The sequence below is a fragment of the Centruroides sculpturatus genome, unplaced genomic scaffold (genome assembly GCF_000671375.1).
Source record: "Centruroides sculpturatus isolate CEXI.00-Female unplaced genomic scaffold, Cexi_2.0 scaffold240, whole genome shotgun sequence".
Lineage (NCBI taxonomy): Eukaryota > Metazoa > Arthropoda > Arachnida > Scorpiones > Buthidae > Centruroides > Centruroides sculpturatus.
In genome coordinates this window covers 353015-466016 of record NW_019384461.1, presented here as the reverse complement: position 1 = coordinate 466016, position 113002 = coordinate 353015, and the positions used below count along the sequence as shown (strand labels likewise).

At 28.8% G+C, this 113002-nt stretch overlaps 5 protein-coding genes across 5 annotated transcripts; 3 read left to right on the top strand and 2 right to left on the bottom strand.

Moving 5' to 3' along the window:
- The first annotated feature begins 15447 nt into the window (after nucleotides 1–15447).
- On the top strand, nucleotides 15448–46885 carry LOC111620855 (unconventional myosin-XV-like). The gene is given in 40 exon segments (XM_023362855.1): nucleotides 15448–15605; nucleotides 15678–15848; nucleotides 15927–16044; nucleotides 16126–16301; nucleotides 16381–16465; nucleotides 16554–16719; nucleotides 16799–17034; nucleotides 17115–17350; nucleotides 17432–17601; nucleotides 17685–17757; nucleotides 17834–18037; nucleotides 18122–18258; nucleotides 22602–23935; nucleotides 26045–26236; nucleotides 30602–30749; nucleotides 31355–31425; nucleotides 31499–31606; nucleotides 31885–33601; nucleotides 38737–38906; nucleotides 38977–39112; nucleotides 39182–39303; nucleotides 39389–39504; nucleotides 39675–39768; nucleotides 39854–39904; nucleotides 39976–40096; nucleotides 40232–40338; nucleotides 40414–40542; nucleotides 40621–40721; nucleotides 40809–40956; nucleotides 41054–41126; nucleotides 41202–41278; nucleotides 41362–41444; nucleotides 41554–41684; nucleotides 43535–43629; nucleotides 44284–44458; nucleotides 44533–44762; nucleotides 44906–44970; nucleotides 45038–45177; nucleotides 46082–46317; nucleotides 46384–46885. Coding segments are annotated over 40 exon segments (8214 nt in total). The 3' UTR covers nucleotides 46498–46885.
- LOC111620866 (unconventional myosin-XV-like) lies at nucleotides 36184–37152 on the top strand. Its single transcript, XM_023362867.1, has 4 exons — nucleotides 36184–36375; nucleotides 36450–36679; nucleotides 36823–36887; nucleotides 36955–37152. The coding sequence occupies exons 1-4, from the start codon at nucleotides 36339–36341 to the stop codon at nucleotides 37100–37102; spliced, it is 480 nt and encodes a 159-aa protein (XP_023218635.1). The 5' UTR covers nucleotides 36184–36338; the 3' UTR covers nucleotides 37103–37152.
- Nucleotides 46886–55800: 8915 nt separating the features above from the next.
- On the top strand, nucleotides 55801–59243 carry LOC111620865. Its single transcript, XM_023362865.1, has one exon. It carries the CDS (start codon nucleotides 55968–55970, stop codon nucleotides 58314–58316), a length of 2349 nt encoding a protein of 782 aa, XP_023218633.1. The 5' UTR covers nucleotides 55801–55967; the 3' UTR covers nucleotides 58317–59243.
- Nucleotides 59244–62167: 2924 nt separating this feature from the next.
- On the bottom strand, nucleotides 62168–64428 carry LOC111620864. The gene has a single exon (XM_023362864.1). It carries the CDS (start codon nucleotides 64418–64420, stop codon nucleotides 62186–62188), a length of 2235 nt encoding a protein of 744 aa, XP_023218632.1. The 5' UTR covers nucleotides 64421–64428; the 3' UTR covers nucleotides 62168–62185.
- A 6513-nt stretch (nucleotides 64429–70941) lies between these two features.
- Nucleotides 70942–99763, bottom strand: LOC111620854 (enoyl-CoA hydratase, mitochondrial-like). Its single transcript, XM_023362854.1, has 7 exons — nucleotides 99346–99763; nucleotides 95686–95834; nucleotides 90480–90579; nucleotides 81605–81709; nucleotides 75856–75975; nucleotides 71202–71269; nucleotides 70942–71099 (listed from the first exon to the last, which is right to left on the bottom strand). The coding sequence occupies exons 1-7, from the start codon at nucleotides 99761–99763 to the stop codon at nucleotides 71034–71036; spliced, it is 1026 nt and encodes a 341-aa protein (XP_023218622.1). The 3' UTR covers nucleotides 70942–71033.
- Between the last annotated feature and the right edge of the window lie 13239 nt (nucleotides 99764–113002).

Below are 113002 nucleotides of genomic sequence, written 5' to 3'. Positions count from 1 at the left end.
AAAATTTCACAGAATATATACAGATACATTAATAAAAATAGTATTAATAATATAGATTGTTTAAAAAAAGCTGGTATTGTATACAGGTTAGAATGTGATTGTCAGAATCCATATATGTACATAGGTGAAACAGGGCGCATGTTAGAAGTTAGAATAAAAGAACATGAAGCGGCAATCAGATTGAAGTACAGTAATTCTCCGTGGTATGATCATACAAATAATAATAATTGTAAAATTAACCGAAATAATATAAAAATTCTGCATTTTGAAAAAGATGTTTATAAAAGAAAATTTAAAGAGCATTTAGAAATAAGAAAACAAAAAAATAATTTAATAAATCTCTCATAAGGTATGCAAATTGATTGCCGCTTGTATGAGTTAATAGATGGCGCTAAAACAAATTGAGATTGTATAGATTTTGTTTAAACATTGTAAAATTATTTTGTAAAAGAACTTTTTCATTGTAAACCTAATACTGGTATAATGTAAATGTTGTTTGTGTATCAAACGGTTTTACATACGTATATTAAGTTTTTGCTATGTTAACTGGTTTTACTACATCTGTTATACAACCCAAGTGTAAAAAAGTTTTATATGATTGTGAGTATTTTTTAGAAGTTTGTCTGTTGAAATTATAGTTGTTTGAGTTTTTAGATGTATATTAATATGGAGTACACAATTTTAGGTTGAAATATTGATTAGGGATGAAGACGGTTTGTCTCCCACTCCCTAATTTGAGATAAAAAAGAAACAATTTTTATAATTTACAAAATTGGAAAATCACTGAAGAGGGGTTGGAATACATTGTACCAACCCGAAATATATTTGTAGTCCAATGAAAAATAAAAGATAATTTGCTAACCAGATATTGCTGTAAGATACGTCTACCAAAGTGTGTTTTTTGGATTACAGAGACGAATTTACAATTGTAAACAGATTTTAATTCAATTATCAAAATTTTTTTTTTTAATCTGAGTTACGATTTTTATTATAAGTAAATTATTCTTTTATTTCTATATAAAAATAATTCTATAATAATAATTTTTCGTCTTTATCATTATATATATTGAAAAAATAGAATATATAAAATAATCTAAAATTAGGGCAATGTAGCATAGTAACTGAGTTATTATTAAAACCATTAATAATTAACCTCACATTAAAAAGAACAATTACATACATTTTAAATTTCTAGTTTAATATTTTTGTTTTCAGAATATTTCATTTTTTGTTAAAATCAAATTATAAAAAATAATCTATTGTTGCTACTATTAATGTAATGATGTTTTAAAAATAAAAAACAATAATAAATTTTATATATCGCGTTACTGTTGTTATTTTTATAATATATTCTTAACGAATAAGTTTTTCAATTAATTTTTTAAACATAGATTTGGCTATCTCTATGCTAAACAAGTTTTTTTTTTTTATATACTTACGATGACACTAAAATAATATAATTGAAAAATATTAAATTCGTTGTATTGAAACTAATTATATATTAAGATAATAATGTAATCTTATTTTGAATTAAAAAATCTATTTTCTTATTAATTGTAATAAAATAGTTGATTAGATGTCAACGCGCGGTGTCAACTACGGAGACTCGGGTTTGAATCTGATCCAAATTCCATAACTCCTCATTGATAATATAAGTTGAACGTCGTTCCCACAGCTGATAGACTTGCCTGTAATAGAAGAAAAAGGTGGTCATCTTTATAGGTTTAATGCACTCGTGTCTTAGCTGATTGATTTTGTCAACATATCTTTATTTTAATAGATGAAATATTGCCTTTTTGTACTTCCATTATGAAAATTTACTTTATTCGTGATGATTGATTTATTTATCATTAATAATTACAGCTGTTTGTATACAGTTTAGGAATTATTTTTTTAAAAATAATTTTAATAAGGTACAAATTAAATAATATAAATTTGTTTTGATATACAGTAACAGATTTAGTTTATAGAATTAGTTAATTCGTGATAATATATACTAATTTAAATAGAGATAAAAATAAAATAATCCGTATTATTCAATCAAATGAATAAATCTGATTTTATCGTTATAAGTAGATGGGGATTCTGCACTTGATCTATAAGAGACCAAAGATTTCTTTATTGCTTGATTACTAACAAACACGAAATATTCAAAAAATTTCTTGTGAGATATCATTTAATAGAGACATTAAAATGGAAAACATTAGAATACTTTCTTTTAATACCTCTTGACCGATTAAATTCTAAGTTGAAGCTAAACAGTTGGCATGAATCGTATTGTAATTCATAAACTTTGATTGAATTTTCGACAAACCTTGAAGATTGAATGGAGAAATGTCTAGTATTATAAAGACAAAAGATAGCAGATTTTTTTCTTTGAATTATTAACTGAAAATAAGAAAGAATTCGAAATTCCTTTAGTTATATTGTATCTTACCGATAAGATATTCAATACGTCGGTACTGTATCTGAAAAGCTTTATGGATGTAATCTTTGTTGGAAAGTAATATATATTATTTAATTTTTTAATATAGAAGAAATCGTCTCATTTTATGGTAATCGGAATTATTAGCACTAAAATTTTGCGTTCTTTACAACTGAATTTAAATTTTCAAAATGGCATGTTATTATCGCCACACTCTCATTGACCAAAAAAGTTACGCACCAGATAGAATTGCCATATTACTTCAAAACTTGGCATATAGCCATGTCTCAGACAGATTACAGTTGTCTTTTGCATGCCAGGTAATTCCATTAAGTATCTTATAATCGCTACTCCAGTATCCTTTAGAAAACCTCGTTGACGTTCACTGTGTTCAGAATTTTCAGTGTACCTATTATTTGGAGGTCTGGATGGCTGTATGACGCAAAGATGTTATGCCCAGCTGCCGGAGTTTGAGAAAAACTGCAACATCGGGCTGAGGGGAAACGGAATGCTGAATGATAGTCAGTCACCCCTGTAAGTGATGCGAAGATCATTGACGACATAGTGCAGGATTTCCTAAACGTATCGCTTTCTTTTGTTTCCTTTCCATGAAAGGTTTTATTCGTTTACTGCGACGTGATGCATGGGCGATCTGCCGAGAGGAGAAAAACCTCCCGAGAGGTCTTTTATGGGAAACTGGCTCCTATTTAGATGTTACTAACGTAAAAAACCCTAGAAAAACTCCACGTAGCCAATTTGTCGGCGAGGCGCGAACCCGCGACCAACTAAATTACTAGTATTTATTGGTTTTAACCACTCAGCTACTGGTGAGCTTCAATGAAAGGCAACACGTGATGATCTTACATGCTCGCTTGTGAAGGCAGTACATAATCAACCTTTTTTGGGATTCAGCTGGGACCAGCTTCGATCAGCTGTGAATGGAAGCATCTGAAGTCGCAGTTTCAATATCTGTAGGAAGATTTGCCGTAGGATAGCAAGGTGCCTGTATGCCTACATGCCTGAACGTATCGTTGCATGTTCCTGGGAGATAAGGTCCTGCAAGGTTCTAAAGATTCCCTTTAAATTGTACCATTGTTCCACCGAATATTGTTCCTTTGCATGATATTGTAATTATTTATTACATTGTCATTACGTACTCCCTACTCAAATTTCATTTGATTCGAACGCCCCTTTTGTCAATGAGTTTGTTTATGCCTTCAGTATTATGGTTTTTGTGAACAATTATTTAGATAGTATATAGAAGTATAAGCAAATATCTCGCATTATGTTCTAAAGTTATAAAAAAAAAAAAAAAAAAATTGGTTTAGAATGACGGATTTTGTATGAATAGACTACCACAACAGATAATTTCGTTTTATATTCTTATAACGTATTCTCCGAACTAGAATTGAGCGGTTTTTGAGGAGTACAAGGAATATAAATCGAAGAGTAGTTATTTCGTTTCCTTTTTTTTTTTAATACTATCAAACATACTCGGGAGGTTTTTGCAGACATGTTTTACTATTTTCCTATCATTCTCCTAAAACTCCAGGATGTTAAAAGCTATTCGATTAAAGAGTGGCGTTATTGCTGAGTTTTTAGTATAATCTCATAAATAGCATGAAATATCCTACGATGTACTGCATTTCTGTCCAAAATAAATAAATATGGAGCACAGAGTTATTTTTCAATCTCATTTAAGCATTTTTTATTCTTAAATTTAACGATTTCCTATTTTTGTTATGAGCAAATTTTCGCAAATACTGAAAAATGTGTTCAAGAATACGGTATTTTCATAACAATACCGTATTCTTGGATGTTTATGTTTAGAGATTTCTNCTTATCTTAAAGTATTGAATAATAATGTAATACATTTTAAATGTACAGGATTAGACAATATTAAAAGCATTTTTATAAATGTATTTTTTTTTATTTAAAATATAAAATGGGCTCTTTGTAATCCCATACATTATAAATAGGATTTTAAAGATCTATTTTCCTATTTTCTATTCAAAAATAGAAATCAAATGATTAGTCTTGGCAGCTATTTTTTTGATGATTTAACACTTTTCACTTGTTTGTTTCGAAGCGTATTCTATATTTGGACATCAGTATAATGCTACTTTTTTTCTCCAAATCGTTTTCGTACGCCGTATTTGTTTTTCTTATATAATTATAACACGTAAATTTTTACAACTGTAGGTCTTATTATTAGAACGCAAAAAATAAAATACAACGCATGTACAGTACACTTAATTCGTAATTTATCAATTTTATATATAAACACATCGATTACAATATTCGTGAAATCTAAACTTTCGAAATTTTTCTCTCAATTATATTTTGTTTAATGAAAGTTATTTAAACTCGTTACGTTTAATAAGTTTAAATCATTTTTAAAGATAAATATAAAACCGTAAATTCAATTTACATGATAAACTTGGTTTCTATCTACTGTATAAAAATTAACTTTCAAACCAGCAAAAATATTTTGTTCGTAGTTCTTTCGACCTTCCTCAGGATGCACACAACGAAGGTTTCTGTCTACTGTAAGATAATTAACCAGTTACGAATCTTTCTTTGTATATTTAATTTTTATAGTTGCGTAATTAATCTATATTTCAAGACCTAAACAAATCGTATATATTAAATAACAGCCAAAATTTAAGCAAATTTTTTTTTTTTTTTTTATAAGATTTTGATTTCTCATTGCAAATTCACAAATTTACAATGAGAAATCTATTAGTGTCAACATTTCTTTTTCATGAAATTATTCATACTATAAGTGATAAATATTCAAAGATAACATATATATTAATATATATGTACTTGTAGAAATGTGTAAAAAATACAATGTTAATTTATTAATTCTTAAATATCGCAATAACCTAACTGATTCAACACATCTAATTTCTGTGTATCCTTGTTGTAAATTAGTTTCAATTATGAATTATTTTAGTTAAGTTTAATATAAACGATGAGGAAATTTATTACGTAATTGTCGTTAAGATATCAGTTTTAAGCAGTTTTATTAATGAAATTAAAAAATTCTTTTATCAAATAATAAATAGTAATAATTAAAATATATAAAAAAAGACTGTTGTTTAACATTTTGATATAATTTCAGTATTAATTTTTACTCTTGTTAAATATTTATCATAATTTTTATGAGAATTGATTATACTTCAGTTTTATAATATTATGATTCAAATTTAAATGACATTAATTCCAGCTAATTCTAAATATGCAAACTTTTATGTATTTGATATTCATGTAATAATTAAATATTTCGCATAAGGGTACGAAAATTTTAAACTACTTAAAGATAAAGTAGGTTTACTTAATATATTTTTAATTAATTGAATTTTATTCGTTCGTTTTTATTAGTACAGTTTAATAAATAATTTATTAAATATCGGAATTTGAAAACATTTCTCTAATTTAGATAAATCTCGTTAGTGTTCAAGAACTCGAAACTATCATTAGTTTTGTAATTATTGTAAAATCCATTAATCCGAGAAATAATAAGGAATTTAAATAGCATAATCGATATAATTATTTAGAAAAAGGATAAATACGTATTTACTAGCAAACTGCAATTGTTTGTATTTCTTAAAAAGTGATTATGCAAGAAATATTAGATAAGAAATAATGAACTAATAGTCCTGTTGGGAAATTGAGAGATGAAATATATTTCAGATAAATAGAACAAATTTTTGAAAATTTTTATATTTTTTATAAGAGTTAATGTTGAATACATGTGATTCAAGAACATTCAGTGAATTAATATGAAGTTTAGACGTTGTTCTGAATATGAAAATGCACGTACAGTACAAATCATGTATCAAGATGAAATGACATGTCATGAGGATGATAAGTTTTTGAACTTTTTTTTTTTTTTTTTACTAAATCTTAAAAAATATGCCATTTTGTGTTGTAAAAAATTTAAACTTTTCTATTTTCTGATATACTTTAAAAGTTTAAGATATTTTGTTAAATTAAAAAAAAAATAATAGCAGTAATCTGTTTTGATTCTATATATTTATTTTCGTAATGGTGTTAATATAGAATTAATAGTACAGTGATAATTATGTTTTAAAATGATATGCAGATTTCATCTAAATCTTTCATTTGTTTTCAAAAAAATGAAGTACTTCTCAAACAATTATTATCTGCTTGGTAGTAAAATGATTTTTACAAAATGAGATTATATTAATTTGAAGATATTTAACCTAATTTTTTCTATTACTTCCTTAAACGTGATTTTAATTAATTGTGTTTCGTGCTGTCTTCAGAAGGACATCCGACTCGTTTACATTTTTATAAAATAAAATTGTTACGAATTCGCGTAGGTCAATTACATACAAAATGATATAACTTGTCATAATGAGATGATTTAGTATTCTAGAAAATTTCTAGTTTATAATTTAATATATAATATAAATTTTTTCTCATTTCTCTAATATTTTATTTGACAAATTAAAGTGTTGCAGTTTAAATATTTTATAATAAGCTAACAGCAAATTCTGTTTGAAGATATGTTAATATATTTTCAAATAGACATTAAAAATTGAATTAAAAAGTATATTTGATCTCGGATTTTATTTAATTTCAGAATTTGTTCAGTTGTAAAAACGTAAAATGAATCTCGAGAATATCCTTTTAAGTTTTCTTTTGTATATGTAGGCTAACTAAGCATCTTTTAAAGTACTTCTTTGCATGGGTATAATTTATTTAAACTAAAACTCCCGTTTAGGGCATTTCCAAATGGGGGTTTCTAACCTTTTTTTACTTGTCGACCTCTCTAAAATTAGATTTAATTCACCGACCCCTTTTTATATTAATACAAAAAGAGACTACAAATGGGATTAAATAAAAATTTATGATTTATTTCATCCCATTATTTCAACCCAGATAGGAATTAATAATAATTCATAAAAAACATAAATCAGAATTCAAAATTGTGTGTTTTACTTTAAAGATACACCAATTATTATTATATATTATTTTGTATTGTATTTTAAAATATAAAAACAAATTTATTTATAGACTCCCAATCGACCCTTAATAATAATTCGATCTAGATAAATCTAGAATAATCTAGATAAATCGATGATCGACTCCTTCATTGAGAACCTCTTATCTTAAAGTATTGAATAATAATGTAATACATTTTAAATGTACAGGATTAGACAATATTAAAAGCATTTTTATAAATGCATTTTTTTTTATTTAAAATATAAAATGGGCTCTTTGTAATCCCATACATTATAAATAGGATTTTAAAGATCTATTTTCCTATTTTCTATTCAAAAATAGAAATCAAATGATTAGTCTTGGCAGCTATTTTTTTGATGATTTAACACTTTTCACTTGTTTGTTTCGAAGCATATTCTATATTTGGACATCAGTATAATGCTACTTTTTTTCTCCAAATCGTTTTCGTACGCCGTATTTGTTTTTCTTATATAATTATAACACGTAAATTTTTACAACTGTAGGTTATTTATGTATTGTACAATAACTATTTTAATCATAATTTTAACTATTGTACATTTTTATTTCTTTATTTATTTCTTAAATGTTAACATTTATCATTGTTTTATTTATTTATTTTATTAATTTCAGAATATTGAAAATTGCAAGATGTAGAAAGAAAGTCGTACAAAATTAAATTCTATGTGCAAATTCCATTACTATTTTTATCTTCCTACCGATGATACTTGATCGAATGACGTAAGACAAAGTTGAATCATAATGGAGGATTACCAACAGGTATTTATGACTATTCAGTGTATTTAAAAATATTTCTTGCCAGTTTACAAAGAAAAATAAAATATTTTTTCTATGATAATATGTTGTAGAAAATGATATTACACAGATCATTAGAAAATAAAAATGATATTATTTGAATTAAGCTAGGTTTGAATAGTTTTCAGTTGTTTATGTATAGTTTAACCGCTTTTAGTATGTGTTTTAATGTAGATTTTATTGTTATTACTCTATCTTAAGGATAATTCTATTATCTTTAAGATTGTTAAAGGGAGTTCATGAGGTTAAATCTTTTTAGGCTTTACTTATGTAAAAATTAAATAAATAAATTTTTTGAAATAATAAAAACAAAATACATAAATAAACGATTTCAGTGAAAAATTAATTATGAAGTCGCTCCTTAATAAGGATGTGTAAGAAGAATGCCAATTCTAATGTTGAAAGTATTCAAAAAATTTCAGTTTCTAATGTTTTATTCATAGTGTATGGAAATATTTTTGTATTTATCCTATCCTTTTTTCTATACAAATATTTAAATATCACATTTCTGACATATAAAAGGTTATTGAAATCCTTTATTTCAATATATTGTCAGATTTGTACTGTTTTATAGATTTTTCGAAATCATTGAACTGTTTATTTACAAACTTCTGTACGATATATTTCCTGAAGAATTTTTTGAATAAAATTATTCTTAAACGAGTTTATTTTTTAATTAAAAAATAAAATTTGAAAGAATAAAAAATAAATCAGAAATTAAGTGGAGATTATTTTTTGTACTTGTGTAAAATGTGGGTTGTGTAACAACAGAATTTACGAATTTTGTTATTGTGTTGCAATTTTTTAAAGTTACTGTCTTTTTATATCCGAACATAAGTGTTTTTGGAAAAAATTATTGACTATTCTTATCCATAGAATCTTATTAAAATTAAAGAGAATACGGTGATTGATATTGTGGTCACGTTAACTGATTGTTGTTATATAATTTCTGTTACCACTGTTATTTTAATTAACGAAATAGAAATTTTATATTTAATACATATGATATGACTCAAATTTTTAATTAATTATTAATCTATATTTATAAAAAAAATTATTATTTATGCAAGTACAGTAAATATGTAAATACACACAGCCCACAAATGTCAATTTTATAAAAATCATTACGGCTTAACTTGTAATAGTAGGTATTCATTTTGCAAGTTATTAATTGATAACTTATTACCATCTTATTATTACCATAAAGCTTATTACCATCTAAAATATTTAATAATTTGATTGATAGCTATATACTTGTATAAAATCTTATATTGGTACTATTAGCAGATTATACTCCTACTGTATTAGCAGATTATACTCCTANGAGAACGGAGTTAGATAGATGAAAGACGAGAACAGATATGGAAAGCTAAGGGGCAGGAAACCATTCTTTTATTTTTTTTATAAATTAAATTTTATTTACGTAAAATTTTCTTTTCTTTTCTTATATTATAAAAAACTGAAAAGTTTAAGCATAATACGTTACTAAACATTTAACTTTAAAAAATTCGAAATTGTTTCAAATTTTTTTAGTTTGGAATAAATGTGTCAAACGAAATAAATGTAACATTTTTAAACTTGAGAAATGTTTTTAACATTTAAAAATGTAACAATTTTAAACATTTTCCCATTTTGTAGAAATTATTACAATTTTCATTTCCTTATATATATACGTTTTTTTTTTTTCTACGTTTTATTATTATTATTTTATTTAATTTTATGTATTAAATATTAAATTGAATTTCTACTGCGAAATTATTGCCATACTGTAACAATACTAGAAACAAAGTTTTTTGAAATACAGTACTTAATAATAAAATTTTAAAATATTTTAATTTAAAAAGCCGTAAAATAATGTTAAAAATAGAATTATTTAATATAGATTTTGTTAGAATTAATTATCAGATTTATTGCCGATTTTCCTCAATCGTAACTTCATATTATTTTTAAGCAAGTAAGTCAAGTGAATGTGATATTTTAAGCTCACGCCTCATTAAAATAAAACGAAAAAAAAAGCTACACAAATTTTTTCAGGATGTTATTTTAAATACGGAGCTATTCAAATTCCTCTCTCTTGGAACAACAACAGAATCACCATAAATTGATCGGTCACACTTGAGTTTATGGTTTAAATTGTTGCGACGTTTATTGGTAGCATAAAAAAAAAAAAAAATTGTTTCGAGTCAGTAATTTTTATGTGTCTTCAGTTCATTACAGGTCTTTATCTATATTTAAACCCTTCACAATTTTTATAAAGAAGATGATGCTTGTTTTTATTTATTGTATATTGTTTATCTACCATTTTGTTGTTTTTTTTTTTATTAATCGGGATATATTTATATGTTTAATGAAAAAATTTACTTTGTATTTCTAATGTGTAATGATAAACGTCACATTTGACGAAATATTTCATGATGTTGATCAGTTCGAAATCCAGATGAATAAAATATCGATATTAATGGATCCATTTTATGAATTTGGGCTTACATATCGAACTTTATGAAATTCATTAATTCATTTTAAAATTCACCAATTTACTCTTATTATATATTATCTTTAAGCAATGTTACGTTTATTAACTTAGTCATGCTATTATTTTCATATCTTAATTTTATCATTTGCTTACCTACTATATTAGGTAAATATTAATTATTTTCAATATGACTGAATGACCAAAACAATAAAAATTCGCTTTTTATATTTTGCAGACTTTTAAAACAATCAAAACTCATATAAAATTTTGTAAATATTTTTTGACTTAACATGTATGGATTCTTAACATAAAATAAATTAAACTCATTCGTTCAAAATCCTGTAATGAAGAAAAGTACATTTCGAATTTAGTGTTTTATGCTATACAAATGATTATTTCTGCTAATCATTACTTTTAATTGAATAAATAATATGTATTTTTTTTTTTAATATTACGTAAAGAGTTAAACAAATTCAAATTTATGCATGATTAAAAGCAATTTTTTAAAAACATTTTTTAGTCTTAGTTTTAATTAGATATTTCAATATTAGTTCTACTTTGAATTTAAAAAAATGAAAGATTTAATAACAGATTTGAACGAGGTTTAGCTTTTTCACTAGGATAATTTATTCGAATAATTAAATTAGACTTTTTTCAAGAATTTGACGTAAATTTTGTAAACGTATGGCAAAAATATTCCAATTTTATAAAGCTCTTAAAAATTTTTAAGTTTGATATAATCCACTAATAAATTGATCATTAAAAAAAACTGATAGAAATAAATGATAAAATATCAAAACTTTATATTGCTTGTAAACATCTTTACACTTGTGTAAATTTATAAATAATTAAATAAACATTGCATTTTTACTAAAAAATATCTTTATCAAAGTTAACCGTAAGAGAATAAAAGATTTTCTTCTAACTAGAATATGCAATATAAAATTTTATAGTATAAATCAGATAAATCTGTAACAGGTAATATTTGATATCTACCACGTAACTAATTACTTGCCAGTGCTTCCTCGACTTAATCCAGTCTAAATACAGTACTTCTAATTAAAACATGTAACAAACATTTCCTATTTTCGTGAATTTATAATTTATCTTTTACTTTTATCTTTTACAATTGAAGTGTTTGTAAATATTCACGAATAAAATAATTTGTAATTTTCATGATCTATAATCTCAAATTTTATTAAAAATGAAATAAAAGAAAACACCTAAAAAATGATATTAAAAGTATCAAAATATTCCTTGGCTTTTCGATATATATTATTTTAAAAACGAATTTCAATTAAATTATATAATTGAAAGAAATTAAATGAATATCAAATGATAAAGTTTAAACTTCAATATTTTAATTGTAATAGTATGATTAACAAATTGTCATCATTTAATAATTTTATTAGTCCTTGATTAATCTTTACTTGACCTGACTACTGCTGCTGTTCGTAAATTGTTTAAGGATTGTATTCCTTTACATTTTAATTATTTAGCACAAAATATCAATTTATGTCATATAATATTGCTCACATTTACTAATTCGTATAATATAACGTACTGTACAGTAAATATGATAGCCTGTTTCTAGTGATGTTTATTTATTGTAGTTGCATAAATTCCTATTCATTAAATTACAAACAGTATCGTTCTATTTAAACAAGATCTCATTTCAAGGTCGCTTATGATATATAAGACATTATAGAAACATTTCTTTCTGAATATTTATTAACTTTTATGATGATTGTAATACATACTAAAATAATAAAATAAATTTGAAATTCATAAATGCTATTCGATATGTAAAATATTCCACTAAATAAAATAAAGAAATTTTTATTTAGAATTAAAAAGAATAGAAATATTTTTATTATATTGTGTTTTTGTTATTATTTTTAAAGTAAAAGTCGATACAATTGGAGTATTCTGAAAACAAAGAAGTGATGCGATAAAATCGAAAAAATAAATAAATTCATGAAATTATTATTATTATTGAAATTTATCTGAAGAAATATAACTTTTAAAGCTCTACTCGTCCATTTATTTCTTCCTCTCTAAATGCTTCAATTCCTCTGAAACTGAATTTGTATAGTTTCGTGTACACTTCCCACAAACTATTATATCAATTTAATTTTCAGCTTCGTGTGTAACAGATATTAGTTACGATTTATTAAATTTAAAAATTAGTGTCATTAAATATATAAAAAAAAATATATATATTTTGGCCATTAAAACTGTGATATTACTTCTAAAAATAACATTTTATTAAAGATCGAAAATACACTATAAGAAATCGATTTTTGCGTAGGCTCATAAGTGAATGTTTTTTCTTAGAAATAATTGGAAATTCGTCTTGATATTAAAAAAATTCTAGACTCGACCTTGATAAGGATGAATTGGAATATTTAAATAACTAGCTATATTGTAGGTTACTATTTAGGTTACGCTCATAGCATATGGCTACATTTAAGGTTAATGAACTGTGTTAATACTGCAACGTTAAGTTTCCTCAGAGATGACACAGTCTTGAAAGGGCCATCAGTTACGAGATAATTACTTCATTATTTAAATAGTTATAATTAAATGTTTTGCTGGAAAATTACTTAATAATCCATGCGAAGTTATGCAACTCTTTTTACTTAAAGTTTATTATTGTAAATGAAGTGAATAATGATAAACTAAATCTGTGATTGTTTTTGAATAAGTTTACGAACATTAATATATGAGCTCACTTTTTTCTTGACTTCAGATTAAGAAAAAGTAAATAAAATAATATTTTTTTTATTAAATTACTCGAAATTTTCTTGACAAGTTTAATGTTTATAAAATATTCAATTTCTAATTTAAATTCTATGTTTAAGCCATGTTTAAAAAAAGAAATTTATTCACCACAAGCTGCTTTAATGGGTTAAGTATAATCCAAAAATTGTTCTACCATTCAATGTTTGAAGTAATCCACGTGTAATTTTGAATCCAGGTGAATGACTGAGACATGACTGTGGGCAAATAAAACCCGTATTACTTGTTGATAGTTATCCAACGGCGTCGCCTGTCTAACTGAGGTTCATGGCATATTCTTTTATGGCTTGAAAAAGTTTTCATTCATTTAAAATATAATTACTTATTCCTAAATCATATTTATTAATATTTAGATTAAGAAGATGGCTATGATTTGTATAAGAATCTTTTTTTTAGTATTAATTGTATATTTACAAAAATTAAAACTGAAGTAAATTCTGAACATTTTAATGTAATATCGAATATAGAAATTTATTTGGTAATGAAATAAAATTATTGAATTATATATTTTAGTAATTAATGTATATTAGAATTGTTTTTACGTATATAAAAGCGTATTATTTGCCAATTCTCTAGTGAAATATTCAATTATAAATCGAATTTTAAAATAATTTATTAGGGTAAATATATAAAAATTTAATTAAAAAAAAAAAAAATGTAGATGTTTCCAACTGTGAGACATGTGATGCATTGTACGGAGAGATGAGGAAAACAAAAGCTGCATTATTTGGCTGAACGGCTAAGCAGACAACGAGCGAAAGTAAATAGGTCACACGAAAAAATTTAAAATCTATAAATTTCCCCTTAAATAATTATTTTATTGTGACTTGTTGAATTTCTTTTATGATGATTTTGCAATAAAATTTTATTTGATGATGATAATAATAAATAAGCATGAAATTTGTGTTTTGAATCTGTTTATATTTTCTTCTTCAGTGGAAAAAAATATAAGACACGACTATATTTTCATACATAACTTTTTGCTTGACTAATTNTTTTATTATTTTATAGAATTTCATAGAATTTACAGACAAAAAATGTGAGCTCTTGCAAAACATCGCTATCAATCACAGCAATAAACTATTTAATAATTTCTTATCAGAAATTATAATCATTGATTGAAAATTTATTGTAATAGTACAAATTAATCTAAAAGCAACCTGTTCCCATTATGTTTTAATGATTAATATGTTGAGTGCTGATTTTAACCGAGAATATTTTTGGATGTTTACTAATCAATTAGTATTTAATATTGAATTTAATTTCTACTTACAAGTTTTGTCCTCACATAGTCTAAATGATAGAAGATTAAGGAATTAAAAAGAATGAATACTAAATATTCGTGCTTACAATATTTTTGTTCATTATTTAAAATATTTATTAACAACAAAAATAATCGTATGCTATTACTTATAAAGTTGTCCTATTCAGAGAACTTTGTAACTCCCAACCGATAAGCCAAGTGACGCTAAAATCGCTAAAATGTGTGTACACGACATTTTAAGGATGCAGTAAAGGATTTTGTAAAAAAATATTTTAGTTAGAAAATTGTCCGTTACGGGATAAATGGCGCTGTAAACTGCGCCATTGCTTGTTCAACACAATAGCCATGGTCATGTCTTTAACGGTTTCTGTAGTGTTAGGCTTTCGTCCCCTACCAGGTTAAATTCCTAAAGATCTAGTTGTCTCAACTCGCGTTACTATTTTCTTGATAACCTGTGGAAACATTGATCCGTGGCGAAAGGTCTTACGATGGCGACATTCGCTTTTTAATATATAAGAAATTTAACGTTTTTATAATAAAATTAGTATATTTTTAAAAGTATAAATAGAGATTAATATAATTCAATTAAAACTTTAATTCTTTAATTAAATAAAGTAAACAATATATCCTTTAACTCCAATCAATTAAAATATGTATATATAAATTTTTCAGATGATATCTAAAATGTTTCAAGAACTGAGATATTCATCAGAAGCTGCTAAAACTATCAATAAGAGTAATGGAAGATTCGTTACTATGAAACCCCGTGCCCCTACAGTAGCAGCAAGATTCCACGATTCACTTCAATCTCTCGTCGATACTATGACCAAGTAAATATAATTTTTCAAATAAATATCATTTTATTAGAATTTAAATAATATTAAGACTGTGCTTTTGAATAGATGCAATCCATGGTTTGTTCGTTGTATTAAGCCAAATAATGACAAAGCTCCAATGAAATTCGATATGCCAATTGTATTAGAACAATTGAGATATACGGGAATGTTGGAAACAATTCGAATAAGAAAGTTAGGTTATCCAGTTAGGATGAAATTTCAACAGTTTGCTGAAAGGTATTTTGTTATTTTATCTTCTCTACATATAATAATAGGCGATTAAATAATTTATTATTATTTATATCATATTTACAGGTTCCGATGTCTAGTACCAGGAAGAGTACCTAGAGGTGCTCCTTCTAGGGAAGTGTGTAAAGTCATCCTCGATAGGTTACCAAAGTCTCGTGATCATTACCAATTAGGAAGCTCTAAAGTAATTTGTTAAAATGCGTTTAATTATTTTAGGATTAACAGAAATTTATCATTGAATACTAATTTTCAATATATAAAATAGGTATTTCTTCGAGAAATGTTAGAGCAATCCTTGGAAAAGGAAAGAGTGAACGTACTGAAGAGTTCTGTGATAACTATACAACGTCATGCTCGAGGATACTTGGCTCGAAAGAAATACAGAAGTATGCGTCGTAGTGCAATCAAGATTCAAGCTACTTTTAGAGGATGGAAAACAAGGTTTTTTTTTTTTTATTAATAATTAGTTTGTATTCAGTTGCTTTTAAAATCAAATTTAACAGAATATTTTTATTGGTAGAAAATATTATAAAACAGTCAGGAAAGGTATAGTGAAAGCTCAAGCATATTACAGAATGCAAAGACAGAAGAAAGAATATGAAAAGGTACTTTATAATCGATTAATTAAAAGCCATTTTACACAAGGACCACATTAATTCTTATTTTTTTTCTTTTCTTTATTATTATATTTAGATCAAAGCTATTTTGGAACGAAGACGTGAAGCTGAAAAGTCCGCAATTATTCGCGCAAAAGAGAAAGCTGCTCGAGATGAACAAGAAAGAGTGTCGAGAGCAGTTGCAGGAGTAAATCATTTAGAAATTCCTGCAGAATTAGCATTTATTTTTAGCAAATTAGACGGTATATAAACCTTCATATAACTGTTGTAACTTAGATTTCCTAATGTTATTTTTATAAAATAAATAAATTTTTCAAATAGATTGGAATTGTATTCACAACGATCGGAATATCATTAAGGCAGTTGGTCAAGTTGTCAATGTTCCAACACCAGAATGTAGATTGCCTTACGATATCGACCAAAATGCCTTCACGAAATTTACGAATGTATATTTTAAGGCTCACATATGGGGTATGAAACGGGAACCTATCAAGACTCCGTTTCTTGCAAAATCTAATGAATCAGATTACCAAGATTCTTTAGCTGTATTCAAATTAGTAAGTTCTTCGTTAAATTTAAAATATATTTATTTATAGCAATATTTTATAATAAATTAATTTTCATTTTTTTATATTAGATTTTACGATTTATGAATGATAATAATTTAAGCGGTAAAAAAGAGAGAGCTTTAGGAGATTATATCGTGCAGAAAGGTTTAGTAAATGAGGGAATGAGAGACGAAATCATTTGCCAATTATGCAATCAAACATGGAAGAACGATAACGATGCAAATAATGAAAGAGGATGGCTTCTAATGGCCAATTGTCTCAGTTGTTTTGCACCTTCACAAGTTCTTTATAAATATCTACTTAAGTCAGTAACATTTGTATAAAAATAAAATATATTATTTGTTTATATACTGTATTTATTTTTGACTAATATAAATTTACTTAGATATGTATCTGATCATGCCTTCGATGGGTACAAAGGATTTTGCCAACGTAAACTTTTCCAGTGTCAAAATTCGACGCCCGAAAATGTGAGAATTTATCCTCCTTGTCTTTTAGAATGGAAAACAAATATTCGAAGAGCCAATATGGCTCTACTTGTAAAGTTTTCTGATGGTGAGATTTAGTTTTATATTGTATTACTAACGAAATTTCGAATAGTTACACAGTATAATTATAATATTTTGCATCAAATAAAGGTGGAAGTATGCTAGGACCTGTGCATTCTTGGTCAACGGGGGAAGAATTTACCTCTGCACTGATAAAATCAAGGTAGTTGTTGATAATTTTTATAGCTGCTATCTGGTAATGACGTACTTTGTACTAGATAACACCATCTCATTTACAGAGGAATTGAGGAGTATAATGGCTGGACGTTGGATCTCTGTGATTGCGGACATGTTTACGAACTAAACGGCTACGATTACGTGTTGGATTTAGTATCTGAAACAGAAATCCCTCCTGCATTTCCTGTCTGTAAATCTTTCTTTTTAGTTTCTGCAGATAAAACTAAAATCGATCGAGAACAAGAAAAAGTACATTGGATTTCATCGTAAGTTTAAAAAATAATCAGTATGATTAAAATAATAAATATAAATAGATAACTTATTTAATAATTATGTATAATTTTAACTAGACCACACAATCCCGAAAACATCAATACATTCGAAATAGACGTAGAAGACATTCCTCTTGCTCCCATCCGACATTTACCTCCATCATCTAGAACTGAAGAATCCATACGTCTAGAACAAAGAAATTATCAAGAAGCAAGTGCGTAGAATTATTTTTAATGATGTAAAAAAATTTGTTTTATGATTTATTAAGAAAGTGTTATCAAGATAAGATAAATTTCATANAAATTAAAGATTCTTTTTAAGATGGTTATTTATTTCTGTTGGAATATTTTAATTTTAAAATATTTAATTTCATAAAATAACATTATAATGCAGACATGCGATATTATTTACATCACGTGAATATACACTAAATAAATTTCTTTGGAGACCATATAACAATGATTACATGAAAATATTTTTGAATATGTTGATAACAGAGCATGCAAGAGTATTTTCATTAAAAATAACACGTTATTCTTTATTTTAATTCAGGGTGATTTGGTGTGGTTTGATCCTGGCATAGGATACCTTTTGCCAGGTGAAGTAGTGGAATTCTCCAAACCGGCGCAAGTCGTTACGGTGCAAGCTGTCATCAGTGGAAAGGTGAATTTCTAATCACATTGTAATCTTTAATTAAAATAGGAAACTTATTCACTTAAATATTTTTAATATAATCTCATCCAAATTTTTCGATACTTACAAATGCACGTATTTGAACTATTTTCTTTCAGCTTTCCATTATTTACAGTATATAGCCCATATAAAAATGATGTCAGTTTATTTTTAAGTTGTACAATCGTAATTCTGAACCGTATTATGTACTGTTTAGTTCGGGTATTATTTTTGTATCCATTCTATTAATGAAGGTTTTAAAATCTGTACGGTGAAAGGTTAGCTATATATAAAGTTTGTATGTCATTAATAACATATCATTTGTTGTTTGAACGATTCCAATCGTTGGCTCGCGTTGTCTCAATAATTATGCTGACAATAGAGAGAACTGGAAGATTATCGTGGGCCAAATGGTAGGAACATATTTGTTTCTCAGTTAAGTCATTAAAGAGCTCACGGCAGGAGACTTCCTTATCAGCCGACGCTTAAGTTGTGCAGTCAACTTGAAATGTTTCGCCCATTTAATTTTAGTTTTACACAACCACTGACCTTATAACCTTTATGAATAACATGAGAAATGTGTCAATGAGATCGGTTCTTCCTCTCTAAAATTATATTATACAAACTAATTATTTATTTCAGCCACAAAATTTTACACTGCACAATCTGGATACAGTTAAGAAGAGGCAGGATTTGGGTCAAAATGGTTTCGATGATATGATTGAACTTGTGTAAGTTTGATACTTATTATTGCCCAATAAAAATCATATCAATATAAATCATTCATCACAAAATTTTAATATATTATATAGAGATTTAAATGAAGCATCACTTTTATGGAATTTAAGGATAAGATATGACAAAGAAGTCGTTTATGTAAGTATCCTTTTCATAAATAAAATAGTATAATTTTGTTCTTGCATCAAAAATAGCCTATATAGTCTATCAGACTAATTAACGTTATTAAGAATTGCTATCTGTTGTTAATGTAATTATAGATTATTATAATAAATATAATATCAAAATCAGAGATTTGCATTTTTTCTCCTTCTTTAATTGAAAAGTTTCTGAAAATGAGTAGAAAGAACACGAAGTATATTTTCTTCATTCCGGCATTATGATGTATATTCTAACTACTTAGGAAATCCTCGATTAAAATATGCAGGAAATACAATGTCACGACTTTTACGGACCTTTTTACGGATCTCCTCTATACGTCATGGCTACAGGTGGACCGGATATGATGATGTAGTTCTACCGCATTCCATAAGAGGTTGTTCTATTGACCTACTGGTTGAAGGTTACATGGCCGTTACTATTTAATCATTCCAAATTTTCTATTTTCCTACGTCTATTTGATTTTCAGTTTCAACAAATTCTAAAATTTCAAAATTATTTCTATTAGATTTCCTCCTTTAACTTCCTCCTAGTCCCGAAGGAAGCCTGTTTACTCTGCACGAACTTCATTAAGAAGCAAAGAATGCGAAAGACCTTGAGGTTTTCCATTTGCATTTAGCACGCATATATGTTTCTCTCTTAAGCTTCGTAATATGTACCCTTATTAAACGTAATATGGTAAAATTCCTATTAAAAATGTATATAAATCACTTCCGAAATATATAATCCAATTAAAATTTAATAACAATAATGAATGTAGATCTGTGTAGATTTAATGATAAAAGTAAGATTTCATAACCTGTAAGAATCTTGTTTGCATTTGACGTATGACAGAAAAGAAGAGGTCAAACGACATGACAGAATCGTGCCGTTTGACCTCTAGATTCTCAAGTCTAGACCGTTGTAATAATTTATATTACGAATTAATATAAAATAGGTTGTTATCAAATTGTACATTGAATCAATTTGTAGAATAGTTTAATGCAAATTTATTTTCCAGTTTATTTATAATTTAAAGAATTTTCGATAGTTAAAATATTAATTGAATATTTATTATAATAATCTTAAATTAATATAAAATTTACTTAAATTGCATCTAGTTTGTTATAGATAATACATTTTGAATTATTCATTTCTTTTATTATTTTTCTCTAGTACGTGATGACATCATTTTTAAAAATATAAAACTATTTAAAATAGTCAAACTACTCCACGTATTTATCTAAATTGGGATTAAAGTTAACTATATCTATATTTTAAATCATCATTAACATAAGATTGATAATTCAATAAGTTCATATTTTATAGCGTGTTCAATCTAATACAATATAATTTAAGCTCGAAATTCAAAAAAGGCGTTAAATATATAAAGAATGATAAGGAAATGGTCAGTAAATTTTATTGATATTTTTAAATTTCATCTAATTATTAACAACTTTTTAATTTTAGACATATACGGGGAGTATTCTGGTTTCCGTTAATCCATATAAGATGTTTGACATCTATGGATTAGAAATGGTAAAGAAATACGAAGGACAAATTTTAGGCACCCTTCCTCCGTAAGTTTGATTATGAAATTAGAATAATTTGCTTAACCGAATAGTATTATAAGAATAAAGAAAAATTTCTCTTTTATTAATATAATATTTAATGGTACAGGAACTTATACTTAAAAAGATCATATTATTCATTCAGATATTATATATAATTTAATGCATATTACGTTGAATAATAATGAATAATTAGGAGACTTTCATCGAACTATTGTTTTTAAATGTATTAAATCGATAAATTAGATTCTTATATTGATTTAATTTCGATTAATGTGTTATATTTATATATTTAATGAAATTCTCAGACATCTATTTGCCATTGGAAGCTCAGCTTATGGAAAAATGAGCAAAGATAATGAAAATCAAGTTGTTGTGATCAGGTGACTATTCTCGATTGACAACTTTTATTTATTTTTTTCTAATTATCTTGACTAACTGAACTTTAAATATTTATAGTGGTGAAAGTGGAGCAGGTAAAACAGAAAGTACTAAGTTAATAATGCAATATTTAGCAGCAGTCAATAAGTCCCCGAGCAATTTGATAACGGAGCAAATCTTAGAAGCCAGTCCCCTTTTAGAATCGTTTGGCAACGCGAAAACTGTTCGAAATGACAATTCTAGTAGATTCGGAAAGTATTTAGAAGTTCATTTCAAAGAGTAAGTTTCAAAGAATTTTCATTGTTTTTTTTTAAAAAAAACATAAATACTCATTAGACTATTTACGGTCAGTAACTAAAAGCATTTGTTTATTTTTAAATGACGAGGAAAAATAGTTAAATTAAGTAAATTGAATTAAAAATAAACTTGAAAATATATGCCAATTTCTTTTTTTTGTTTTTATTTTACTTTTTTCTTAATTTGCCAAGTGTTTCTTCGTAATTATTTTGGCATGTTAACAGTTTTACACTGAAATATATTTTTTTGTTTATTTCTGTTGTTATTTTTCAGTGGCGTGATTACTGGAGCTAAAACGATCGAGTACCTTCTAGAGAAATCTCGAATTGTCACTCAGGTTCGTGACAGACAAACTTACGTTTCCTTGTATTTTGTTTCTATTTTGTAATTGAACCGGAAAAATGTCGACATTTGTTTTTATGTTATATATTTTTTGTTTATAACAGGCATCAGACGAGAGAAATTATCATGTGTTTTATGAGATGTTGGCGGGTTTAACTGAAAGTGAAAAGGAAAAATACGGGTTACAGTCAGCTGACAACTATTTCTACCTCAACCAGGTAACTGGAACAAATGGCGCCATCTTGTGAAAAAAATTTGTCACATTAAAAAATAATATTAAATTACTGCAAAAATAATTTATTAAAAATATGTATGATAATTTTTAANTATATATATATATATATATTGGTACATAGCTGTTAATTTTAATAAGTATTTATTGAAAAACTTAATAATAATTGAAATGTATTTTTGATAGTTGTTCGCGAACTCACACGAATGAAAGAAGCTAAAGACTTAACAGAAAGGCCTGTAAGAACTCAGTCAAAAGAAAGAATAATGGAAACCGGATTAGAAAATGCTTTATCTAAAACAAGTGCATTGAATGAAAGGTATTTTGAAATAGATAAAAGTCACGAAAACATTGAAGAAAGACGACAAGTTGATATAACGAGAGATAATCTCGGCTTGTCTAAAACAAGCAAGCTTAACGAACGATACGAAAACCGCAAAACTGAGAGAGACGTTCCTGGACTTTCAGAAACTAGCAAATTAAATAAGAGATATATAGTGGGTAAAAACGAACAATCAAATAAAATAAGACAGGAAGAACGAATTTTAGATACAGCTAGTTCTCTTAATTCAGGAAATGCATGGCAAGAACTTGGTTTGGCGACTTCAGCCCTTAACGATCGTTATTTCAGTCGTCAAGATTTACATAAAAGCTCACAACACGATGGCAGCGAGTTAGATATTCGATCACACGATACTAGTATAAGAACGAGTGCAACGAAAGAGGGACAGATCAATGGACAAGGATCTTTGCTAAATGGCTCCGGAAGGCAAGATCGATTGGAATCCGAAGGACAGAGCCGAATTCCTAGTCCTCCTCTTTCTTCTAGAACATCGAATGATGGGGTTGATGGGCCAGAATTCGATTTTAGCGATTTAAATCATTCTGTAAATAGAGAACACGATAACGATCAGGAGACTTCTAAATATAGCAGAACTACTGAATCCACTCGATATGTGAAATACACAGCCAAATCTCAACCAAGACCGTATTCTCATTCAACTCGGGCCCATATTGATAAATCTAGAGAAATAGAATATGGTGGAGGTGCTCGAAGCTCCGCTTTATCAGATACGTCAGAAGCACCTTCATTAGCGTCTCATGTGCGAAATGTTCGCATTCCATCACATACTTCTGATTTAGATCAATATTTAGACGATTTATTCAACCCCGTTTTAGATGGAAATTTGGATGAATTGAGTGATGCTAGATCATTAGCAGCGTCTATCAAAGGAGGAAAGAAAAAAGATTTTATGGAAAATAGTTACATAGAACGCACTGTTGATTTAATACTAGATGAAGATTTGAGATTTCTTTGTGATCCTGTTCTGCTTTCTAAATCGTTAAAAGGTGGCGGCGATAGATCAAGTGTCTTATCACAAGAATCTGATCTTGACAGCTATTTGGATGATTTGTTTCAATCCGTACTGGATAGTGACGTAGAAGATCTTCAAAATGCAGAAAGCGTAGCAACATCTTTGAAAGGTGGCGGTCAAGCTGCTGGTGCTACAGAGACACAGGTTAATAACTATTTTCATCAAATGTGATTAACTGTATTCAAATATTAAAAAAAATGAACTAACTATTAAAATGCATGTTTAATATTTCTACAGCTTTTATATTAATCAAATAACAACAATTTTAACACAATAATTTTATATTTCTATGGTGCTGTGATAGAATTATTTCATATTAACATTACTTATTTCTTTAATAATGAAAATATCAATATAAAATAATCTGAAACCTTTCTTAATTAAAAATGTTTTATATTATGCACAACAAAGATATGTAAGAAAAAGGATTTTAATTTGATTTCTTATGATTTTACCATATTTTTATTAACATAAATATAACATAATAAATAACTTTTACATTAAAAATGTGAAAGTTATTTATTTGTGAATTGAATAAGAAAATGTTAGACAGAATTTTGATACTTTTCTATAAAGATCTTGATTTTTCAGTTCTAGTCATTAATTTTTAATACATCCGAAATTCTTTAACGTAGAAAGTAATTGTCAAATTAGCTTATTGAACATTTTTAAAACTTCACGTATAAATTTTAACATTAAATCATCACAATATGTTTGAATGATGACTGATATAGATTAACTGAATTATCTTTTTTATCTCCAGTTGAAATACAGTATTTGTCAATAAATATTTCCTGTAAAGCATAAGATGAGTAATGTATTATCATAGATAACTTACAAAACATTTGATACTTTTCTATTCTTTTGTAATGAACTAAAAGTATGATAATGATCGTATTTATTAATTCAAAAATTATGAAAAAGTAAAAAATAATATAAATTTAGTAATTTTATAATGAAACAAATTACGTTTTCTAATATGTCCATAATAGAAACTAGGAATAAATAAATTATAACTTTCACTTTTTCCTTTAATTTCAAATTATCTTAATGGAAAATTTAATCTGAAAATCTCTTAATTTTGCTGCCTTACAAATAAAACACCAAAATATAAATTACTGTTTAAATGCATAAAATAATTCCAGTTAATTTTAAAATCGTCATTTATTAATTATAAATCTACAAATTTTGAGGGAATCATTACAAATAAGCAATAAAAAAAAACGAAAATTTACCGATCACGTGCCTTATTGACATCAGTTATGACAATTAGGGATGTTAAAAGTTTACATTGTATCAATAATAATATACTATATCGAATTTTTAAAAACTAATTCATATTCCAATTAATAAATTCATAAATTTATCATTTTTATGAAACTTAAACTAATAAAACATTGCAAAATAAAATAGTTTATTAAAATATTCTTCCTGAAAACTTGTTTCAATATTAACGATTTCATCTTCTTTTTTAATAACTTATGTTTATTTCTGGTTAGTTTCTTTTCTATTCTTTTGCCTACCCGTTATTTCTTCGGGCATTTTTTGTATAATTAATATAATTAAAATTTTCACAATATACAATATACATCGCGAAATTTTATTTCTGTCCTTTTTAAACGTTTTAAATCCTATTTATAAAATTAATTTTTAAAAAGTTAAATTTACAAAGTTTTCTGAATATTTTTTCAACTGCTGGCAGTTCTAGAAAATTTGCAGAGGTGACCCCCCCCATCCAAAAATAATGAATTATCAAAAAAACACATGTGAGCCTATATAATAAATTTATATCTTTATAATCAGAGCAACAAATTTTGCTAAAATAATTAAGTTGCATTTTATATAAGTTACTTTAAAAATTTTATAAAAATTAATTGTGTAGAGATGAATTTCCTTCTTGGATCGCTGCTAGTTTCGATATTATAATGAACGAATAATTGCAGTTTTTGAGACATGATTTAATAAAATCATTAATGATATTATTATGAAATAAAATGGTGGGCATTTTCTAACTTATCATTTCTATATAATTAGAGTGACGTGAAACAAATTGGTATATAACTTATTGCAAAATAAATTTTAATCTTTTTACATACGATTGTCTAATACTTATAAAATATTTTGTATCTTATTAAACTTAAATGAATTTATTACATGGTTTATTAACAACTAAAACATTTTACATTATATAGTTTTTTAGTTTATTAATTTTAATTAAGATTTATTGCTTAATATTGTATATTTTTTCTACAGCAACACGCTCCTTCAGTAGGAATTGGTATGTCCATGCCTTCTGCAAATAACTTTCCTCTCTCTCCTCCTCTTGTTTCATCATCAGCTCCAACAGTGAATACGAATCTTCCTATGTTCAATCTTGCAGGTATCGTCCTAATTTATTATTTGCAAGTTTATTTGATTGCGGAAATTGCTTCGACATTAACTATACTAACCTTTTGATATAATAAGCGATTTCATATGTTCCTGTTGTGCTCGTTATTTGCTTTAAGTATGTAATGGTGTACTAAGTTTCGTAAAATAGTGATACTTAATTTAGTATAATAATACTTTTTGATTTGTAATATAAATTAATTCAGAAGCTTTACTAATTTTTATCAATAATTGAAATGTTGTAAACTCTGAACTTGTAAACTATTGTGATGATAAAGGTATAATCACGGTGTAGACTCTAGAGCCTAATTAANACTCTACAATATCAAGTATTGTTTGTTTATTGAAGAGGCCTCGAAGTCATACAAACTTCCTAGGGCCTTTTAGTAATCTAATAATTCTCTAACAGTCGGAACAGTCTAGATCTTTATCAAAGTAACCTGTGATAAAGGCTTTATATTATACAAAAAAAAGACCACACAAATCCATAGTTATTAGGGCCTTTTAAACTAAAACTCCCTAACGATTTTACGTAATAATTTTTTTTTCTTCTTAAATTATATTAATTTTTATAAATTAAAATAATATACTAACCATCTAAGATATCAGAGAAGACAAAGGTAAAACACAGCAATATAATAACACAGCATATCCCTCTGGGCTTTTCCATATTCTGTGTACAAATAACAGAGCTTCTTCCCTCAAACACTCAACTAAATATGCTAAAAATGAATAAACCTGTTAGGAGCAGCGGAGTCACGTGACCTTCAACCAACTGAATTAATTCCCCCCTCCCTCCCTCCCTCCTGTTAAACTGCAAACGTCGTTCGTTACGTAGAACACGTGTTGTTGCCATACTAGACGACACACAAACGTTTTATATGCATTTTTTTTTTCTTTTAACGATCTAATTTTACCCCTTTATCTATTATTTTTGTTTGTTTGTTCCATTTGATAATTAACAATCAATCAATGAGTTTAAAGGTTAAATATTAGCAATATTTTTATGTACAATTATAGTAAACATCTTAAAATACCTTCTTAATTAGTAATTATTAAGATTTTATAAACGTTAGACGAGAATTTTGTTAATTAAATTTTTACTTCCCAACCTCCTGTTGTACTGTAAAGTTTGGTATTCGAAATTGGGAGACTCGAGCTACAGGTTGGTTATTTATATTACTAAATCGAGGAATCAATTAATTTTATTAATATTTACTTTATTTACTTCCGTTATGTTCAGTGTAAAGTGCGTTTAAACACGTGAAATATTAGTGTTTTGATATAAAGACAGTTTTATTAAGGGAATTTTTATTTTGTTGTGGATTAAATAAGACAATGTTGACGTAAAGACAATTGAATTAATGATGAAAACTATCGGTGAAGTGAAGTTCTAATATAAATTTAATTTTTCTCACGTATTTTTACTTGAGAAAATATTAAAATATAATCTTGTAAAGTTAAATTTATTTCATTTTCTTCAATTGTGATTTTAGAAAGACAATGCGAGTTAAAGCAATTTTTTCATTGAAGCGGTAGGCATTGAGATGTATTTCTATCAGTCTACCCATCTTATATTTGTATACTTAACTTCAAAACATATCGATTAAAACATTTCATAAATATAATTAAATTTTTAAGAAATATCTCCAAATTTAATAAAAAATCAAAGTTAATATAATCGATTTTTTACAGTTTCAGATAATTTTAACTAATTAGCGCTGAGTTTTGCAGCTATCTTGATACATTCAATTTATAGTTGTTTTTATATTCGATTATTCTTTATGTATATAATAATTAATTTATCAATGTTTGCATTAAATATACAATAAATGAATTTAATATAAAACGTGGATTTTAATGTATTATAGCTTATATAGGCCTATATATTTACAGTAATCTAAATTTGTAGTAGCATTTTTGTACATTTTCGACATTTTTATTTAGGCTATCAGATTTTTATTACAAAAGCTGTATATTGGCAATGTTGATTTTACTTTATCCAAAAATGTTTTTAATAAACATATTTTTCTTTGTATTATTTCATATTAGATTTAAACAGGTTCTTCCCTTTCACTCTATCTTTCAGTGTTATTTTAGATTTTTTAAAATTAGAACTGGTTCTTTTAACAACAGCATAATGATCCTATTCAACAATAATAAAAGATTATTAATATAAGTAAGAAGTTCTGAATGACTCAAAACTTGATTCAAATGCAAATTAACATTTAATTACATCCTTGATTTAGCTATATATATCTTTATGAGCATTATTTTATACATTGTCGTGCGATATATGGAAATATCATCATAAAATTACATTAGTTTTATCCATATTTTATAAAGTATTATTTGTTTTAGATGTTAATAATCGAAACTTTCAACAGATTCAAAATAATGTTAGGGATTTTTTGAACTTTATTCGTTCTTGCACAGATTCATCTATCGAGATACTGATATACTGTGTAAGCATATCTGAAGTGATTTATATGCAACATTTCTTGTCTTATATTATCTCTCGTGCAAATTTTAGTTAATTTACTTGTTTCATTTTCGAACAGCTATTAAACCATTAAAATAAATGAAAGTTTTTTTATTTCATTGAAGATACAGTNGGATTTTAATTTGATTTCTTATGATTTTACCATATTTTTATTAACATAAATATAACATAATAAATAACTTTTACATTAAAAATGTGAAAGTTATTTATTTGTGAATTGAATAAGAAAATGTTAGACAGAATTTTGATACTTTTCTATAAAGATCTTGATTTTTCAGTTCTAGTCATTAATTTTTAATACATCCGAAATTCTTTAACGTAGAAAGTAATTGTCAAATTAGCTTATTGAACATTTTTAAAACTTCACGTATAAATTTTAACATTAAATCATCACAATATGTTTGAATGATGACTGATATAGATTAACTGAATTATCTTTTTTATCTCCAGTTGAAATACAGTATTTGTCAATAAATATTTCCTGTAAAGCATAAGATGAGTAATGTATTATCATAGATAACTTACAAAACATTTGATACTTTTCTATTCTTTTGTAATGAACTAAAAGTATGATAATGATCGTATTTATTAATTCAAAAATTATGAAAAAGTAAAAAATAATATAAATTTAGTAATTTTATAATGAAACAAATTACGTTTTCTAATATGTCCATAATAGAAACTAGGAATAAATAAATTATAACTTTCACTTTTTCCTTTAATTTCAAATTATCTTAATGGAAAATTTAATCTGAAAATCTCTTAATTTTGCTGCCTTACAAATAAAACACCAAAATATAAATTACTGTTTAAATGCATAAAATAATTCCAGTTAATTTTAAAATCGTCATTTATTAATTATAAATCTACAAATTTTGAGGGAATCATTACAAATAAGCAATAAAAAAAAACGAAAATTTACCGATCACGTGCCTTATTGACATCAGTTATGACAATTAGGGATGTTAAAAGTTTACATTGTATCAATAATAATATACTATATCGAATTTTTAAAAACTAATTCATATTCCAATTAATAAATTCATAAATTTATCATTTTTATGAAATTTAAACTAATAAAACATTGCAAAATAAAATAGTTTATTAAAATATTCTTCCTGAAAACTTGTTTCAATATTAACGATTTCATCTTCTTTTTTAATAACTTATGTTTATTTCTGGTTAGTTTCTTTTCTATTCTTTTGCCTACCCGTTATTTCTTCGGGCATTTTTTGTATAATTAATATAATTAAAATTTTCACAATATACAATATACATCGCGAAATTTTATTTCTGTCCTTTTTAAACGTTTTAAATCCTATTTATAAAATTAATTTTTAAAAAGTTAAATTTACAAAGTTTTCTGAATATTTTTTCAACTGCTGGCAGTTCTAGAAAATTTGCAGAGGTGACCCCCCCCATCCAAAAATAATGAATTATCAAAAAAACACATGTGAGCCTATATAATAAATTTATATCTTTATAATCAGAGCAACAAATTTTGCTAAAATAATTAAGTTGCATTTTATATAAGTTACTTTAAAAATTTTATAAAAATTAATTGTGTAGAGATGAATTTCCTTCTTGGATCGCTGCTAGTTTCGATATTATAATGAACGAATAATTGCAGTTTTTGAGACATGATTTAATAAAATCATTAATGATATTATTATGAAATAAAATGGTGGGCATTTTCTAACTTATCATTTCTATATAATTAGAGTGACGTGAAACAAATTGGTATATAACTTATTGCAAAATAAATTTTAATCTTTTTACATACGATTGTCTAATACTTATAAAATATTTTGTATCTTATTAAACTTAAATGAATTTATTACATGGTTTATTAACAACTAAAACATTTTACATTATATAGTTTTTTAGTTTATTAATTTTAATTAAGATTTATTGCTTAATATTGTATATTTTTTCTACAGCAACACGCTCCTTCAGTAGGAATTGGTATGTCCATGCCTTCTGCAAATAACTTTCCTCTCTCTCCTCCTCTTGTTTCATCATCAGCTCCAACAGTGAATACGAATCTTCCTATGTTCAATCTTGCAGGTATCGTCCTAATTTATTATTTGCAAGTTTATTTGATTGCGGAAATTGCTTCGACATTAACTATACTAACCTTTTGATATAATAAGCGATTTCATATGTTCCTGTTGTGCTCGTTATTTGCTTTAAGTATGTAATGGTGTACTAAGTTTCGTAAAATAGTGATACTTAATTTAGTATAATAATACTTTTTGATTTGTAATATAAATTAATTCAGAAGCTTTACTAATTTTTATCAATAATTGAAATGTTGTAAACTCTGAACTTGTAAACTATTGTGATGATAAAGGTATAATCACGGTGTAGACTCTAGAGCCTAATTAACACTTTAAAATCCGTTAAAACTGCATTCCTTTATCAGGAAGCCCGCCGCTTTTAGCTGTTTCTCCTCATGCAAACATGATGCAGTTTCCTTATTTACCCGTGTATAATATATCAGGTAAGGAAACAGCCTCTGGTGAAGGAAACGGTGATGGTTGGTTTTGAGAAGCATTGTGATTAATTTGCACATTAATAAAATGCACTCGACTAATATTGGTTACGGTGACCAATACTGAATATTTTTAATGATCGAAAAAAAAAGAATTAATCGCAATAATAAATTTCAGGAATGACTGTGCCAATGGTCGATGCTTCGCAGTTAATACAGCAACAATTTGTTCAGCAGCAAATGATACAGGTAGTAATTATTACACGAAAGTTTATTAATAATTAATTACATTTTAATAATTTCTCTTTAATTATGATCTTAGTTACAACAAAGAGCGTTTTTGGCATCCGCTGTTCAACAGAATCTTCAGATACAACAACATTTGATGCAACAGAATCAAGCTTTACAACATCTTTTGCAAACATCAACGGTATAATTTTTTGTGGTTTAATGTTTCATTAAACAATGAAATAAAGTAATTTAACTTTCCATCTTTATTTTTCAAACTTTGGAGTGTAGACCTATAAGCTATTTATGGTAGATTTATTTTAAATTATTTCACTAACAATATTTCGTGAAATTCAGATTTTAATGAGTAACTCATAGATAAATAAATATAATAATAATTACAAAAAACAAAACTATGATATGGAGTGTTTAATTAATGTATATATGTGTTTTATATATATAATATATATTTTTTCCTAGATAAATCCTACCTCGCCTCAACCAAATGAATCGAGCTTATTAACTCAAGCAACACCAATGACTCCAGATAGTGGACCAGCATCTCTCGCATCACCCATTGTACAGTTGCCATCTCAAATTTTACCACATGCATCATCATTTCCTGCTCCAATGTTTTCACCACAACCAAGTTTCGGTTTAGATTCGGCTTTAAGTACACCATTTATACCTTTTACCGGTCTAAATGTAGCACAACCAATACCAGAAGAAAGTGTAATACAAAGTTCCCAAGTAAAAACGCAACATGAAATAATATCACCTCCACCACCCCCAATTCCACAAAAGTCAAGTTTAAAACTTACATCTCAAAATTCTGCTCCAAGAGATGTTTTCAGTGGTGTTCTTAGTGAACTAAAAAATAGAGCCGGGAAAGATGATGTTCCACCGCCAAAATCTCACATTCCTAGAATGCCTGGAATACCACCACCGCCGCCGCCTCCACCACCGCCCCCACCACCACTTTCTCCAGACAGTCAGGAAAAATATACTGATGTGTATGGCCGAGCCAAAACTGTAAGAATCGGAAAATGGAGATGGCCTCCTCCAAGAGATGATAATTCTGCACAGCCAAACAGTTTTATTGAATTTAAAATGAAAAAACAACAAGAGAAACACGATAAAGGAGAAGACAGCTTTTTAAATGGTTCCGAATCTGCAGAATTTGAAGAAATAATTGAAATGGATCAAGTTTATCCCGCTCCAATAACTTCTCAATCGAATGAAAAGCAGCCACAGCCAAAAGTTGTGCAACCAGAGAGATCAACTCTAGAAATTCCTTCAGAAGAAGAGAGAAAACCAATTCCCGGTAGTATTGGAAAATTACGAATTAGCTCTGAAATGAAAGCTAAATTAGAACAGTTAACTATGGATCATAGTATCCGATCTTCTAATAAAGATAGCAGAACCAGAATCAGTGCATTTCCTATGAAAAAGGAGGAACAAGCTGTTAAAAAACTAGAAGAAAATAGGAAGATGCTTTTGGAACAAAAGTTGACTGGTTTTTCAGGAATTGATCAAACCGATACTGCTCCAAAAAATCGTTCCGAAAGACATTTAGAATCTTCCGCTCAAGATGATGGCTTTATATCTGTTGAAACTGCTGTTACAGAAGGATTTCAAGAAAGTGATCAAGAAAAAGATGCGCGTGAGAAGGAACCTTCTTTTGTAGTAGAAAATCTCGTAAAAAGTCAAGTTGAAAAAATGGAAAGGGCTAGCAGAGAAATTCGCGAATTGCGCGAAGAATTGGGACATCCACTAGCCCATCCATCTAGAACTAGCACTCAACAAGGTGAATATGGTCCCTCTAGTTTAACTTCATCGCGATACTTCAGTCATCCCACTATGATCGATAAATCTCTGTATGATCAATCCAGTCAAGCTTCTAAAAGTATCATATACGAAGAAAGCTTAGCATCTTCTCATGGAACTTATAATCATCATTCGGGACTGCCATATCAAAACGACATGAAAACGGCCCAAGCTTTGTACAGTGCCAAGAGTCACATACTTCCACTGCCTCCGTTTGGAATTCCTAAATCTAATGCTCCTTCATCAGTTGCTGCTTCTAGTAGCTATTACGCTCCTAGTACTCCCGTTGTACCTAGGCATCGAGAACCACCACCACCCATAACTGCTTCAAAATTCTTACCTGAAAAGGAGTTCTCTGAAAAAATAGAATGTGAGTATTCCTTTCTCTTTTTATTTTTTAGTTTTAAATCAACATAATGAAATATTTTTTTCCTTTTTAATTATGCTTTTATTACGATTTTCTGAAAATTAATTGTACGTATCGATTTGTTATTACCAATTACGATAGTAGAAGCTCCCGTGAATTTTATTGATGAATTTAAATTTTTAACACGTAGGTAAAAACTTTTCATAATTAAAAGGTAAAACAATTTATCTGCTGTCATTTTTTTACTCTATTTAATTTTTATATATATAATTTCATTAAAATATTCTTGAAATGATTGTTTCAAAAATAGTAACGATCATATGTGATATGAGTCATCAGTGTGTATTACTGCTAAGAAATTTTATAGCCGCGATATAAAATTAATAATAGATCTATTTTTTCGAACATATTTCTCGGCTCTTTCTTCAGGAAGCCTCAACCAACAACAAGTTATTTCAATATGTTCTTTTAATTTCGTTTTATTTGTATTTCTCTCTTTATTTTTAATATATATATCACTTCCTGTTCTGCTACAGAATTTACATAAAATAAAGGCTGGAGTATGTTGTTCTAATTGTTTTTTCTAATTTTCTCTTTCTCACCTATATAAATTTATCTATTTTTACATGTACATGCCAATTTATATACTATACAGTCGACCCCCCNCAGAATGAAGAACGGAAATCGACAGGAAATCTTATCTTAATAGAATTAATGAAATAAAATATTAAACAAAGCTTTATTGTTCGAATATGACATTTCCTGATTATTTAAGCCATGTTAGGAATAAAAATACCGATTATTTTTAGTTCCTTTTATATTTCTTACCTTGATTTATGTACAGTACAATAAGACTCTGAGTTTTATATCTTATCGTTATTTTCTATCAGAAAATAACAAAAAGATATGAAACTCAATCTTAATAAAGAAGTACTGATTGAAATTATTTTGAAAAATTCAGTCCTATATTAATTAACTTTATCATGTAAGGGTTTGTCGAAGTTGAGTGAGCCACATCCGTGTCCGAACGGATGTTACGCCATGTTAAGTCAGGATTTTGACATTGAACGGAAAAAGATTCGCTAATGATTAGTATAAGTTTATTTCTTTGAGATTTTAATTTCATACATGAATAAACATATGAAGGCAAACTTCATTCACGAGATAACAGATTTGAGTAATAAGAATAATTATATATTTAGAAATCTTAAGAATATATTATAACAAATAATTAAAATAATTTTGCGTTGGCGTTATAGTGACATTTTGGCTATAATTTAGAAAGAATTTTGTGAACACAACAGAATTCATGGCGTTTCTTCTTTTTCCAACTAGTTTGACGATAGTACTGTATTTATAAATAAATATTTACTTCAATATTATGCAGTACTTTTGTCTGTTAAATGACTTGGACCCTCAGAGATGTTTAAAATGAACTATAATTTGTATATAGTTCTTTGCACCGACATTTGTAAAATTTGAACACAGTAAAGAACACTGTCTTTACATTAACAGTTCTTATATTCTTATCTCTCTATCCTATGTATTGTAGTATCCACAGAGCCCATTAGCGGGACCGTAGAGGGAGAGATGATGGGAGTCGTGTGTATCTCCAATAAGGTTGGACTTAATGATGATTTTACTCGTTATTAGCATTTTCAATTATATATATATATATAAAACTTATCCCTTTCCCGAAAATTAAGCTTTTTGCCATTTTATAGTAGTTAAAAACATAAAATACAGTAACAGATGGTACCATTAAAATTTTAAATGCTGCCAGGGAAAGTTGAGCAACTCGTTGCTAGTTCATTGACATTTTGGGTTCAGTAGGTCTCAAAACGTCAATATTTGCAAAAAAAAACCGGAAAACCAAATCTGACACGATTCTAATACACGTATTATATACATAATGGCAGGTAAAGTAAAAGGTCGTCGAACCATTCTTAGATCATATTTAAAGAAATTCATCAAAATTCTACTATTGTACATTAACGTAAACAACTGGACATTAGATTTTTTAAATTTGAAACTACAAATCGTATACTAAAAAATTGCTCTCTTATTATCCTATAACACTCACAAATCGGCCGGATGGCCGAGCGGTCAAGGTGACAGCATACGACTCTGGGGGATCCGGGATCGAATCTGGACGTGTCGAGAAATCCCAGGAATTTTTCGGGGGTGGACCGTTCGGATATGTCGAACCCCGTCCCTCACCACCCTGGCCGAACCCAAAATGGGCCGCTAAAAGAAGCCCTCTTAGTGAGAAAAGAATTAAAAAAACATACACAAATTTTACTTTTCGTTCTAATAACAATCAGACTTGATAATCGAATTCTGAGTTTCTTTTTTATATCAGTAATTGGACACTGATATAATAAGATCCTATTACATATAAATTTAGTTTAACGTTCAAACATTATACAACATTTGTGTATTTATATTATAAATTTTACAATATTCGTTCTTTCAATTTTGAGCTTAATTATCTTATCGGTAGTTCCTAGATATTAAAAAGAATGTTCTATATTTTTCATTTGTGTGGTTATTGTTGCATTTACAGTATTTATTTTAATTATGTAATGAAAATGTTTTTTAGGCTGGTCGAAATTCGAAGCGTCAAATCTACAGACTTCCAGGTGGAACTGAAAGAGTAATAAATACTAAATCAACTACAGTAGTTCAAGATGTTATTGAAGAAATATGCAGCATTTTGAGTGTCAGAAAGCAATTGGAAATGGAAGAATTTTCCTTATATTGCATTGTAGAAGGAGGTTGGTTTTCTTGTTGTTTGATAATAATTGTTATAAATTTTGTTTACATTGCTAAATTATTATAATTTTACTAGATCCCTATACAATGCCACTAAACAGAGAAGAATATATATTAGATGTGACTACAGAATTACATAAAAATGGCCATATTTACTACTTAATATTTTGTAGATCTGTCTGGTATTATCCTTTACGTTTAGATAATCAACTTTACATAGAAGTTATCTTTAATCAAGTTGCACCTGACTACTTAGAAGGATTACTTATTATTTTACCAGGGGAGAAATTGCCTGATCATCTGATGGTATTGTAACGTTTCACATTAAACATGTTTTTTGTTTTCTCAAAGTAGTTTCTAATTAATGATTGTGTATAAAAAGTTATATTAAATTTATATATTCTTCTAATAAGAACAAGTAATTATTAGATTAAAATTTTCTTTTTCAGCCTGATATTGCCAAAGTTGCTGCACTTCTTCACAGAGCAGCTGATATGGAGCATATGCCCACAAAGTAAGTTATTAAATATTAAATTTAACATATTTTAAAAAATTAACTGTATTATTTTATATTTTTATAGAGAAGAAGTAAAATATCTTCTTCCCAAGCCAGTATTGAGTGTCAAAGATATTCGGCCAACTCAATGGGTGGAAGCAGTCCAGCAAAATTGGGCAGGCATTACCTCACTGACTACAACTGATTCAAAAGCTCAATGCTTAGGTAAGTGATTTTTTAGTAAAGTGTGGGCATTTTTTAAAGAGCATATTATTTCATTATGGTTATTGTTGCATTTATTGTTGTACATAATGATTTTTGTAATAAAACAATTCACATAGAAAGCTTAATTGCTTCCTATGTGAATTGTTTTCTTACAAAAATTTCATACAGATTATTGTCAAAGTTTTAAATCAAATTTAAGGGGAGAGAAAATCTGTTATTTTATAATGACAATATATCATAGGTAATTTTTGCAAGTAATTATTGTTGCATATCAAGTACAGTAAATTTACAAAGATATGATAAATATTTTATTTTAATAAATGAATTATTTAAAGAATTAAATCATATTATTTTATTATTTAATGTTATTTTTAGAGAAGTGACGATAGTTTAACGTCAATTCTTTTTATTTTTCAAATACTTGACCTTGAGAGACTGGTAATTTATTATTGTGACGTGGGTTCAAATTTTTATGTAATTCAAACACGTGCTTTTTCTCACTTATTCTAATAATTTAACAGAAGAAATCATAAAATATATGTTAAGACGTGTTATGTTCATAAAATTGCTAAATACATTAAAATATAAATTAGTTCGAATAGTCATTATTCACAATAAAGTCTTTCATAAATGATTGTAGGTCTAACCACTTTATATTTGAAAACAATTATATTAATTTAACCTTGTTTTTTGGTACCAGATACTACGCAAACACGTCCTTACAGTAAGTAATATATGCAGTCTGGTTATTATTATAAGTATCAGATATCGATCGATATCATTGTTTTCGTGTACAAAATAATTATATCTAACGTACTGTACATGAAGAGTTATTAGAGGAAGTACTTGGGTAATATAGATTTTAAAAGTTTTTCTAAGTATAATTTTATTGTACTACTTACATATAGAAGTTATTTATGTATAGCATAAATAAGCACAATTATTTTTTAGACCTTCGTATGAAATAACTTAATTCTTTCTTTAGTTCAGTTGAAACTACCTGTCTTCATATAACTATCTCCACGTTCTCGTCTTTCTAATATATTTTATCTTCATTTTGAGATGCTTTAATATTTTTATTATAGAATTGAATAATTATTAAATCATAACTTTTTTATTTAATATTTGGATATTTGTGAGAATGAACTATGAAAATCTATCTTAAACAAACTTCACATTCAACTAACAAAATTAGTTGAAAGAAAGAAAAGTTCTAATATTTATCTAAAATTCTTATTAAATATTTCAAACAAGATATCCCTTTTTTACATTTACATTCTTTACATTGTTTTGTTAACTAAAAATTTTATTTTATTTTAATAACTCAGCTTTCCTATTTTATTTTTCTTAAAAGATTTCTTGGCTATGAAAATCTATCTTAAACAAACTTCACATTCAACTAACAAAATTAGTTGAAAGAAAGAAAAGTTCTAATATTTATCTAAAATTCTTATTAAATATTTCAAACAAGATATCCCTTTTTTACATTTACATTCTTTACATTGTTTTGTTAACTAAAAATTTTATTTTATTTTAATAACTCAGCTTTCCTATTTTATTTTTCTTAAAAGATTTCTTGGAATATATTGCATAAAAATATATTAATACAAAAATGAATAATTTGCATTATAATTTATTTCAGTCGAAGAGAGTTCGGAATTTTTAAATCCTGTAGATACAGCTCCTCCTCCTGTTCTAGATCCTACAGACCAAAAATCTTTAGAGAATATTAAAACTAAATTATTTGCACCAGGCAACGCTCCTTATTTTTCATATACCAAAGTGCGCTGGGAAATTCGTGTGAGAAAAGAAGTAAGTTTATCAATAACGGTAGAATTATTAATTCATTTTAAATTTTATTAAAAAATGTTATGTCTTTAAGGTATTTTCGCCTAACGAAAAATTAGAGACTCCTCTAGCTTTACATCTAGTTTTTTGTCAAGTGGTCCAGGACGGTTTGTCGTCTAATTGTATACGTTTAAACAGAGAAGAAAAGAAGAAATTGAGACAGTTATTAGGTTAGTATATATTACTCTCGTATTTTATAAAATTAAGTATTGTATAAAATAAATAAAATTGTTTTTTAGATGGTTATGGTATTAACAACAACAATCTGCATGGTAGCAATCTTAAATTGGCTATGAAAAGAAATGTCATAGAATTAGCCAAAGATTTCCCTAATTATTTTAGTCGCTTATTCCCAGTTTCTGTAAGTATTAAACGTTTCAGAATAATCATAAATCAATGATGTAGATATTTTATATTAATTTATATGTGAATATGTTCGATTATAGGGAGGACGGAATTTACCAAATGTTCAACTTCTCGGTGTTTCTCATTCTGGAGTACGCTTAGTAAGAAGAGAGAGAGATGCTATATGCGATTATCTTCGAGTTTTAGATACTCTTAGGTAAAATATTTTGATACGTACGCATTCGAGTTTATTTCAAATTGTGTCATTCGAATTTACATTTGCATTTAATGTGGTTGTTGAAGTGTTTTTTACAAATGTAATATTGAATTTATAAATAAATTTATATTAAGTGTAATTTTAAACTAATGATGATTTATTTTCATTAGTTTCGAAGATATTGCAGAGGTTAGTTCGCCAAAAACGAGTACATTACAGATCCTTTTATGTAATGGAGGCTGGATGACTGTTTATTCCCATAAGGTTACTATATTGATTTTTAAAAAAAATATTTTATTGTATAATTATCAAATATTTTGAAAAAAAAATAATAAACACTTATTTGCAGGCTTCACGTATAAAGAAAATGATAGAAAAGTATTGTTATGAATCAGCACAGGTATTTTTTATTTATGAATTTATTTTTAATATTTTTATAATTGGTAAAAATATATTTAAAACATAATTCAGGGTGGACACGAATATGTTCGAGCTGTTGCAGATTATATTACAAGGGAATCAACTTTGCTAAGTTTTAGACAAGGGGATATAATAAGAGTTGTTAAAAACAAAAATCTTCATTTAGATAAAGGTAAATGAAATGGTTTTAAAATTATGAACATCTAATTCACGCCTTTCAAAAGCTTTTAAATACTATTTATTAATAATAAAAAATAATAAAGTTAATATTAATGCTTGAGAGTACATAATGAATTTGCTATTGCAGGTTGGTTTTATGGAGTGTTAGATTCAGGAGAAGCAGGAATATTTCCCTGTGAATACGTATTGCCTTTAGGAAAACATGAAGTTGGTCAAATGGTTACTAATAAAACGGTAAAAATATTGTTTAATATTGCATTAAACCATAAAAATCTAAGTCGATTAAGTATATAATTTTATTTACTGCAGACTTCGTATAGAGAAGAAAAGAAGCAACTGCTTAGAACAAATGAGCGATTTCCGGTAATACAACAGAATGGAGATAGTAGGCACGAAATTCATGATGATTCTGCAAATCAGTGGATCGAAAGCAAACACGTAAAAAAACTTTAAAGACGATGTAACAGTTTTTAAGACAAGTACCATTTATAAATAATAATATTTATATATTTATAGGAATTAATTGAAGATAACAAAAGCGATCAAAATCAGATGAACGATGGAAAATACTCGCTATTACAATTTGCTCTTTATAACTTCCGCGAAAGTGTCGAAAAGTATGTTATTTTAGCTAATAATATTTTATTTAATTTCGACTTTATATAGATAATTTCAAACATAATTTGTGCATGAATCATTATCAGATACGAAATGTTGAGAGATCGAGATGGCTCTTTGAGAGGTTCCATAAAAATGATAGAAAGTTTGAAATCATCCAAGAAAAAAGGTAAAAAAGGAAAAGATTCCGATTGGACTTGGAAAGAATTGGCAGATATGGTGAAATATACTAAGGTAATTATTATATCCTACTGAGTTATTTTTCTATCTTTTTATTGTTCGAATTAAATAAAATCCAATTAAATAAAAATTAAAAATATATAAATTTTAGTCTCCAATCGAAGCTTCATTACTGAAATTCGAATCACCAGAAGCCAACAAGTTGGCTATAGAATGCTTTATTGGTAAGTAATTTATCGATTTAAGATGAATAGCCATGAATATAAATAACGTACTGTACCGTACATTATTAATTTTAGCCATCATGAGATATATGGGAGATTATCCAATGAATAAACAGCAAACAGAAGTAGATTGTGTCTATACCATTTTAGTAGTAAGTCTCTTTTTTGTCAAAATATTAAATATATTTTTATAAAAAATGGAAAATATGTTAAATTTTAACAAATATTTAATTAGAACTGTCACAAACATCTTCAAATGAGGGACGAATTTTATTGTCAAATTATGAAACAAACTACGAATAATAAGAGTACAAAAACGTAAGATATATAGCTTTTTTAATGCAATTAATATAATTGTTATAATTTAATATAAAAGAATTATTTAAAAGCTAAGAATATATTTTAAATAAAGTTTGATTAATTTTAGGGATAGCTGTCAACGTGGTTGGCGATTATTCTCAATTGTTGCAGCTTATTTCGAGTGCTCAGATTCTCTCAAACCATATTTATTTAAGTATTTAGAAACAGCTGCTTACGACAAAAGAAGAGCTTGTCATGGTAAATATCTATCCATTCACTTTCTATTGAATTTCAAAAAATTTCAAGCAATAATATTTCATATTAAAACACCAAAATAAACTTGTATTTATCAGCAAATACTAATAATAAGCGATATAATCGGTATTACAGTATGTAGAAATAGAAAAAAAATTCTTGAAGTACAATCGAAACTCCAACTCTTCTTATTCTCGAAATATTTTATCTTATTGTACGTTTCAGTAATAACCAAATTTCTAAAAGTAAATGAATATTAAAATTCTAATTATGGCTAAACTGCCATCATTAGCATTTTAATCATGGCACCAAGATAAATAAGATTTTAATAAATTCATAATTTAATTCAAGTGGTATCTTGATATTAAACAGTTTTTCACAAACATTTATCATAAAACAATTACAAAATTTATTTTATCAGCAAAAAATAGATAGTAAAATTATTTATCAATTATCAAGTATGTAAATCATATTTTGATACATAATGATTAATATTCTATTTTATAAACATTGAAAACATGTTGATAAAACATATCATAAAATTCCTTTTGTTGAAATAACTGATTAACTAAGTGAATGGAAATACTGGATATTAGATTTTATTATTATCAAACAGTTTGAAAAAAGCTGTCAATTATGAAAATCCAGAAACAAAATATAGATATAAAAACCAATTTTTTCGTGTGGAATGTAAGACTGTTTTAAGAAAGAAAGGTTAAAACTTATTTCATATTATTTCCATAATTCCTTTTCCCAATTTTTATCAAATTAATGTTTATTTGATAATTGTCTGACTGACATTTTAATATTGTCCTTAAATGCTGACATTTTTAAAGCATTGAAAGAAATAAACCATATTTTATTGTTGAGGCTTTTGTTAAACATTAAATAAATGTTAAATATCATATTCTTATTTAATTCTAATCTGAATATGGTGCTACAAAAATATTTTTAAAATAAATAAAAAGTTTACTGTATTGGTCATGTTACTATTAATGAAGAAAATAACAAAAATGAATAAAGCATTGCCAGAAATTTTATTTAAGTATAACTTTCTACAATTGTAAAAAATTACAAGTATTTACAAAACTGTAAGTAATGATTCTTAAATTATGGATAAACTTTAAACATGTAGCACAGATTAAAAAAAAAAGTTTGTGTATTTGATGTCTACTTGACTGTTTATTCTAAATAACCTTACAACAGAGATTATTAAATGAATCATTAGTTATAATCTTATAAGAAATTTTCTGTTAGGATCAAACTACAATATGAAGACTTTGAGATAATTTAGATATTGATAGGATAAATCCAAAAACCAGTTGAAATACAGGAAATTGAAATTAGAAGTACTCAATTGATCCTGTGGAAAATGCAAGTAACAGTTGTAATGTTTTTGTTAGTTTAGATTTCATCTTTATCTCTAAGTTCATAATTTAAAATTACATAGATTATAACAAGAAATAGAGCACGCTAAATATATTTCTTAAATAAATCTTAATAAGCAATTCTATTTAAAATTTGACATGGTTTCACCTGATTTTTCATGAGTAATTGGAGTAAGCATAAAATTCTCTGTTTTCTTGCATATCTTTATTAGCCAACCCCATTGCCAGTTAGTCTGCTTATAATAAACATTTGAGACTTGCCATATTTATTTTCTACATATATTTATTAACAATAAAATGAACATATATGAGATATTGCAGGCAAATGTAGCAAAATGCTTTCTTACAAAAAACTTGAATACTGAAATTTATATTATTTAGTTAATTATAAAAATGTTCAAAAACTAAACTATGGAAATTTGTAAATAATAAATGGAATTAAATACTTTCATCATTTCTTTGTAGGAACAGCAATGGTTTGTTTACAGAATTTGAGAAAAACATTTAAATATGGAGGAAGAAAAAATGTTCCCAGCATAGAAGAAATTGCTGCTATTTCAGTAAGTAAATATTTTTTTAATTAACATTTATTAAACTTATTTTATCACTTACTATAAAATTGTTAAAAATTGGAATAAATTGAAATTTTTAGTAGCCTATAGATTTAAGTATTGTTAATGATAACATTTTTCTAATTATTTTTATTATGCTTTTCATTTGTAAATAATTCAATATAAGCAAATATTACACCTGTTATCTGACAAATAACTAGTAACATTTTAATAAATCTAGAATCATAATTTTTATTTTTTTTATTTAGTTTTCTTGCATTTATTCACTATATATGCATATGTAATGAAAACCATAAACTGTAACATAATACACTGACAAGTTAGTAAATCTACATATGTATAGATTCGTTTTTATATACCATAGTTAATTCATTATTAGAATATTTATTATATTATCGATATTTGTTTTTATATTATTCATATATTTAATCAATATTTAGGATATTAATTCATTATTATCATTATTTTAAATAATGATTTTTGTATTATTATTATTTTTTTAATTTTATTGTAACTAGTGGTCTTGTTGTATCTTTTCTATTATGGTATTCAGTTAATGATATTACTCTATATTTTTCATTTGTGTGGTTATTGTTGCATTTACAGTATTTATTTTAATTATGTAATGAAAATGTTTTTTAGGCTGGTCGAAATTCGAAGCGTCAAATCTACAGACTTCCAGGTGGAACTGAAAGAGTAATAAATACTAAATCAACTACAGTAGTTCAAGATGTTATTGAAGAAATATGCAGCATTTTGAGTGTCAGAAAGCAATTGGAAATGGAAGAATTTTCCTTATATTGCATTGTAGAAGGAGGTTGGTTTTCTTGTTGTTTGATAATAATTGTTATAAATTTTGTTTACATTGCTAAATTATTATAATTTTACTAGATCCCTATACAATGCCACTAAACAGAGAAGAATATATATTAGATGTGACTACAGAATTACATAAAAATGGCCATATTTACTACTTAATATTTTGTAGATCTGTCTGGTATTATCCTTTACGTTTAGATAATCAACTTTACATAGAAGTTATCTTTAATCAAGTTGCACCTGACTACTTAGAAGGATTACTTATTATTTTACCAGGGGAGAAATTGCCTGATCATCTGATGGTATTGTAACGTTTCACATTAAACATGTTTTTTGTTTTCTCAAAGTAGTTTCTAATTAATGATTGTGTATAAAAAGTTATATTAAATTTATATATTCTTCTAATAAGAACAAGTAATTATTAGATTAAAATTTTCTTTTTCAGCCTGATATTGCCAAAGTTGCTGCACTTCTTCACAGAGCAGCTGATATGGAGCATATGCCCACAAAGTAAGTTATTAAATATTAAATTTAACATATTTTAAAAAATTAACTGTATTATTTTATATTTTTATAGAGAAGAAGTAAAATATCTTCTTCCCAAGCCAGTATTGAGTGTCAAAGATATTCGGCCAACTCAATGGGTGGAAGCAGTCCAGCAAAATTGGGCAGGCATTACCTCACTGACTACAACTGATTCAAAAGCTCAATGCTTAGGTAAGTGATTTTTTAGTAAAGTGTGGGCATTTTTTAAAGAGCATATTATTTCATTATGGTTATTGTTGCATTTATTGTTGTACATAATGATTTTTGTAATAAAACAATTCACATAGAAAGCTTAATTGCTTCCTATGTGAATTGTTTTCTTACAAAAATTTCATACAGATTATTGTCAAAGTTTTAAATCAAATTTAAGGGGAGAGAAAATCTGTTATTTTATAATGACAATATATCATAGGTAATTTTTGCAAGTAATTATTGTTGCATATCAAGTACAGTAAATTTACAAAGATATGATAAATATTTTATTTTATTTATGAAAATTGTACAAGTCAATTTTGAATAATAGAGAATATTAAAAACGTAAAAAGATTTGTTTTAAAATCATTTTGTTAAGATTCTTTTTAAAATATTAGATTTATATACAATTTAGTAGCATTTCTTTACTTTTACCTTATTTTTTTTATCTTTGTATCATATTTATATAGTTTTTAGCAAACTGAAAAATTATTTATGATAAAATAGCTTACTTTAACAATTTAAGTTTTAGTGAATATATCCTATTTATTGCTGTTTCAATGAAAATTTCAATTAACAGTTTTTAAACAGTGTAAACAAATATATAATGATCTCAAACAAAGAAGTGATTCAGATGGTATTTGCATTTCTAAGATAAAGAATTGATGTCATTACATTATGTAAAAAATAATAATTGTATACAAGAAAATTTGAAAGTGCTTTAAAAATAAAAAATAATGAATCATTTTTTTAAGTATGTATACTTTACAAAATTTTAGACATTAATATTCAATGTGTATCTATATTATATTTATGATATATATTGTAGCCTTCAAAAATTGTTCAAATATTGGTAAGATAAATGTTAACGAAATTATTTTAGAAAGAATTTTTAAAATATTTTAAATAGCGCACTAATTTTTTATAAATAATTTCATTTAATTAATTTATTACGGTTTATATTTATGATAAACATTTCCTCAGGAAACCGTATGGAAATATCCATTTTCTGAAGTGATATCAACCAGAAAAGTAAGAGCAGAAGATGGAGCATTGTTTTTAGATATGAAATGTGGAAATTTAATGGTGCAAAAAATAACGAGAATCCAAACGGATCAGGTAATTTCTTCTTTCCCAAATAACGTATAATTGTATTTCTATTTAACTATTTTATTTTTTAAACAGGCTCACGAAGTGTCGCGATTAATTCGTCAATACATTAATATCGAACAACGACATCGTGGAATGGGAAAAGATATCCCACAAAATGTTACCCTTTCTCGTCATCTGGATAAGTGAAACCAGCAGAAATTTCAGCTGATGGGAGAAAAAAACCATTGGTTGCCAAATCATACATAAAGACTTTTATTCGATAATATTTATTATTGTTTATACTTAACTAACACATAGCAGTTGAACAGTCGTGATACTTCTTTAGAAGTGAAGTTTTAACCATATCCTGCTGTACGTATTTGTTTGTAAATTTATTTCTTAACAGTTCATTTGCCCAAATATTGTCTTTTTCAACGTTAAGGGAATGGTGCGCGAAAAACTAACGTTGGCCTTATACAGTTTGGATGGTCTCCATCCACGTGCGTATGAACTTGAATTACTTAAGAATGAATTGTAATTAATAATGTGTATATTTTGTTTCAATTTATAAATAAAAAGTTATATTTTTTATGTATTTGTCATATTTTTAAAATTTATTTATAGATCTATTTTACTTTTTAAAGCTATTCAATATATGTATACTATAACATTTACTGTTTGCTCACTTAATCTAATATTGTAAGCATGAATTAGCTTTAAAAATGCTTCGTAAATCAAGTTTTCCAATATTTTTCACAGACTGATCAAGATTAAAATGTTTTAAAATGAATTTCGTGTAGATCATGTTTTCCGGAGAATTAATTTATTTAAACGTTATTTAATGTAAAATATTCATAAGCAAATGCATCGTCTTTTTAATGTTCAAATAATTAGAATTACACCTAGATCGGGTGGCGAACCTTTTTGAGCCCGCATGCCATATAGTAAGCATACTTAGCTTTAGATTTAAATATGTTTATGCATGCCAAAGTTTTAGACTTAGAATAACGATATTTAAATATGTGAATATGTTGTAATTAGAATAAATGTAAAAAAAACTGATTTGAATAAAGGATGATCAGGTGATAAACCGAAAGGATTATTGAAAAAGACATGATAAATCGAAATCGTATGATACGTTACGTGCCAGATGATTTCTCCTTACATGCCACTTTGGGCGCACGTACTGTACCATAGGTTCGGCACCCTTGACTTAGATTATATTTAAAAAAAAAAAAAAACCTGGAATATTCAAGATATTCGAAATAGTAGACATACAAAATTCTATCCATAAAATTTACATATATAAATCGAATAAAAATTCAAGCGCTAAATTGAAAAAATATTCAATTCTCATTAAGCTCAATCTTTGCACAGCTATTATTTAAATATCTATGATAATAGGTATGTAAATTTTAAAGACTTGAAATAGTCTAATTATCATAGATAATTCAAGGAGCATTTATAAATTGTCTATCGATGGCCAAGTTGATAAAACCCACTAAACACTGGTAGTTTGCTGCGACTTCGCGCTTCACGAACGGGCTGGCTGCATGGTGTTTTCAGGGTTTTTTCGGGTGTCTAACATCTAAATAGAAGTCAGTTTTCCATAGAAAGTCCTCCCGGGAGGCATCCTTGGCAGATCGCCCATGTCCATGGTTGACGAATCCCAAACAAAAGAACGAATAAGAATAATGTTAAGCACAATTTACGAAAATTGGTTTTAAAAATACAATATTCTTAATAATGGAATAGTAAATAGACAGTTTAGATTTAGATTATTGAAGCACTAGACAACTTACATTTCGGATCATATTTTTTCAATCAATTACAGTAAATAACCTAGTTTATTTTACGTTTAGCAAGATGTTTAGTGAGATTTAGAAAAATTTAGTAATTAATTTCAAAAAGATATTTAGGAAATATCAAATCACGTTAATTTCTGATTAATGTGTTTAACACTAGCATACTACCGGGTAATTGAAATAGTGTGATAAGTCTCTATTATCTCTACTATAGTATTTGAGAGTTAGTTTCAAGAATTTTCGAGACAAGAACTTTTTATATAGTAATTGAAATTTTCTATTCAATACTGTCTAAAGAGAGATGTAACAGCCGAATTGCAATCAAATCTGATATGGCGGCAGTTTTTAAAAACTATTTCCGCCCTGTGGGCACTAAGAGGGCCTCTATTAACAAGTCCATTATGGGTTCGGCCAGATGGTGAGGGAGGGGCCCGACATATCCTGATAGACCACCCCCGAAAAATTTCTTGGGATTTATCGATCCAGTCTGAATTCGAACCCGGGTCCCCAAAGCAGTAGGCTGCCACCTTGACCGCTCGGCCATCCAGCCTATATGGCGGCATTTCAGGACACGCAAAAGACATTTAAAAACTTTTTTAATGACAAGTGAAACAAAAATTAATACCAAAACTTACCACTAATACTCTTTTGGTGCTGCAAGCATTAAAAAAAGGATTTTTTTTGAATAAGCGCAAGTGTTGCCATCAAGTTCTGGAAATAAAAGTGGTCACAACTGTTAAATGTTATTCTTATCAGTTATCACCTTACAGGAACGTGCATTTCTTAAGTGTCATTGTTTTCATTGAAAAAAATTGTTGATAATGCACTTCAGGAATTTTGCAGTCATAAGAATTTACGCTAAGGATTAACTCCGCAAGCTCAGAAGAATGAGCACTCAATTATAGGAAACTGAAAGTCTGGGAATACAATCTGGTCGAGGGTGCAAACCTATCACTCCATAAGTTAATGAAGATATTATCATAGTGATTAGGCAGTCAACGAATAATGTTGCAACCTCCGGTAGTGCAAGTGCAATGCCATGGCAGTTAGATATATCCTATGCCACAGAATGTAAGACATTGAGAAACTTGTTATCTGTGTAACGTCAACACAATCAGCAGTAGCAATTGTTGTCGCTGACAGAAAAACCGGACTGACCTTTGTATTGACTTTTCTTGACAGAATGGATATGTTGTGTAGTGGCCATGGAAGATCCTGTGAAGTGGCGAGGCACATTTTTCCCTCTATGGAACAGTGAATACCCGTAACTGTCACATTCGGGCTACGGAAAATCTTTATGTTTCCAGTAGATTCCACTGCACTCGCCTAAAGTTGGTTTTGTGTGGATTTACAGCCGATGGAAGAAGAAGGAAGATGCAAGGATAAGATTTATTCTTGGATCTTCCTTCTTCAATGAAGCTAGTTCCAATGGGCTTGGCGGTGTCGATGTGATGCGAAAATGGGCAGGTACTGTTAGAAATTACTACGTAAAAGTGAACGTAAAAAGTGGAAAGTAAAAGAAACTACACGTAAAAGTGCTGTTTGTTGAAATTTTCAAGTTTTATTTATTAGTTATATTCAAATGTAAATACTTATTTATTCAATTGTAATTGATTATACAAATACTTTTTAGTTTGTTTTATTTTACAATGCTGTTTACCCATTTTTTTTGGAATATTAATATCTGATACTAGTTAGTAAATTGGGCCGGTGGTTATGATGTTGCCAGAGTCAAAATCATACTGCCTAGTGCTAGTCGTACCCGACCTGCAATAATAACAATGCTTTGAGTTAATCATTTCATGTAAGATGGAACGCCTCAGCATATCCGACGCAGCATACAAACAGCATACTGGTCCTTATTCAGATTACCTATAAACGTAAATCAATCAATCTAATAAGAATTATTTTAATTAATTGGTCGAGGAAAATATTTACCGGATCTATCAACCACCTGAAAATGGCTTGAGATGTAATTGACCTGTTATATTTTATATTTGTAGTAATTGAAATATAGTGATTAGAAACATCGTATTGAACAGGAGCAGTGGCATAGCCAAGAGCGATGCAGAGGGATTGAATGCTCCTTTATGATAGATTCTGTCTTAATTTACGCTTATTTCATGACAATCAAACAAACATTTGGCACCTTCTTTATCCCTTTGTTCTCCTTCACTTCAAAATCTGACTATACAACTCAGTAGGAGTTATGTTCAGTGTTCCATTTCATTAATTCTATTCAGTTAAACTAATTGTACCGGGCAAAATATATGCTGTAAAAATTTCTGTTAAGTTACAAATAGGAAAAATAAAGAAACAAATTTATTTACATAAAATTTCTCGATATAGTTAGATTAGCACCTTAACGAATTGGAAATAGATTTCGCCTTATCATATTCTGTATATATAAAATATAAGTTATAGGCTAGATAGATAGATATTTCTATTCGGTTATCCCCTGCTTAGTTTCAATTTCACAAATTTTGTATTTATTGCATATAAGTTAAATTTATTTTATAAGAATTTAATAAAATAATTATTTTTTAATATTGAATTAAAATATAATATATAATTAGGAAATACAGAATGAAGAACGGAAATCGACAGGAAATCTTATCTTAATAGAATTAATGAAATAAAATATTAAACAAAGCTTTATTGTTCGAATATGACATTTCCTGATTATTTAAGCCATGTTAGGAATAAAAATACCGATTATTTTTAGTTCCTTTTATATTTCTTACCTTGATTTATGTACAGTACAATAAGACTCTGAGTTTTATATCTTATCGTTATTTTCTATCAGAAAATAACAAAAAGATATGAAACTCAATCTTAATAAAGAAGTACTGATTGAAATTATTTTGAAAAATTCAGTCCTATATTAATTAACTTTATCATGTAAGGGTTTGTCGAAGTTGAGTGAGCCACATCCGTGTCCGAACGGATGTTACGCCATGTTAAGTCAGGATTTTGACATTGAACGGAAAAAGATTCGCTAATGATTAGTATAAGTTTATTTCTTTGAGATTTTAATTTCATACATGAATAAACATATGAAGGCAAACTTCATTCACGAGATAACAGATTTGAGTAATAAGAATAATTATATATTTAGAAATCTTAAGAATATATTATAACAAATAATTAAAATAATTTTGCGTTGGCGTTATAGTGACATTTTGGCTATAATTTAGAAAGAATTTTGTGAACACAACAGAATTCATGGCGTTTCTTCTTTTTCCAACTAGTTTGACGATAGTACTGTATTTATAAATAAATATTTACTTCAATATTATGCAGTACTTTTGTCTGTTAAATGACTTGGACCCTCAGAGATGTTTAAAATGAACTATAATTTGTATATAGTTCTTTGCACCGACATTTGTAAAATTTGAACACAGTAAAGAACACTGTCTTTACATTAACAGTTCTTATATTCTTATCTCTCTATCCTATGTATTGTAGTATCCACAGAGCCCATTAGCGGGACCGTAGAGGGAGAGATGATGGGAGTCGTGTGTATCTCCAATAAGGTTGGACTTAATGATGATTTTACTCGTTATTAGCATTTTCAATTATATATATATATATAAAACTTATCCCTTTCCCGAAAATTAAGCTTTTTGCCATTTTATAGTAGTTAAAAACATAAAATACAGTAACAGATGGTACCATTAAAATTTTAAATGCTGCCAGGGAAAGTTGAGCAACTCGTTGCTAGTTCATTGACATTTTGGGTTCAGTAGGTCTCAAAACGTCAATATTTGCAAAAAAAAACCGGAAAACCAAATCTGACACGATTCTAATACACGTATTATATACATAATGGCAGGTAAAGTAAAAGGTCGTCGAACCATTCTTAGATCATATTTAAAGAAATTCATCAAAATTCTACTATTGTACATTAACGTAAACAACTGGACATTAGATTTTTTAAATTTGAAACTACAAATCGTATACTAAAAAATTGCTCTCTTATTATCCTATAACACTCACAAATCGGCCGGATGGCCGAGCGGTCAAGGTGACAGCATACGACTCTGGGGGATCCGGGATCGAATCTGGACGTGTCGAGAAATCCCAGGAATTTTTCGGGGGTGGACCGTTCGGATATGTCGAACCCCGTCCCTCACCACCCTGGTCGAACCCAAAATGGGCCGCTAAAAGAAGCCCTCTTAGTGAGAAAAGAATTAAAAAAACATACACAAATTTTACTTTTCGTTCTAATAACAATCAGACTTGATAATCGAATTCTGAGTTTCTTTTTTATATCAGTAATTGGACACTGATATAATAAGATCCTATTACATATAAATTTAGTTTAACGTTCAAACATTATACAACATTTGTGTATTTATATTATAAATTTTACAATATTCGTTCTTTCAATTTTGAGCTTAATTATCTTATCGGTAGTTCCTAGATATTAAAAAGAATGTAAGATTTTTATTAATAAAGAATTAAATGATTCATTTTTAATTAATACCTTAGAGTCTAAACAATAGCTTCAGTCGTTGGACAGCTCGGAAAGAGTTCTCAGAAGGTAATGAATAGTACCTGTAGACGTCGCACTTCGGATTAGGACGCTATTCCAGACAAAAAAGGTATAATTCCGGAGTAAATATTCTTGCTGAAGGGGGTCACCGGCTCAAATCCATTGGAGCAGCACAAGGAAAAATACGGACCTAGAGGACTGGAAGAACGGACTACGACTGACTAAGAACTGGTGATGACTGATTGAGAACAAATCTCTTTGTTAATTCTCACATTATTATGTAGAGAAAAATTAATCCAAAAGCATTAATGAGATTAGTGATATTCAGAGCATATTCTAATATGCAACTGAATACAAAATGTGAAATGGAAATCCCATATTTGTGCAGTAAGTAATTATCCGAGACCGGGTTTTATGAGTAGTTATTTCTTCTGGTTGTGTTAAAATATTCACCTAAATTACACAGTATACGGTAAAACTTGTCCGAAAAAGAACCTGTTCAAAACGGAACCCTGTCATTCGGTACCATGCCATTTCGGTTTTTACTGTATATTTTACACAGGTTTTACTGTATATTTTATTCGGCCTACGAAAAAAGAGCTATGGAAGAAATGTTGGTTGGATTTACCATTTATATTGAATATATACAATAGATATTTTTTATGCAGCCGCAACATCAATATCAATATTTTTATTTAAACTATAATCCACAACCACAGTGCACTTATTGCATAGTAAATTATATCACATGCAGGCAGGCAGACAGTGCGCTTCGCATGTCTAACGATTAAGATTGAACAATGATTGAAATTAATAAATAATTATACAAATATAAGATTTGTGTTATTGTCCTTGTTTTCCATTTATGTCTTTTAGAACAGCTAGGATTTATAGGCTCGACGAAAGCAAAACTGATATTTGTGTAGTAGGAAAAACAACAACCTTAGAATAAGGCCTAGTTCGTTAAAAAGTATAATAAAACCTTAGAATAAGGCCTAGGATCGTTAAAAAGTATAATAAAAAATCGTTTTGCCATATGCCGGATATTTATTATTTATATTTAATAAATTATGGTTTACGTTTCCGTCTTCTTATTCACAAAGACAATACGCAAGTAGGTATTCAAAATATTCAAATTCTATAATGACTTATTTTCAGATACTTTTAGATGTATCTAAACCACTTTGCGAAACCATGAATCGAAACCAAGTGGTCAAAAACTTCAGGAACTTATCACGGCTGGGTGGTGTGAGATGAGACTCGACATATCCGGGACTGATCGCCCCAGATATATCATCCTCATCTCTCACCATCCAGCCGCTTCCAAAGTGGGGCTGGCCAAACCTACGATGAATATAATTGAAAAAGTCCTTTTAATGTCTACAAGTTGGAAAGAATTAAAAATAAAAAAGCGTCTAAAACAATGGTGTAAAAATATATTATGTGATCAAAAAATTCCCAAACATCTTGAAATATACTATTGTATTTACGTTAAAACTAAAAGCATTTCCCGCTGCTATCTAGGTACACTACTTATCCCATTGAGACAGTAGAAGAGTGATACCTTTCTTGCAGAATTCGCGTAGCTGCTGTTGGATCTATTGACACTATTAACACTAGCTCCCTAATCTCGTCATATGAATTCCCGTCCCTTCAATGTTTTTTTTTTTTTTTTTTCATTAGGACAAGCGTGTGAAAATCACATGGCGATAGGTCAGAGATGTAAGGAGAATGGAACAACACTTCCCTATTACATTTCGTCATAGATCTTTCATAGACCGTCTCATATAGGATCGTGCAATATTATGTACCATTCCATCGACGAAGAAGTCTGGATGTTTCAATTTGATGTTCTATATAGCTCGGAGCGTCCACGGTAACTTGTTTCATTGATAATGAATCCTTCTGGAAGAAATATAATTAAAAGTGGTTTTCGATAGTCGAAAAAAATATTAACATAACCTTTCATTTACTGTATTGAAAATCCTTCGACTTTTTCTGTGGCCAGTAACGTGTTTGTAAGCAGCAGGATTCATCGCATGTGACAATCATGGATAGAACTGCTCGTCTTGTGCTTGATAACAGAGAAAATGCTGAAGTGATGTCCTGATACACGTGGTTTTAAATAATCGTACAAGGTGTTCCGAAACTTTTTGATTGCATCCTGTAGGCCTATATAAATTTCCAAAATTTTTATATAGTATATTTTTATGCAATTTAGTATTTCTGTACACTATTAGTGTAAATTAAAAAAAAAAATTCAATTTTCTTAATAAAATTTACATTAGATCGATCTATTTACAATAATTAAATGTTCTCTAAAACTTCTCTTTCGTGTTTCTTTTGAATATATATTGTAAATTAAAAATGAATAATTATTAAATAAATGATGATTTCTTAAATCTTCGACGATAAAGAATATAAATCAGAGTAAAATTTCTTACAGTAGCCTATAAATACGGAAGTAATAGTTTTCATGATATCCTGAACTTTTCTTTCATAGAAATGAAAAACAAATTATTCTCGCTTGCGTATTTTTCTATAAACAGTGGCATTTCCAGATAAGATTTACACATGATGAATTTTATAACAGAAGTGCTAAATTAAGATTTAAATAAACTATTTATCGAAACTATGCAAAAAAAAAACAGGTTAAATTGTTTATTTGCACTTGCTGAAGCTATGGACAATAAAATTAATTTTAATTATAAAAACTATATTTTTAATAAGTCACTTGTTTAATGCAGCATTTACGAATACTGTATACTCCAATATGTCAATGAGATGTAGTCTTAGTTTAGCTTTCAATTAAATATAATTTTTTGCTTTATTAAATGTTAATATACACACCCTCTTATAAAATCAAACATTTTTTATAAGTGGCATTGAAACTGTTAAAAAAATTTAACTATTATACAGTCTACGTATACATGTATGTGTGTGTGCGCGCGCGTGTGTATACGTGTATACATAAAATATATTATTATATGATCTGTTTATATATAATATGTAATGTGTGGGTGTGAAAGGTACTGTATATAACTAAAAAACAATTATATAGAATTTACTATTAAACAATTTGGATTATTATAACTATAATATTACAATGATTTAAAATTGAATTATTTTAAAACTCTAATACTAAATAACATTATGTAAAATTGTTTGTCTAAAGAACTCCTTATCTAGACAACAGAAAGAAAATAGTAGTTAGAGCTTCCGGGAGTTATCACGTCACAACCCGGTGACCTTCGATTCCACAGGAAATACTGGCAAGTTTCGCAAAGTTTATGTCAAAGTTTATATTTGAAACGTTCTTCGATCGTGATTAAAGAGAACGTAGGAACTTCAGCCAATCAGAAGACTCTGTTGCAATGACGTTTTTGTATGATTTAAACTGCATCTCATTGGATAATGTTTTTACATTTGGAAAACGTCTCATTCTAAAGAAGCAGCTACGAGTTGGTCACGACAATATGAAGGAAAGTATCTATTTAATTATCCTATTCACTGTCTGCTTTGCTGAAGGCGAAACAACGCAAGGAATAGAACAATTAATTGCATATTGTTCTAGTTTCCATAAAAATATTAATAAAAATCCAAATTGGAATAAGTGTCTATTGGAAAATTCTTCATTGAAACAACTTGGACCAAACAATTCAACGGCATTTAATAACAACAGATGCTTTTGCGATGAAGACTGTCATCAATACGGTGATTGTTGTCCGGACATTCTTACGTCTTCTAACAGTTCCTGGAGATGTCGATACTTCCATTTTATCCCAGGTATGTATATTTACATGCTACAAACTTGTCCTTTAGACTGGAACGACGACGATGTGAGACAACTGTGCGAAAATGAGCTTTTTTCTCTGGCAAAACAAGGAAAATTTAACCATTATTTACAAGATATACCTGTTTATTCCTTGGACAATAAAATTATTTATAGAAATGTATTCTGTGCGAAATGCAATCGAGATAGGAATTTGCAAAAGTGGAATATTAGTTTTAGTTGTGATAAAAAAATTAAAGATATAACTTTAAGCAATGCAGTATATCAACCAGCTGATAAAGAATGGAAAATACAGCTAGACAACGGAACAAATATTACTTGCATAATTAATATACCAGAGTTAAGCTCATGGAGAAAAATTAAAACTATCTTCAACGGAAGAAGATGCAAAGCTGTTTCCTCGTGTTCTGGTAACTGGAAGAAAATTGACGAAATACAAAAATGCAGCGAGTTTACGCAAGAAGGATATTATTTTTCTAACGAAGATAATATTCATTATAAAAATCCATATTGTGCTGAATGTAACTATATAGATATAAATCATTTGAATTGTAATGGTGGTACAAGATTGTTCTCAGATGTTTTCAAATCAAAACCATGGTATCCGTCCTTAATTGATTTCAACTTCGATTGGAATTCAGAAAACGAGTGTAATCCCCAACAACTGTTCGATCCTATTTCCAACGTTTGTTTTAATCTGTCATGTGACGAATCACATACCAGAAGAGGAATTCAGTGTATCCCAAATAATACAACAAACAGTCTACAAAAATCTTGCACCACAATCGTGTTTAGCAGAGATTCATTCTCTATTTTAGACAACAATACAATTTTTATTAACCACACTAACAAAAACTATTCCAGCAGTCAGTACGAACCAATAATTGTTAATGGAGAATTGAAGGAAGTGTTAATATGTGCCGACGAAATTATCGGTTTCAATTTTTCTCCCGTTCAATATTGGATGTCGGAAATTGGTCTTTTAATATCCATCATCTGTCTACTAATTCACTTGATCATCTATTTGTTGCTACCCAAATTGCATAATCTTCCGGGTAAGATTTTAATATGTTTGTCTTTGTCATTGTTGATTGCCCAATCATCCTTCTTGTTAGGTGCTTACGATTCTTACGTCTCTACGTGGCATTGTGTTCTATTTGCAATCGTCACTCATTTTAGTTACTTAGCAGCATTTTTTTGGATGAACGTCATGGCTTTTGACATTTATCGTACTTTCTGTAAGGCGAAATCCAGTTCGAATCACTCTCGAACATTTGTATTATATTCTGTATACTCGTGGGTTTCTTCGACGCTAATTGTTTTTGCTTCGTTGATCATGAATTTCGTCTTTCCAGGAAATTCGTATTCTCCGAATTATGGAAGAAATGTTTGTTGGATCAGTGAAAAAAGAAGCTTGCTTGTGTTTTTTGCTTTTCCGCTTTTTGTTTTGTTGATGGTTAATATAATCTTGTTTTTTCTGACCGCTAGAAGTCTATTGAAAACGACGAGAGAAACCAAAATGGTTAATAAATTCTCTGATAAAGTTCGATTTATTTTGTATATAAAAATTGCTCTGATGTTGGGTTTGACTTGGATATTTGGCTTTATAGCGACTTTAAGCAACGTTTCTCTGCTGTGGTACCCGTTTATAATATTTAATTCCCTGCAAGGCGCTTTTATTTTCGTATCATTCACCGTAAAAAAGAAGATATTCGATTCCTTAAAGGAAATGATTTTTGGAAAGAGCTTCAAAAAGAAATATCGCGTAGGACAATTGAAACAATGCACGAGTTCTTCGAACCTTTCGACAATTCAAACATCTTTGACGGCATCACTTTCTGCTTCAGTTCCCGTTCTTTGTAATCAAGCAGAGATAATTAAAGCTATAATAAATAACGGAAAGTACCAAGAAGCTAAAGGAAATATTTAAAACTAGGACCTATGAGCAATTAATCCTAAATTTTCCAAGGAAAATATATTTTAAAATAATTAAAATAATTCATTGAATACGAATAAAATCAGTGTAATAAATTATATCTTGAATCAAAAAACTAGAAGAGAAGTATTTATTTCTCTTATTTTCAGTAGTGAAATAATATAAAGTGTTATCTATTGTGATATCAAAGCTTGTTGTTAATACTTTTTACTTAATTATTATAGTTTCGATCGATTGTATTGATAAAATCGCTATAATATGCATCCATCAGCATGTGTACAACACAAATGTAATTAGTTACGTGTTATGGAAGTTTTTATGTTAACTTACATGAAACTATTAATAATATATTTTACATTAATTTTATTAGTTTGTGTATTAGATTATTGAAGTGTTATATGAAATTAAATGCATCGAGCTTATTGTCAATTAAAATGAGTACTTATTGATCTAAAATAGATTTATGCAGTTTATTTAAACGTAATGATTTGTATCAGTTAAAAAATTTTGAGCTGTTTCATTTGAATGAACAAATTTGTAAATAAAAATATTGGCGGTTAGTACTTATTTCTTATACAACATGCGTAATATTCGAAATAATTATTAAAGAAATAGTCCTGCCAATGTAAAATAATATTCCTTTACTTTGGATATATGCATAAGTTGTAAAATATTGTAATATAGGCTATATATTTTATAATATATTAAATATAAGCAGTCTTTAAAATTTTGTATAATAGTCTATATTTATTTTATAAATGAACAGCTATTCGAACATCAGCCTAATAGAATGTTTCAGTTTTTAATGAATGTACTGCGTTACTTTATAAAACATATGAAAAATGTAGAAACAGTTCGGAGTTTCTGTTAATGTACTGTACAATTGTTTTTATTTTGTAAATAAATAAAATATTTTTATTTTATAAAGATGTTTACTAGGCATAATATTTTATTATAACAAATTTTTAAAATTCTACACTATAATGTAACTTTTCTCTCGGTTGCCATAAATTGATAAAAACGAAAAAATAATCGTCTCGTTAAACTTTTTAAATTATGAATTTATATTAAAAACATTAAAAAATTACACAAAATTATCATATTTAGTATAAATACAGCTCTGCAATTCATTCCGTTAAAGATGTTCAATATCTGTCATAACCCTCTCAACACTTGCGTCATCATTAATTTGGATTAAAAAAAAAAAAACACTAAAGAATACATATAAGGTCATAATCAAGATTTAAGATATATTATATGCACATTCCTCCAGATGAGACTGGTGTAATCTTAGATTATCACTGTATTAATAAATATTACTTCGCTCCTGTCATCATAAATCATACAAGTTGGGGCAACTTTAGAACTATTTATTTACATTCCCACATATAACAATTATAAAAAAAATTCAGGAATAGTATACAAGTTTTAATATATTTAATTAACTGATAAGACTCACGAGAAATATTAAAAAATTATAATATAAAAATAAATAATTGATATTTAGATAAAAGCAAAATTTTTGGAACCGAAAAACAATTGTCAAAAATTTTAATTCGCTCAACAAAACTGAATATAAATGATAGAAGTTATTTAATTTATATATATTTATATATTTATTATATAAACTTTATAATGAATATTTCCTAATCGAGGCGAATCTATTGCAATAGATTACGAAATATTTGCAACAACGTGGCTTGACGTTAATGTTTTTAAAGTTGTTACATTATGTCACAACTCTAAGAAAACAGATTTTTTTTTTCTTTATAAAAATAGATTTTAATAATCACGATAGTTATAAAAATACTAAAATATATTTTTGGGCAGCAATTTGAAAAAAATTGTAGACATATGAATTCCCACTGTCTGACTGCCTTTACTTAATCTCGAGAAGAGTTAGATAGATGAAAGAAGTGACCAGAAATGGAAAGCTTAGGAACAGGAGGGTTCGATTAACTATACAAGAATTTCCGATGGAAACCGGAAGTTATTTCAATTCAAAACTTTTCCCCTGAAAGCAGTTAATAGATGACCGAGACGACTTTATTGTTAAAGGAAAAGTATGATGTACAGGGGCAAGCCACTACTAATTTGAGGTGGAGAGCATATATTTTAAATTAAATAAATTTAAAATATGACTCAAAATTTCAGCCCAAAATGATTTCTCGTTATATGTATTTGTTAATTCTTAATAAATATTGGTTCGATTTTCATTGATAATTAAAATATGAATAACAATTTCTATTTAAACAAATATAAAATTATAATTATTACAAAAATTCTTATAAAACATTTCGTGTTTCTACAATCGATTTTTTCAAATGTTATTTGTTTTAAATGACAAATAGGCCACAAAATGTTAATGATTAATATTGATAAAATATTTTCATTTGTTTTGTCGAAACCGTGTCTTCTTTTTCTTGTTTTGCTTGGTTCTATGTCACGACTTGCTGAATTTATAGACACTTGGCAAATAATTTATCATTAACTTTTTAATCCATAACCTTATGATAAATTATTTGCCAAGTGTCTATAAATTCAGCAAGTCGTGACATAGAACCAAGCAAAACAAAATATTTTCACTTAAAACAATTAATTAGTAATTTCTAAATGCTTTAAAATTTTCTATTCCAAATAAAAATAAAGCTTTAAACTTATTTTTTGAGTTTCTAAAGTATTTGTTAATTTCAAATATTTCAATATTATTTATGCAGATCTACCAAACAATGTCTACATAAACAAATATCATAATTATTTTCACATAATTATTACATTATACAAAAATTTAAAATATTACATTTTAATAGATTAATGATGAATTAAACAATCCACATGAAAATTCAATGTAATTTCTGTAATTACATTGTCTAATTCTATTGAAGAAAAATATCAAGATAATCCTACTCAGAAATAAAATACTTTTCAAGGCCTTTATATACTTAAATGTTACTTTAAAGTATTGTTTATGAATCATTGATTTTCCACAATTTTTATTTGAATTTTCTTCTTTGGAAATGATAGAGAAAAATTTTTTCAGCATAAAAATAATAAAAAATTGTTATATCATTAACAAATGACATAAGCATTTGTTAATGATATGAAAAAGTCAACTTCAAATTTTAATGAATTAAAATTGTATTAATGGAAATATTAAAGAGAAATAAATTTAATTTTCTAAAATGGTTTGCAAAAATTTTCCATAGAAATACACAAGTAAACTTTTTATGTTGAATTTATTTCACAACTTTATTCATTTGTATATACAAATCAAAATTAATTCATAATTAACAAATATAGAAAGTATATTAATCATAAAATTCAAAAAAATACATCATAGTAAAATTTTTAGAAAGATTTCATAAACAAATTTAAGTATCAGAGCTTTTTTAATTAATTTTTCCATGAATAAAAGAATAAATATACAAAATGTCTGGAATCATTTAAATCTTTATTTATAGTAAATCAGGTCATTAGCGTAGTTTATACTTAAAATCTACTTAATCAAAACAAGGTTTGAACAGGTTAATTATAATTTAATCTTTATTAAAGCTGAATAATATTGTAAAATCTTATATTAGATAGAGTAGAAACAAGAAAATGTAAAGAAACATTAATTTTTTTAATACTTTATTCTTTATTTTCGCACTAAGCCAAGAAAACGTAAAGCTTTTAAAACACAATTTAATTTAAAAACGAAATTTTTTTCTTACATAACAATTTTCTTTTTTTGGTATTAAAACTTTACACTTTCTTATTTCATATGGTAAAGTAATATTTCAGTTTACTAATATCCGAAAATATTTTTAAAAAATTTTAAAAATATAATTTCCTGTAGTTAATTGAGTAAACTTTTAAATACTTCACTTAGTTTCTTGGTATTTTTCATTGTTTATTATAGCTTTAATTATCTCTGCTTGATTACAAAGAACGGGAACTGAAGCAGAAAGTGATGCCGTCAAAGATGTTTGAATTGTCGAAAGGTTCGAAGAACTCGTGCATTGTTTCAATTGTCCTACGCGATATTTCTTTTTGAAGCTCTTTCCAAAAATCATTTCCTTTAAGGAATCGAATATCTTCTTTTTTACGGTGAATGATACGAAAATAAAAGCGCCTTGCAGGGAATTAAATATTATAAACGGGTACCACAGCAGAGAAACGTTGCTTAAAGTCGCTATAAAGCCAAATATCCAAGTCAAACCCAACATCAGAGCAATTTTTATATACAAAATAAATCGAACTTTATCAGAGAATTTATTAACCATTTTGGTTTCTCTCGTCGTTTTCAATAGACTTCTAGCGGTCAGAAAAAACAAGATTATATTAACCATCAACAAAACAAAAAGCGGAAAAGCAAAAAACACAAGCAAGCTTCTTTTTTCACTGATCCAACAAACATTTCTTCCATAATTCGGAGAATACGAATTTCCTGGAAAGACGAAATTCATGATCAACGAAGCAAAAACAATTAGCGTCGAAGAAACCCACGAGTATACAGAATATAATACAAATGTTCGAGAGTGATTCGAACTGGATTTCGCCTTACAGAAAGTACGATAAATGTCAAAAGCCATGACGTTCATCCAAAAAAATGCTGCTAAGTAACTAAAATGAGTGACGATTGCAAATAGAACACAATGCCACGTAGAGACGTAAGAATCGTAAGCACCTAACAAGAAGGATGATTGGGCAATCAACAATGACAAAGACAAACATATTAAAATCTTACCCGGAAGATTATGCAATTTGGGTAGCAACAAATAGATGATCAAGTGAATTAGTAGACAGATGATGGATATTAAAAGACCAATTTCCGACATCCAATATTGAACGGGAGAAAAATTGAAACCGATAATTTCGTCGGCACATATTAACACTTCCTTCAATTCTCCGTTAACAATTATTGGTTCGTACTGATTGCTGGAATAGTTTTTGTTAGTGTGGTTAATAAAAATTGTATTGTTGTCTAAAATAGAGAATGAATCTCTGCTAAACACGATTGTGGTGCAAGATTTTTGTAGACTGTTTGTTGTATTATTTGGGATACACTGAATTCCTCTTCTGGTATGTGATTCGTCACATGACAGATTAAAACAAACGTTGGAAATAGGATCGAACAGTTGTTGGGGATTACACTCGTTTTCTGAATTCCAATCGAAGTTGAAATCAATTAAGGACGGATACCATGGTTTTGTCGGAATACCTGGAGAAGGTAAAATGTCTATAAAGCAATTTAAATTATTTATATCTATATAATTGCATACAGCACAATATGGATTTTTATAATGAATATTATCCTCGTTAGAAAAATAATATCCTTCTTGTGTAAACTCGCTGCATTTTTGTATTTCGTCAATTTTCTTCCAGTTACCAGAACACGAGGAAACAGCTTTGCATCTTCTTCCGTTGAAGATAGTTTTAATTTTTCTCCATGAGCTTAACTCTGGTATATTAATTATGCAAGTAATATTTGTTCCGTTGTCTAGCTGTATTTTCCATTCTTTATCAGTTGGTTGATATACTGCATTGCTTAAAGTTATATCTTTATTTTTTTTATCACAACTAAAACTAATATTCCACTTTTGCAAATTCCTATCTCGATTGCATTTCGCACAAAATACATTTCTATAAATAATTTTATTGTCCAAGGAATAAACAGGTATATCTTGTAAATAATGGTTAAATTTTCCTTGTTTTGCCAGAGAAAAAAGCTCATTTTCGCACAGTTGTCTCACATCGTCGTCGTTCCAGTCTAAAGGACAAGTTTGTATCATGTAAATATACATACCTGGGATAAAATGGAAGTATCGACATCTCCAGGAACTGTTAGAAGAAGTAAGAATATCCGGACAACAATCACCGTATTGATGACAGTCTTCATCGCAAAAGCATTTGTTATTATTAAATGCCGTTGAATTATTTGGTCCAAGTGGTTTTAATGAAGAAATTTCTGACACACACTTATTCCAATTAGATTCTTTATAGATATTTCTAAAAAACATATTACAGTACGCTACTAATTGTTCTTCGTTATTTATTTTTCTATCTTCAACTAAGCAGACAGAGAATAGGATAACGAAACAGATGTTTTCTTTCATTCCGTCGTCGTTATCTTAGGTCTATTGCCACAACAAACATTTTTAGGCAATAAAGACAGTATTCAACGGAAAGAAATTTAAATCATAAGTAATGTTGAAATGGATTTCTCTGATTGGCTAAAGAGAATTCATTCTCTTTAATCTCTATCGAAGAACTTTTCAAGTATGAACATAAACTTGCGAAATTTATTGTTACAAACAATTTCCTGTCCATGTGAATGTCGTCGGGTTGTGATGTAATACTTCTAGTATATTCTGAATGTCATTTTCTTTCTGTTGTTACGATAAATATAAATTTTTTCCTCGAAAATTTGACTTAAAATTATTTAATATTAAAGAATATATTTAATTCAATTTTAAATGTATTTATTATGTACCAAAATATACGTAATATTCTACTATTTTAGGAGACGATACTCCAAATTCGAAATATATAGACATAGAACTAATCTATTCTAGAACCCATTTAAATCGACAGAAGATAATGAGAAAGATTTTAGGTTGTAGAAATGCTCTATATTCGAATTCTTGGATACTTGGAAGCTTACTGAAGTTTAGAAAATCAAAGTATTTCTCTAGGCTAAGATATTTAGATACAGTACAAGCTGTGTCACGACTGAATATTGTATTTAATAGATCATGACCAGACAACACCCGGACTGAACTTCTCTCTTACTCCCTTCTATATTTAGAGACAATCTTTTAAACATGTTTTTGTTTTATATATGTATATCAGAACTCCCAAACGTCGACATTTTGTACAGACCTATCCACTTTTAGAGGATTCTGTCTGCACGTCCTGTTTCTATTTTTAGTAATAAAATTTTTTCAAATATTCTATTTTTGTCTATTTTCAACTAAAAACTCAAGACAATACGATAATTATTAAGATTACGTACGAAAAGCAGCTTTTTTTTTTTTTTATAATTTTTAATCTGGGAACTCTAGATTGGAATCGGCTATTGGCAAGATGAGAATTCTTATACAACCAGGATAAATAAAAGCATCAACATAATGTTTTAATTGACAAACATTTTGAAAATTTTTATAAATTTACAATTAAAAATAAAAGCTATTTTCATTTTTTTTTCATTTTATATTTGCATACTTAATACGTACAAACTTTCATGCATTCAATTTTATGATTATAACTATGTACGTAAAACTGACAAAACAAAACTGAATCAGCCATATGATATTCAAAATACATACTTTCACGTAAATACAAAAATATAACTGCCCCAATTAACTAAGCATAGCTTACAATTTCTAAGAAATTAATTTTAGTTTATAAAACAAATATTAAATTGTATGAATATTGATTAATATTGATTTCGTGTTGTCAGTTACATGTCGATCCACATAACTTTTAAATTTTGTAGCTCAACATGTAACTCAAATTTAAGCGCACGAGTCAGATGAGCAAGAAAGCGATTGCCTTCTGAAATCCTCCCAAATGGTAAAAATTCAGACAAAGGAGGAACTAAAAGAAAATCAGACATAGAAAGCAAAAAGATTAATAAATTATTAGTGATAAAAAAATTAAAAATTGGTAATAAATTGTATAAAATTTTGGATAAACCAGCTCACGCTGTCCCTTTCAACCAGTGACTCAATAAGCCCAAGGGGCGAAAGAATTTGAAAACAATAAAGTAACTATTTTTTACTACAAAATAAAAACCACCATAAAAATAACTATAAAAACCACCATAAATATCCTTAAAAATATCAAACATAAACAAAAATTTAGTTCTTGTTAAATTATAGCAATCAATATCTAAAAGAAATAATACCAAAACAATCGTAAATCAGATAAATGCGTATATTTAATAAAATTACAACAAAATTAATGTACAGTATTCTCTGCATCAACAGGGGATACGTTCAAAGTCCTCCAGTAAATGTTTAAAACTTAGGATAACATCGAGCCTATATACGTTTTTTAAAATAGATACATTTCTAAGAAACAGTTTAATAAACCAGCAACGAGTTGCTCAACTTTCCCACAGTCATGTGTTATCATATTTTATTATTAAAAGCTTTTTATATTTTTAATTATTATAAAATAACAAAAGGCTTAATTTTGAAGGAAAAGATGGGATTCATAAAAAATTTTCAAATGCTAATAAGGAGTAAAATCGTCATTAAGTCCGAACACACGACTCTCATTATCACCCACTCCCTCGACTTTTAACCACCAAAATTTAATAGCATCAATCCCCCTAATAAACAAATGCCCCTGCCAAATTTCAGAAATTTTCGACTAAAAGCACAGGAGTTATTAAGCTTCAGTGTGAACAAAATCGTGCTCCCCACACTGAAATCCTAACATATAAAAATTCCCCCAAACTTTTTTGCATTTCTCGACGTTTCTCAGAAATGAGCCCAAAAATGTAAAAAATCTGGGGTGAGTAATTTTTGCAGGATCACCATACTTTCCTGGCTGTTATAACAGAAGCAAAGTAAAAATTATACTGTCATATTACGCAAAATAAGTTAAATAAAGCACTGTAAAGTTTATAGCGAAACCGCAAGAGTAGATATTGCTACATGGTGGTTGATACACTAACTAAAGGATTAGAGAGCTTCCACCATTCGGTATAGCCCTTGGAAAGGGAAATACGAAGAGTTATAGCAGAAGTGAGAAGAATGAAGAAAAAAAAAAGGATGCTAGGAAAGTGTGGTGGTTGATACAGCGTTACTAACTGTGTGAGTGGTAGACTAGGAAAACTGTTGACAAAGAGATGATTTATAACTCTGTTCAGACAAACGGATGCGCGGAAAATTTATGAGTTTCTAATTTTTAAATTTAATATTTATTTAAATTTTCAAAACGAGAGTAACTGAATCAGCGGTTAAGATATGGTGTATAAAATTAAACTTAAAAAGTAATACCAATTAGAAAATTATTGTTATGTTAAGTAAAATAGATACTACTTTATTTATATCTGATGAATCATTTAATAAAAATGAATAGAAAACGATTTAAAATAAAATTGTTATTAAATTAAAATTATATTCGAGTTTATTATATAACATCTATTGTTGTTACATCCTACGTTAAAACATTATATCGTTTTATTGCAAACTTTTATTTCAGACTACAATCGATCGTTTATGAAAAAAGACAATAGATATTTTACCTTTCAACCACTAAAACCACTAAAACTTTAAAATCTAACTTACAGAATAAAATTATGCAAAATTTTCATTTATTTTTCTTGTAAAACGAATAAAAAATACTTAAATTATTAATAATTATTCGATTTATTGATATCTTTAATTGAATTAGGGGAGACCGGGGCAAGATCGGCATGTTAATCTTTACTTAAATTTTGTGTAATAAATACTGCTGTAAACTGAAAAAAAAGCTTTGCATATTGTCTATTGGAATGTTACCTTACTATAGAACTGGTTAAAATCAGTTTGGAAATAAAAATAATTAAAATAATTACAACTTTACAAGAAGAGAGAAATTGACGAAGTTGCCCCGGGTATAGGGGCAAGATCGGCAACTTCTCTCTTTTTGTAAAGTTGTAATTATTTTAATTATTTTTATTAAAGTTGCCCCTGGTATAGGGGCAACAGTAATGGGGCAAGATAGGCACGTATATAAAATTATGTTATTAACAATGTATAAGTTGGAATTCACTATTAAAACAAAGAAATACAAATCCAACACCCATTTAATATTATTACAACGAAATGCAAGTTCAAAGACATATATACATGAATAACAAATGCAAACATGTTTTCATTTATCATCTGTTTGATTTTTATCCTTTGCTTCTAATGTGGCTTTATGTTGCCGATCTTACCCCGCTAGTCATGATTTCGAAACATTAAGTACAACCCTGAGAACAGAATGCCAAGCCACGATCTGGCCACGTGAATAAGTTGAAGTTACATCCTTCTAACAGGAAAAGTAACTTTCGTTATCATGGAATTATAACAAAACCTGCCAATTCAATATAAATGGAAAAAAAATATTATATGGAATTGAACGAAAATGAAAATTTGCTTGATAATTCAACTACGCTTGTTGGAGAACAATAAAAACACTACACTCAACAAGCCACCAATAAAACTCAACTGCCTAACCTATAACCAAAGTCTCCTTTTAATTTGTTTTAAAAAAAACCGCTTGACAAACTTGCCCCGCATGCCGAAGTTGCCCCGATCTCCCCTATATCTAAGTTTAGTGGTTTCTATTATTTTTATTATTCTTTGTTTCTTTTTTCATATACAATATCAATTTTTAGCCTAAATTTCTAACTTCTGTTCCTGTAACTCTGTTTATTTTTTCCAGTTTGTAGTTATAAAAATGATTCTGTCTTCCCTGCAATTAATAATAAAACATTATAGTTATTACATATATATTTTAATAATTTGAAATTGTTGTTGTTGTTATTATTATTCTGCCTTTTAATTTACTTAAATATTTTCAAAATTAATTAATTTTTTGACCAAGTCAAAAAATATTATTTGACATTGATGGAGCATTATGTGATCAGAATACCAATAAACAAAATTAGTTATTTATGTTAGGTTAAAAATAGTTGTCTCTATCCGTTCAGCTGTTTAAAAAATGTTTAACTTTTGTTTAAAAAAATAAACTTAGATTCCATTACTGGCAATCTTGATAAATTATAAGTTTGTTTTCTTATATACATTAAAATTTAGATTATTTTATAGTTTACTATTCTAAAGTTTTTAAATATTTATATTTTCCTTCTAGATTTTTATATTTAAATAATTATTCATTTATTTCAATATACTACAGAAGAAAAATTAATAATATAAATTTATTTATTATACGAGGGGTCCGATATTAAAAATACAAGCCAAAATTACACTAACATTTACAATGAAAGAAAATATTTAATATATTCCACAAAAACTACATACTTTTGTTTATTTCTGGACATTATCACCATAAACGTTGAGACATTTATTCCAGCATGACACTAGTTTGATCATCCCTTCACGGTACTGTTGCTTGTCAAATTGCTTGTAGTAGTCCAGAAGGTGTCTTCCAATTCTTCCTGTTCCACAAAGTGTTTCCCCTCCAAAAATTTCTTTAAAAGTCCAAATAAATGAAAATCCGAGGGGGCTAAATCTTGACTATACTAAGGATGTTGCAGAACCTCCCAATTCCACTGTACCAACCACAGTTTGGTTTGATTTGATGTGTGGAATATAGTCCAGATTTATAGTCCAAACTGGAATCAGGATTATCCTGGAACAAGTAGCTTTGCATTGTTTTATTAACACTTTTGGGGAATTAATAATACAAACTCCAGTTGTACTGTAGTTATGCATGAATAAACTTACCAATTATTACTAATTTTATCCAATTTCATTAAATTATAATTGTAATAACAACAACTTTCACATAATGGACACATCATACATTAACAGCCTAATTTATATTTGCTTAAGTGTATATTATACCAAAATGCATTTTGGACCTGCTAGATTTAAATCCCTCTTCAGTTGGCTTTTCTTATAAATATATATACTTAAAAATTAAACTTTTGACCGACATTTATAGTGTACTTTATATAAAAGTTTTCAATAAAGTATCACACTATGTATTTGTCCAGCATAGCACATCTCAGAACTGCACGTTCCTGGAGAGTAAATAGTTAGCTGCTTACATTACTGTTATAAGTAGTCTGACGGATTATTATTATATACAATGAGAAATTATGAAAGAAAATGAAAAATTCAATTAAAAGTACAATCCGTTTTCATTTCCTTTGTTATAAAATTTAAAAATAAATCAGAAATTTGATTATCATTATGAGCATGAAAAATATTTCTGGAAGATAGTAATCAAATTGGTTAAGACAATATCTTATATATGTCAAGTTGTAATTAAAATTGAAATATGCTATAGAATATTAAATCAGTTACTATAGGCATACTTTGCTTTAGAGTGCTTTATGAATATAACACTTTTCATTATATTCAAGTGTTTTGTTTTCAGCAGCCTTTCAGTATGGTTTTACCATAGTATTATATTAATTATACTGATTATGCATGTTTATTTAGTGAGAATGTAGTTTAACTGAAAATAATCAAATTTGTTAATTTGACTGCAATTTTCAAATTACAGACCTATAGATTACCACTGTTGTGTCTGTGTGTCAGTCTTTCCTTACTGTCAAGAATGGAGTTAGATAATAATCCTGATATGGAAAGCTCAGGGGCCTGAGGCCCCAATTAATGTAATTTTCTAAATTAAAATATTAAATGGAGTTAGATTATTGGTACAAGACACTAATTTGAGGTAGAGAGCATATATTTTAAATTAAAAGAATTAAAAATATGATTAAAAATTGCAGCCTATCATTGTGATGATATCACAATAAATAATTATTAATTTTATTTTATTCTATCTTTTAAAATTTTAAGGCTCTCATTTACTTAACATTTTTTTAAAAACAAATCAAGTTCAAGAAATCTTTTAGACTAAATTGAGATATTGATTTTCTTTCAATTTATTGATGATAAATGAAATCTAAATGTAAATTTATCACTTAAGTTTATTATATAAAAATTACATTTGAATACATTATTATTTTATATAAATCTCTCAGATAAAAATTTAGCTATCTGTAAAGTTGGGTTTTCTCTTTTCTACAAAAGCTGTCATTCCTTCTTTTCGATCATCCTGAAAGAGTTTTTAAAAGTTTATATATATATATACACACACACACACATAAAATAATTTTTACCAATTATTAGCTAAATACAACTAATTATAACTACTTACAGTGGCAAAAGTTGAATGAAAATATCTCTTTTCAAATTTCAATCCCTCTTGTAAAGTTGTTTCATATGCTGTAAATAGACACAATAAAATTTATAAATTTCATAATTTTAAGAATTTTAGCTGTTTTCTTGTTCAAATATTGAAAATTTTTAATAAATTTAATCATAATAATTTAATTAATGTAATTTCAGTAATTAAAACAAATTAAAGCTTATGGTATTTAATTAATGAAATCATATTGTCTAAGAAATATTCAGACAAATGTTGTAAATATTGTTTCCATGGTAATTCTGAAAGTAAAAAATTTTGTAAGATACTTTACATATTGTTTGAACAAATATCATAAAGTTACACTGTAACAGCCTACTTAATTTTATATATAAAATTTATTTTAAAGCTATTTACAATAATAAACATGTATTGTTTTTTGTGCTACCATACTTAATACTTAGGATAGTGGGACCCAAACTTAGGCTCCTAGGCCAAATCTGGCCTGCTGTACAAGTTATTCAAAATGCAAACATATTTGGCACATCACTTATAAATGATAGAAATAGGTCTACTTTTGTATATGTGGAATGTACAAAATATTCATGGCTTACATACCTCTGACTTATACACAATTTCCTGCCAATCAAAAATGTTTGTGCACCATTACTTTAGCTTTCCACATTGTTTGATAAGATTTTCTCCAAATGTATAGATAATTTTTTAAATAATGTGCACAAAACTATAATATTTGATTTCATTGTTTATATTGACTATCAAACTAACTATGCATAAGTATCTGATACATTTTTGAAAAAATAATCTTAAGGTTATCAAATGTTTGGCAGGAGCCATACTCCATCAGTAGAGCCATTTTCACAGATAGAGTGCATGGACCACCCCTATCTGTTCTAGAATGGTTTCTGTAAATAGGAATCATTGATTTTGTATTGAACATCACTTATAACTGGCATTTTGCTGCATGAAAATGCACAGCCAATCTTGTTAAATGACAATGCTTGTTGCGATATTGCTGGTATAGTAACAACACTGTTGCAGAAATGTGACTGGGAGATAATTAAGTAGCTGCCCTATTCACCCAACATGTTTTCATGTAATCTTACTTGTTCTGAAAACTAAAGAGCCTGTACAATGTCAACAATTCACATCAACAGATGCCCAGTCTAGCTGCATAAAACAATCCATGTGCTCTATTCATAAAAATGGCTCTGTCAATTGAGTACAGCAGATAGCTGCTGGACATCTGATAACAGGCACTAAACATGGCCAGAGATTACATGGAGAGTTTGTAAAAACTTTGGTAAGTACAATGCAGTTCATACTTTTTTATTCATTAGTGATCAATAATTATGACATGACCCTGATAGTAATTTATATTTTGTTAAAAGTATTAATTTAACCATAATGTTCAGATTTGCTCTTTCTAACCAATTTAACATGTGTGCTAAAATAATTATATAATAATGAAATTATAAATTTCACATTTGAAATATATTTTATATCACATAATAAAAGATTATTATTACACAGATCTGCAAGTAAAAAACTGCATAGGATTTTTATATATTTTCTTACAGATTTCAACTTGGTAAAAATGAAAAAGTTACCAAAAAAATTCCATCTCGTCAATTTTTTTGTTACACTCAAGTTTTTGTTTGTATTTAGCATAAAATTCTTAGTTAACTTAAAATTTACTATTTTTCTTTTTATTTAAAAAATAGCCTTAAAACGAAGAATTCTCACATTAATTCTATCAATTATAGCTGGACTTGGTAATCTATATATATATAAAAATGAATGTATGTCTGTGTGTGTGTCCTTCATGCATTACCACACCGTTTATCTGAATGTCGTGAAACTTTGGGAAGATGTTTAATATACTCCGGGGAAGGTTTGTGGCATAGTATGATTGCCATGAAACTTTGGAAAGTTTTTTTTAATTTTTTAATACACTCCCGCGAAGTACATTTATCCTACGATAGATGGCGTGCGTTTACACGAGCATTCGCACACAGTGTGTTCAATCAATTTCAAATTGTGAAGATCATTTCCCCCCTTCAAAAAATATCTCTATATATGCATTTGTGAACTGTTATTTATGATATATTTATAATAATTTTTGTTTAATCACTTTATTTCAACTTTTTTTTTGCTAATTATGTATTCGCTCGAGCTTCGTTAAAATCTTAACTGTACCCCGAACAACAACCAAAGTTGTAGAAGGAAATTTGCCTATTTTACCAATCTAGGGATCCCCTTTTCCAAATTTTAATATCATCTAATAATTTAAAAAGACAAATTACAATAAAACAGTTTATTATCCAACTATCAGAAATTTCACAACACGCCAAAGAAGAGAGGAAGGAGCAATTAATTAATCAAAATTATAAAAGATTTTTAAAAATATATAAAAATGAGGAATATCGCACTTCAGTCAATCGCTGCGAGTGTGTGGGTTAAATTTGGAGAATCCGTGCTTCTTATGGACAACTGTATGTGTCCAGCTCACGCGTCGGAAAACCTGATTTATTCGTGTACGCACCAGACGAAAAAACAAAAAATATCGTGTATCCACAAGCACTCCAATAAATAAATAGAATTGAAACGACACTTTGAAATGTTTTCCCGATGAAAATGAATAATAATAATAAGTTTCAATAAAAATGATTAAATGTAAATTTAATTTTATCATAACGAGTTTGCTTGAATTTCCTTTCTTCTGAAATCGCAGCAATGCGCGACGGGTAAGCTAGTAAATAAATAAAAATGCTAATGGTTGAAGAGAGTAGTGGTAAGGGGAGGTGGGTTAAGTAGTTTTAGCGTTAGGAGGAAGGTTTCATGATTGTATAGAAACAGGTTAAAAGTTAATAGTGAATAATATTATTGGTGAGGTTGAGCATGTTTCAACATGTTATCTGGGATACTAGGAATAAATATAAACAAACTGCTGTTGGATTAGATCACGTTTCAACAAGCTAAATAAGTTCAGTATCTCACTGGCCATGTAATGTGACACTCAGTTTATATCCAGCATTTGAACACTACTGTGCTTGTATTTTTATTTCTGGAATATGGCTCGCAGAGGTTATGTAATTTCTCCCAACAGCTTTTGTTACGTTTGTGGTGAATACACAGTGAAAAGTCAACAAAGAAACATAAGTGAGTTTGTGAAAAAAGTTTAATTTGCATATTTCAAATTGAAACTTGGAGATCAAGACAAAGCAGATTTTTGGAAACAATAGGAGAAAAGGAAAAAGAAGCATGGGACTCTTTCAAGAATGTAGTGCACAAGTTTTTGGGGAATACTAAGGACTCTGACTACAAAACCATTGTACAATGCATGCTGGCAGCAGCATATGAAGCTCGAGGATGCAAGATGAGCTTATAAGTTCATTTCTTACACTCCCATATTGACTATTTTCCTGAAAACTTGGGAGCCTATAATGAAGAACAGGGTGAAATATTTCAACAGGATGTCCATGATAGCGAGAAACATTACCAAGAAAAATGGGATGTCAATATGTTAGCTGACTACTGTTGGATGCTCAATCGAGAAACCAGAGAAGGAAATCGGAAACAAGTTTGGAGAAGCATCAAAAAGAAGAAAAGGTTTCATAAGAAAAAAGAGTAGACCTAAAATTATGTAAATATCAGAAACAATTTGTTGATTAGTTGTAAGAAAATATAATATATTTAGTTCATGGTAATAAATAAGAGTTTTTTCAAAAATTTGTTTTTATTTTGCAAAAAACCTTTACGTGATGGGATGTAATGGAAGTTATTTTTAGAATCTGTGATCTTTAAAACATATAATTCAGCAAAAATATTCCATGCAGCTGGAAAATAATTTTTTTGCAGACCTGTGTTATTATCCTAAACTATGTCAATTCATGTTGTATTGTACCTAATATTGTTTGCATTACATTATCATAGAAAATTATAATTTACTATCAGGGTCATGTCATAATTATTGATCACTAATGAATAAAAAAATATGAATTGCATTGTACTTACAAAAACTTTTAGACACTCCATGTAGTCTCTGGCCATACAATAACAGAAGTATAACAAAACTAGAAAAATCAAAACTAATTCTAATCAAAATTTCATCCTTTCCTCAATTCTAAGATGCACTTTATTCATTTTTACTTGTTTCAAGTAGAACTGCATATTTCAATCAAAAGCATCTTACATTCACTGTCTGAAACATCATCTGATAATCATCATGAATAGACACATGTGTATTAAGTATCAATAATAAATGTTTTCAGATATAATCAATTCTCACTTCAGTCCAAATAAGCTTTACTGCCAATAAGTACTTAATTTAAACTCCTTTTTAATGTTTAAAATGCCTTCAAAATGTCATTATGATGCAGCATTAAAATGTAAACTTGTATTTGCAAAGCAGTATGGAGAAACATCTGCTCAAAAATTACTTGTTTCATGGAATTAAAATGTTTTTATAACTTGTCATTGTTTAACAAAATTTAATAATGTTAACTATTTAAAAATTTTTCCTTCATTAAAAAAATTATTATTTTAAAATTTGATTTCAAATTTATGGTACTGTACATGTTAGGAGTGAGGAAATATGATATTATCTTTCTAAATTAATGCTTTCTAGCAATAAATAAAAATTTACCTTGATTAACAGCTTCTTTGCAAATAGCAACTGTTAATTTTGACATACTTCCAATTTTTTCACCTAATTTTATGGCTTCATCTACAACTTTGTCAGTTGGATAAACTTTGCTAACTAATCCTAAAAAAATTTTAAAATTATTTTTTAACCATAAAATAAGTAAAATGATAAAAAAAAATAACCAAATATATTTATTCTTTGAAAACTTCTTTTATAATATAAAAAAGTTAACTTAATATAACAGTATAATATAAAAACTTACAATAATTATTAGTTTATAGTAAATATTTTATAATCATATATTAATCATCATCCTTATGAATTATCAAGAGCATGTATTATCATCTTATTTATATCCTATTACAAGAGTAAGAAACTTTTTGAGTATGTATGACAAAATAGGTACATTTATTTTTAAAATTCTATATGCTAAAATTTTACAGTTTAAAGAAATGAAGTACTGTACAGTGGTGCCTCGTATAACGTACGCCTCAAATAATGGATGCTGCGAACCACAGACTTTCTGTTTGGTTGTTACATGACTCGAGCAACGGACTGGCTGTGAACAACGGACTTTCCATTCGGCAGTTACGTGAGGTGAACAACAGACTTTCTGCAAACAAGTGCAAATGATGTTTCCACTCTTTTGCCATTGTCAATGACAATCTACTATTTTTAGAATATATTAGTATTATTAGAATATATTATTAGTATATCTGAAGTACAGAGCTCCCATTGGGATTCAGCTTGCTCCCTTGTTTATTACGTACATCACCTCAGTGCAGGATATTTACATTTATTCAAGTGTTGTGCAAATCATGGCTTCTAAAAAAAACAGAAAGGTGATTTCAATTGAATCAAATTGAATTCAAAGCAAGAAATCATCAGAAAGAGTGAAAGTGGGGTAAAACAGTGTGACTTTGTCAAAGAGTTTCGTCTCAGCAAGACCACCATCAACACCATTTTAAGCAAGAAAGACGCCATCAAGTCAGCCAAGGGAGTCTCCAAGATATTCCATGTGAAGTATAGGTCTTCACTCCATTACGAAATGGAAAGGCTGTTGATGGTTTGGATGAATAACAGGCAGATAAGAGGTGATATCTCTAACCAAGAAGTCAAAAAGTCAAACTCATCTATGACGAGTTGAAGAAAAACACCTGGAATAAGCAGCAGCAGTGGCAATGAAGAAAAGGAGTTTAAAGCCAGCAAGGGGGTGGTTTTTTAGGTTCAAGAAAAATCAGTGTCATCATGCATGGTGAGGCTGGCAGTAATGACAAGGAAGAAGCAGAGAAGTTCTCTGTTGATTTTCAACAATTTCTCAAGAAGGAAGGATACTGCCCACAACAAGTTTTTACTGCTGACGAAACTGGTCCTTTCTGGAATAAGATGCCCAACAGGATCTTCATTACCTAGGAGGAAAAGACTTTGCCTGGACACAAGCCCATGAAGGACAGGCTGACACTCCTGTTTACAGCCAATGCCAGCGGAGACCTGAAGATCAAACCCCTGCTGGTTTACCATTCTGAAAATCCCAGGATTTTCAAGAAGAACTGCATTGTCAAGTCCAACCTGCCTGTCCATTGGAAGTCCAACCAAAAAGCCTGGGTGACCCAGGCTGTCTTCAAGGAATGGATCCTGGAAACTTTTGCTCCTGCTGCAAAGAAATACCTGCTGATACTGGACAATGCCCCTGGTCATCCAAAAGACCTGGAGGAGATCCTGGAAGAAAGCTATCCTTTCATTAAGGTGCAGTATCTGCCAGCAAACACCACTGCCATCCTTCAGCCAATGGATCAGCAAGTCATTGCAAACTTCAAAAAACTGTACACCAGAGCTCTCTTCATGATGGTGTTTGAAGAATGTCAGCTTTGTGGAGACATGACTGTCTGAAAGTTCTGGAAAGAGAAGTTTGATGTTCTTGTGGCAATCAGACTCATCCAGAAGGCCTAGGGAGAAGTCATGCAGAAGACCCTCAATTCAGCCTGGAAGAGGCTTGTTCCTGAATGGACCCAGGAAGAACCAGCTGAGGATACAGAAGTGGTGCAGGAGATCATCATCATCTCGACGGCACCACTTCTGTACGATGTGGAGGAGCGCACTGAAGAATACCAAGAAAAGCTGACAACTGAAGAGCTCCAAGCACTTCTGGCCCAGGAACATGATGACGCTCAAAGGAAAGCTTCATCTGACAACAAGGAGGAGCAATACAACTGCTTTTAACTGCTGCCATCAAGGACTTCCTTGTCAAATGGGGAGAGGTTCAGGAGTTTACCAACACCTCTACAATGACACTCTTGTCTGTCATTTCTGACAGGTGTTGAAGAAGAGAGAGAAACAGACCACCTTGGACATGTTTTTCAAGAAGCCAGCCACCAAAAAACAAAGGATGGAACAAGAGGAGTTGACCCTGCAAGCCCCGGTAGCCTCTCCTGAATCTGACTCCGATTAAAAAACAATAAAAAGAGATCTGCTGCAATGTGTAAAAAGTGTGTGTTTGTATGAATATGTGAAGAAAGTGTTCCTCCACCTCCTCCTCATAACATCTGACTACCTGGCATAATTGGTGACTGCTCCATTTTCATTTTTTTTAAATGGTACAGTATGGTTATTTTATGATGCGGAATGAATTAGATGTTTTAACATGTATTTCTATGGGAAAATGCGTTTCGTATAACAGACTTTTCACTTAACAGACGAGCACCTGAAACGGATTAAGTACATTATACAAGACATCACTGTAATTAGAATAAATTAAGATAGCTAATAAACATAAAACTAAAATTTAAAATAATAAATGACACAACCAGATTTTAATTGAGTTATAATATGAGTAATTTGTTATAAAGATATTAAGAAATTTGGACTAAAGGTAGGTGGTTAAACAGCCATTTTTGTTATATTAAATAATTAGAAATAAATTATTTATTATTCAATCTTCTCTCTCTCAGAATATTCTAAATTAAATTTATTTTTAATTAATAAATTTAATACAATAATGTGAAAAGACAAAAACTGCTAAAAATTGATTAATCTTAAAAAAATCACCATCCCAAAAATACAATTTGTTTCCATCGACTTGGAATACCTGCATCTCATCACAATTACACAATACATGAAGTTGTCAAGGATCTCAGTCCATCAATAAACATACCTCTGTATTTCAAATCTAAGCATTCCATCTCATATAGTTCAGATTTAAATTTTAAAAACCTAAAGACGTCCATTATATGTGGAGGAAAACATTCACTGCTGTGAGTTTTATCATTTCTAATGGTTTTTGATTTCGGGGGTGGTAGTTTATACATGGTGGCTTAACCATCTAAATTTAATCTAAATTGTGTAATATTTCTAAAATTAATTAGCCACAGTATAACCAGATTAAAATTTAGCAATATTATCTATTTATTCCTAAGTGTCAAAGTTGGTTTATATATAATTAAGATTAACATAAATTGAAATTAAATCATAGTTTTGATGTTAATTATGTCATTACTTTGTGAAAGTAACTTTTTAAAAATATCTATGGATTATATGTTTGAATCTGAGAATATAATAGATTATTATAATTATTATTATTGCTATTATTGTACAACAAGTAATAAATAAAATCACATAAGATATGGAATATAGAAAGAATTTTTCTGGCCTGGTTTTTGGACATGTATTTCACAGATCTTGGCTTTAGTATAAAAACAAACTCTTTCCTGCTATAAAAAACCAAATAGAATACTCTACATTTTTCTGATTTAAGTTAATTTGAATTAGATTATACTAGTTTATACTAGACTAGCAGACCCCGCCACGCGTTGTTGTGGCTCAAAATGTATCTATTATAAATGTATAACACATCCCCTGTGGAGAGGGGAGAATTTTCCCTTCTTATTGTACATTCTGTTGATGTACCGTATTAAAATGCAATCAAAAATGCAAAAAACTGCATCTAAAATAGTATAATAGAAGCCAAGTTCTTTATGGTAAGCCTTAATCCTGTCCATCTCCCCTCCAATGGGGGAAATTTCGACACGTATATTATATATAAACACGCGCGTATTCGAATGCAGTGTTGTGTCAAAATTTCAAAGGAATCGGTAGGAACAAACGAACATTACATTTTTATTTATATAGATAGATAGATAGATAGAAGATGATCTGCTTTAGTTCATCCTCACAGAAAAGCAAACTTAGGGCGTTGTACTCATAGCGCCATCTGTTGGACATAAAAGCCTTAACCCTAGATGATACCTTTTAATTTATATGAATGTTTAACGGACTAATATACAGCCTATGTCCACCCTGAAGTTCCATATTGTAAATATGTAAATATTGGTGAAAGAATTTTTGAAATCGGATGAGTAGTTTCGGAGATTAGTCCTTGCATACAAACTTACAAACATTACCTCTTTATAATATTAGTATAGATGAATAACAAAAAGTTGCACAAAGTTTTATTCTGAAATTTACTGTTCTACCTAAATCAATTCATTAAGGAGTGTATGAAATAATTCAAAATATTTCTGCAATTGTGGACAAACAGGAATCATTTTTTATGTTTAGTTTTAGTGAGTTAATAAAAAGATATCTACAGTAGAGCATTGATTATCCGATCCCTGATTAACCATCACATTGGTTAACCGACCATTCTAGTCGGCAAATTTCAGATGTCTGCTAGTAATGTGGCACTACAATATTTGGCTATGTCTTGGCTACTTTAATATTATTTTTGTTAAATTTTTGCGTGTTTTAGCTGGCAACACTGACTTGACCATTGAAGGGAAGCCAGTATTTAAACGAGACTTAATTTTCTAATTATGAGTGGTTGTTTCTTTTGTGAGCAATAAAATAATTTTAAAATAATTTTTAACGATACATAGCAATGATTATTATTTTAAAAAAAATTTGTTAGGCTTAACATCAATGAAAATTCAACGCAAAGTTGGTTAATAGCAATATACTAATATACTAATTACATGGGATATACTAATATACTATATTAATAATGTATTTTTTTTCATTCTTTTCGGTTATCCGACCAACCTGAGTCCCCAATTGAGTCGGATAATCGATGCTCTACTGCAGGGGTGGCCAAAACTTGGCGCATTGGACGACTACAAGTGGCGCTTCAGTCGGTTCCGAGCAACATTGCCAGATTTGGCTTCATTGCAATTATTAATATTATATAGGAATTTAATTTTTTACAGTGTGTCTTGGCAAGTGTATTTCTTACACAATTCGGTGCAATCAAACTGTTGACTTTTTTTTTTTTTTTTGCTTCTATGTTACACGATGCATTCGTGTTCATGTACACCACTGATATCATATAGAACTATTTTATATGGGTAGCTACACTACAACCGCATTTTTCATTGCTTGTTCTGTGGCAAATCTGAATTTTCGTCTTATAAATTAAAATACCTAAATAAGGGGTGGCCGAAATTTTTCTCCGCTCCGGGCTGCTAACACTCACAGTACGCCACTGCGCATGTGAACTCATCTATCAAAAAATTGGCGCATGGTATGCAAAAGGTTGGCCACCCCTGCTCTACTGTATCGCCTTGTAGACCTATGTAATTAAAGTATTTTATTTTTTAAATGTGTTAAATACATCAGTAATTTTAATTTTTAAAAAATTACTAAAGTAATTTGGCATTCTATGATTTCATTCAAATCCACATAATTTATCTTAGATATGTTTTGTAAAATAGTTTAATAATGAATAGTTTTGTTTCATATAATCAGACTATAAAATTACCCCATTTTTCAGCTTCAGCTGCTTTCACTCTACTGCCTGTCAACACCATTTCCATTGCTCGTGATTTTCCAATAATACGAGGCAATCTTTGAGTACCACCAGCACCTATAAAATGCTTTAAATGTTAAACACTTAAAAACTTTTTATAAAATTAAAAAAAAATCAATTTAAAAAAAAAATATGTATCTCTTACTGAATGATAAAAATTTGTCATAATTATNTTTAGGTATTCGGTATTCGGCCGAATAGTGATTAAATATTCGGTATTCGGCCGAATAGTGAAAAATAGGCCGAATAGGCCGAATACCGAATAGTAACCGAATATTCGTTACATCACTAATACACATGGTTACTGATAAAGTTCATTTACGCCACTGTATTTTGTATGAATTCCAACAAGGAAGAAATGCTGCAGAAGCATGTAGAAATTTATTGAAAGTGTTTGGTGAAGGTACAGTTTCTGACAGAACATGCAGAAGATAATTTGAAAAATTTCAAATAGATGATTTCGACCTTTCTGATAAGCCACGCTCTGGGAGACCATCTTTGATCGATGATGATGCTGTCAAGATCATGTTAGAGCAAAATCCTTTTTGACAACATCGGAGATTGCGGGAAAGCTTGACTCAGCTCAACAAACCATTTCAAATCATATTCGGAAACTAGGATTGGTGTGGAAATATTTGAGATGGGTGCCACATGAGTTAAGTGAGAAGAATCTGAATGATTGAGTCATCATGTGCACATCTCTGCTTGCACGTAACAAAATCGAACCCTTCTTGGACTGGATGATAACTGGGGATGAAAACCTATGAAAACATCGTGAAGAAAAGGGCATATTGTGAATTCGGAAAACAAGCCCCTCCACCTCTAAACCAAAGTTGAGCCTGAATAAGAGAATGTTGTGTATATGGTGGGACATTCGAGGACTAATACATTTTGAGCTGTTAAAACTGAACAAAAAGCTAAATTCAGAGAGGTACTGTCAGCAATTGGATAATTTAAATACAGCACTCCAAGAAAACAGGCCAGCGATGTTCAATAGGAAGGACATCATACTGTTTCATGATAATGCCAGGCCACATACTGCTTTGGGGACTCGTCAGAAACTCGCAGAGCTAGGCTGGGAAATTCTGTCACATCCACCATACTCCCCGGACCTAGCACCTTCCAATTATCACTTGTTTCTGTCCTTACAAATTTTTTTGCAGGGTTTTTGCCCTGCAAAAAATTTTGTGTAAAAATTCAAAAACTAAGAAAATATCAGACAAGCATTGGTTCAATTTTTCACCGCTAGGAATAAGGCATTTTTTAAAAATGGGATATACAAATTGCCATCATGCTGGCAAGAAGTCATAAATAATGATGGAAATTATATTATTCAATAAAGTTTGGAAAATTTATTATTTTGTTTTATTCTAAAAACGGACAGAACTTTCCAGTAGACCTAATAGTTATTTACAAATAACAGTACATTTTAATACACAAAGTTTGATACAATTAGCAAAGTTTGCATGAAACACACAAAAAAAAAAAAAAAAACAAATATCAATCATCTCTTATTCTAAATTTTCCAATCTAAGCAACAGAACATTCATTAAAACATTCCATCTAAATACATTTTTAAATAAGAAATTTACTATCTTTAACAGACTAACTTAAGCCAGTTAATATCTTCAATTTTTTAATTTTTCTAAAATAAGTAACATTTAGATGGTAAATTTATTTAATTAAATATATAAAATTTAAAGAATATTTACCAAGAACATTGCCAGCATATATAGCAAAACAAATTTCACTTTAAGTCTTCCATATCATTTTATAATGAAATTATAAAATGAAATTACTATACACTTTCCAAAAATAAATAATATTTTATTTCCCTTTTTGTAATGCTCTTATTAAATTCAATCAAGTAACTTTCATGTGATATTTGGGCTGCAATTTTCAAAAATTGTAGACCTATAAATTCCCATTGGCATCAGTTTGTTTGTCCTTCCATGATCTTGAGAACAGAGTTAGATATACAGTCGACCCCCCTATAAGATCATTGATTTTTCCGTTTTATCTGAATTACATGTTGTACGAGTCACTTAGATTTTACAAATGCGTGTGCCGGGCTGTGAACGGCTCACATATTTGTAAAATCTAAGTGACTCGTACAACATGTAATTCAGATAAAACGGAAAAATCAATGATCTTATAGGGGGGTCGACTGTATGACAGTTGAGACCAGGAAAGAAAAACTTAGGGGCAGGAGATCCCAATTAACTATATATGAACTTCCAGTTTAGACTGGAAATCACGTTATTTCAATTCAAAGCTTTTCTCCTGAATAAAGTTATATAGATGACTGGCAAAACTCCATTATTAACAGAAAAAGCATGATATACACGGGAAAGATAGTACTAAAATTGAGAGCATTGTGACCAAAACATTTCAGCCTGGCATTGTGTGAAAATCAAACAAGTAAAAGGGAATGGCCAATTTCAGTCAGTTGTCATCCATTCTTTCAACCGTTCTGATCACGGTGCTGTCTTTTGGATTGATGGAGAGCGCTAAATGGCTTAGTCAATGGATGCAGGAAAATTTTGCTCTGTATTCGAATTGAGTTTTTGCTGAAATTTTTACTTTAAACTCTAAGTGTTATATATTTCTGGATAGCATTTTCTGTGNTAATCCCTGAATGGACGATTAAAATAGATATTTTTTAATGTTAAAGATTCCTTTCTTCATTATAAAAGTAGTTCAAGGATGCAAAAGATAATCTTATATTTAACTTTTCATTTCCTTCTTGATATATTTATAAATCAGATTAAGAAAAAAAAAATTAAATTTTACCTTCTTACACCAATTTACTTTCAGAAATTTCTGCTGTCATTTGTTCTGGAACTATTGTCGGAAGAAAACAGTTCATGGTCATTAAATTCATACTTAAAAAAAGTACAAGAAATTTATTTGTCAATAAATTTTGTGTTTAAAGTACTTTCAAAATTGTTTTTTATTATTCTAATTTATTTTATAAAATTTTAGAACAAGAAAAACATAAAAATTCTAGATGTTAGGCTAGCATTTATCACGAAAAACTGCAGTTATTTTATTAAAATAACGCAGTTTTTTTGTGCTAAAATTTTGTGCCGTTTTTAGAGCATATTTTTTTATTTATAAATTATTTAAAGCTTAAGAGTGTACTTTGAAAGCTAAAAATAAAATAAAAAATTTTTTTGATAATATAATTTACATTAAAAATGTTTTTTTAAAATTTATATTTTATTATTACAATTTATTTTACGAAGTTTCTAGAACTAGAAAAAATATAAAAATTTATATCTCTCGGGTAGTATTTAACACTAAAATATTATATTTACTAAAAATACTTAATATTTATTGAAATTTTAAGCTTTATATTTTAATTTTCATCTTTATAAATTAGTAAAAGGCTTTCAACTAACACAATATACCAATACGTAGAGCTACTTTTTAGCTTATACAGTAATCACACGTGTTCATCAGATAACCCGATTCACCATTTTACCTTCACTTATAAGTTATTAAAAAATATCGAAAGTGTAGTATTCACACTATAAAACTTTTGTTTATCTATCTTGGAATTGTAAAAAATAATTTTATATAATTTGTTATAATTTTTAGATTTAGAATAGATAAAATTCTTAAATTTTATTTATATTCTAAATATAAAATAATAAATATTTTTAGATATAAATATAAATTTGTCATTGAATATGTATGGAATGAACTTTCACTAGTAATCACCTTGAATGAGTCAGAAATATAACTACTTTAACATGGAAAGTGGGTCGCATTATAAAAAAAATTTTTAAAGTATATTTTAAATATTTTAGGAAGTATTTTTAGAATAACAATAATGCATTAACAGAATTTTTGAATATAATATTTTTATCTTTCTTTCAAATTAATTTCTTAAAATAATAAAATAAATCTTTTAATTAAATAAATAAATAAAAATCTTAAATGCAAGATAAAGTGTTTTTTTATTTTTTTAATTTTGGAAGTTTTAAGTTTAAAAATTACACCTTTTAGAGAAACATTTAAATATTTTATTATACTGTATAAAAAGGTGGCTCAAAAATCAATTAATTTTGTTATTAAATATAAATACATACCATTGATAAAAATATATGTACACTTATAACATTGTTAATTGACTTTTGGGCAACCCTGCAGACGAAACATGAGTATCAGTCTTTTATTAAAGTTTAAAAGTAGTTTATTCATATATAGGTTAGTTTGTACATAATTATATACACAATAGTCAATTAATTATGTCTTGTTTGCTTGCGTGTTTCGGGTATATTTGTGAATATGAATCGTAAAGCGTGAATTTTTTTTATTTTATTTTTTTAAATTTTTCTTTTCACTTTGCTTTGTTCATTAGTGCATACTGTAACTCGGTGGAACTATGTAACGGATATGTTCCTGTAATGCTCACTGCGTGGCAGGACTTTGTACCTTGTTTTAAATGTACAATTAAACTAATGAATGAAAAAAATGTCTTTTGGATTAGTGCTCTTCTGTATTCTTGCCATCCCTCTCTCTACTTGCAGCTTCTCTCCAGAACTGCTAACAAATGCTAAAGATTATATTCTGAAGATTCTCAACAAGAATTCTAGTTCTGACTTGTAAGGTACCAAAAATTTGTAATGTTTCTCTCTGCGAAACTGCAAATACCCTATGTAACGTGTTGTACCAACTTTTGTGCCATCAACAGTGGATCAAGTTAAGTGAGGCTCGAAGTGGGGCAGTCAACAATTATACCATAATAAGTCACAGATTTTATTTCTTCAATTATTTCTGCTTTTACTTTTCCGATTACCAATAAGACCTACAAATTCATCACATATATTATGAGATAAATAGTTTACATTTCCTTGTTCTTGGTATATTTTTGTAGATGTAATTTCAAGAACTCATCACATTTGCTTAGGTATTCCAAGCAAGTTAAATAATTTCCTTTCCTATTGGAATCTTTGCCTTCATTGTGACTCCTAAATCCTAATCCTAAGTGACTCAATAATTTTATTGTCGATACAATTTTTTTCAACACATCTCTCCAATAACGTTCTTCTTTTTTCTTTTTCTGTAATAGTTGATTATCAATTCAATTGAATTTTGTTGATCTTTTATACATAGTACACATGGCTGATATGTGTTCTTTTGAAACTAATGGTCCAATAAAATAACAGCCTTATTACGTAATGATTACTAAGAATGTGGTTGGTATAGGAGGTTGCACGAGGACATGTAAAGATCATAATAAAAATAGTACATCAGACACGTAAGAGAAGAGTAAATGCGATGCTGAATGAAAGGAACACGACAGATACAACACATGCACAATATCTATTGTGCAATCGAAACATCGTTCAAATTTTTCTTTTTAAAAAATTGCGTGACGGTGTTTGAGAATAAGGAATCCAACCGTTTTACCTGAAGAAGGACATGGAAGGTGTTTGGAAAATGTTTGTTTTTACAAAATTATTTATTTTTGTATTTCTACACACCAGTTAGAGGCACGAGTAAGTACGTTTTTGTTTAAAATAACAGTAATTAATCTCCAATTTTGCAAATCAGTTATTAATTTAGATGGTTGATTGGTTGGTTGGTGTTTTATGGCAAGCTGCACCATGCCAATATTAATTTTGACTTTGATGTTGAAAAGAGTTTGCAACGGTAGCATTAAACACTTTTGCTTGTACTTAAAAAAAAACCTATTCCAGCAGTTAATTTTTAATTCATCTAATGCTTTCAGCTATCTGTGTAGCCACCTTCAGAATCAAATACATTTTGAATAGAATTCTTTAAATTAATGTTTAAATACTGTATTCTAAACGAGAATTATTTAAATACATAAAACTGAATAAATTAAGAATACAAATAAATGTGTACAATATTGACAAAGATATATAGAATAAAATAAATAAATAAAAATAAATGTAAAAATAAAAATAAATAAATGCGTAAATGAAATATTTATTTTAGTCTTCGATATCACTGTTCACTGCATTGAGAAAGTACTTCCAAGCTGTTGATAAACAAGTGGCATCTTTATGGTTTATGCACAAATTCGTGACACTGTGCTTATATATGTATATATTTTCAAGAATTTTACCTGCTTGTTGATCCCCCTATTGTTTTTAAAAGCTTAGCTTCATTAAAGTTTGGTCTATTTTCTGGTACAGTGGCTATTATAGATAGGGCAGTTGTGGTTTTGCCTTTACGTACATCATATTGATGCTCTAAGTTTTGTAGGGAGGTTTCTGGAAATGTATCCTAATTAAGATAAAATAACAAATAAGGACAAAAACAGTAAAAATAATTAATAAAAGATTTGCAGATGTGTGTTAAACTCAGGTATTTATTAAAAAATTTCTATATATTTTAAAACATCTGCCAGTTTTTAAATAAACAATATATAGTTTTGTTTCATAAAAATAATGTGTAATCAGGGTTACTTAGGGGGTTGTTTGGAAGATAATACCTATCCAGAAAATGAAAAATAGTGTTTTGGTGTGGAGCATGGAGCTGGAGCAATAAGTTTTTGCCTGGAGCTGGAGCGCACATAATTTTGATTGCTCTAGTCTTTTTGTATTAATATTTTTTTGACATTTAACAAGCATATCATCATGCAATGACCATTAATTATTTGTTAATTATTCGTGTAATGACTGTTAATTTGACATTTGGCTTTACATTTGATATTTTGGCTTTTTGCATTTGATATATTTGTACAGTGACTGTTAATTTCAATGAAGTGTGAACACAATCAACCACATACAGAAGTTTCATAAAAAGTATTTAATTATTTAATAAGAATATAAATCCATTTATACTACAACTAGGTAAGTCATACATATGGATAATATGTTAGTTTTTATTTTGTTCATTGTTTTAGTCAATACAGGTTAAATCAATTAAGATGTCGTCAACAAAGAAAAATTAAAATTGATTAACAGCCAATTTACAAAAGAGGATTTGAATCTGAAAAAAAAAAAAAAAAAAAAAAAAAAATTGGCAATATGCAAGAAAGTGAGAGACGAACTCAAACAATACAACTTTAATTTCAAGACTAGCAATACAAGTGGAACCAAAGAAAAATGTAATTATCCAGAAATTTATAAAGCTTCAATTAAAAGGAAAGACAAAAAATATAAAGCAAAGACTGCCATGACAAAACAACATTTTGGTTCTGAAAAAAATAGTACTCGCAGAGCATGATCTAATAAGAAATCCAAAATGGATGAATTAAAAATTGATTCATATTTCAATTTGTCAAGAATTACAGTCACTGTGAATGCTAACATTTTTCATGAAGGTCTTGTGGAAATGGTTTGCTTGAGTGCAACATCCTTCACTGCATTTGAACTTAAGAACAAAGGATTTCAAAAAACTTGCAGTTGAAATGGGTTGACAACTTGGAGTTTCAATAGGACATGATGTAGTTCATCATTTAGTTATCAGCACAGCTGAGTCTGGTCATGTTGATCACTCAGAAACATTAAAAAATATTGTGCTACTTGTGCTACTTGAAGATAAACAGGACAACCCATAGAAACAGAAATTTTCTCACAGTCAATGAGCAATTCTCGAAGAAAAGAGAAATAAAGTTGTTATAAAAACATTGGATATTGTTGATACTGAAGGACATAATTCTTTTTATGTGAAAAACCAGGTTACCTGGACCGCCAGACTTAAAATAACATCAGTATTTGGGTTGATTCAAAATTACCCAGAGAGAATTCAAGTTGCTTGTCATATTGCAACATGTATGCTCACTACACAATGTCAAGCAATTATTTTCCATTCTAAGAAATGACTTCAATTGCTTTAGTCACTTTTTGTGAAAAATGACTTTAAAGCAAGGATCGGGGTGATCCTTGCTTTAAAGTCATTTTTCACAAAAGTTGCAGTGAATTTTGTTTTATAGCATCAATTGACTGAAAATGACAACAACAAAGTGAAAATTTTAGTCTAGGAAACAGGAAAACATCACACAGTGCCATATCAGGTGAATATACAGCTTGTGGAACCATATTTATTGAGTTTTTGGTCCAAAATTAACAAACAACAAGAGCAGGAGCGACATTGTATTGTGAGCAGGTGCATTGTTACAATGCAAAATTTACGAGTTTTCTCAGCACAAAACAAATCAGGTCTTTTTCTACAAATTGCTTCATACAAACAATGCAAAATGCTCAAATAATATTCTTTGTTGATAATTTGGCCAGTTGGAAGGAATTTTTGATGCACAACACCACATATAATATATTATAAACTGATACATGATAAAAACTATACTATCAACTCTGGCAAGCAAAAAGCTGGATTTTTCCATAAAAACAACATACTGGTTCACTGTAATATCTACAGTAGGGAATATCTGACAAAACGTCATACACCTATACTTTTACAGTTTTCTTTACTCAGTGAACTCACTCCTGTAGTCTATATTGATGAAGACATGGTTGTGGCTCTAGTGAAAATTATGGATTCATATAAAGTATTTTGATGATTGCACTCAAGGAGGTAATGTATGTAGAATGGGTACAAGACTAAATGTTTTAATAAGTGCTAAAATGTGAGAAGTGGATAGAATGTGCTTATTTTGAAAGTAATCTTCTGTAAATATAGTTGTAATTTAAGTTGTAATACAGTACTAGTCTAAAATCAAAAACAAGCATATAAAATTGAAATAATTGAGTATTATGTTTTAATTATATTGTAATGCTTAAAAATTAATAAAATATAATTATTTTTGAATTTTTGATTTTTTTAAATATAAATGTATTTTAATGTCATATTTATTTCAATAAAAATAGAATTACTAAAAACTTACCTGGAATTGTTCCTAGATTAATTTCAGGTTGAGAAAACTGTGCATTTTCTCCAGCATAAATTATATCACACATCATAGCTAACTCACATCCTCCACCAAACTAAAAAGTTTTGTTATATAGAAATAAGTTTAATTTTTTTATATTAAAGAATTACAAAATTTAAGGTTTTCTTTTTAAAGATAAATGTTTTATTTTTTTAAGAGACAAGAATAATAATTTATTTATTTATTATTTTAAAATTATTAATATGTGATAAAAAAGAATAAAATGATCTACTGAATTCAGTTTTCAATTATGTATTTAACAATTGGCAACTTCAAAATATTATTATTAGCAATAAATGAAAGCCAAAAGAAGAAACTCTAGAAACATATTAGAATATATTCCTGAGAATCATAAATGCTATCATGATTTATAAAAATATGTCCATTTCAAATCATCCATTAATGTTAAAAACCCAAAATTAGTTTTATATGTAAATATATAAACAGTGTATATATATATATATATATACACACACTGTTTATATATATAGTTTTATATCTAGTTTTAAATATANTCAAGTGATTTTGAGTTTCATTATCTAACTAAACACCAATCGTATGCCGAAAATCTATCGGGCTAGTTTTAGGCTAATTACTAAATGAATTACGTAACCAATTTGGCTCTAGAGGTAGGCGTTAGGTGCCATCTCCTATTAAAATTAATAAGAGATGGCACCAATCGTATGCCCGATTTTCAGCATACGATTGGTGTTTAGTTAAGTTATATATCGGGTTTAGAATATTTGTTTCATTATCTATTTTCAAACAGTATAGACTACAAAAACAAAAAAAAGTTTAAATTCTTAATTCAAGATTAAAATTGCAATTTTCAGAATTACTATGGAATTATAGAAAGAAACTTCTATTCCCTATAATTTTAATGTATTTCTATTTAGTAAAAAATGATAATTAGTACAAGTAATAATTAATCTTACTTTGTGTGATCTCTTAATATTTGCATGCAAATAGTAAGAAATGGAACCTCTGTATAAAATTACCATCACATTGTATATATGTTACTGTGAAAGACCAATATTTGTGAATGTCGACACAGACAACTGTGTGAATGTTGATATTCCCCCCATTTCGGTCATTCACAGTAACATATATAAACAATGACAATCATTTCAATTTATATTATTGTTGTAAAGCAGGGTGCCACTGAACAAAAAGTTTAGTAATTTGATTTGATAGCAGAAATAATGTTGGAAAGGTGCAGTCAGGATTCCAATGTTTCATTTCATTCTATTTCTGCTTGTATATTGTATTATGTAAAGTTACCAGTGGAAATAAATGTTGAATTTTGTGTGAGTGCCTATTGCTAAGTAAGTAGTCCTTTGTCTGCATCCTTAAGATATTATTTATGTGAGGACCAGAATTTTAGTGTTTTAAACTAAAATATTTTTTTATAAACTTTATAAAGACGGAACAAGAAAACAGAAAATTAAAAGAGAAAAAGGAAAAATAAAATCAATAAAAACTCGATTCCCACGAGTTGGGTTCCTTGTTGAGATGAGTACATTTCTGTGTCACGATTGTGTCACCCATCCCCTCATTGGACCAAGAAGATCGTCATCGCTGACAAAATCGGAGAAAAGTTCGAAAAAGAGGACTTGATATAAAAGGGCCAGGCATGATGAGTAAGGGTGTGGAAGTTATTATTAGTGCCTGTGTGTGCGCTCCAAACATCTACCTCCCACCAAGATTCCGTCAACCAACACCTCCTTCTCAACTACAAGACTAGAAGACCTCAACGGAAATTTTTCTACTCACCTAAAAAGAACTGTTGGACCTTTTGTGCTGGACTTGATCTCTTAGGTATTTAGGTAGGAATCTAAGGTATTTATCCTGTCCGCACACTATTGTACGCTCTCTCTCTCTCCGCGTAAACAAAACACGCACCCGGTCGTTAATTTGAACTAAAAATTGAGTAATAACTGAACCCTACTCATGTAGTTTATGTTCGCATTTTATTCGCTGATGTAAACCTAGTTTAGATTATATATAAATAAAATTCCAAATTATGTTTTTATGTTTAAAACTTCTGGAGTGCAGTTTCTTCCGTTTTTCTCTCAGTTTCTCCATTCCAGGTCCAACCCTCATACCTATCCGCTCGCGCAAACTTGTGGTCTCTGTATCAACCGAAGGATACAGTGGTGTCATCCTGACGGGGTATCGAAGAGATATCGACCCTATGGTCACATTTATGCCAATATGTTACACTTATTTTCTTATTGCTAGCAATAATTTTAAAACAGAACTAATTTCATTTCATTAAAATAATTCATTATACTATATTGATCTACAGAAATAGTTCTTAGAAACTTAAATAAAGGAGGGTGTTATTTTGTAATTATTTTAAGTAAAGTTAAAATTTTTTGTCTATAATTTGGAATTTTATTTAACATTATTATAATTCCTATACAGGTAACCCCCGTATAACATGGCACTTCTATAGCACGGGTTCACTCTAACATGGTTCGGGAATTGGGTAAAAAAAAACCCTCGTATAACATGAAATGTAATAAAGGGTGCGTTCTTTTATACTTCCGCGTAACTCCATGCGAGCATTCTAATTGTTTTCATGGATACTTTGAATGCTCTTTCAACAATAACCCATTTAATGGTTAAATTTTACAATTGAGACCCTTCTTTTGCCTCTAAAAGCTCATTTTAGAATTATAGATTCCTCCATCATGATACTATCAATAGTGCAGGTGCCGCCATCTTTCTTTTACCATCGTTTCTAAATGCCTACAAACAGCAGCGTTGTAGAGCGACCACTATTAACGAACGCACCCAAAAACTGTTATCAGTTGATGATGCTCATGCTGAGATCATCATATAGGATGAATAATCCTCTGGTAAAATATTTACTTAAATAATAAATAGGTATTTTACCTATGAAAAAATGAAGAATAAATCCGATTTAAATAAGGATTTAATAGCATGTTTTTTAATTTTTGGAACCTAACCCCCTATTTCGCACTAGTTCTTTGTTTCATATAACATGGATTTGCATGACACGGCAATTTTTTGGAGTGTGTTATACGAGGGTTACTTGTAATTTTGTAATATTTATGTGTTTTAATATAGTTTTACTAGTGATATTGCATAATATAAACATTTATCTTAAGTTTTCCTCGTATTCCTGACAAATTTCGCAGGAAAGTTTTTGCTCGAAACACGTGTTTTTAAATCGAAACGACTTAGTTTTGGGATTTAAAAGACATTTTATAATAAATTTGAAATGGAGTATAAAGAAATTAAAAATTCTAAATTTTAATTGAATATTCAATATTTATTTTTCGGCTTTAATAACGTGTATTTCATTATAAAAATCATTAAGAGTTATTTCTTATAGATTTAAGATGTGGAATGTTTTAACAGTTAAAATAATACGAAATTTTTCAGCCACTTTAATATCAAATATAATTTTTGCTATTAAAAATAACAAAATTATCTAAATTAGAATGCAAATAAAATAGGACAATACAAAATTAATGGATAAAATAATTATTTATTTGTTTTTAAATTATGTTAAAATAATGGTATTAATATACATTATGTTGTGTAAAAACAGATTATACAAATTTATAATATCCCCTATTTTATAATTATGTAGATAAATAAATAATAAATTTTGCATTTTTTCAGCTATCATTTCAAAATATAATAATGATGATATTTTCTATTGGATTTCTTGTTAATAAGAGCATATATGAATTTATAATTTCCAATTTTAAAAGTTTTATATAGTGCTTCATAAATTATTATTATTTACAACTCGATACATTTAGGTTTATACTATATTTGTGTTTCAAACTACAATAATTTAATGTTAATAGTTGTTTAATTAATAAATTTATATAATGTCGAAAGTTTTCATAACAAAATCTTGATATTATTAATTTATTCTCTAGTATGAATAATATATTATTATTTTTATTGCGTTATTCTCACGGGCTACTCTCTATTTGAAATAATAGAGATTTGTCATTTTTGCCATTTCGTCTANTCGGTTAATTAATAGTGTTTTTAGTGATGACGAAGAAAACATTGTTTAATTTATATTAATATGTATCACTTAAAAAAATTTTTTATGAAGATATTTATCTTAATTATGAAAATATACTAGCATGTTTTTTAATTTTTGGAACCTAACCCTCCTTTTCGTATTAGTTCTTTGTTTCGTATAGCATGGATTCGCATAACATGGCAATTTTTTGGAACGTAACTACCGTGTTATACGGTGGTTACCTGTATATATATATATACACACAGGGTGTTTATTTTTATCTTGAGACAATAAAATAACTTAATTTGATTTCATTATTTTGGCAAAAACATATGGACAAAAGTTGTAGAGTTTCAAAGGGCCAATCAAATGATGACCTCGGATGTGACCTTGACCTTCAAAGTCAAGGTCACTTCAGGGTCAAGTGTGTTTTTTTCAATGGGAACACCTATTTTTGACCCTGGAAGTGGAAAGAGCAGGAAACTTCACAACCTGATATACCTTTGACCTGATGGTCTAGGTCAAAGGTCAAGTTTTTTTAAGGTTTAAAAGCTTTAATTTTATTTAAAGGTTTAAAAGCTTATAATTTAAACCTTAAAATAATCTTGACTTTTGACCTAGACCATAAGGTCAAAAGTATATCCAGATGTGAAATTTCCCACTCTTTCCATTGCTGGGATAAAAAATGTGTGTTCCCATTGAAAAAAACAGACTTGACCTGAAGTGACCTTGAGGGTCAAGGTCGCATCCAAGGTCACCAATTGATTGGCCCTTCGAAACCCTACAACTTTTGTCTATACCTTTTTCCCAAAATAATGAAATCTAATTAAATTATTTCATTGTCCCAAGATAAAAAAAACACCCTGTATATATTTAATCAGATATCAAGCTATTAATTATGGTTATAAATTTCTAGCATGATATAGGAGTCCCTGAAAATAAATAATAAAATCAAATCTGACAAAATATTTAAATAAAACTATCATCAGTGTTAGAAATTTTATTATTTTGTAAATTGTTTTGATTACATTGAAATTGAAATATTAGTGCTTTGTTAACAATTTAATATTAATACTATAAAACATCCAAACAATATTAACAGTTTAAAATTAACAATTAAAACAGATGCATTTTATAACTTACTGCATATCCATTAACTGCAGCAATAACAGGTTTGATAGTTTTAGAAACAGAATCCCACTGAGAAAGAAAATTTCCAGTGAAACAATCTTTAAATTTCTTATCTTCCATTTCTTTAATATCTGCTCCAGCTGAAAAATTTATAAAATATTCTTTTTTAATAATAAAATGTTATTAAAAAGGAATTTTTAAATTATTTTTTAAGAATATTTTTGTTACAAATTAATATTAAGAAAATAATAGTTAAAATTATTCATCAATAGAAAATTATTTAAATATCTCATATCCTTGTCCTTCAGTAAATCAAATTAAGATGTATACTATATCTATACTACTATTAGTGATCACTAGAAGAACTTAATGGCATTACAGGAGTCAACATAATTAATTTGATTAAGAACTTTTCAAGATTTTCACTCCCATCCTCAGATAAACAATGATGTTTGATTCAAATTATCAGAATGTACAGTAGTCAGAAATGTAGTCATGGGAAAGCAAGGGAGTGGTGTTTCCCAAACTAATGCTCTTTTGCTCCTCACTCTGCCAGTCATCAAAGTCCCACTAAGGCTTAAAAGTAAATACTCAACCAAATTTTTCCACTCTTTCCTTGCAATAAACTTTTCAATTAATCATCCTAATCAAATATCACTCTTCAAATTGTAGACCATTCCTTCTTTTCCCATTTCTGCTGCATGGCTCGCACTGCTCTTAACAATAAAAAATAATATAACTAGATAAACAAGAAGAAGAAGTGAGTCAGTCTACAGGTCAAGTATCCAGCACTGGACCTCTCCAACGAAAAGAGTCGTCACCATTCCACACCACACAGGACTACACACCTGGACCATGTTCAGTAATGCAGAATTCTTGCAAGTCTATTTATGCTGCAATGTTGAACTCATTTCTAACTACTGCTTGACTCCTCCCACCACTAGCTTCTTTTATCTATTCTTAGCTCAGCCCACTAAGCCACTCAGAATTCTAACCTAGGTGTTCTGCATTACTGAACACGGCCCTGTTGGAGACTGTGTAGTGAACCTTATCTTCAACTTTTCTCATAAGCATTATCTCTCCCTCAAGTGGTAAAGTTCTCCAGCACTCCCCTTGCACTTTTATCCCCTAAACATATTCTATATGTATTATTCGATGTTTCCCTGGCTGATCAGGAAAATTCTCTGACCAGGTGGAATTTTTCCGGTTTCCTCCACCTCCTTTCTTCTCAAATGGGGGTTAGCTCCCCTTTAACATTTACAGACCTCCCGGAAGGCTGTCACACATACCAACAGTGATATTGCAGTCCTCTCAAAATTCTATTCCAAATTTGCTGGAGCTCTTTATTGCTGGATTTCTCACTGTGTCTTCACTTCCTCATCTGCTCTGAGACATCCAAAAAACTGGTTAGGTCAGGTGGGTTAGAAATGCATACTGCAACTATCCTATCTATCTTTCCCTTCCTCTTGATCAATGAAAAATTTGGTAAGTTAAATAAACATTACATAAAATATAACACGCAGAATAAAAACTAAGACATAACAAAAAAAACGTAAATTTTTCATAGGCGTCCCAAATAGGGCTCATAATTGCTAGTCCCTCACAAGGGACTAGCAATTATGAGCCCTATTTGGGATGCCTATGAGCCCACTTAGGGACACTAACCAACGCAAACCCTCTTATACACATAATATTCTTGACCTCTTTGTGCTCTCTGAGCAGTAAGGGGACTAAAACCACAAATAAAAAAAAGAAAAAGAAAAAAAAGGCTTAAAAGTCAACAACATAAAAAAGAATGTCAAAAGATCTAGACAAAACAGAAAAAGAGAATCAAATACTAGGCTATATGAACATCCACAAGGTAAAGAATGAAATTCACTATATATTCTTGATCAATCTTTTTTTTTTCATTGAGCACTGTCATGTGTAAATTATCACTAGTTTGCATACCTATAAGGAGTTGCCTTACCAATATGATAGCTCCTTGCACAATAATGTGTTGCTAGTGATCATAGGCTAATGCTTTTCCTTTCAGTAGCCTACCAACCTACACTGTAGCCACTCAAGCCATCAGTCATGAACCTGGGTGATCCACACTCAGAAATTTCTGGAAATAGAAACAAACAACAACAACCAAATCACATCAACAAAGTGTCAATACCAAGCAACTGCCTCAAACCCAAAATGATGCCACCCTGAGAAATGAAAATGACAGGAACAATAAAAACAAACCTCCCCAAAAAGTTCTTCCAATCAGAACCTATTTTCCTGGTAGTTTGACCTGAAGATAGAAGTGATTCTTCCAAAAATCTTAAATTATTTTGACTCCTTTAACACTTTTGAGTTCCTCTTTCTTAATGTATACTAATGGAATCATCTGTTCCTGTTTCATGAATTTCAAACAAAAAAGCAGTACACTTTGTATAACTCCAGCAGTATTAAACAAAAATAGACTAAAAATATTTTCAATCTACTATCATAGGCCTACTTAAGTTGGAACATCAAACAGCTACCAGATGCACTTACGGAATATAAATGCCATTGAAAAAATCTCAACACCTTGGTCTTAGTGGCTTATGCTTCCCAGCAGGACATAAATAAAATGGGATGAGGCTAAGATCATTAGGCCTGCCAGGAGCCCTAACACTATCAAGTTCTTGTAGTTATTAGAAATTAAAGCTAATAGAAAATGCTTTTGTAGCAATCATAGGAATGTTGACACATTAATTAATAATGACATAGAAATCTGTATATGAGTTCTAACTTGGGCTTGATCCTCCAATAATTTTTTATTGTTTAATTTAATTTAATTTTATTTTTGTACCATTTATGTTTGCTTGTATCTATGCTTTTAAGTTTTGATTATAAAATGTATTTTTTATATCTTATATCCCTTTGTTCTATTGATTTAGAATTTTCTTCCCATTCTTTTTTAATTAAAATTTTTTCTGTTCCATTTAATGTTTTTTGAATGTTCTTTTTGTTCTTTTTACACTTAAGTCTTATGTTTCAATTGAAGGCCTATTGAAGTAGGTCAAAAACATTTTTGGTTAATTAAATACAGTAGAGCGTCGTTTATCCGAAGGAATTCCAGTCTACAAATTTAAATTTTCGCCAGTGCTGTAGCGTTGTAATCTTTGGCTATGTCTTCGGCTACTTAAATATTTTACGTTTTTGATACTAAATTAACTTCTCAAGTATAATTTTTTATTGTTTTTATATTNTTCTTTACTTAAATAAATAATAAACATTTCTAAAAAGAATTTGTTAATTATTTAAATTTAATTTAAAAACAGTTAAAATTAATATTGATTTCGAGCAGTTTGGCAGGGACGAGAGTCGATTTACAAGGTATACACAGCTTAGGGCTTTACCATGCGAAACAATTAGAGCTTTACGCTTTTAAATGTATTATTATTTAATGAAGGTGAAAGGGTCTGGCTAAATAAGCTACAATACTTTAAACCGTATCCTTATATCCTATGTTATGAGAATACAGTTTAAGTCCTGAAGTGTAAGGGTCTTATAAAACTTTATACCAAACCATTCTATTTAAAAAAAAATCAACTTGTATTATAAATTCAAAGATCTAAGAGAAATATTTTAAGAATTTTGAATAAAAATTCATATTTTTAATAATAAATATTCGTTAAGTTTGATGAAAATACTCACGCCTTAGCTTTTCTTCACTAACTTGAACGGAGAGCTCGCAATCACGTGGGGACTTTGTGGGAAACACAAATGCGGATGTCCCAGTTGGAGTATTGTTTGGACTCATCATACACAAATGATTTGAATCTAAAGAATAAGGCGATCTTACAGGAGAATATGGGAAAGATGTCTCCGAAGAAGTAAAGTTAAATTTGGCAAAACTGGAACAAAGTGGCGATAAGAGAATAGGCATTGGCCTATGTAAAGATTTAACCGGTGAATAAAGATCCACAGATATGCTCTTTTTCGTAGTTACTTCATCCGGTTTCAGTATATCGTCGATCATAAATGACGTTTGGCCCACAGGTTTCATTGGTTTCGATAAATCTTTAGCTTTACAGTATATCCTGCAGGGTTCAATCATAATGATGTCTTTCATAGATAATCAAATCTGCAATTAAAAATATATTATATACATTTACACATACAAATTTTGTATAAATAACTATACACAAGCATACCTAGACACAGTTATGATCAAAAATAAAATCACCTAACTGAAAATGTAATTAATTTGTATTTATTCATGATTTCAAATGTTATGTATATCTGTATTCAAATCATTAAAAACACTGTGTTATAAAATTCTATAAATTAGAAGTGTACATATTTACATACAGTAAGAGCCCACTTAATGGGATATGCTTGAAACCTAAAAAATCTCAAAATTTATGCTGACTTAAATTATCGTGGCATTTCATTGATTCATATATAATACAATTATTTGTGAACACAAACCAAGGTGGCAAAAAGATGTACTTTCTTTAAATCTATGTTTGTTTGTTTGGTGCAATTTTGGAAAAAATATAACATCATGGAGACCATAGAAAATATTGACTTCACTTGGCAAGAATTAACTAATAAAGCACGAACAAAGAGTAGAAGAAGTTATGGCTGAAGGTAGCCAAGAATTTTCAATGAGAAGAGCTATTGCTGTATCGTTAAGTTGACCAAACTCAACCTAATCGATAGAGCAGAACTAGGAGATATAGATGAGCAGGATGTTGAGGAGTTACAGCAGGTTTCTGGTGAGAGCCTTACCAACGACAACCTTCAAGAACTGGCAGAACATGGAATTCATGTGGAACTGGAAAATAGAGATTCTGAAAACGAAGAACCCAAAAAATTTCTCTACATATTTCCTTAGTAAAAGTTTGGTAATGATAACCGAAATCATTGATCAAATTGTAGCAAATGATCCAGCTTTTGAAAGGAGTGCAAAAGCAAAACGAGGCATTTTGGATGCAATCTTCTGCTACTGACATTTGCTTAAGGAAAGAAAAAAGCGACAAATGAAACTTTACGACTTTATTGCAAAAGAACAAGAATTTCAGAAAAGTCAAGACCTTCATCACAAAAAATGAACTTTACATTTCTGTGTGCATATGTTTGTGTTATTTAACATATATTATTATACAAATTAATATAAAAATAACTTAAAATTAAAGTAAAATTTGTTTATTTTTGGTCACATGTTCCTCTATCCCTATTTACTCTATGTTAAAATGACCTCATTTAATGCCGTTTCACTTAGCGCTTTGTTGTCTAAGAACGCATCTCCCACGTTAAGCGGGGTCTTACAGTACATACATAATATCCCTGCTTTATGTTAAACCATTCCAGAGATTAATCATAAAGTGAATCTGTGGAAAAAAGTGTATTATTGAAATACACTTTTTTTGGTAATTCATCAAAACCTCAGAAATCTTTAACAAGTGATTTTTATAATAGAAACATTACATTCATAAAATGCTTTATTGAATGCAAACTATTAAAATATTTACATTTAGTAAAATCTGAATTATTTCAACAAAATTCCTTTTAAAAAATCAAAAAATAAAAATAACTGTTTTAAAATTAGTTCATAACAAGCTTAAATAATTAAAATAGCTTCTAACAAGATATAACTTCAGACGTAAACAAATTCAGTTTTCTATAGAGATTCACTTTTATTTAATAAAAATTATATATATAATCCTATTATTTTCAACTGTTAGTAATTCAAATGGCTAACACTATGACACAATATATTTTCATAAAGATTTTTAATCAGCATATTACATTTAAAATTTATTTGTAAAAATTGCTGTAGCAATTTTAAAAAGTTATTAAAANATAGAGTCGTGCCGTTGAAAAATGATTTACCATCAGTATTTAAAGTAATAAATTCAAATGAGTTTTTTGAAACTATTGTTATTGATTCTTTGCAATATGCTGATGATGATATTTTAGCCAAAGATTCTATTAATACGCAAGGAAAGTTAAATAAATTAGTTAAATATCCTCATAAAAATGATACATTAAATATGTTATATTACAAAAATTATAAGATAAAGTTTAAACTGTTATAATTAGAAGCCAGGTTTATATGCATTTAAATTCATAATATATATGCATACAAATTCACATAAAAATGCCTGATGTATGCACTGTTATATGCATGTTAAAATTCTTAAAATATAGTATATTATGCATGTCAAAAGCATCATTAATATAGACTAAAATTTGTAGATTGAAATGCACAAGTACAGTGGGTGATTGGTTAATGAACATAATCTGTTCCAAGACTTTGTTTGCTATCCGAATTGTTCGTTAACCAATTATCGATTTACCATAGGTTTCTATGGGAATTTGATTAATTCATTCTGGAAACCCCCCAAAAATAAAAAAAAATATATCCTTTCTGACTACATTTATTCACATGTAATAATAAAAATACATATATACACGGTCTTGCTTTTTTATTAGTCATGTTTTTTCCGTTTGTGGGAGTTAAAGAATCTGCCCAATGTCGCTTGCTTTTCTCTCTTCCTCATGATTTTTTGTAATTAATAGCATTGTAATTGTAGAGATCCCTAGGCCTATTAACCTCAATCTAGTTTGGATGCCATTTTAAGACCATTGTTCTGACATCCTCCCACCTCTTCAAAAGATCTTTAATAACAGATATCGGCATAAATCCACTTTTTCAGAAGAAAACGTAAAAGAATTGTTTCTGTCAGAAATATAAAAGGCTGGAATTACAAGGGAAAGTTTCAAAGTTCGGGGGGATACTATCCAAATTGGTATATACCGGATTGAATGTTGATGTCGACATCTCCCGCGCTCCGAAAAGTTTCAAATTGTTGTCTGAAGACAAAGGAAGACCAATTGGTATTCATTATTTTACATCGCTTCTTCTTGTGTTTATTCAGTGAAGTATTTGTTATCCGAACATGTGTTCGTTGTCCGATCATAAAAATCTTTCGTGAAAGTGTTCGTTATCTGATTTGTTCGTTAACCGATCACCCACTGATTCTGTCTGCAAGCTAAGTGGAAGGGCATAAATTGTTGATGTTTATTAACAATAGGTGACAATTGATTTAAAAATTGACATCACAAAACATGTATTATAATGTTTCATGTAGCCTATATGGTGTGCAATTATGTCAATTATGAATAAAATTACATGTTCAATAAAACTATATAATTTTCTATGCTATCTAATTCATTATTGTTGATTTATTTCTAAATACAGTATAGAATTGTTTACAAGATGTTTGCAGATGACTGGGTTAACCTAGCTTCCCTCATTTTCCCTCATTAATTAATTTAATTAAAGTAGTCAAATATTTTTGTTTATAGCACTATATAAATGTAAGGGAATGAATAAATGCTCTTATTAACTTATCCAGGGGCGGACTGGCCATGTGGAAAATGTGGAAAATTCCACATGAGCCGTATACAATTTGGGCCGTTTTTTTCTAAATATGTACATAACGTACCATTTGGTTAAGTTTAATTTTAAAAAATTCATTTCTTTTTTTGTTAAGTAAGGTAAATTTCAATTTTTAGGTATAATATAGGTATATGTGTAGGCTTGTATCATTTTACCCGGCACTACCCGTATCCGAAGTTAAATTAGTTCGGCCGATCTGAGTCAAACACTACATTAGCTCGATTCGGCCCAAACAGAAAGCATCCTAGGAGAAAAATAATCAAAACTATCTTCTAAACCAGTGTTTCTCAATGGGGGCGATATCGCCCCCATGTGGGCGTTTATCCATGTTGAGGGGCGATTAGTAACAATTTATATTTTGGGGGCAAAAAACAATTTTCTGGGCGATATAGTAAAGCATTATATTAAGAATAATTAGATATTTTATTCGTTATATCATACAATAATTAAACAAATAACATTATACTAGTGACTAGTCTATTCAATGCAGTATGAATTTGGCGTTAGCCTTGGAGTGAAGGGGGCGATACGACGTTGAAGGGGGCGACGATTCGTTAGAGGTTAAGAAATGCTGTTCAAAACAGAGAAAATTGGTCATTTGTTTACATTGCTAGAAACTTCGCCACTCCTATGAATCTTAATGCTAAACTACAGAAATGCACGTTATTAGTTTTGTACCTAGCCACCAAAGCAATGATTGTAGTCATAACAAATTTAATGGCCAAGTATATTATTTTCTTTATTTTAGGCAAGTAAAAAATGTTATTCAATAATAATTTCTCTGTATTCCAAACGATTTAATTAAAAATAATCTATTTTGTAGTGTGAGGCCGGGACCCCACCCCCTCCAATGGGAAACTGGTTGTCGAGCTAAAGCTAATAAATCGACGATTTATTTCGTAAACAGGAACGAGTGTAAGACGATTTAATTGTCGCATTCCAGGACCAAATTCATACGTCCTTGATCTAGATCAGGGAAGGTGGGAGAGAGAGCAACCGGGGAGAGTTCGACTCATTTTACAGCGAGTTCAAAGCACATTAGGGTGCGACTATGCAGACACGAATTTAGAGTGAGCGAGAGGTTGCGAGCGATTTAGTTTTCGCAAAGGAAAACCATGCACAAACGAGAAGCGTGAAATAACGCTGGCGAGAGCGAAATTCTGGTTCTCGCACATATCTGACAGGTTTTGATATTTATCGCTTCTCGCCTCTTCTCGCCACATATTCCCGCTCGCTTGGAAAATTTACTTGCTCGTCTGCATAGTCGCACCCTTAAACCAAAATTTACGGGACCATCACTAAATATTCCTAAAAACACATTTCAAAAATTAGGGAGTATTTTAATACAGTTTAATCCAGTAGCTACTCAACACAATATTATTTCAGAATTGCAATATTTTAAATCGTCATGGAATATTTTAAAGAAAAATGCCAATGAAACTTTTATAAAATTAAATGAAAATGAACATTCTATTGATGATCAAGTAGAAACTAATAAAAATGCAATTTTATCCTCTTACTGCATTGCTTGCAAAAATTGCCCTATTTGTTGTTATAATATATTATTCAGATATAACATGTTAAGTGGCGCTTATTCTCTACTTGGTCAAGCATACAAATATCTGCTATCTACGTCTGTAACACAAGTGTCCAGTGAACAAAGCTTTTCTATGTTAAAATTAATTAAATGCAGGCTAAGATACTTATAAGTATCTCGGAAGAAAATCTAGAAGCCTTCGTGTTAATGTCAGTGGAGAAGAATTTTTAAACGAAATACATTCTGATGATGTTGTTAATATTATTGCTCAACAAAGCAAACTTCTAAATAAAAAATTAATATTGTAGAATATAGACTTGTGCTTATTGTAATTTTTGTCAAGTTGTATTTTGAATATATTTAAATATAAATAGAAAAAATACATTTTTTTTATTTGTGGGCTGGGCTGGTAATAAATTTTCCACACAAAAATTTTAGGGCCAGTCCGCCCCCTGTTCATGACAGTTGTTATCAGTCAGTTTATTGATTTTCACTGCAATTATTATGGACAATAATTTTTCAGGTTATTTATTTCCTATCTCTGTCTTTTTCTTATCATCTTACCATACTGAATATCTTTTCATTTGTCACACAGCAATTCTGGGGAGAGACCTTGCAGTGCTATATGGTAAAACCATCATCAGCATTACTATTTTACAAAGATTGCATATCTTTGTATAATTGTAATGCTAATGATGGTTCTTTTCTTGAAATCATATGGCCTGTATATTCTTAAGTAATGAATCAGATGTTTCTTCTTTTTGGGCAGAGAAACTGTAGTGCTGCTCAATGATTTGGTATAATTGTAAAAGTAACTTGTTTCCTTCTGCTGATGAGTTGGCCATAATTGATTTAACCACAAACATGATTGTACAAAAGTTGCCAAACTTGAAGATGCAATTTATCATATCTGCCATTTAATATCATCATATTTAAGCTAAAATTCTCATATATGTACCAACATACATATATAAAAATATGAATGTTGATTCTTTCCCAATTGCAAGAATCTCAAACATTGTTCTGGTTTGCTTCAGTCGTTCATAGTAAAATAAATACAATGTCTTTGAACTATATATTGGACTTAATGAAGTGATAATATCAAATTCTTTAAAAATGCTGACAAAAGATTAAAGTGGCCTGTCCACTGACGGAACATACAAAATGCTGATAATGAATGCCAAATGCTGATGGTTGGCAATTATGCTGTTTTAAGAAATAAATGTCTCTTATGAAGAGAAACTGAAATTCTGATATGTACAGTATATATAATACAGCAGAACTCTGATTAGCTGAATGTTCAATTATCCAAACCACCACTTGCCCTTTTTTCTCTCCCATTGATGTCATACTGCAATTCTCTTATATCATGAGACTGCATGATCAGTGATCTATTTACTGTGACAGATCCAAATGATAAATAGGATGATAATATTCACACATTGATGAGTAAATAAATACAGTTCACTACCTTGTAACTTCATTCATTACATTTATATCAATTTTCGATTATCTGAATAATCTGAAAACAAATTAATTTGGATAATCAGGGTGCAGTTCTTCTGTATATATGTATGTATATATATAATGTGTGTGTGTTGTCAGTTTTTCATAATGAAAAATGAAATTTCTAAGAAAACTCTTTCCTCCTTTTTAATATAATCCTGTTATTATTGTATTATATTATTACCCTACTTTTATTTAAAATAATATAAATTAGACAACATATTATAGTTTATTAATAATGTCCCTTTTGGTTTAATTTTAAATTTTGGATTGTAATTTTAAAGATGGTTAACCTATATTTTCAAATTCTAAATAAAGATATAGTACATGTATAATAATTGTCTTTTACTTATGCAAATAAAAAATAATAGAAATTTTAGAAGTTTTGTTTTTATAACTGGAGAAGGCACTGTGTGTTTTAAGCACACAATACTATCATTTCAACTTTATGTTAGAGAAACAAAAAAATGACTGCTTACAAAGATCACTACTGCTAATACATGCCTAATGACAAAATTGTTTCTGCATTTTTATCTGTTATGATGATCTTCACTGATTTTATTAAGCATAATATAATTTTTTAAACTTAAATAAGCAAAAATAATCATGACTGATTATGTTGCAAGCAGTTGTGCTTCTAATTTCAAAAACAGCTATGAATTAACAATAGAATGTGCTAAAAAAACAGTTCTGTCTAGAGATATTCTTTTAAATTGCTATTACTTTTTATTTGGTTACCATAAACACAAAACTACTACCTGATGTATTATATCATTTATTTAATTTGAAAATATAGGTTATATTAGCATTATCCTTAAAATTATACTCACACACATGCACTAAATATCTTCTCAAGAGTTGGTCTTGGACTGATTTACTAAATTTAGTAAATTATTTGGTTACTCTTAATTATTCAATAACACTCCTTCATCTGCTGTATATCATCGGGCTATTATACGGCCAAAAAAAGTCTCAATGTAAAATAAGATATATAACAGTCAAAGGAGTGTTATTGCAATGTATCAGGTTTAGTAAAGTTGTTTATACTTAATTATTCGGTTTATTAAATGCTCAAAGCATTAAATATATATTCAAAGCATCTAATATATTGAATTTTACTTCATAAATTACAATTACTTGCAACTTTTGATCTACTCTTGATTCCATTTTGTAGAGGAGAAGGTGGTATTATGGAACCCCTCCATTTCAGACTGATAATAGAGGCAAACTCTAGCAAATTGTGGATGAACTCACTAGGCAGACATCCATAGTAAGGAGAGGACACCTCCCACTTCAGTTATGCAGTCGCGCTCAGTAAAACAGGATGTTTGTGTTTTTCGCAATTCCAAACTTTTGAATGGTAAGTGAATTTAATTACTGTATTTCTAAAATATAAATCATGTAGTTGCAAGTTCATTGATGCATATGTCCTGTTCTTGAGGCCTAGGGATACATGTTAATCTGTCTGATGTTCACATTTTTAGTTTTGTGTCGAAAAAAATTAAGTTAACCCAAGATGGCAATGTGTGAAATATGGCCCCTATTAATGCTTTTAATATGGAACCCGACTCCTCTGGGGTTTTGTATTACCCACAAATTCAAACCACAGAAGAACTTTTGTAAAAGTATGTGGTGGATGAATGAAAAAATAGAAAAAAAGTTAGAAATAGATACCTAAAACTAAAAATAAGTACATCTAGCTAAATTCTGAAGTTATTTTAGTTAAAAAAAATTGTTCTGAATAGATAAGCGTTCTTTTAAACTAATTTTTTTTAATTTTCAGATACCTAGAGCCCAGCAGAACAAGCCAAAGAAAATCCCAAAGAGACAAACATGGAGTCAGGAAAAAATGGCAGATGCAGTCAGTATGGTAAGGAACAAGAAAATGGGGCTGAAGAAAGCTGCAAAATTTTATGAAGTGCCAAAAACTACTTTGCAAACTCTCTTTTTGCAAGCAGACATTTGTCAGGAGCAATTTGTGAAAAAGACACTAGATAGAAAGTCAATTCTTCCTGAGAATATCAAAAAAGAGCTGGTGGAATATATGTTGTTGATGGAGGTCATATTTTGCTATTATTAAAACTTTTTTTGATAAAATACATTGGAGTAAATGATTTTGTATTTAATTAACTTTTTCTTACTTTTCTATTTGTTTTTGAATACATTAAAGCATTTTTTTGAAAACATACAATGGGGTTCCATATTACCACCCAGCTTCCCAAAAACTTCTTTTTGACTTTTTTTTTACAGAAGTCTTCAAAAACCATAATTATAGTTATGCTAGTGAAAAATCCAATTAGGAGCATTTAACTTAATAGTTACCAGTACTGTTTGCACAAAAAATGTGGGTGTACTTACAGTATAATACCTTGTATACAATTCACTATAATGTAAATGGAGTTCCATAATACCACCTTCTCCTTTTATCCACATACAAAAGAATCTGACTTTTCTATACTATAAAGTATTTTGAGATTTAATAACTTAAGAATATCATTTCTTTGCTACAATTCACCATAGGGAAAAAATATTTTTTTCATTTTCAAAAATAGTTTTTTATAAAAAATAACAGGATTTATATAAATAATTCTGGTATTTTTCTCACTTATTTAGAATTTTGTAATTGTTTATAACAATACTGCTGTGTATTTACTCACCAGATGACATATACTTTATCCCATAATTAATGTATATATTTTTAGATACTGCTAAATTTTTGAATATTTTACCACAAATGCTACTAACGAACATTTCGAAACAATTATTAATAATATTTTATGATATTTTTAGTGTAAAATTTTTATATCTACTATTTGAACATTGAACGAATTAAATCAGATACGATAACTTCGATAAAATGCCATCTGGTGTGTAAATATAATCCTCAAATACATTTAAATATATACATAACAGGTTGCCAATCTGAAGAATTTTCATCAAATTAAAAAAAAAAATCGCCTGTTAAAAGGAAACAAAGAGAAATTGTGGGCTTGAAGAGTAAGAAATGTTTTTTTTTTCAGATCTTATTATACAGTGGGTGATCGGTTAACGAATAGGTCGGATAACGAACACTTTCGCGAAAGAATTTTATGTTCGGATAACGAACACATGATCGGATAACGAACACCCCACAGAACAAACACAAAAAGAAGCAACGTAAAATAATGAATACCGATTGATCTTCCCTTGTCTTCGGACAACAATTCGAAACTTATCGGAGTGTGGGAGACGTCGACATCGACGCTCAAGCCGGTATATACCGATCGGATAGTATTCCTCCGAACTTTGAAACTCTCCCTTGTAATTCAAGCAGCTAAAGGAGTAACAAAAATTACATCTGAAAAATAAAGAACACGAAGAGTTCATAATAGAACCTGAAACGGATCTGACGACAGAAGAACGCCAATAACTCTTGAATGAAGAACACTAAGAAACTTGGTGAGATATGTTTTCTTCTAAAAAAGAGGATTAATGCCGATATCTGTTATTAAAGATCCTTTGAAGAAGTGAGAGGATGTCAGAACAACGGTCTTAGAATGGCATCCAAACCAGGTTGAGGCTTGGGGATTTCTACAATTGCAATTACTTACGAAAAATCCTGAAGAAGAGAGAAAAGCAATCGACATTAGACAGATTCTTTAACCCTTTCAAACGAAAAAAACATGACTAATAAAAACGCAAGACTGTGTATGGATGTATTTTTATTATTACATAAAATAAACGTAGTAAGAAAGTATATATTTTTTTTATTTTTGGGGGTCTCCGGAACGAATTAATTAAATTCTCATTAAAACCTATGGTAAATCGATAATCGGTTAACGAACAATTCGGATAGCGAACAGTCTTGGAACGGATTATGTTCGTTAACCGATCACTCACTGCATTTTATTGAATTCATATTTAAAAGATAGAAGTACCAAACTTTCCAAATCGGGCACATCGTTGTAATCACGCAAGCCTAGCCTATACCGTGCTGTACTTTTTTTTTTTTTTACTCTTTTCGCTCTGTGGGCACTAAGAAAGCTTTTTTTTAGCAAGCACATTAAGGGTTTGGCCAAATCAACAATGGGTCAGCCGGATGGTGAGGGATTGGGACCCGACATATCCGGATGGACCACCTCCCAAAAATTTCTGGGGATTTTTCGACCCGCTCGGATTCGATTCCGGGTCTCCCAGCGCTACCACCTTAACCGCTCGGACATCCGGCCGTCAAAGTATACTGTGCTATACAACACTGTACTGTGCATGTATCGTAAGTTTTGATACTTTTGAATTATCCACTGATATTTAGTGCCCTTTATCGCCCAAGCGATTTTGTAAGTTTTGTTAACTTTTTTGTTTGAAATAAAATTTAAACAAAAAATCTCAATGTAAAATAACGTCATTCTGCCGATTCTTCTGAGTTATATATTTTTGAAAATAACTACAGCAGTGTATAAAAATTATAACCAAATATTTTTTCTTACAGTGGTTTTTTTGGGGGGGCAATAAGAAGAGCTGAATATCAAATAAGCATCCTGTTTTTAAGACATTTTTGCAACTACATAATGATATATGTTACATTAACTATGTATTGAACTATGTATATATGTTACTGTGAAAGACCGAAATTAGAGAATGGACCGGAATTAGAGAATCCACAAATACTTTGTGGATAGCCGGAGGTAGGACACGGTCGTACCTCTTTTTCCGGCAATGGTTTGGTGGAAACTGCTCACTTTGTTACTGGATTGCGTTTTTGTTCTTTTGATCGGTTTGTCAGGTCGAGTGGCGGAGGATGAGAGGGGTCGTCGGTAAGGCGTCGGCGATATCTGAATAAAAGACACTGTAATAACGTAATCAGTTCGTAATTTGTAAAGAAAAGTTACTTTTCATAGATAAGATTTCTTCTCAAGAAATATCGCCGAGAGAAGCAGCTGCAGCTAATTCGAAAAGTGGAGGGCAAGGCTATACACGCTGTCATTGCAAAAAGAAGTGTTCCACGAATAAATGCAGTTGTAAAAGCAAGGGACTCTTGTGCAATTCAAAGTGCCATACAGTTTAAGTTGTTGCATAAATAAGATTGTATAACGTTAATCACATGATTTATGTGTAAGTTTATTATTGTATTACAGGTATTTTCTTTAATGATTAAGAATGTACTGTTCGTTTTAGGTTCAACAGTTTATTTAATGTGCTGTTACTTAAGCTTCCTCCTATTTTTACGTATTAAAAAGTTGCATTTTTGTCTTAACGTAATAAAAATATTTTTATTCAACATTCACCATCAGTGCATGCTGAATGTCGACACTTGCCGGTGTAAGTGAGAAATAATATTTAGCAAATATTTCGTATATATACGAAACGATTGTGTGAATGTTGACATTCACCAGATATCGGCCATTCACAGTAACATATATACTGTATATATATTGTCGTCATTATATTCTCTATTAAAACCACCAAGATCTGGTATTTTCCAAATTTCGTTTGATGAGAAACCGAGAGTTCATAATAAAGTAAAAAAGAAAAAAAAAACATTCGAAAAAAAATCCAAAGAGGATCTTATCTACTTGAAAAAACTAAAGAGAAATTGGATGGACATATTGAAAGAGGTATTTAGGAGTGTGATGAGATAATTAATTGATCATGATTGTGCATCTGCAGATGTATTAGAATGTACAGTATAATAGATTACGTCTCTGGCTTTGTTGCAAAAAAGTTTAATAATTTTACAGGTTATGAAGTTTGTATTAAGGCATTGACCAAAGATGAAAGTTAACCTGTAGCACAGTTGACAAATCTCAAAACAAAAAGCAAACATACGTACTGTACCTAAATACATTTTTTTTTCACTACTTAATCAAATTGAACAACAACTATCGGTTGGCATGCTTAATGATGGCATTCTGAATGACATTGCGGACATACTGTCACAAAAAAATCACGTTTCCATGTAAAGCATATAAAAATCAAATGTAAAATACTCGTACTATGTACTTCTAAGGATAATGTAATTTGCAAAAAACAAAATAAAATTGAATATTAACATAATTAATACAAAGGTGTACAAACAATTAATTACAGTCCATTAAATTATAATCTACACATTGATTTACAGAGGCCCACCAGTGGCCAAGCGGTCCTCATTTCCTGAACACTCTGAGTTCGCTCGTGGGTTCGCGCCGCTCTCGGACGGGCTGGCCACGTGGTTTTCCGGGTGTTCTCCACGTCTGTAACGCCTAAATAGAGGCCAGTTTCCCTTCAAGACCTCCAGGAAGGCATCCCCCAAGTGTTGCGTTGCCATAACTTCACTAAACATACTGATTTACGTTTTTTACATCGTTTTGTTTATACTGTCACAATTTTGCCAGAAATAATAGGAGTTTAGTTGCTGAAAGTTTAGACAAGTGGATCCAAGGAAATCACTCCACCTTCTTATGGGTGGACAGTACAACTGATGGTGACCAGGATGAGAATGGCTAGGGGTGTGGAGGTTGGGTTCGTTGAGAACATGCACCACCGATGTAACTGTTTCCACTGACAAATCGAGTAACAGGGAATTGCATAAATGATTACTAGACGTGGAAAATAAAGAACAGTAAGGGAAATTGGAGTAGGTTTTATTTAAATAATGTAATCAACGGGGTTGGCACTGAAAAGGTTGCGAACCACAAATATTATGTTAATCTTGATCTCAAATCCCTTGATATGATTTCATTCCAACTTTCATGTAGAATCAACCTACATTGTTATTTTATTTTTTTCCGGAATATTTATAATTTCTGTATGTTTTTGAAGTTTGTTTTTAAATGATTATTTTCAGTTATGATATATTTTACTCTTTTTTATAATTTCACAACCTTCCAAATTGCAGT

What these genes read in the sequence shown, in the direction of transcription:
- LOC111620866 (XM_023362867.1), top strand. Translation starts at nt 36,339, where the DNA reads ATGGAAGAATTTTCCTTATATTGCATTGTAGAAGGAG. An exon ending in AATTGCCTGATCATCTGATG is followed by an intron (nt 36,680 to 36,822) that starts GTATTGTAACGT and finishes TTTCTTTTTCAG; the next exon opens with CCTGATATTGCCAAAGTTGC. An exon ending in ATGGAGCATATGCCCACAAA is followed by an intron (nt 36,888 to 36,954) that starts GTAAGTTATTAA and finishes ATATTTTTATAG; the next exon opens with AGAAGAAGTAAAATATCTTC.
- LOC111620865 (XM_023362865.1), top strand. Translation starts at nt 55,968, where the DNA reads ATGACGTTTTTGTATGATTTAAACTGCATCTCATTGGATAATGTTTTT.
- LOC111620864 (XM_023362864.1), bottom strand. Translation starts at nt 64,420, where the DNA reads ATGAAAGAAAACATCTGTTTCGTTATCCTATTCTCTGTCTGCTTAGTT.
- LOC111620854 (XM_023362854.1), bottom strand. Translation starts at nt 99,763, where the DNA reads ATGAAAGACATCATTATGATTGAACCCTGCAGGATATACTGTAAAGCT. An exon ending in TAATCTAGGAACAATTCCAG is followed by an intron (nt 81,710 to 90,479) that starts GTAAGTTTTTAG and finishes AGCATTTTATAG; the next exon opens with GTGCTGGTGGTACTCAAAGA. An exon ending in AGCTGAAGCTGAAAAATGGG is followed by an intron (nt 75,976 to 81,604) that starts GTAATTTTATAG and finishes AAATTTTTTTAG; the next exon opens with GATTAGTTAGCAAAGTTTAT.